The 139,460-nt window shown below is 48.1% G+C and overlaps 6 protein-coding genes across 11 annotated transcripts; 2 read left to right on the top strand and 4 right to left on the bottom strand.

Annotated features, from left to right (window-relative positions):
• Positions 1-27,280: 27,280 nt before the first annotated feature.
• SOWAHA (sosondowah ankyrin repeat domain family member A) lies at positions 27,281-30,869 on the bottom strand. The gene is made up of 3 exons (XM_032197166.1): positions 30,852-30,869; positions 28,752-29,131; positions 27,281-28,289 (listed from the first exon to the last, which is right to left on the bottom strand). Exons 1-3 carry the CDS (start codon positions 30,867-30,869, stop codon positions 27,281-27,283), a joined length of 1,407 nt encoding a protein of 468 aa, XP_032053057.1.
• Positions 30,870-36,327: 5,458 nt separating this feature from the next.
• On the top strand, positions 36,328-71,649 carry SEPTIN8 (septin 8). 5 transcript variants are annotated; one of them, XM_032196629.1, is made up of 10 exons: positions 36,328-36,403; positions 48,288-48,402; positions 49,612-49,807; positions 50,491-50,671; positions 55,953-56,114; positions 57,916-58,012; positions 58,398-58,566; positions 58,792-58,924; positions 59,642-59,832; positions 71,404-71,649. In XM_032196629.1, the coding sequence occupies exons 1-10, from the start codon at positions 36,374-36,376 to the stop codon at positions 71,567-71,569; spliced, it is 1,440 nt and encodes a 479-aa protein (XP_032052520.1). In that variant the 5' UTR covers positions 36,328-36,373; the 3' UTR covers positions 71,570-71,649. The 5 variants fall into 5 exon arrangements, with proteins under 5 accessions (XP_032052520.1, XP_032052518.1, XP_032052517.1 ...); XM_032196627.1 differs by having other exon boundaries at positions 50,485-50,671; positions 71,407-71,649; XM_032196626.1 differs by having other exon boundaries at positions 50,485-50,671.
• A 389-nt stretch (positions 71,650-72,038) lies between these two features.
• Positions 72,039-76,419, bottom strand: CCNI2 (cyclin I family member 2). The gene is made up of 5 exons (XM_032196632.1): positions 76,359-76,419; positions 75,327-75,476; positions 74,652-74,786; positions 73,884-73,958; positions 72,039-72,794 (listed from the first exon to the last, which is right to left on the bottom strand). Exons 2-5 carry the CDS (start codon positions 75,438-75,440, stop codon positions 72,522-72,524), a joined length of 597 nt encoding a protein of 198 aa, XP_032052523.1. The 5' UTR covers positions 75,441-75,476; positions 76,359-76,419; the 3' UTR covers positions 72,039-72,521.
• A 353-nt stretch (positions 76,420-76,772) lies between these two features.
• On the top strand, positions 76,773-93,979 carry KIF3A (kinesin family member 3A). 2 transcript variants are annotated; one of them, XM_032196637.1, is made up of 19 exons: positions 76,773-76,840; positions 77,305-77,587; positions 78,891-79,035; positions 79,270-79,354; positions 79,845-79,950; positions 80,711-80,850; positions 81,244-81,441; positions 81,831-82,005; positions 82,880-82,981; positions 84,388-84,459; positions 86,248-86,256; positions 87,155-87,311; positions 88,010-88,190; positions 88,492-88,602; positions 89,315-89,440; positions 90,103-90,156; positions 90,279-90,347; positions 90,534-90,658; positions 91,168-93,979. In XM_032196637.1, the coding sequence occupies exons 1-19, from the start codon at positions 76,835-76,837 to the stop codon at positions 91,214-91,216; spliced, it is 2,193 nt and encodes a 730-aa protein (XP_032052528.1). In that variant the 5' UTR covers positions 76,773-76,834; the 3' UTR covers positions 91,217-93,979. The 2 variants fall into 2 exon arrangements, with proteins under 2 accessions (XP_032052528.1, XP_032052529.1); XM_032196638.1 differs by lacking the exon at positions 84,388-84,459.
• Positions 93,980-95,046: 1,067 nt separating this feature from the next.
• IL4 (interleukin 4) lies at positions 95,047-97,323 on the bottom strand. The gene is made up of 4 exons (XM_032196612.1): positions 97,189-97,323; positions 96,934-96,981; positions 95,406-95,534; positions 95,047-95,145 (listed from the first exon to the last, which is right to left on the bottom strand). The coding sequence occupies exons 1-4, from the start codon at positions 97,321-97,323 to the stop codon at positions 95,047-95,049; spliced, it is 411 nt and encodes a 136-aa protein (XP_032052503.1).
• Positions 97,324-110,780: 13,457 nt separating this feature from the next.
• On the bottom strand, positions 110,781-131,241 carry RAD50 (RAD50 double strand break repair protein). Its single transcript, XM_032196841.1, is given in 27 exon segments — positions 110,781-111,243; positions 111,586-111,719; positions 113,597-113,739; positions 114,214-114,299; positions 116,826-117,050; positions 117,872-117,999; positions 118,817-118,930; positions 119,011-119,103; positions 119,676-119,786; positions 120,087-120,280; positions 120,516-120,642; positions 120,774-120,963; positions 122,045-122,282; positions 122,985-123,110; positions 123,113-123,159; positions 124,103-124,260; positions 124,508-124,690; positions 125,002-125,208; positions 125,766-125,959; positions 126,775-126,940; positions 127,698-127,826; positions 128,343-128,547; positions 128,701-128,886; positions 129,518-129,669; positions 129,914-129,997; positions 130,398-130,568; positions 131,210-131,241. Coding segments are annotated over 26 exon segments (3,936 nt in total). The 5' UTR covers positions 130,527-130,568; positions 131,210-131,241; the 3' UTR covers positions 110,781-111,056.
• Positions 131,242-139,460: the final 8,219 nt, after the last annotated feature.

Here is a 139,460-nt window from a genome sequence, read left to right as displayed (position 1 = left end):
CTGTTGCTGCACAGGGGGAAACCAGCCTTAAAAGGAGCAAGAGCAGGGGAAGCTTCTGTAAGTTACTTTGGCTGCAGAACATTTTCTATGAAATCAGGGCCTGAAGGAACACAGGGATGTCTGCCTTTGATCCAGGGCACATCTTTGGGACTTAAAATAATGGTGTTGAATTTGTATTGCATTTTGTCTATAAACTGCTACCAAAAAAAATAACTACATATTAGGAAATGCTGGAAAACTATTGATTATGTTTGCTGTAATGTCACGAAGGATTAATTCCCTTAGGAATTATTGTTTTATGGTAAAAAATAATGAGTGTTTGTATATAACAACCCTGTCCCAGCCTTCTGCCCTGCTAACCAGTCTGGTTGCTTGGTAGTGCAGCTGCACCTGTGAAGTCTGGGAGTGATGAGGGCTCTCAGGGATATTATTTTGCCTGTTAGGCTGCTGTTATTTGCATGGTATGAGTGGATAAACCCCAGGATTTCTATTTTTCCTTTCTATCTTTGCCACCGTTGACCTAGTTTTTGAAGCCAGTAGCCCTGAGCAGCCATCTGTACTCGAGCTGATGCCAAATAATGGAAATCACATCACAAGGTAATCGCCCCCTGAGTGGTCTGAGGGGTCCACGGGTGTGTGTGCTGTGGTTGCACTGCTCCCCCTTTGGGTTTCGCTTCCCAACACCATCACTAGTGGTGATGACTGAACAGCCGGCGTGCTTGTGGCCGAGCCAGGTAGAGCAAGGTTTCCCTCGTTCCTGATGCACTGCAATGTTTTTAACTGCCGGGAGCAGCTGGAAGTTCTCTCTTTTTGGGGTCTCTCCATTGCAGATGGCTCAGTCCTCGTTAGGACTTATTATTTTAATAAGTCCGTGTATTATTTTAAGATACCAGGAAAACTTGTGCTGGTTTAGGGCCTGGGGCTCTGTGGTACTGTGCCAGCAGGGCCGTTTTGCTGAGGCTTTGCTCTGGTTTGTGAGGTTTCAGCTAATTTGCTCTGAGCTGTTGCTGATGCCCTGCCACGCGGAGCCGTTCAGAGGAAAGCTGCGTTTGTTCCCGGGAGCCTCTCAGTTGGTAATGGATTTATCCCCGCAGCAGTGTGGCAACAAGTGGCATTTATCCCCACTTTCCATAGGAGAGGTGCCTGGCGATGCGTTTCATTTAAGGCTGTTTGAACTTGGCATAGCTTTGATGTCTGTGAAGTTCTTGTCCAGAGCGATCGGGAGAGGGAGTGTGGGCTCTGGGCTGTGTCCGGGAGAGTTTCAGACACCACCTCAACCCTGATGTGTCCTAATGTCTTAAAGATACCTCCTTCTGGTACGAGGGCCAGAGCTTACAAAGATTTGTGGCAAATCTAGGAGCTGAACCAAACTCCCTGGAGTTCTTTCTTAGCTGCTGGGTTTCGCTGTCCTGAGGGTGCTGGGAGATGCAGGAATTGATGCCGTAACCTTTCAAGGCGTGGGGTGATAAAACGATGGCTTGGGCTTTCTGCATTTTCTCTTTTCCTTGCGGTACGTTTGAACCTCTGCTGCCCACGTAGGGCTAAGCTCGGATTTCTGTCTGCAGCTCGTTACCAACCTGCCATCTCTGACGGCTGCACAAAACTCACTGTCCCGAAGGAAGCTCACAGCACACAGAACAGGAGCGGTGCCTCCAACTGCTCCCCAACCAGAGCTCGGGGACCTGCGAGGAGCCGTCCACCTCTGTGACTTTCCTCCCAGGCGGGCAGCACGTCGTGCAGCATTTACGTCTCATTTCTCGGGCCATTTGAAGCGGTCCCCTCGCCTCCAGTTTCAGAACACTCACCTCCATCTGACACCGAGTCCTGGCTTTGTGAAAGCGCTGCTACATGGGGTGGCTGAACACCGAGCTAGTTACTGAGTAACTCGCAGGAGCCCTTCTCTGCGCTCAGTTGCAGCTCACACGCCGTGCTGGGGTGTGTAAATCGGGCTGAGGGCTGGCCCTGCTGTGTACGGGATTTAGAAAAAGCCTCGGGTTGTTGCTTGCAGCAACTCAGGCACGGGCTGAGCAGTCAGTGAGCTGCGCTCCAACAGCCCCCGTGTCCTGCTGCGCACAGGGGGGCTGGAGGCTGAATCCAGATCCTGTCAGAGAACATTTTGCTGCTTCCCTCTAACTAAAAGCTGAATCTAGCCACAAGCAAGGAGATTATTTTCTGTAGGAAGCTTGGAAGAAACTCCTGTTTTTTCCCTGGGAGACGATGCATGAGAACAAATGGGAGAGTTGTTGCCTGGATGACATTAACCAGTTGGCAGCTTAGTTTGAGGAAAAAATAGTGACATGAAATCGGCTTATTTTTTAAGCCCAGCTGGAAACTAGTCAGAATTCATCTCACCAGATAAGGATGTTATAAAATACAGCATCGGACTCCAGCAAATGTATTTGGAGGCAGGAAGGAATTTACTGCAGAGGCTTGAGGTGATTCAGAGTCACACAAAGTAGATGAAAGCCTCAGCCTCTGCCTTCTGTGCCATTTTACAGACAAAGCATTTCAAAAACAAAAGTTGTTTTTTTCTTTAAAAAAAAAAAAAAACAAAACTGCGGCACATAAAACACAGCCTCAGAGCTTCCTTGATCTGCCTTGATGTTTATCATACAGCCCTTTTTTCTCTGCTCCTCGGAAAGCAGCACTTAATTCTTTAAGAAAATTAAATCTCCCTGCTTCCAGTGGGACTCATTGGCCCTTGTCTCGTGGCGCTCCTCGGCTGCTGCGGAGCTGGGAGCGCGGTCCCCAGGGAAGGGCTCTGGGCTGGGGCCAGCAGGAGCCCGCTCTGGCAGTGACATCCGAGGGCAGACGGAGCTGTGCTGGCTGCGGGAGGGCGAGGGCTCTGCCTGCTGCGGCCTCGGCAGCCCCTGCGTGGAATTTTTGGGCTCTGCCCACGTGGGAGCCGCGGCCACGGCCCCAAGGCTCGGGTGGAACAAGCGCCGCTGTTAATAATTGACCGGTGAGATAATGAAATAGCCGTGCCTGCTGTTTGCTGTTCTTTCTTTTCCACCGTGGCCGTAACACTCTGCACGATGGAATGTAATAAAGCAAAGGGCGATTTCCACAGGCGAGGCAGGGGAGTCGTGCGTGGACGCGGCTTTGGAGCCTGTGATGTGCCCGGGGCTGCCTGCTGCCTCTGAGGCATCCCGGCCACGTGGCGGCCAGGTAAGTGACGGGGGAAATCGCCTCTTCGGCACTCTGCAAGTTAATTGATTAATTGCTTCTTAATCTACAGATAAGTGCGTGTGTTTGGGGAGGGAGAGAGGTTCTGCGAATCGCAGGGTGCGGACCTTGGAGGGCCCCAGGGCGTGTGTCTGTTGTGCTGCCTTGCTGTCCCCAGCTCCCTGCACAAGCAGATGTCTTTTCATCGGGACAGTGCCCACGGCAGCGTGTCCCGGAGCAGCTGGGGGATGCAGATCCAAGGACCCAGCTTAATGCAGCGCTTGTACGATGTCTGTACGTGGTTTGAGCACTGCCAGGTGCACCCGGCCGTGGGTGCCTGAGGGACCCCCGAAGGACTAACTCAGGTCTCGGGTTGCTTCCTGAGCAGCATCTGCTGCCGAAGTCCAGCAGCTCCCATCCAAAGGCATCTTTCCTGTAGCAGTCAGCAGGGAAACAGGCGAAGGAGCAGGAACTGTCCTGGAAGATATTAAAACCACACTTTGAGGTGTTGAACCCAGGCTCCAGAGCAGCCTCGGGGCCGTGTGATTGCACGCAGCCTCCTGAGCACCAGGGCTCAGCCTGCGCACCTCGGAGTGAGAAAGATGGGACTTCACAGGGTGCTGCTTGCTCCTCGGGGCTGCACGCTCTGCGTGTTTGCCGAATAAAGGACGTCTGGGTCTGTGTTCCCAGAGTGAGCTCGGTGTGTGCTTTCCCCAGTCTTTTTCCTAATCATCTCCTGTCAGTTTTATGGCATATGCTTGGAAAACGTTTGCAAAGGTAAGCGAGTGTTTAATTTCTGCCTGGGATCCTGAGTACCCTACGTTCCACCACCAAACCTGTGCTAATGTAACTAACAGGTATTCCCAGATCAGCTTCAGCTCCTGGTAGTTTCTCGGGGCTTGTTATGGAAACCAGCGATAACAGTGATTAGTGTGAGCAAGAATAAATGCTTGTGCATTTTGTCCAGATGAAAGATATGGGAAAATACTTGAATGCAATGCTTGCCAAAGGACTGGGCTGCTCTACTATATTGTGTTTCCTTTATATACTTTGTGTTTTTCTTTTTATTCCACTGGAACGCTCTGTAGTAACTGGATAATACATTTTAGTCTCCCTCGGCCCGAAGGCAGGCACAATTACGGCTGACATCTGGATAAAGGAGACTGAGCACAGGCATCTTCTGGGAAGGAGTAGTTTCTGTTTCTTACGTCAAAATAAGTGAGTTTAAAAGCTAATTGTTTTTAAAAATCAAATTAATTCATCATAGTAGATTTGTATAGAAGAAAATGGAAGTGCTAATACTGTTGGCTGATTATATTTCATACTGGCAGTGTGCTCTAAAATAGTGGGGCAGCTGCGTGCTTTACTGAGGCCAGCAAGTTCCCACAGGAATTAAGCTGTGGGCAGCAGAAGTGCTCGGGAGGCAAGGTGCTGGGTGCCCTTCCCCGAGTAGGACTTCGTAACAGTTTTGTGGTGAGGGAAAAGGTAACACAGCAGTGACGGTGTGATTGCATCTGCAGGATAAACTCTGCCATGCAAGGGGGAAACTGCCTCGGGCAGGCTGAGAACAAACCCACCTGGCCTCGGGCCGCTCTGCTCCGTGTTGCCCCGAAGCTGCCGAAAATGTGGTTTTCTGCTCTTGGTTGTCTTAAACATGTTGGAAGTGTGTGTGAGGGGTGTGAGAGCTCTGTGTTCAGTTTGAATTCTCTTTTGTGTTTCCTAGGATGTTAATAATCTAATCCATAACGAACTTGCACATGTATAAAAATCAACAGAATCGTTAGAGTTTTTTGTGTTAAACTTTGAGCTCATTAGAGTCTCTAGTTCCTTGGTGCTCTTGAATCTCTTCGAGTCTGTTCTAGGATGATAAATCTGTGGGATTAAATGAGCTCAATCAAGCAACAAAAAAAAAAAGAAGATTGTGGTGAAGTAAGAAAGGACGGAATGGGAAAGGCTGGGAGGACACTCATGTGTTTGGGCTGAAGCAGCGATTTCTGACAAAAGCCTTTTTTGTTTCTACCTCGGAAAACACGTCACAAAGAAAGTGTTTGGTGTTTAGTAGATTAGGGAGCGATGACGGTGGAAGCCAGGAGACGTTTTTCAGGCTGAGTAACGAAAGACAGTGAATCTGAGGACAATGGGGAAGTATGCGAGGGGTGACTGCTGTAACGAGAAGGTCAGGCTCCGCTGGGCGCCCAGACAAGGTCTCTCTCTGAGGGATTGCTAAACCTGACCTTCCTCATTAAATCCTTGGTCAGACATCAGGCCGTGGCTCCCAGGCCCAAGATAATTTTATTTGGGCTGCAGTCTTTTTCAGCCGAGCAGTCGTGTTACCGAGATGTGTCGGCAGCGAGGTGCCCTCACCCTGCAGATGCAGGGAAGGCGAGTGGTGGACCGGCTCCTGGCCGGGCAGAGCTCCCGTGCTGGTCCATAGGAGCCCCGTCCTTCCGTGGAGAGCTAGGGAGAGCTGGGTGAGGGCATTTAGGAAGATTTATTCGCACAAAATGAAGGGATATTGAAACGCATTCTTATTTTCATCTTCCTTGAAATTGCTCGGGACGTTTCCATTGCTCCAGAAAGCCTGAGGTCTGTGTGTGTGATTTCACTGGGAATGTTTACATTCCTCAAACTGGTGAAATTTATTAATGTGCACATGAGTCATAAACCTCCTCTAAATCCCACTTAGGCTCTGTCTCAATAATGTCTGACACTCTGACTTTCTTTGGCTCCCAGTAGCAGGGAAAGTTTCCCAGTGGGCCCGTGTAAGCCAACCCTGCAAGTTTGTCCGTGGGCTTTGACATACAACATCCCGGGCAGCTGCCAGACAGCGACCTGCACGGTCGTGGAAACTGCACTGATTTGGGAGTCTGTTTTGTAGAGACTTCAGACATCTTGGAAGAAAAATACAGGTTAGCAAAGGTGCATTTCCAGTCATCCAAAGGGGGTGCCATCTGCTCTTTTCTCTTATGTTGCTCTCCTGTAAGACAAGTTTGAAACCTGAAGTTGAAAGTTCTTCTAATTTATAAACTAGAAAGGCAATAAAGCTGGGAGAGAGACTTTCCGAGACGCTGGCACAGGGACAATCGTCCAGACACGCTTCCCTGGATGTGGTGTCCTTCTCCTTCCCTCGCCCTTTATCATGTGAAAGTGGTGGAATTTGAAGACTTCAGACTTCTGTCTGGAATTTCCGCAAGTTTCACAGCGCGGTCAAAGGAATGAATCTTGCTAAGACGTGGCGTGTCTGGAGAGAAGAGAGACGGGCACTGGGGCTGCGTGGGTCACCGTGTCCTGCGTGTGCGTGGGTTTCTGCCCGGGTGGCGATGTGGGAGCCGTGGGTGCAGCTGCAGAGCAGCGCCTGGTGCCCCCCGCGCTGGCTGGGAGCTGCCTGCCGAAGCAAGGTACCACGGATGTGTTTTGGGTGGCCTGCGAAATGGATGGGTCAGGTGCTGTGATCTGTGCAAGTGATTGGAATCTGAAGAATTTGGGCTAATATTTACAGAGTGTTTGCCCTCTGATAAGGAGCGGGTCAGTCACAAACACGAACATGACATAATGTCGGTAGGTTGGTCACAGAGCTTGCCTTGCCTTTCACACTTATCTCTTCTGTTCTTCAGAGAGCAGCTGCATGCTGTGGTTTGGTACAGGTTAATAGCTGTGGGGCTCTAGCCTTTATTTCCACTGAACTATTTGTCTAAAAGGGGCAGTCTTACAGAAATCGCCTCAGTAAACTTTATTGGAAGTGGACAGATGAGCACAGCTGCGACAATACTATTTTTTCCCTACTATTATCACGGTAGAAACTTGGAGCAAATCTTGTTTTGATACATCAGACATCGTTATCTTGGCCCAGAGTGTGCCAGCCTAGTGCCCACAGCATCCTCCGGGTTTTGTTCAGCCTCAGCCCCCGGCCTGCTGTGCGGCCGTAGCCGATTGCTTTCTCTGTTGAGGTCCTGATTCTCTTCTGTGCTTTTTTTGTTCATCTCATCTCCTTGGCAAATCTACAGAGCAGCGACTTCGTGTTCTGTATTTGCAGGCTGCTTTGCATAGAGAGCTGTGTTCCACGTACAGGTTCCTGGGCAGAACTGGAATAAATACAATAAATAAGGGGGTGGAAGTCAAGCCTTTAAAAAACAAAACAAAAACCAAACCAAAACAAAAAAGCACCTTTGTTTGGATCCTAATAGCTGTTAGGGGCTTTATTACCTCCTTGGGCACCTGGAATGACACAGTTAGCACACTTCCTTCATCTTCCAGTGTGTTTTGTTCCAAAACACCTTTAATTTAATGTTTTTCTTTTTGCTTCTGGAGGGTTACAATGAAAATACTGAGAGCTTGCCTGGAACATTCGCTCTGTGTCACGGGCCTGCCAGGGCACTTCTAAGACCCAAACCAGCGTGGTCCATGAGGGTGCTCCACCACCGACCAGCTGAGGAGAACAATGACTCCGTTGTTTGGCAGCTGAGGTTTAACTAAATTCTTCCTTCCCTTTCGCATGTGAAAAGGAGGCAGATTCCGCATAGTTCTTTGAACACATCAAGGTCCGTGATTTTTGCTACCTGAGCTCAGGAAGCATCTTCCCAAATAGGGATGACGAATAGGACGGTGGGTTTTCCCTAAGTTGTGTTTCATCATCATGTTTAAGTTTTAATGGAGATTGTGGAGCTCAGTACATCACGTCAGTCCCTGTTATTTCTATCACTTCAAGGCCGTGACATTGCAGGCTTCACTCAGACTGAGCAGATGCTCAAGATCAGGGCCATGGCAAGAACAGGAGCAGAGGGCACCGGAGTGGAGAAAAAAATTCTCAGGCTTATCTGGCACCTCCCTGCTGCCCAGGAAGGGCTGCAGGTGGCTCAGGTGAGAGGCTGCCACGGAGGAGGGAATGCCCTGTGAGCTGCCACCTCCTCCTGCGTCCTGCTGCAAGCACGACTTGGTACTTGCTGCTGTTGTTTCCAAGCCAATTGCTCACACCTTGAGCTTCTAAGGCACAGAAATAGCTCCCTGCTCTTTCTGGTATTGCCATGAAAACCTGAGACACGAATTCTTCTCTTTGTTGCTAAATTGCAAGCAGAGGTAGCTGGAAAGAACGAGGGGGAAAGGTTCTTAGGAAACACTGCTATAGCAAACCAGGAGAGCTCTGTCGCTGATGCACGGGGAGCCGCAGCACAAGTGTTATATAAATTCTGCACATAGCTGCGGAAAGTCAGAGCCAGCTTCTGGCTGTAAATCCGGGCAGCTCCACTAACTTCGGTGGAACGGTGCCAGCACGTCCCAGACAAAGCCTTGGCCCGGCCTATTAATAGCAGCCGTGGGGGAATCGAGCTGCTTGGAGAAGGTCCACTGGAATAAAATTTTGATTAAAAAACGGAGATAAAAATGACAGAGGAATCTGCCTTCTGGTTCTCTCGTGGAATGTGGCTCCCACAGGGTTTCATCCTGTGCGGCTCCCAGCACCTCCAGGTACACCCAGGCTCGCAGAGCTCACCAAGCATTCACTCTCTCATCTGCTTTTCCTTCTTGATAGGTTCAGAAAATTCAAGGTTTTCTTTACACCAGATTTCTAAGGTTTTTATTTCCTTAAATTCTTCAGTATGCCGATGAAAAGCATGGGAAATTTCGTCATCAGCCACTCATGCTTTGTGCTTCCTGTGAGACAAATTTCACGGCTGCGTTTAGATCATCTCTAGGGAGAGAGAAATCTTCTCCAAGTGTCCGGGAGTTGATTTCTTGCTGAAATTTCTGAAGGACCCCAGCAGAAGTTCCCACTTGGTGGTGGTACGCTCCTTTCATTTCTCAGAAACTAGTTAATTTATTTACTGTGCCCCACGAGTCCAAGTTCCCTTTAGAGATTAACTTGTGTATTTTGGCTTCCATCCACCTCTTCCCTTGGCTCCAAATGAATGATACCAGCACTGTCTTTGAAACGAGGCAGGAATGTGAAGGTTTTTGATTAAACGGCGGCATCACCGCTGGAATCTCCCCGCCAGCTTTACGAGGCCCCGCTGCGGATGCGAGTTGTTGGGAACAGTGGGCGAACCTGGGGGGAGTTCCACCTTTTTCAGGAAAACAGGCGTGCGATATTTAGCTGGTAGGATTTGGAGACAGTTTGCGTTTCTTCAGGAGTGTGGCTGTGTAAGGTGAGTGCAGCCGTGTAGCTGCAAAGCCTCCTGCTGCTCAGGTGAGGGCTGCGTCCATCCGAAGGAGAGCCAGGTGCTGACCCAGGGCTGTGAGCATTTCTGGAAGCACAACCGAAAGTCACTTTGAAGCTTCATCCCGCCAGGTGTGTGCTGTATTCAGGTACCTCCAGGATTAGGCAGCACTGAGTTAGGGTTTTCAACCTCTCAGACTTATTTCTGGACAGACTCAGAAACCAGCTTTGAATCTGACCCTTGATGCTTTGTAACTGCATTGAGAGGACATCCCCTAATTGTGTACGCCTTTTAGATTTAATGAAGATCTCAAAAGCTCTTGTTATTAAAGACTGAGTCCGTCCATTTGTGGCAGAGGAATTGTTCATTCCAATATCCTGATAATTGCTGAAGCCATCTAGCTACTCTGAACACTGCTTTCAGGTTCTCACCACCAACATTTGTGTGATGCTCTGCCTGGTCTGCCAAAGTGCAGTTGGGATCCTCCAGCTGAGTCTTTTTCACATCTCTGTTTTTTTTTTTGTTTGTTTTATTTTAGGATCCTCTGAATATTACCGGAATGTGACTGCACTGCAAAATGTACTTTTTCAACAGCTCAGTTGCAGACATCTAATCAGACCGTTTCCTGGAAAGGCTTCGACATGGCTCTGTCTGGGAATGAGATAGAAAGATGGGCTCACGGGCAAGGCGGCCGAATTGGAGAGCTGGTGGAGCCCGCGGCCTCCCCTGACAGCAGCCGTGTGTCTCCGGTGACATCCCTTGGCAGCACGGAGCAGCTCCTGCACCTCCCTGGCAGGGCAGACTCTGCTTACAGCTCTTTCTCAGGGGGATCAAACGTCCCGGAGTATCCCACCCCATCGTGCTACGGCGAGCACTGCTCTTTGCCTCCTGAGCAGGTACCGTACATGGACTCGGAGTATGTGAGGGGGATTTATAACCTCAGTGCAGCAAACGCTGATCTCAGGTGGCTGCCTCCACACAAGGCACCAGACCCGGGCACCCGGGGCGTCTCTCACAGCGCTGGGCTCGCGGGGGGCTGTGGAAGCCCTCCTTCCCCCAGGGCTCCTGGCCAGGGACCGCCACCCTCTCCTCCCGTGCGACTTGACAGCTTCAGGGTCGCCAAGCACCTTGAAAACACGAGAAGGAGGCGTAGCTCTGGAAGCCCCAGCGAGGGCAGTGCACAGCCAGCTCACGTGGACGTGTCGTGGAGCCAGAACAGGGCTGAAATCCCTGAGGCAGAGGCGGAGGCAGCCGGGAGAAAGACTGTGCAGCACAAAGGTTGGTGGTCTGCTGGTTCTGCAGAGGGGGTGTCTGTGTCAAAAGGTCTGGGGCTAAGGACAGAAGAAAATGCAGAGAGGAGCCCAGCCCAAAAACCTGTGAAGAGAAGTAATGCCCATGTTTTCAGCAGGCCGTCTTCCTTCATTTTTCAGGAATATTTAAGGACTGACTCTGTGGCTAACGTCTCGAAAATTTTTTCTGCTTACAATTCAGCTCATGCTCATAAAATTCCTGACGAGACGAGCTCCAAGCCCTATCTTCCAGGGCATGCCAACCCTTGCACTGTTAATGATACACAGGAGGACAAACAGCATCCCTGCAGCGTGCGCAGGCCAACTTTCAGAGAAGCAGATCTGCGAGGCACAGTGCCAGAGCCCAGCCAGTGGAAAGGGTCCTTTCTCTGCGCCCAGTGCCCGCTCCGTGCCGAGCTGGACCGGGATGTGTTTGAGGACATCTGTGACTTACAATATATGGAGCATGCTCCTCTAACTAAAAATGCATCCGGGAAGCTGAGCAGTTGTAGAGATGGAAAGCAGTGCTATAACTCCAAAGGAGAGCTCGGGAGTGGTGCTGGGGAACCGCTCCTGAGTCCCCAAGCCAAAACACAGAAAGCGTCGGTGTCCTGCAGCTCCCATGCTGAGCACACAGATGATGCCGACCACCCAGCTTTGCTCAGACCAAAGGAGGATTCCACATCACAACTTCTAAATGAAGTCAGGAAAGAAAAACAAGCCAGTAACAGCGATCCTGAGCTTAGCATGCATCTGGAGCAAGAGGAGGCTCCTGCTCCCTATCAGAAACACCAACCTGGACTTCAAAAACAGCTCTTGAGGGAGCTGCGGGACGATCTTGCTGGTGAACAAATAAGCAGGCAGACGACTCCCATGCTTTACTACCTTGCTGGGGGAAAAGCCACCAACATCCTGCACCACCACAAGCTCGCCCAATGTCGAGAGGGCTCAAGGAGCTCACCAGAGGAATTTCCAACAAGCAGCCAGGCTCCCTCGGTGAGGAGCGGAGAGATACAGAGGGAAAGCAGCCAGCTCCAGCCAGCCAGCCTGCACCACCGGTGTGCTGATGACAGTCTGAATGAGACTGAAGATCTCATTCTCGGGAGTCCTGCTTCATCCATGGATGAGAGCTTCAAGAATGACTACAGAGAGAAACTTAAAGTGGCCCAGAAAAAGGTTCTGAGAGAAACCTCCTTTAAAAGAAAAGACTTGCAGATGAGTTTGCCTGTTAGACTGAGACAGAAGCCCTCCAAGAGGCCTTCAATCGAACACCTGAGATCTTTCTCATTATCCGGTGCCAATGAGGAAGCCAAACTTGCTCCTTGTTCCCCTCCTCCTCTGGAATCCTTAGAAAGGTTCAACAGAGATGGAGAAATAGAGAGGCCACAAAGGGGTCAAACAGGGGGAAGGAAAAGGGAAACAAAAGAGGAAAAGAAACTCTGTTATTCTGAGCCTGAGAAACTCGATCAGCTCGCAGACAAGGAAGCCCCGTGGAACCAGGCCAGGGGTGAAAGGACTGAGCCGGGCACAGAGGCAGCCAGGAGAAAGACCCTGGAAAACAGAGGGAGGGCACTGTCCAGCTCCAGTATCTCCCGGACAGAGCTGAAACAAATCCAGCACACGGCGCTGGTTGAATACATGGAACGAAAGATTAGCCAAAGACCAGGAGGCACGCAGCACGTCCCGCTGCATAAACCACCCCTGCAGAAGAGGCCCTCACTTCCCAAGTGGCCTCCTGGCAAGGCTTCCAACCCCAACGGGAGCAGGAAGATGCAAAGCGATGAGGTTTTCTGCCAAGCATTCTCTGAAGAACCACCACCAGATGTCTCCTCTCCTTCGGCACTCGTCCTCCCCCCGAGCGTGGCCAACAGATGTGGCCCCAGCTCTGCCGCTGCTGGGTCGGTGCCCTCGGAGCCCAGCCCGTGTCCTGCAGCCGTGGGGAGCCGTGGTTCTGAGCAGGCACTGACTGAAAGCATCCCCGGGGCTGGAGCTCCTGCTGCTGCCCCGGCTGCTGAGAGACCCGAGTCAACGCCTCCTGCTGCACAGGTGAGAGGGGCTGGGGCAGGGGATGCTCTGAGAGAGGGCACAGTGGCTGTAAAACCACTGAGCAGCAGGAATGGGGATGAAGGCTTGGTATTTAACACGTGGTAGAGAGATGAAAGGAGTCGTGGCAAGGCACGCTTGCTCAGTCTGTAGGAAATGCTGCATAGGGGTTGGAAAACAGAGCGGATGCTCCATTTTTGCAGCGTGCCAGAGAATTAATTAGGGGAGATTTTAAAGAAGCGCTCCCAATTTTGACGCATTCGTGATGAATGATAACAATTTGTTATTCTCCAAAGCATTATGTAAGGAAGCGTTACCAGCAGCAGACAAACAACGCGCTCCTCAGTGTGAGGAGCTGCAGCCATTACGTAAGGGTGGGAACTGCAACGGCCGACTGAGCAGCGACTGAGCAGCGTGCTCGCGCCAGGCAGAAGCGCTCGTTATCCTGCATCAAGTGGGCAGTTTCACAAAGGGGTGGGGGGAAGGCTTCTAGCTAAAAATTACCCTTTGGGAAGTTCCTGAAGTGACTGGAAATCAGCTAGAGACCTGCCCGTTGCTTTGCTTCTGCTGTGCTCTGCAATCACAGCCTGGGAACTCAGGAACCTTTTTGGCTCCTGAATCTGCAGGACAGTGGCTGCCAATGTTGTTGCAAAAGGGGAAAAAAAAATAAAAATAATAAAATAGAAAAGAAATACTCTGTTATACTACAAAAATTATCCAACTGAAGAGACTCCCACCAGCACTGGCCACTGTGAGTTGTGGGGGTCGGTGGGGGCACTGTGCTTTGTTGCTAGCCCTCACTTGGTTTTCTAGGAAAAACAGGTGGATGCTACCTAGAAAGAGTCAAATGGCATCTCCATTAATAAAAAGAGGTGGAGAAACTTAAAACACCAAACAAACAAAACCAACAAAACACCAGCTTGCTAAACCTACTCAGGTTTATGCCCCCAAACAAGGGCGTGAAGCTGAGGCAGCGGCACGGTGCGAGCCTGCCGCCTGTACCGCTGCCGTTCTCGTTTCCAGGACGCGGACAGAGGTGCCAGCAGTGCCAGCGGGGCCGTGTCACCACCTCAGCCTCGTGAGAGCTTCCTCGGCACCCCCAGGTAAGGCTCCAAGGGGCACGGGGGCTGCCCCCTTGCTCTCTGCCGTGGGCACCGGAGCGCACCGCGCCGTGCGCCCGGGGAGCTCCTGCGGACACCGGGAGCGCAGCTCCCCCCTGCGACCTCCGGCAAAAACAGCAGCTGGGAGGGCTCGGGGAGGTCCAGCCTTGAGACTTTAATAAATAGAGGAGGCTGGAAAGATGACGGCAATTGCTTGTAGCTGTTTAAACAGCCTGCAAAAGCATCTGTTGCAGAGGAAGTGTCTCAAATATAAAGGAACTTCTTTGTTCTTACAGTTTCCACGATCCTGTGGAAGGTGGATGCCAGAATCACGAACAAGACAATGATGTAAGTGGACACTCTCGTCAGGACGCCGAGGAACTAGCTCCTGAAACCTCTATTCCCAGCCCGAGAAGCGGCAGCAAGGAAAATGCCCAAGTGGAGAAGGAATGCCGAGCCGGATCTCCGACTGGCAGCGCTTTAACGGAGCGCCCAGAGCAGCAGCTAAAGGCAAGTGATGCTGCAGTGCCTCAGGAGAAAGGAACGTGCTGCCACACGGCGCTGGCTCAGTCTCACCAAGGAGACAAAAATGCACCCAAAGGTTTATTTGCAAAGGAAGCAGCCGTGCTCGACAGCCCAGAGGATATTCTGCAGGAGAGAGAGACAAATCCATCCAAAAGGAGGCTGGGGTCTGCAGAGGACCAGCGATACCAAGAACTTGCGATGGAGATTGTTGCCAAAGACAGTTCTCTGGTTGATATTCTCATGCCTTATCCAGTTAGAAAAACTGCTCTGGACCTGATGGAGGGTCTCTTTCCTGCTGACGTTTCCATGCTGGATAAATCGCACAGAAGAAAGGCAGATGGGCAGCAAGCACAGGGGAACGAGTAAGTAGACCAAAACAATTAACCAGTATTTTAAGGTCTTATGGTGCATGAATATTAAGTATATACTAGTGCTAAGAAGACTTAGGGATTTTTTACACTTGTTTTGTTACTGAAATATTTTAGTTTTCTGATTTACCTGTCAAGAAATGAGAAAGAGGCTATAAGTGTGTAATGGGAGAAACCTGGAGTAAACTACACCATGACAGCAGCATGCAAACAAACAAGCTGCGTGCATGGAAAGCAGGAGAAATAAGCAGGCTGTGCATTAGCAGGTGGGCATTTGTGGTATGAGAAATTTAACCCAATTCTGCCAGGTTAATTTGCTGCTGTTCAGCCAGGCCGTGTGGTTCCCACACCACGCCATTCACGGATTTTGCAGATCCAGGTGTGCAGCAGATTCATCCACTCCTGAGCCTGTGGGAAGGGGAGCTGGGGCTGCCCATTAGGCCAGGAGCTGGCCCGGAGGTCCCTGCTGCTGAAGGTGGCAGGAGACAAAGTCCCTGCTGTGAGATGAGAGAGAGGTGACTCGGAAGTAGAGATGCATAAAACCAAGGACATAACCAGAGAATGGTAGAGGCTGGAAATGATCTCCAAGATCATCTAGTCCAACCTTCAGCCTAGCGCTGCCAAGTCCCCATTAAACCACTCACAAAGCACTACATCCACGCATTTTCTGAACACCTCTAAGGATGGTGAATCCACAACTTCCCTGGGCAGTTTGTTCCAGTGTTTCACAACTTTTTCAGTGATTAAATTTCTCCTGATATCCAACCTAAAGCACCCCTGGTGCAACTTAAAGCCATTTCCTCTGGTGCAATAAGGTCTACCCCTAATCTTCCTTTTCTCCAGGCTAAACAACCCCCGCTCCCTCAGCGCCCCTCAGACTTGTTCTCCAGACCCCTCACCAGCCTCATTGCCCTTCTTTGGACACGATGTTCATGAACAGAACTCTAAGTGTTTGTCACAGCTGTTTGTTTTCTGTACAAATAGCAGGAAAAGCAATGGAGATGTGCCAGAAGAATGTTCTGAACCTGAACTTGATGCCAAGCAAAGGAGTGACAGTCCCATTTGTAAGGGAAACCAGAACCCGAACCCGAGCGGAGGTGACACAAAGGACCTAGATGACATCACGTGTAAGAAAGTAGGTGCATGGCCTGCAAAGGAAGCGTTGTTTCTTCACCACCACGACGTTATTCATGTCACATTCCTGTACTGTGGGTGCTCCTATTCATGATGTGTATCCCAGTAACAATGTTTCACATACAACTTTGAATCATTTTTAGTTTGTTTTTTCTGTAGTAAATTTCCTAGTGAATTGGCAAATTGATCACAAGCAGTGGTGTTCAAATTCTGCCTGGCTTTACTCAGACCTCTTCTTCCACACACTCACCTTCAGCAGGTTGTTGGGGGTGGCTTGTGTCTGCAATGAGCCCACAGGTTGGTTATCCCTCTCCTTGCACAGCCAGCTCCTGTGCAGCAGCTGGCTCAAATCTGGTTTCAGTAGCTGTAAAATTCATTACAGCTGGCAGCGTAAATAAGAAATGGCTTTTACTCTGAGAGGGCTGGCAGCAGTTTCTGTATGTTACAAGGGTCTGTTAATTTCCATACATGCAGTGAGTAAAGGTAGTGTGGACGTGGCTGGACTCCGGTTCTAGGGGTAGACACAGGGCATCTTGGAAGGGTAACGTGTAGCTTTGAAGAATTAAATAATTTTTTCCCTGTAGAAACTTGGCCATAACCTCTCTCAGGTAATTATAGCCTGCCTTCCTAAAGTTCCTCCTGCTGTGCATGTGGTGATATTTTTCATTGCCCGCTGTTTAACTGCTGCTGCTCTTTATGGTGACGTTGGTTGATTTCCAAAAAAAGCTGATATCGCTCTCCCACTCTGCTCTCGGGGCCTCTTCCCACAGTAACACTGCTGTATTACACAGCCTTCCCCGCTTGCTTTGCTACTAGGCACTTTGCTCACTGGCATCCACTGAAAAAATCACTTTTTCTGTGCATGTTATAAAAGAAATTCCAGTCAGTTTTTGTGTGGTAAGAGAGCTGTGGCTTCACGGTCATGTCTTAGACAAAGCCGTGTGTGTACATGTTGTAATCTTCGTTGTAGTTTATTTCTGACTCTGGTAGGAAGCTCTCAGAGCTAGGAATTATATTAGCAGTTAAGGCGATTACCAGTAATTTGCTTTTCAGAGTTTGAGAATTAAGTATACCTAGCATGATCTTTCTTTCTTTTTGTTTTCCAGAGCTTGAAATTATTTTAAGTCTTAAATTCGCCAAAGATGACATGAGAAAAATCCCTTCTTTATAAACGACACGACTTCCCTTCGGCAATAAGCCTCTTGTGATGTTTTTTTTTTCTCCCTTTGCAGCTGGAACTCGTCTCCAGCCTGCGCTCCAAGCTGCAGGCGCTGTGTGAGGACAGGGAGCTCGTCCTCTCGGAAGCCAGCGAGTGCGCCGCGCGTGGCAAGGAGCTGGAGGCCACGGTGCACGACGTCTGCAAGCCCAACGAGTTCGAGCGCTACCTGATGTTCATCGGGGACCTGGAGAAGGTGGTGAGCCTGCTGCTCTGCCTGTCCAGCCGCCTCGCCCGCGTCCAGAACGCCATGAGGAAGATCGACGGCAATACAGATGCGGAGGAGAAGGTGGGTGATGAGAGCACAGGGTGTTTAATTTGTCCAGTCTGTGTTTTTCAAGGTGGGGCTGTGCTCTCACAGCTCTGAACAGGTGGGATTGTACCCGACCTGAGCCAACCACTTCTCAGACAGCGTTTGGTACCAGGCAGAGAGGGACTGGGTCTTTTGGTGCCATTTTGGACAGTTTGGTGCTGGAGAGCCCTCGTGCATGGCCAGCAGCACCCTGCTCTTGCAGCAGGGCGGTGGCATGGCAGGAGCAGCAGGACCTGGGGCTGAGCTTTTGAACCCGTGACTGCTCCCTCTGGAGCAGACCACAACCTGTGCTTCAGAGGTGGTTGTTTTCCTACTGGTAACTGCAGTGTGGTAATTACTACTGTCAAACCTTATTTCACTTAAAGGGCATGTCTGAGCTGTAGGGAGCAGGAGGAAGATGTGGTCGTAACTTCAGAGAGGATTTCCTGTAGTTTAACTCTGTAGTTTAACTGGCCACTTTTGCTGGAAAATTAGGAATTGTCTCATGCCACCAGGAAATCTTTTCAAGTCTGAAATATTTTTTTTTTTTTTTTTTCTATCTGAATTTATCCTAGGAATCCTGAGTTTCAAGCTGAGTTTATACTAGGAATGACAGTTTCCTGCTGTCCTCATTGCTTTCAGACATGCTTTTATCAAAGTGGTACCTGCTGCTGTTAGTTTTTGTTCAGAAATTAGGATCCCTGCTGTTACTGCTGGGATCCCTGGAGCTGGGCTGCCACTGACCTTTCGTGCACGTTGTAGAGGTTTGTTGTAGTTGGAGCACAGGGGGCACTGAGAATCCTCCTGTGCAGAGCAATGAGGAGAAGCAGGATCTACCTGCTCTGAAATGTCTGCCAGGTTAACGCAAATAATTCCGGGCAGCATTCCACACCTAACGGACTTTGTGCCTTGTGGTTGGCAGGGGGCTGCCATTTCCTTAGTGTTCTGTTTGTCCTCTTCATGTAAATACATTAAAATCATTTATTCAAGACTTGGAATAACGTGCCTGAGAAAGGCTTATTTACGTGCCAATATTTTTTGCAAGTACCTCCCAGTCACTGCAATTGCCCCGGCAGCCTTGCTCTTTGATTCCAGCTGCCACCCTCAGGATGCAGGTGGTGGCAGTTGCTCTGTGCTGTTTATGGACTTGGTCCTGAAACCAGGGATTTTCCAGCAGGGCTATCCCTATAAAAATCATTACAGCTGAAAGAGAATGAGCTAAAATGTGAAAGGTGTTAAAAGCCCATAGGACAGGTGAGGCTTGATGCTTGTGGATTTGGGAAAAAGATGAACACTTGTCTGCATCACAGTTATTTTAGTACACCTGCATTTTAATAGAAGGAATGTGGTATTTTTCATATGGCATTGGCACTCTAGCCACACACAACTCAGAAAATACAAAGATGTGTGCTTAAAAAACTGCTTATTGAAAGAAGAAAGATGCAGGATACAATAAAATTAGCAGAACGTTAAGTACATTGATTTTTGTCCTGAGGGCAGCATGGAAGAAGTGAGCCTTGATGGGATTTACTGGGAGTCTTTACCTTGCAAGCCACAAGAACGAGTAATTTAATCTAGGAAAAACTCATGTGGAACACAAAGCCCACAAGAGGAAGTAATTAAACTAAATCGAGTGTGGCTTCCAAATTACGATCCAGAGTCTGCCAGGAACGATGAGTTTTCACAGTGTGCTGCTTTGTTTTTTCATCCCGTTAGCAATCGCTGAACGAGCGGCACAAGCTCCTGTCTAGGCAGCGGGAAGATGCAAAAGACCTGAAGGAGAACCTGGACCGCAGGGGCAGAGTGGTGTCCGGCATCCTTGCCAAATACCTGACGGAGCAGCAGCTGCAGGACTACAGGCGCTTTGTGCAGGAGAAGACCTCCTTGCTGATCGAACAGAAGGACCTCGAAGAGCAGATCAAATTTTTCGAGGAACAGTTAGAAAATCTCGAGAAGAGCATCCCACTCTAATACCCTAACGGACCGTCCGCTTTTGTACCTGGCAATTTGTGACGTTTTCCTGGGAATCCGTGCACGCTGACCGCCCTGGGCTCCCGCTGATGACCTGTATGCTGCTGTTAGTGCCCCAGGACCGACAAGTGCTTCGAGGCTCGAGGCACACTCTGGACACGCTTCCCCCCCTTGGAAGGCCAAGTGACAAAATCCTGCGGTGTGTAGCAGGCTGCGTTTTGGAAATGACTGCTAGGATGTCTTATTCCTCTAAATGTGTCGTGTATTTCCCCTTGTCCTCTGTCTGTCTGTTTCCAGATTGACGTGACTGCAATAAAAGAGCAGCACGAGTCTGCACCTCGTGGGTGGGAGTGTTTGAAGCGGAAAACCATGCGGGTGTGCAAATCTGAACTGAGATTGAACAAAACCGTAGGGAATGCTACGGATCGTTTTGGTGAAACGCCTGCACTTGTTCCTACTGCTTATGTATGTGACACAGTAAAAATGCATTGCAGTGGAAGAAAATAGTCATTTTCTTAGTAGTTGCCTTCCACAGGTACCTCCTGGCTCTGCGCAGCCCAGGTGGGCTGTCCAGTAGCAGGTCTTCTTATGAGGGCAGGAAAAAAAATGCCAGTAGGTGTTGAAACCATCTTAAAAGAACATTTCTGGGAACGTTAAACTCTGAACTTACTCCTGCACACTGTGTTTGCAAAGTCCTTGCTATGCTTTTGAAGTGTTTATTTTTCAAGCAACGCCTTTGGGGGCTGTTTTTAAGTAGCTTTCAATTGTCAGCGTGCACAAGGAGTGCTGAGCGTGGGGAAAGCGCTCGGCTGCAGCAAGAGGTAGGTGGGAAGAGCGGAGGAAATAATTCGGTTTCAATGAGGCTTTATGTAATTCCCTTGGCAAAAATCTTTTAAACTAACGTTGTGTTTTGAGTCAAACCAGTGATGTTGCTGTACTTAAAATTTGAGTGATTTTTTTTAAGGTGTTCAGTGAGAGGAATATTCGGTGTGAGCTGCACGCCTCGGTCGTGAATGAGGCAACTACGAATCTAACTCAGGTTTCTTCCATGGGCAAAACAGATTTCCCCTGTTCCCTGATGCTAGGTGTTACCAAGAAATGTTTTACTAGCGGTGCCTCTGAGGTCGCCAGCTGCTCTCCCTCTGCCTTCAGAACGAACTGAGGTGGTGTTAGCTGCTTCACGGGGCCCAATAAACAAGGGTTGGCTCTGTGGCTGTGGGAATGATGTACCCTGAACAGGGCTGCAGAGGTGGCTTCAGAGGTATGTCTACAATGCTCACCAAGTGCAGTAAATGTATTTGCAGTAAAGGGTGCAAGGGGATGGTTTAGAACAGAGTGGTTTTGTCCTGCTGGTCTGAGCAAAACGGATTGTGCCGAATGTTGGATGCGCTGATTTCCTGGACACAAGGAACTCCAGCAAGCAGTGCCCCAGCTGTGCAGCTGGATGGCCATTTGGCTTCAGTTTAGCTCAGCAGAGTAAAAGGTTTGAAGTCCCTCAGGTGGCTGAAGGATGGGGCAATGTGTCAGTGCCAGCTGACACCACTACAAAATCCAGACTCTCCTAGACCCATAAAAATGTGTGGTTGCTCTCCTAGCTGAGGGTAACCAACTAGTCAGAAATAAATTGAAGCTGGTACGTGCCTTGAGGTGCAGGCGTGGGTCTGCACCCTTTAGTTTCTCTTGGCTTTTTCCTGCTTGGTGTCATGGAGAAGATTTTTGCTGCTCCTACTGCTCCCACTCTGGCATTCACAAGTATGTTTCAAAGAGCAAAAATTAAAAATAACTTCTACTCCGTTTTGCAAAAAGTCATGTATCTGTGCTCTTTGTTACTTTTTCTGAACTGTGAATTTCAGGCAAAGTGAAAACGATGCAGCAACGAAATCGAAACCTCTTTGCTGGCAAGCAGAAACGCTTCCAAGGCACCAGCAGGTCCGGATGTCAGGTGGGTCTCGATTTTTATGCTGATCCTTTGTTATAGATTTGTTTCCAGTGGCCAAGCCCAAGGCACTGGTGCCAGCTCATGCTGGAGGGAAGTCGTGTGCAGTCCTGCTGGAACACTGACATGCTGTGGGCTTGTAAAATCACAGACTGATGGGCAAATACAAACAATGATTTAATCTGATCCCATCTTAAAAGCTTTGCAGAGCATCCTTCCTAACGCATAGGAGCAGCCCCGGGTACTTCTGCTGATGGCCAAAGGCTGCAGTGGCTCAAAATCACATCCGTTACCTGCGAGGGAGAACTTTTATTGCCTAGAGCCAGAGGGATGAGCAAATACAGCAGGTGTGGGACAGAGCAAGTGGCCAGTGGAAGGAGAACATGCTTTCTGCTCGTTCAGCAGCGCCTTGGCAGCCACTGTGGGAATTTTAGAGGTAGTGGCTCACTTAGGGTTTGATTTAACACCCACTGCAACGTGTGGGAGTTGCTGCTGGATCAGGAGCTGCTGTTTCAGCCTCTCAGGCACTAAATTGAAAGGTTTTTATTATTTTTGTTTCTTTAAACCCTGGCCTCGTTCTCTTCACGGGGGCGTTATGCTGTTGGACTTGTGCGTGCAGAGCTAATTAAGGAAGGGAGGGGTGCAGGGGTTAATGCAAATGTGCTGCAGAAGATGTATCTGGTGCCTGTGAGAGCTGGGCTTAGTAAATGGGAGGATGTTCTCTCTGCTTTGGGGATTCATGGCAACCATCTGAATAAAATTTTAAAAATAAGCTCAGAGCTGCATTGCAAAGCTCATCTTCTGCACCCTACGGGAGCCCACGGCTCTGTGGAAGGATAAGCAGGCAGTGGGAATCGTGTAGCCTCTGGGCTTAACAAAACGCACTCAAGAAGCAGCTCATGTATTTCCCTGTGAAACAGCAAGAAGTATTAAGGGTTGTGTGAGAGATTCTGAAATGTCACATGAGCCTCGCAGCTGAGTCATCTCATAGATAAATCCACGGAGAGAAAGCACGGGCTGAGCCATAGGTTTGGTTTGGAGAAAAGAGGCACTGCTGAAATCGTGTGCAAGCAGCCAGGGGTCTTTGTGGCAGCCTTCTGCCCATGGGACGAGCACAGGAGCATCCCACAGCCCCTCACCACGTAACCCCGTGTGAAGCAGACCCTTGTGACGTCCCTGCCTGATGACAGCTCCTGACGGAGAGGCCCCAGCACCCGTTTTGGGGGTCCTGCTGGCTGCCCCCTCCTGCCTGTGGGGTCGGTGCCGCAGCAGGCACTGAGTGCTGCCAGCAGCACGCGGGGCCGAGCCACCCCCAGCAACGGGCAGAGAGCTGCTTGGAGGGAGCATTCCCACCAGTTGCTGATACAAATTTACTAAAAAACGTTTTGAGGTGCGATTTGGTGGTTTGGGGAGCGCCCTTTCAGGGGCAGTGTGTGAGAGCGGCCTGCTCATGCTGGGCGCTGTGCTGCGAGGAGCCCTGGCAGGTGGCACAGTGAGAACTGCAGTGAGTTCGGTGAGAGCAAACACAAGAGCAATTTATATCTCCAAATACCTTTTTGGTGCTCATCTGGTTTATTCTGCACTGGCCCTCTTGCTGCTGGTGGCTACATCACCGTTTGTGTGTCTCCTGACAGAGCGTTTCTGGTCCCTGAGTTCGCAGGGCCCCGGAGGCAGGCCCTGTCCATCACTGTCCTCAGCTGCTCCTCAGAGAGGGAACAGGAACTGAAAGGTGGGAAAGGGGAAACCCACCAGGCTGTAGCTCTTCCTGCTGGGGACACAAAACCCTCCCTGGATGTTTTTTTCCTGGTGGCAGGAGGCAAACATTTAGGCACTGCAGTCAGTGATAGAAGCTGAGCCCAGTACAAGGGCTGGATGTGCTTGATGATTTGCTTTGTCTTATAAATTAGTGAAATAAGCCTTGGCCCTGGAATGGAAAGTGAATGTTCCTCATCACGATGCAGAGCTCTGGATCTGCGTCCTGCTCTGCCCCTGCTGGCCCACAAAGTGCTGTTCGTGCCTGTGCTACGTGCAGGCCAAGTCAGTGTTGTTCATCTCTTTATGAATTTATAGGGTGCCACATTAGCACAAATTAGTGGAATGAGCAAAACCAGCCGTGTTGCCACTTTACTTCAATTGATATGCAAATCAGGAAGCAAATGCACCCAAGGAATGTAGGTCATGGGGGAAATGTGCAGAGCACAAGAAGGGGGGAGCAACAAGGAGCTCAGGGGGCCTCTCATGGCCCTCCCCTCCCCTCGGTTCATTTTGCAACTCCTGCTGGGTCTGGTGGTGGTTATGGAGGGACTCTGCTGATGGATGTTGGTTTGGTGATAAAGCCAAGACCTTGTAAAGGCTCCTTTGCAGGACAGGCTCAGCATTGCCCAAGGATTTCATGCAAAAGCTCTTTGTATTCAATACTCGTGAGAAGAGAACTGAGACAGGAAAAGTCAACCTGAACCTGCCCACGGCTGCCTTGCCTCATCCTGCTCAAACAGCCCTAACCTGGAGGACAAAGTCTGCCCTTTCACAGAGCCACAGCTTGGAGCTTGTTTGTGAACCTCTTGGGTGCAGATTGTTGGGCTGATGCTCCTCGGGACCTGTTGTGCTGGTGAATGGGCAGAGTTGTTACAAAAACGACCTGAGTCAGGGGCAAACAAACATTAGCTTTGGTGATCCCTGCTGCTAAAGTAAAACCTCCACCAGTTTCGTTTGTGTAGCCACTTCAGGGAGTGTGGAGCATTCACAGGTTACTGGTGCCTCTGTTTGTGTTGCCTACAAGTCTAAAAAATTACCTTGATTTGGATTTAAATACCAACAACTGTGTGCTTTACAGAAGTGAGCAGGGAGATTACCTCCGTATTGTAGCTGGAAAAGGGGGACAGGGCAGGTAGGCAGACAGGTCACCAAGGGAAAACAACCCCTGGCTCCTGAATCCTGGTCCTGTGTTGTGTCTGCACCCACCACTTCCAGCTTTAACTCACTGCCAGCCCTCTCCCACCCTCTACGCCATTTCCACGCAGCACAGGCAGAGCCCAGGGGCAAGGGTTTTGTGTTTTTATCCTTCCCTGCAATCAGCTTTGATGGTGCAGGAGGCAGCCCCCGGCTCTGGGCAGGGCCACAAGCTCGGTTTGCCTGGCTGTCCCCTCGCGGCGCTGCTGGCGTGCTCAGGAAAGCCTCCTGGTTAAACTTCACAGCTGCCAGGCCTTCATGGCAACGTCTCGTCGTCGTGTTCAGTCGGGTTTGGGCTTCAAGGAGTGAAACGTGAGAAGAAGCTGCTAAGCTTAGGGATTAATGAAGCAGTATCTGCCAAGATGCTCCCCTGATTTGCTAAAAATCCCGTACCGTGTCCCCCCACGGTGTCAGCAGCAGCACGTGACACTGAAACCAGGAAAGCTGAAGGACGGGTTTTACTTCAAACAGAAGGCAATCTGTGTTTTTGTAAAAAGGGCTGCTTTTACCTCAACCTGAAGGCGATCTGTGCTTTAGTGAAATGGCAGCGTGTGTTCTCGGCACCTCTGAGCGTGTTTGCACCTGGAGGCACGCAGACAGCACTGGGTGCACTGATCGCAGCCTGCCCTGGCGCTTTCTTTTCCTGAATGCCCTCAGCAGGGAGGAGCGAGCTGAGTCACGGCACAGCCTCGCGGGCACAGCCAGGCCCACCCCACCCGCGTGGCACTGCCAGCCTCGGCCCCCCCCCGGCACCACAGCCCTTGGCCAAGCACCTCCTGGGCACGTGGCGAGGACCAGGGCTCCTCCAGCGCTGCTGGGGGCTCCGGTGGCACGCTGCTTAGTCGTGGAGAGGCCTCGGAGGAGGGAGGAATGCAGAACTTCCTTGATGGGACGTGTTGCAACAGAGCCTTATCGCAGACGTGACTTCTTCTTTCTGCCCCGCCGCAGCAGCGCAGGAGCTTTGAAAGCTTCTCCCTGCTTTGCAAAGGTGAAGTCGTAACCACAGCTTGCAGTGGTTGTCGGGTGTTCTTTTTCTGAACCAAAACACTCCATCCTCACACTTTACCTCTGCCTCAGGTTGTTTTAACTCAAAATTAGCACTAAAAATTCAGCCACATGCTGTGACTATGTGCTTCACCAGACCTATTCATAACAAACCCCCAAATAAGACTGAGTCAATCCAGAGACGGCTTCCAACTCGCACCAAGGCAGCCTCAGTTCTGTGGGCGCCTCAGAGGTAAGGCAAACACACATGCACACTTCCGTGGTTTCAAAAGCTACAGCAGAAAGGTGTTTAATGTCACTAAATTGAGAAAGAATTTTTAAAACAGAGCGACAGACATTTTTCCTGGAGCTCTGCAGCTCACCCCACAGTTTCAGACGGCCGCACCGGTCACTGCTCACACCACCAGCCACGGAGCAAACAGAACTTTTTTTTTTTTTTTTTAACCCTACTCCAGACATAGAAATCATGAGGTGCTTGGTCATTAACATTGCGTAACACCTTAATTAGTTCAGTACGGAAGCAGACGGGTGCAGAATAATCCCATTCTCTTCCCAGAGCAGCTGGCTCGGACCCTTCTGCGCTCAGCGACCAACGCCAGGACCGCGGGGCCGACGCTGCAGGGAACAAAGGCAGCGCCTCCATGCCCTGCACGGTCCTAGAGTGTTTGGGGGAAGCCAATTACAGACAACAAGAGGAAGCACGAGGCGTAATTCAAGGCTGGAAACAAAAACCAAAATCCACATTCCTGGAGTCGCTGACTCAGAGAGGCAAAGCACGCAAACAAGTGTTTGGGACAGAAACCCAAACACCTGACTGTGACAGCAGCATGGCAAGCACAGAACTTAGTCACCTCTGTCACCTCTGAGCTCTGCAGCTTTGTTGTTAGTTTTAGATGAAAAATGAGGCGGTTTAGCAGACTGTGCAAAGCAACCAAACAGTTTCTCTTAGCTCTGCCTCTTCGTCTCAGGTTAACTTTAGCCACATAATTTAAAAAATAATAACAATCTCATGGCAAATGTGTTGCTCGCAGTTAGCATGCTGTTTGGAGCTACACGTCGTTCTCTCTATATAAAACAATTATAATACAAAAGAAAAGTGAGTTTTAGATCCGTGATTCATGCTGTTGAGATACACGTTAAGAGGTCATGCAGACATCTTATCATGAAACACCCACTGAACAAAGCCCAATCTCTTTATAAATATTTTCATAAGTAGTCCAAAATCAAAGTTCAGATTTTAAATAAAAAGAATCAGATGTACAAGCCTAACTCTGTTTCCAGTTGGCTACTCACACTGCACAGGATCTGAGTCCTGGTTTTCCACTTCAGTTTTTTGCTATCAGACATCAAAAAGGTTTTCACTCAGATTAAGCGATAGCACTGCAGTCAGTTTAAGCATTTGCAGTTTTGAGACATGGTTAGTTAGTACCACCTGGTCAAAAAGTCCCTCAGGAAGAGGAAAAATAAAAATAAAAAAGCTAACCTAGGCTTCACACTGAGGTAGACAGGTCAGAGTGACTGAGCAATGAGGGTGTTTTCTTTTTTAACCTCTTAATCTAATAAAATGCTTTAGGCAACAATTAAGACACGTTAGTATTTCTGGTAGTGAGAAATCTCGTTCTGAAAAAAACACAATTTGAAAATACACAATTTTAAAATAGAAATATTCCTCCTCTGTTACCAAAACATTCAGAAACGTCATAGAAAACTATGCATCTTTCCTCGAACGCAAGCCTGCTAGGTAACAAGCCGTGTTCAAGCAGCCGGCTCCCAGGCTGCTGTTCACAGTGTAAAATCCGCACTTCTTTACCTTAGTTTGGCTCTTCGGCTGAGGAGCACAGACCAAGGAAGCTGCACCTTAAGCATTTTAACCTGTCTACACAGAGTCTGTGGCCTTCACCAATGCATCAGCAGGGCACAAGGACTGTCTGTAACGTTCCCTGCGCAGTTGCCTTCCCTCAGGCTTCTGAGAACTGGGTTTCAGCTGGCGGCCTTTGAGCCAGACCCTGTTACTGGCTCACTGGAACTTACTTCTAAGAAGAAAGACACAGAGAGAAGAAATCTAATTTACTTCTTCAAGAGAAGACCAAGGCCCCCAGTCACAGTATTGAACAATTCCAATCCCCAGAAGGCAGTGGCTAGTGGCCAAAGAACAGCTCGGAGACCGGCCGGCGTTTCACAACGACCTCTTCTTGCTCCTCCTCCTCCACCACCTCAGAGAGGGAACAATACGAAGGGAAGCCCCCTCTGGTCTTTGGCTTCCTCCTCGGGCCTGTCGTGGCAGCCAGGAGCTTGTTCAGTGACGAAGGCTTCCTCAAGCCTTTGGTGAGGTCATAGAAAGCCATGTCATCGGATATGACCCCCAGGAACGTGCTGGTGGAGCTCAGGATGGAAGCAGCGATCTTGGTGCTCTTCTTCATGGGCAGGGAGGATCCCCCAGTGATTTCGAGGCTGGGGTCCCCCAGCAAGCGCCTGATGGCAATGGAGGCCCCTTCCCTCAAGCACTGGTGCGGCTTCTTCCCGCTGTAGTCCCTCAGGTCGGTCTTGGCGTGGTAGCTGCGGACCAGCATGCTGATGACGGTCTCCTGGCCGTGCATGGCGGCGAGGTGGAGCGCCGTGTAGCCGCCGTGCGACCTGGCGTCCACGTCGACGTGCGTGCCCTCCTTCTGCGCCACCTCGATGATGTTCCTCACCATGTCGCAGTTGCCGTTCTTGGCGGCCCAGTGCAGGGCGGTGAAGCCCGAGATGAAGTCCCGCCGGGCCGCCAGGCTGGCGTCGCCCAGCAGCAGCCCGTGGAGCTGCTGGGACCACTGCCCCTCGGCCGCCATCACCAGCCAGCGGTGCTCGGCCTCCTCCAGTGGCACCGCCGCCGGCTCCTCGCTGGCCCGCAGCGTCTTGGAGACCCGCCGCAGGTTGGGCGAGCGGCACCCGGCCTCGTCCTCCTCCGGCAAGGGTGACAAGGCGGCTCCGGGCTCCTTGGGCTGCTCTGGGGCAGCGGCTGGCGACGGCACGCAGCGCACGGGCAGCATGCAGGGCTTGGGCACCGGCTCCCGACGGCTCCCGGACCCGCCGGCGGGCAGGGGCACCCCGCCACCGCCGCTCCTCTGGAAGATGCCACGGAGCTCGGACACGGCACGGGGCGACGGCTGCTCCTCAGGGGGCGACGGCTGCTCCTCGGGGGGCGACGGCAGCACCTCGGGGGGCGACTTCAGTGCCTCAAGGGGCGACGGCTGCTCCTCGGGGGGCGATGGCAGCACCTCGGGGGGCGACGGCAGCACCTCGGGGGGCGACGGCAGCACCTCGGGGGGCGACTTCAGTGCCTCAAGGGGCGACGGCTGCTCCTCGGGGGGCGATGGCAGCACCTCGGGGGGCGACGGCAGCACCTCGGGGGGCGACGGCAGCACCTCGGGGGGCGACTTCTGTGCCTCGAGGGGCGACGGCTGCTCCTCGAGGGGTGATGGCAGAATGTCGAAGGGCGACTTCAGCACCTCGGGGGGCAACCACAGTGCCTCGGGGGGCGATGGCTGCTCCTCCAGGGGCGACTGCAGAGCCTCGGGGGGCGACGGCTGCTCCTCGGTGGGCGACCTCAGCTCCTCGGTGGGCGACCGCAGCTCCTCGGGGGGCGACGGCGAGAGCCTCCCCTGAGGCGGGGTCCCGCCGCCGTCCATCGGGACGCCCCCGGGCGGCGGTGGGAGCCGCAGGTGCCTCTTGAGGACGACGAACTTGGCGCCGTCGCGCTCCTTCACCGTGGCCACGGCGTTGACCGAGCGCTTGAAGAGCTCCCGGCGCTCCGCCCGCTCCGCCGCGTCCCCGGCGGCCTCCAGCAGCGGGCGGAAGGCTCCCCGTAGCTCGGCGTTGCGCACCCACCCGCCGCGCTCCCGCAGGAAGCCCAGCACGGCGGCGGGGCTGAGGGCGAGCTCCGCCATCCCGCAGTCGCCACAGGTGGACGGGGCTCCGCCACCGGCCCCCCCAGGCGGAGCGAGGCCGCCCTGTGCTGGGAGGAGGCTGCCCGGTGCCCCTCCGGCTTCAGGCACCTGCGGCCGCTCCCGCTGAGGTGACCGAGCCGCCCCGCCCGCCTTCCTCCTCCTCCTCCTCCTCCTCCTCCTCCTTCTCCTCCTCAGCCCGGCCCCGCTGTCTCCTCCCCGCGGGGCGGCGCTGGGCTGCGGGCACCGCCCGGCTCCGAGGCCCCGGCACCAGGTGAGGGGCTCGGCCCCGAGGCTCCTGGGGGAGGATTTTGGGGTTTCTGTGACCCTGGAGCTCCGGGGTAGGCAGGAGGCAGCCCTCGAGCCTTCCCCGGGTCGGTGGGGACCCCCCTCAGCCCGCTCCGCAGGCAGCGCACACGCTGTGTTGGTTTGTTCCTCTTCCAGCTTTCTAAAATGATCATTTTTGGTTCAGTCCCAGCGAGCTTTGGCTAGCAGTCACCCCGCAGGGGCAGCTCTGTGGTGCCCAAAAACCCTCCCTTGTGCTGCTGGCTCGCCTGTGAGTCCTTTGGGTCAGCGTCTCTGACTGAAAATAAGTCAACACTTTGAAATATGTTCATTTTCTTATGATGCTATTTACCGTATCTATTCTCTGTGTTTATCTTTTATCCATATCATATCCGCACCACACGTGTCCACGTGCCAAAACCTTCACAGCATGCCCGTACCTCTGTGTGCATCCGAGGGGAGACACCCTCTCTTTTCATAGAGGGAAGCTGTCTAACTGTGCTGCCGTATCAATTACTTCTGCTAAAGCACTTCTTTTAACATAATTATTGTTCTCAATTCTACAGTTAAAAAACCTCAGACAAATGTCTTTTCCCCAGGGGAAGGAGTAGGACTGAAGCCCTGCTGGAGAGATGACGTTCAGCCTGCAAACTTGTTTTCTCCTCGGCTGAGTGTTGCAATTGAGCTCCCGAAATTGATTCCTGAATGACTGAACGGTTTGTCTAGGAAAACAGCAAGAGCGACTGAGCGCGGAATGAGCGGAGTCGGTGTGGCATGAAGACAGATAAAAGTAACTGCACAAGGGTGGAGGAGAAAAACAGAAAGTAGGTTTTTGTTTTCACCATCCTGGGGCTTGAATAAAATGGAGCATCAGCCGGTGCTAAAGTCTCCATTTTGAAGGCAATTCAAGGTGCGGCGATCTCCACGCAGCGAACCTCTCTCCTTTCCCGTTGGGGCTGACCTCCTTTCTGCCTCTTCGCACCCATTACTGGTGCTGGAAGGGCCCCTTCCTGCAGATTGCTCAGTCTTTGCTTGGCAGCCTTCCTCCTGCTCGCTCCATCTTTGTGCAGGTCTCTGACAAGCTATTTTATCTCTTGCTAACAAGCTGGCACCGAGCCAGTTCCTCAAAATCATTTTGCTGCTCTAATGTTCTTTCACATAATAGCGTGTAATCTTCATGCTGATTGTAGCAATTCAGTATTTCCATGTGAATCGCACACCTTTTATTACTGCCTTTAGATGTGGCATATACAGTAACCTCGCCCTCTGCCGAGGGAGCTGCTAGTGCGTAGTGTTTTGGAGTATTAGCAATGCTTTCTAGCTTACGGCATCCCACAGTTCTGCCTTGCCTACTGTAGAGAGCTAATCACGAGCAAGCATCCAAAAATTAATTGCTACGCTTTGGTTTCAATGTTGATTTCTTTTCCTTACTAGAATCTGTTGCAGGCATAAGAAAACCTCAGCAGTCCACAATTTCTGCATTGCAAACTTTCAGCCGTACCCTAGGATTATAGCTCATGTCTGCAAATGAGCTAGAGGAGGATGGAAAATAACTCAGAAGAATAGGCTTTTGTGTAAAGCATTTTCTTATGTTACAAATATTTCAGGAGGAGTTGCTCCTGTTGCTTGAGTTGGCTCCAGCACGGCAGGCTCTGTCCTAGGGCTGGCTGCTACGCAGGGGACTGCACGGCCCCGGCAGTATTTCTGTGGGTGCTTGTGGGGAGGTGCTGGGTACTGTGCTTGTGTGGACAGCCCTGAGGAAGGTGTCAGCTCCCTGCACCCCTGTATCCCTTGGGACCCATGAGGGTGCTGCCAGCTCCCCCTGTTTTATCCCCACCCCAAGAGGTTTCCTGCAGAGAGCCCTTTGTGCCCCAGGAAGCCTCTTGCTGTGGCCGAGGTCCCACCACCTCTCTGTGGCCCAGAGGAGGGCTGTTACTGGGGCTGTTCCCCCTGCAGGTCCTGACATTCCACATGGCCCCAAAATGAGAAGGCACAGCCCCAGGAGGCTATGGAGAGGAAGAGGGATGTCTACGAGTGTGCCTCGTGCCGTGCCGAGCGCGAACTGGTTCCTCTCGTTTAAGCGCCTTGTTGCGAGGAGCTCCTTCTCCAGGTAATTTTCCAGTGACTCATCCAAGCACCTGCCCCGTGCACGCTCTCCTCGTTCTTTGTGGGCAGGCTGTGCCGTGTGGCTGTGCTCCTTTTCACAGTCTCAGTCAGTGGGCGTGAGGTCTCTTTCCCAACTTCCCTCTCTCCATCCTTTTTGCCAGTGCTGTCCCTTATCTGCCGCTGTCTTTTGGCTGCCCACCTTTCAGGCTGAGTGCCAAGTCCAGGGGATCAGATCCCAGTGAGCTGCTCTTGTTTTACTCAGGGCTGGTCATCCTCTGAGCAGACTGTGCAGCAGAAATTAAGCTTTTTGAATGAATTGTATTAATTTACATAATAAATGAGTTTAGAGCATCATGGGCATTATGCTTATCAGTCATCTGGAATTTCCAGCCTTAAAAAAACATGAGAAGTTTTACCTTCTTTTCTGTGTCACCAAAAACTTATAAAGCAAATATTTTGTGTGGGGCTATTTACGGAATGCTGTGGGCTGCTTCTTAGGAGATTTCAAGCCAACTGTTACATGTCTTGATATTTCTAATTTACTGGCTGGGACAAAAACAACGTACAGAAACCCACGATTAAATCAATTTACTGCTACTTTTTTTAAACACAAATATTGCAGCTTGCTCATTCTGTGTCATAAGCCTTAGAGAGCTGGCCTCTATTTTGCACTGAGAAGTGTTGCCTTTCCCAGGAATAAATTTCACAAACTTTCAAGCTATTGGCATGACAATGTAGTAAATTGCGCAGAGAGGCTGGGGTGTTTTGGCACCCTGTCAGGGGAGGAAGGTAAAGGTTACATGGCTGCAATTAGTCACAGCATGCAAACCTGGGAAATAAAGTGGGAGATCAAGCAAAGCATCCAGTGTTCAGTCCCTGGCGGTGCTCAAGGCCAGGCTGGAGGGGGCTTTGAGCAACCTGGTCTGGTGGGAGGTGGAATTAGATGGGCTTTTAGGGCCCTTCCAACCCAAACCATTCTGTGTTTCTGTGATTCAGAGCAAAGTTTTTTTCTATTGACACTTCAAAACTGAACGAGGTGGTATCCCAGGCCCTGCTCCTTCCTGTGTGGCAGGGCTAGAAGGAAAAGGAGGCGCCACACTGGAAACAAAAGAGGAAGAAAAAGGGAATATATGGGGATAGTCTCGGCTGGATGGCGTGCTGCTGCTGTGCAGACAGGTGGGGCTTAGGTGGTATTGACTGTGGGTGGGATTTGTCCCCCAAGGCAAGCTTATTTTCCTCTGAAATGAAAGCAGAGCTCCCAGGACAAACAGAATGACAAAGCTCACGATTTTTCAGTTTCTTTGTTGATATTTTCATGTGAAACAAAGAGCATGCATTGTGAAGGGAAATAGCTCTTCCTTTGTTCCTTGGCAAAATGCAGCAACCTTCAATATATAAACAATTGAGCAAAAAGTCTGCAAAGGGGTGGAAAGGGGGAGCGGGAAGAGATGATTATTTGCAGATAAAAGGTATTTTCAGACGAATGAGCAAAGTTCAGCTGTAACTCTAAGACCTCAGTAACCACTTCAAAGGCTCTTTCTCAACAGCAGCCGTTCAAATGCAGCCTTCTGTGCATCTCAGGGTTTGTGTTTATGAAATACTGCTTGTTCCACGCAGATGGTGAAAGGACCCATCCCAAACATCCCCTGTTTTTCAGGTGGTGCCTGTGAACTTGATGGGATCCTGACAGGGTAACGCAAACCTGGCATGAGGTGCAGCGTGGTAATACTGCCCTTCGGCATTAGGAAGCAGGGAAAGTTGGGGCCATTTCCAGCCATTTCTGGGGAAATGGACCTACAGCTCCTGTTGACTTTACTTCAGCTGAGAAAGATAGAACTTCTGTAGGAAATCCTTGTAAGTCCCATGCATTGTCAGTACAACCAATGAACGTTTAATGAAGTTCTTGGTGGTTGTGCTGCTAGAAGAGTAACTGTGAAACCGTTTGATTTCTAAAATTACCCAGGAGGATGTAATTCAAAATAGTTACCAAAAAGCTACTTCCTCTGGCCTGTGTTGAGAAATGTGAAAGAGTTTGTTTATCTGCACCACCTGGGTCTGAAGATCAAGGATTTTCCTCAGCCCTGAGGGACGCAGCCATCTTCAGAAGGCCTTGGACTTGCTACAGTATTCGTGTGGCAGGGGGATGATCGTTCACTCAGGGAGGCTGCATGTGAAGTGAAAAGGACTGTGACAGCACCTATTTAACTCCATTTTCGTTGTTTGTACCCAAGGTCACCATGTGAAGAACAGCAGCAGCTACTGATCTCCCCACCGCCAGAACTGTGCTGCTGCCATGCCAGAGGTCACGCAGCGAGGGGCATCTTCCTTCCCTCTCCCCGGTACAGAGGTGCCAGGGATGCTTTCGTGCCTCTCTGGTCCGTTGCATGCTCTGCCTGGGTACCTCACTCTGCCTGTAGACAATTCCCAGTCCGACCTAAATTCACCGTGCATTTAGCAGGTACAAATATTCCACTGAGTTTAGAACCCTTGCAGGAGCACCCAGCTCCACTGCGATATACCTTTAATTCCTGAGTCATTAGGAACAATTAGCATAACAACGGATGTCCTAGCAGTTAAAGGAGCCACTAAAAACTAAAAATTCTCTTGAGACCGTTTTTATGCACCTGGAGCTTTTGAAATTGTTGGAATAACAAGGTGTTTAAAAATAACTCCAAGCTTTTACACCATGCTTGCCTGTGGCAGAGATCTGCCCTATGCTGGTGGCCTGCTAGCAGACAAAGGCAGGGAGGACTGCAGGTACCAGCACCACAGCTCAACCTGAGAGCCAAGCAGCAGCAGGGCTGTCCCTTGATCTGTTGCAAGGTCTTGGAATTTCCTTTATGCCTTGAATTCTTGCATCTGGTGTTCAGCAGTGCCCTCTTTAGAGAAGTACAGCATTTTTGCAACTCGTCTTTAACTAGAACAAGGGTATGGATTCTTAGAATTGATTCACATGTATGCATTCTACTCAGGAAGGACAAAAAAAAAAACAAAACACACAGCGCTTCTTAACTGCACCAGATTTATCATATCTCAGAAAGCAGATCACTTGGATAACACATCCTCAGAAATGCTTTGAAATTGCTTCAAGGGAGAAAACAGCCTCTCCCTAATCTCCTATTCCTCTAAGTGCTTGCGTTTGGTGACCCTTGCCCTCTCCCTTCAGCTATGTGCATCTCATTTTCATATCCTGTTTTACTCTTCCAGCATAAGCACACTCCCCTTCGGGGCTGAACGGCGCTTCCCAGAGCTCCTGCAGCATGATTTAGGTGGATGCTGAGGAGCCTTGGGAAGATGTAGGGAAATAACATGATCTTGCACACCTGCTGTAGTGCCACAACTCAGTGCCTGCTAGGGCAGTGCGGTCTCATTTATTTATATTGTGGTGGGAGCAAGAGACCTTTGGAAAGATTGTAAATAGCTGGTAAGGGAGAAGATGGGAGTTAATATGGAGTGTGGGTCATAGAGTATTATAACGAAGCATAAGTTCTCTTTTAATTTGTTTGCTGAGGTTTGGTTGTCTTTGAATGCTTCTGTCCTGCTTTAGGGCACTGCAGGGACTGTGTTTTTGTGGGTGATGAATGGAAAGGAACTGGGATGTTGGCTATCTGTCCCTTGCCTTATCTTGCCAAAAACGTTGAAATCTGACAAACCTTTTGAAAGTAATTGGTAAAAGGCCTTAAGCAAGGGTGCTCACTGTTCCCTAATAATCAGGGTGCTGCTTGAAGCTCTGAGTATATCATAATCAAGTAACGGCTGCATTTGTGGCCTTTGTGCAGGATGCTGGAACTCCTGCTGCAGGTGAGCTGGGAGCACCTGAATAGACGAGGAGAAATCCTGCAGACAGAGCTGTGCAGGTGAGCTCTGCCTTGTTGGGTCCCTGGGAGGCGCTTACATCCCTTCACCACTGCTTCCCTCAGTGCTGCAGAGCCTCAAGTGCCCCCCAGGGCTACGCTCTGGCAAGGGCACGGGGGCTAAGCTGGTGGAAAGGGTGAGGAAAGCCTAGGGCCAAACCAGGAGAGCAGACGGGTGAAGGTCTGGTGTAATGCCCAGCTGCGTGACGGTGAACGCGTGGCGCTGGTCGGCTGCTCCCTGGTAGGAGCACTGCACCAGAGGGCACCAGAAAGCAAGAAAAACGCTGCTCTGTGCTAACAGCTTGTGCAATACCAATGGCTCCGGGGCTTACAAAGGTGAGGGTGCTGGAGCTGGCTTCGTGCTTCCTGCTGGAAGGAGCGATGAGGGAAGCCTGGCAGCCCTCAGGTTTGACTTCACCTTCCTGTACCCAGCGAAACGGCTACGAGCGCCCAGCCCAGAGCCGAGCTGCTCCAAGCCCAGAGCTCCCAGCCCAGGACTGAAGCTCGGCCATTGCCCCACTGGGTGACCCCTTTCTGTGGGGCTGTGGTGTGGGGGGCACCTGGGGCCTTCTGAAGGGCTTGGGTGTGCCTTGAGCCTGGGCAGTGCACACCTGTGAGCGTAATATTGGTGTGTGTGTGTGCCACATCTGTGCGTTACACACCCATGTGTGTCACATTTGTGTCACCCCTGTGTGTGCCACAGCCGTGCCCACCGCCTCCATCCCTCAGGGCTCCTCCAGCCCCTTCCCCTGGCTGCCCCCCGCTGCCGGGAGCCGCCGATCTCGGCCCCTTCCCCTCACGGGGAAGCTCCGCGGCCCGGCCCCGGTCCCCGCTGTGGAGGCTCGGGGCCCTCCCGGGCCTGCCCCAGCCCCAGCCCCGTTCCCCGGCCCCGCGGTGCCCGCCGGTGTCCGTGAGGGGGCAGCGGCGGCTCCCCCGGTCCCTCCCCGGTTCCCCCCGGCCCCGTCCCGCCCCGTCCCGCCCCGGCCGGCTGCGGGGCGTGCCCGGCGGTGGCCATATTGGAGCCATTCCGCCGCCAACACCCGCGGCGGACACAGCCCCGGCCATGGCCGCCACCGAGCTGGAGCGCTTCGCGGTGAGCACCGAGGGGCTGGGGGGCACCGGGGAGGAACGAGGGGGACCGGAGAAGACTGAGGGGGTCCAGCCCGGCCCTGGCTGCCCTCCGGCAGGGTTTGGGCTTCCCCGGTGCTGCGGCTCCTTGCTGCCGGCCGCTGCCCCTGCTGTGCCCAAGCTGAAGTTTCCAGCTCCAGGCTGGGTGTGCGGGGCTGTAGGCGATGGAGGAACCGCAGAGCATAAAGTTGGGGCTGGGGGATGGAGGTGGGTTCAGCAGCAAAAGGTGGGGACACCACAACTGTCCCTGGGGCAGCCCTTGCGGTGTCCTGTGTAACGCTACTGGGAGCCTGCTGGGCTCTACTGGTGCCTGCTCGGGTTTTCTGGGCTGCTACCAGAGCCTAAATGTTGCCCAGCCTGGGGGAAAATGGGATTGAATCTTGGGTTCGTTGGTGTGGGCACCTCACCGCCTGGTGTGCTTACGTCAATGCTCTGTCACTTTTTTTTTTTTTTTTTAAACTAAAAGTTCCCGAAGATGCTTGGCTCCCATCTGAGCACCGAAGGGAAATGGCTGCACTCCAGCGTGAATTCGGTGCCCGGCTCCATTAGGAGAAAATCTGCTTACTTTGTGCAGGGAGCGAGGGTGGGTTCACAGGGATCTGCAGGCTGAGCGCCTCGCTGCTGAGCTCTGCCTTTGGACGATGTTGCAGCTCTGCCCAAAACCTCGGGCCTGGCAGGAGCAGGGAGAGCAGCGTCCTGATCCCATTTGATGCAGGGCAGAGGGCTGTCCCGGCTGCTCTCTTTCCTTCATCCTCCGTGCACATCTCTGCGCTGCCGCTGCTCCCCCAGCAGACTCGTGGAGGCCTCGGGATGAAGGTGTTCAGAGCTGTTTGTTCTGTAGGGCTTACGGCTTTCGTGGTGTCACTTCATGGCGCTGTGCCTCTGAGCGTAAAGTCTGAATGGGAATGGTTTGCTACTGCCAACAACCGATGATAAATTCATTTATTTCTACCAGCTGTTTGTATCTGCAGTGGGAAATAATGTTGAAAAAGCCCCCGCAGGAGGTTTCTGGTGTGCAATAATTCAGGCTATTCAGATTGGTGAAGCTATTTTAAGTGTCCGGCTGACACTGACATCCTGGAATGTAGTGACCCTTAGGTTTGGATAATGCGTTCTGAAAGCTCCCCAGATGCGTGCTGCCCTTGTACAGTCCTCCAGAATGCCTCTGTCTCCAGCACAATCAAGTTCCCTTGAAGTGCTGCTGTTGGAAATGACCAACAAAAGCAAATGAAAGGAAGCTCGCCTATAGAAAGCTGCCTCAGAGGCAGCAGAATCGCACCAGCGGTGCTCAAGACAGCCTTTGTTTCTGTGAATGTCCTGCTTGTGAGGGCGGTCGGCTCCGGCCCCTGGAGGCTGCAGTTTTCTGCTGGTCTGCCCCGGGAACGTGACTCACCTTTGCCGTGGTCAGGGCTGGGTGTGCAGGCATCAGTTCTGCATACCCGGGTGTCTTCCTTGCAGCCTCCTCATCACACTCCGACTCAGCAACAGCCCCCTTTAAACAGCAAGTAATGACTTTGTGTAATCTGGGCTGTGGGTGAGAGTTTGGGTCAGTTATGAAACACTTTATGTATTGTCAAGCTCAGACCTTCTCCGTTGCCTCTTCTGAAAAGCACCAGGCTAGCAGAGGCAGGGACAAGCAGCTGGCCTCGGCCTCCACGTTGGGCTGAGGATCACCGTGACGCCGTACGTTTTGAAGATGTCACAGCTGACTGGTGTGAGGGCTGTGGCTTCGTGCGTGGACGAGGGCTCTGTGACCATTGATGCCCGGTGAGGAGGGCCCGGGATGCGCACACAGCCGTGGGTGAGCTGTGGTCACGGTGCCGGTGCCTTCCTGCCACCCCGAGGTTCCTTCACATTAGCTCTCGGTCTCTGGGCTTTTATTGGCCACTTTACCAAGAAGTGTTAATTCATAGTAGGTCTTGTCAGAAAAACCACTGCTCTGCACAGAGGAGAGATGAATAACGTCTTCCTCACCGGAAAGACAGTGAGATTTGTTCCTTGCAGCAAGCTGCCGGGCGGCTCGGGGACTGTTTGGCAGCTACGTGTGAGCGTTACCTGCTGGAGAAGCCGATTTACGCCCCTGCCTCATGTCCTGCCCTAACTTTGTGGAGGGAGGGGAAGCTCTGAGCTGCCCAAGTCGTGAGAAACTTCATGCAATTCTGCTGCTGTTTGCTGTGAGCTCCTGGTTTCTCTTTCTGACTGCAAGGCTTCAACCCCTCCGGTGCGTGAGGGGTCAGCGTTAGGTGAAGGACTGTGCGGAGCGGGCTGAGGACAGCTCTGTGTGCTGTGCCAGGGTGGTTGCCAGAAGCCCTGTGGCTGCTGGCCCTAACCCTAGGCGTACATCTTCCTTTAATCAAGCTCTAGAGGGAAATGCTTCCGTGACTCAGTTCCAGTGGAAACTGGGGTTTGCTCAGATTTGGGCATTCCCCCTCCTTGCTTTTTGCCCAGCCGGTGGCACCGTTTGGAAGTTCCGGAGTTAAATTTCCCGTGAATGTTTGTTTATTTTCTTCCCCTCGGTTATTTTACCTTTAGCTTTCTGAAGGGTTTTCCCTGGGAAAAATCCAGGTGCTCCCCCATGCAGCGCCGAACAGAAGCGACAGATTTTTTCCCCGAGCTGCTGACGTGCGCCAGGAAGCGAGCCCAGCGGGAGCAGCCCTCTCCCTCCGTGCCCTGGCCGGCTCCTCTGCCTGCAGCGTGAGCTTTTTTTTGGGAAGGAGGGATGGGGAAACGGGCTTCCATTGGAGCAGGCGAATTGGTGGTTGCCTCTCCAATCCCTGCAGTCCCTCCCCGGGAGGCTCGCCTGTGCTTCTGCAGGAAGCCAGCCCCGACTGCTGCGACCGCAGGCCCAATTAGCTCAACCACAGCCCGCTGCAGCTGAACGCTTATTCTGGGGCTGTGCGCTGGGAACAAATCTTGCCCAGAAAGAGATTTTTATAGTTTTTCCTTCCCCGCTGTGGCGAATCCAGAGCATCCCTTCCTCTTGCAGAAGAGATGCAACATGTTGTTCTGCGTGGGAGCCGCTCTGAGCCGCTCGTAATCGCAGCGAGCGCCGAGGCAGTGGGTGGAAGGACGTGAGCTGGCAAATGCTGGGGCCGTGCGTGCCCTCTGCGTCGGCAAAACAAACGAAAGCCCGAAAGAATAACTCTTTCAGGAGGCCGGCACGGCGTCAGGACTCGGCGTCAGTGCCGTGGTGGCAGCTGTCAGCCAGTCCCCAGCGCCGCTGGAAGGCCACAAGCTGCCTAAATGTTATCTTCTGTAGGAGAATGCCAGCGCTGTCACCAGCTGCGGGGAGGGACGCAGCCCCGTCTCCGAGTGTCCCCGCTGGGCTCGAGGCAGCGCCCGGTGCCCTCGGTGGCTGCCCTGCTCCTCGTGCTCCTCTCCTTCCCGTGCTGCTTTGGCTCGGAGGCTGGGAGGGGAAGGAGTGGCGTGATGCTGCCGTGGCCTCTCCCGGGTTGTGCAAGAAGCGGAGGAATTTGGGAGGCCACGGGAAGAAGTGCAGGGTGGGGGTGTGCTCAGGAGATTAGCTTGGGTTACCAGCACCTGTCCTCAGCACCTTGCAGGCTGCGGATGGGAGAAGCTGCCCTGCTGGTTTCGGGTTAGCCGCAGTCCTCAGACGTGACCCTGTCCTGCCCCGAGCTGACGCCCATCTGCCTCTTCTTCACTTCTCCCACGTCCCTGCGGCTGCAGCAAGCTCCGAGGTTCGTACCTGAAGCTCGGCGCTCAAATATTTTAAGGGATTGTAAAAGCGCCGGAGGGGGACTCAAATATTCAGGGAACGTGGAAGTCCCAGAGCAGCTCAAGGGAGAAAAATGATCCCAAAGCCCAGGGCTCCTTGGTGCTTTCCTTCCAGAGCCTCCCCCTGCTGCAAGCGGCCTTACCCCAGCTCATGGTGTTTGGGTGCCAAAGCAGAGCCAGGAGGGCAGTTGGCACCCCCCGGAGTGGTGTGATGGGGGGATTTTGGGGGCTCCCCAGGTTCCTCCCTGCTCAGCACCCTCAGCCTGCGGCTGGCCGGGCCGTGGGGTCGGGGGTTTGGAGGCAGCGCTCTGTTTAGATGTGCGGATTCCTCTGTGAAGCCAAGAAGCGTCCGTCTCCCACACACGAGGAATTCCTGAGATGTCAGACGGCTCGAGAGAGGTTCCCATGGAGCGTGCAGCTCTGGCTCCCTGTGCCTCGCACAGCCCGGGGAGCGCATCGCAGCGGGGAGCATGAGGTGAGAGCGCCCACGCTGGATCCCTGCAGGGGGTTTTGGGGCTGCCGCCGTCCTCCCTGGCTGCTGCCCCGAGCCTGTGCCACCTCCACGTTATGAGTGTGAGGAAACAACTCGGGGAATGTCTCCAGCATCCCTTGGAGGTGAGAAGCCAGTGGGTTCCTGCTGGAACCCATGGGGCAGGCTGTGCCGTGCAGGAGCGCTCTCCTCGCTTCCCCTGCCTCTGCAGCTCCTGCTGGGGAACGCAGGTTATGCCGTGGTTTCACAGAGACTGAGCAGCCCCTTCAGCCTGCCTTTTCCCACGTGCCTTTTTCAGGTAGAGGTTTTCTTTTCTTTTCTTTTCCCATGGCCTCGAGTCTTCAGACTGAAGCTGCTCTGTGCTAATGCACCGGGAAGCTTCGCGGAGGCTGCGTTAATCGGGTACCCAGCAGGCAGCTTGTTAACGTGGTGGCTGTGGTTTAACTCAGAGCTGCGTGCCCATGGGATGTAAAACTTCTCCTCCTGCTGTCGTCCAGGCAGTGTCCCGAGGAGACTCGTCCAGGGGCTGGGAGCCCTGCTTGGGAGCTGCCGTGGGGTGGTTGCGTAAGGCAGGCGGGGGGGGAAAAAGGAGACAGCGGTGACCCCAACTCTTGGGTTCCCATTAGAAGGTCTCTGTTCCCTTGTCTAAAAATATAAAGAATAGTTTTTTATTTTTTTGTAATCGGGCAATAAATTCTGGAAACGTATGTGGGAATTAGGCGTGTTTACTCTCAGTGGTAACTAAAACAAATCATCGCGGGGGCTGATCGCCAGCACGGCCTGTTCAGCAGCTGGGCTGTTACACGGTGGGGATCCAGCCCCTTGTTAACACCCCCCCAAAACAGCCCCAAACCTTTTCCATGGCACTTCGTAGGGGCAGGTGCTCAATTCCTCTCTTGGCTTCGTTCCACATCTGTTTGTATTTCCCCTGGATGAACCAGGAAGGATTTCTGCTCCTCTTCCTCATGGTCACAAGGAAATGAACATGAGCTGGGAGCGCCGCTGGTGAGCACGGGGAAGTCTCCAGGTGGATACAGGGATGGGATTATTCTTCTGTCAGACCTGGCTGCTTGAGGAGTTGCATGAAATCAGGAGCCTGAGCACGCTGTGACTAGATAACGTGGAAAAGCAAGGAGCTGGGGCAGCGTGCTGTGCTCCTGGCTGCCTGATTTGGGGTCCTCTGTGAACAGCCCGGAGGAGAGGCTGCATTTGTGTGCTGGATGCTGCTTGGCTTTGGGTGGCTCGGGGGGGCTGGAATTCTCAGGCTGCTGGAAAGCTGAACTTTCTCATCCTCTGAGGTCATCGGAGAGGAAATGTCTCTCATTTTTCGTTCCACAGTCTCTGCCTTAACCAACTTGCCTCATTCTCTGAGGCTGTGTTCATGTTTGCAAAGCACCGTGCGCGTAATGCCCGCAAAGCCTCCTTGGCTCCTTTGTGAGCTCTCCTCCAGGGCTTCTGCGACAGGGCAAAATGCAGGTTTAATCCTGCCTTAATTAAGAAAACCCTCCCAATAAATTAATTACTTCACAGGTGTTTTAGGGAAATGGTAAAAAAACAGACTATGGGAAGGAAACATATTTTGCTTCCTTGTGGAATTTTGCTTTTTAGTAGAAAAAACTGGAGGGGAGTTTCAGCCAGGAGCAGTCAGTTTGTTTGCAGGGAATTCCATCGATGTTGCCTTCACAGGTTGTGGCTGTGTCATCTCGGATGCTGTGGTGTAAGGGAGAACGAGGAGCTGTGTGCTGCCTTCACACCCAGCGCTGGAAGTCGGAGCTGGTGTGTTCAGCCCCTGCCAAGTCGTGTGGCTCTGGAGGACTTTGGTTTTGCTTCTGGAAGGCAGGCAGGCTGCTGAGGATGAGGTGAGGCTGAAGGCAGTGCCTGCAGCGGGGCTGGCTGCTCACAGGTGCTGGAGGGAGCCCCATTACCTGGCTGCTGCCATCAGGACGAGGTGTGCCTGGAAATCGAGACTCCATCCTGGCACCAGGAGCTTGGATACAGGGAAGGAGTCGAGGAGCTTGCCCGAGGAGTGCTTTCCTCAGGAGGAATTTTGCTTTCTGCTTTGACTTCCTGACTGCCTTCCCGCGGGCAGGTGAGCACAGCGTGGTCAGCACGCTGCCCTTCTCCATGCACAGCGGGGCCTGTGCTGCCCTGAGGCCAGCCCAGGACACACGGGGTATTTGAAACACTGGCCCTGCTCCAGGGCTCGTTTTGTTTCCTCCAGGATGCTGAGCGCTGCTGCCCTCCCTGCTCTCAGGGCTCCTGCATCTCCCTCGAGAACAGGACCAAAAGCTTGCAAGGAAAACATCGCCTCGGGCAGGGTAACCTTGAGTTAGCCCGGAGGAGAGAGCCTCAGCTTCTGTGTCTCCTGCCTCTGTGCTGTTTTATGGGGCACGTCTTGGTGGTGGTTCCATATCTGGGTTCTCCAGCGAGGTTTTCACCCGCCTGGAGTGCAGCTGGGAGCACGAATAAAGGCTCGAGTGTCTGGGAAAATTCCTGGCATTCCGAGCAGAGCGGTTTAAAGGGGGCTGGTGATTGTTTTCGTCAGCGGGAGCTTTTCACTGGGGGGACTGCACTGCACTGGAGCTCCTGGTTGTGAGCACACAGCAGCTGGAGGGGCCTGCCCGCAGCCCTGTGGGTGTGCTGTGGTGTGCAGGGCACGTGAAGGGCCCTGGGGTTCCCCTGCCACCGACGGAGTGTCCGGCATCAGCGTTATGGCTTAGGGTTCTGTAGGGCTGCCACAGTGAGGAAAATTATTGCCCTCCCTGCACGGTCCCAGCGAAGGCAGAGCTGCCCACCCATCTGAGGTTGGGCCAGCAGGATGGACTGGAGTGGAAGGTAGCAGAGAAACTCAGCCACAGCCGGCTGCCAGTGTCAGACAGGTGGTAAATTAGCATAACAAATCAGCATAATAAATCAACATCACCCCCCATCTAAACTTCTCGCCCTGTTTTTCTTCCCCCCATTTCCCCGGCTGGTTACCAAGTGCCCCACAATGAGGGTCTGGAATCCTAAGCACGTGCTTAGGACCAGCTGAGGGCTGTCAGACTGGGGTCAGGTGCTTGCACTCAGCAAATCTGCCCGGGACTGGTGGTGTTGGTGTGCAGAGTTAGCCGAAAAGGTGCCGAGCTCTCTGCTGATGAGCCGAGCTGCAGGTGTGCTCCTTTTTGCCTTCAGGACCACGGACCAGGCTCACGCTTGCTGCATGTGCAAGGCAGATGGTATTTAAGTGTGAGATCTATTCTGAACGCTGTAGAGAGCACCCGGGGCTGGGCTGGGATCTGTGGAAGGGGCGAGTGCCTCGCAGGGTGCTTTGCACTCATCCAGAAACCGGGCCGAGCCCCAGGGAGTGCCTGCTGGCACCGGGACGCGGGGTTTGGCTTCTGACACTGTTTGCCCAGAGGCCTGGAGGTGAGGGCTCGGTGACTCAGTTCACTTGTGGCATGTGGGTACAGCTGGGATTTGGCTAAATCCACACGTTTCACGCGCTGCTCTGCTGCTGCTGCTCCTGGGCTGGGAAGCGAGGAGGTGCGGGGTTATTTTATCCCTCGGGGTGGGAGCCAGGAGTTGTGCTCAGTTCAGGTGTTAGCTGGCAAACCCTGCAGGTTGTAGTTTTCCCTCTTGGTTTTATGGAGCTGTTCGCAAGCTGCTCGCACAGAGCCTGCTGTGGCAGGGGCGAGGATTTACAACTCCCTCGTGCCAAATTCCTACTTTAAAAAATAAATAGTTTTATCACCACTCGTGATTGTGGTGCTCGCTTACGCTTTGGCTCATAGATCTGCCTTCACCTGCGCCCTTCAGGAGGTCAGAGCCCTGGGGGCTGCTGCAGGCAGCAAACACGAGCGTGTGGTCACCAAAGAACGCTTCTTGTTGAGGTTAATTCAGGACTTATGCTTCTTATTTAAAAAAAAAAAAGATTTTATTTCTTAAACAGCCGATGTCAGCAAGGTTTTTCGTGCCCAAGTCCCAGCCTGCTCGTGCTGCTCCTGGCAGGAGAGCGAGGAGAAGGAGGGCAGCGCATCCACCAGCAGCCAGCGTCTCCAGGAGGACGGCGTGCTGAGCGCGGAGCTGCTGGGCTGTGTGGGCAGCAGGAGAGCCACTGTTCCCGGGAGCAGTCCTTGAAAAATGTAACAGCACAGAGTGAAACCGCTGCTAATTCGGAGGTGAAGCAGGAAAACTGTGATCGGGTTGATTTTTGTATTTTTGCAGCGTTGTTGGCACGTTGGTGGCTGCTGCAGGCTGCGCCCCTGCTTGTGTTGCTTGAATCAGTGCCTCTTCCAGGAAGAGCCTGGTTTGTACGGGATCACTGCGCCGACACCTTGCAGGGACGAGGGTTTGGAATCCTGGAAATGGATCTCTCTGGTTTCTCTGCTGCCTCCTCTCGCCTCCCGTGTGATGAGGGGTGGATGGATTGTGTTTGGGGATGTGGCTGGTGGCCAGCTGCCCATGGCTGTGGGTAAAACCCCAGTAGCTCCCATCACGGGATCCCCTGGTGACCAGGAGGCGGTGTTCAGGGCTGCAGGGGCCGTTTCTGGTGGAAAACTGCGCTCAGAGCATCACGAGCCCTTAATTACCACGCTGCAAAACGACCACGTGGGCTTCAGGGAAGCTCGGCTGCCTCTCGGTTGTCTGCAGCCCCAGGATGGGCTCTGCTGCCCGGTCAGAAGTGGGAGAGCGACTGTCCTGGCCGTGAGATGAGGGATCTGGAGCTTTTTGGAGGCTGCAGAGCCCAGTGTGAGCGGGGAGGGCAGGGCTGTGCCTCTGTGTGGCTCCTGCCGGGCTGTGCCACGTATCCCTTGTGCCTGCTTCTGCCCTGGCCTCCTGCCCCTGCTGCGGGCAGGGGAGGTGAGCACACGGCTGGCCTGGCCCTCAGCAAACAGGGGAGAAAGCCCTGCTGAAATTCTCAGCTTGTTTCAAAACACACCAAAACAACAACTCACGCTGCTGCCTGACTGCTGCCCTCGTTACGGCAGTGTTCGTGTTCTGGGTTGATTGCAGACGCCGAGCCTTGCAGGCTGGCTGCATCTGCTGGCAGGAATTCAGTTCGGAGCCTGACCTTGATGTTTTTATTAGCAGGTGAGCTGTGTCGGGCTGTCCTGGAGCAGGGCTGGGCGAGCAGGAGCTGCCCGAAGGGGCCGGTGGTCCCGTCCTGGTGCTGCAGGAGGGGGCTGTGGGTGGGCTCCGCTCTGCACCAGGTAGATGCAGCACACAGCTCTGCACAGAACTGCTCCTGTTCCCAGGGCTGCTGCGCTCGTGTGCTTCCTGGGTTGGATGGGAGGAACAGAGAGAGGGAACCTCTCCCGTTTTCTCTTCCTTACCCCGTTACCCTGCAGTCTCTGCTGCTGTTGTTTGCCCTAGCGCGGTGCCTCCGGAGCCTGAGTGACAGCCGAGCTGCGGGCAGAGCAAATGGGGTTTGGCTTTGGGATCGGCAGCACCTTGGACTCCATCCAGCTCGTCGCTGCCTACAGGAATCAAAGGAAGCCGTGTGTTTCAAGGGCACTGGCAGAAACCCTTCCCCGAGCTCTGGCTTGCTGGTGCGCCCACTTGGCGAGCCCGTGAGCCCCTTGGGGTAAGTGCACCCCTGTCCCACAGCAAGCAGCAACAAAACACTGAAAAAAAGAGGAAAAGACGGCCTGTGCAAATGCATTTGGGCTGTCTCTGAAGCATGACCGAGTTTTTGGTGCCGCCGTGCCTTGCTGGAGCCTGCTTTAGGAGCTGGAGCGGCGCTGCCCGTTGCCTGGAAACCTTCCTGCGAGCCGCGGCACTCAGCGCCAGCAGAGCAGGCATCGTGAGCCTCCTTCCCAAAACGGCATCGCAGGCTCTGTGCTGGGCTCTGCTCCTGTTTGCTGTCTGGAAGGAGAAGCAGCAAGGTGTCGTGGTCCAACTGCCTGATTCGCCCTGGAGCGAGCTGCTCGCCGTGGTGGCGCTCGGCGCAGAGCAGGGAGCTGGGTGCCTTGGCCCAGAGGGGCAGAGCTGGGGGGTTCCTGGGCCTGCGGAGCCCTTCTCAAGTCACTTAGCGTTCGGCTGAGCCCTTGGCCACCTCGAAACCTCAGCTGCCACGCTCTCTGCCACAGGAAGCCTCGAAACGATGGCTGTTTCCGTGTAGTTAGGAGCGCATCGATCCTGCCGGCACGGCGCAGGATCCTGCGGGAGGCCGCCCGCAGCTCAGCGGTGGCTGTCCAGGGAGTCCCGAGGGACAGAGCTGGGCTAAAAGCCTCTGCCAGCTGGTAACAAGCGGAGCAGGAAGCCAGAAGGTGTGTGTGTGTCGGGCACAGGAGCTGCTTCGGCTGTTTACAAGTGGTTCTTGTGATTCAAACAGTTTGTGTAACAAAACCGAGAGATAAAGGAGGCTCTGACCCAAGATGAGGTAGAGAGGTTCCTGATTTGTTTGGGAGTCTCGTTGCAGACCCAGGGAGATGCACATGGCTTATTAGGTCACTTTTGCTTTCCTCTTGAATTAATTTAAAGTCTGCCAGCCAGCCAGGGCTCTCCTCGGGACGTGCTCTGCAGCCCCGTGGTCCAAGGCTGGGTTTGGCAGGGACACGGAACAACTTGAGCCAAGCAAAGGACAAATACCTCTTCTGTCCCCATCTTTTCCTGTCTGTGGGTGGTTTAGGTCCTTCTGCGGGGTGATTGTGGCTGGGGCATCCCCCGAAACCATCCTGGTGAAGCCCTGGGGACGAGTTTGGTTCCTGGTGACACAGGATTGAGCAGAGAGCAGCCTGAGCCGCGGTGGCCCAGCAGCCTGGTGGTGCCTGCCCCCATCCCTGCAGCACCACAGCTGTGTTCTGGCAGCCTTTGCCTTCTGCTCGATGGCTTTCTGCTGTTTGCTTGGGTTTTTTTTGGTTGGTGGTGGTTATTTGGGGCTTTTTGAGCTGTGCATTGGAGTGGCGTTGACTGCAGAACCCGTGTGGTTCCCCAGTACCCCTGTGCGCCTGGCGGGCCGTCCCTGGCTGGTTTCGCTGGGCACTGACCGTGGTTGTTTCTAAGCCAAGCTTCCCGTACAGGTGATCGGCTTCATCCCCTCTGGGGGAGGGAGGAGACAGAAGGAGACACAAAGTGCGTGTGGGGGAGGCAGGAACAGGAACAGCAGAGCAGCAGTGGAAAACGGCGTGGTCACAGATGGCAGAGCCGGAGGGATCCTCGCCCCGCGCCGAGCAAACAGAAGCACGCGGCTTGGGGCAGCAGCGAAGGAAAAAAGGATCAGGGAGTCAGGGGAAAGGCAGAGCTGGTCTGGCTGAATTCTGTGCTGCAGGACTTAAAATAAGAGGCGAGGAGGAGGGGGAGCAGCAGCAGTAAGACACAGTGGGGGCATTTCCCTCGTTAACCACCCCCAGCTGCATGGAGCTGGGACTCGTGCTAATATTTACTTTGCTTTGTAGCCCGGTAGCGTGGCTCTTTCTGAGGCAATTCCCCAGTAAGAGCAGTGCTCTCCCCTCTCCTTTCTTGTGTTGGTGGCTGTCAGAGGGTTCGAGATGAAGCACAGCAAAGCACAGGGTGATGTGGGCAGCGTTGGGGTCTGTGCAGGGCCTCTGGGGTCTGTGCAGTGCCTCTTCCTTGGCCTTGGTGCTTCCCCTCGGGTCTCTGTCCCTGCAGCTCTGCTAATCTGTCTTTTTCTCCCTGCCAGAATGAAGAGAAGAGGAACCTTTCCCTGGGGGGCCATGTGGGCTTCGACAGCCTCCCGGATCAGCTGGTCAGCAAGTCCGTCACGCAGGGCTTCAGCTTCAACATCCTCTGCGTGGGTGAGCACAGCCCTGCGGGGACAGGGCTCAGCTGGTGGCCTCGGGAGGCTGGGGCTGTGTTGGAGGAGCCCTGCTGGGACACAGCCTCGGCAGTGACGTAGGGAGAGGCTGGGGAAAGGCTTTAACATCCCCTTTCTGCCTTCTTTGCTAGGGAAAGGGGCAGGAGGCGTGTGGAGGGCTGCCAGCGCAGGCACAGAAAGAGGCAGGGGGGTGCAAGGGCCGTGGCTGAGCCTTGTGGATCAGACCAGAATTGCTCATGGAGGTGGTGAGGGTTGATCTTTGCTGTTGTTGGCAATAGGAAGGGCTAAGGGAAGGCAGCACGTGGTGGTGTTCAGTCAATGCTGCACAGGTGTCACAGGACAGAGCTGCCTGTGACATGTCTGCAGGACTGTCCTGGACAGCTTGCAGGCACCGAGGCAGATCTCAGCAGCTCTCTGAGTGCTGTGCAGAGCTTGCTTTGAGCTCAAAATGAAGAAAACTTCCACCAGCTGCTCCCTGTTGTTTCTTTATCCAGCTGCCCACCAGTAAGGGCTGCTTCTGTGTGTGGACATGCCAGGCTGTGTGCTAGGATCAGCGTGTACGTACGCCTCTGCCTTTTTTTTGAATGTGCAGCACGCTTTTTCCCCTGGTGCCCTGACCCACACTGTCCCTAAACTTTATCGTGGACGGGGCCCAGCTTTCACCCTGGCAGCATGGTGGAGGCAGTCCCAGCCCCGCTGGCTAAAGGCAGAGCTTCTCAGAGGGCAGAGTAGGAGCTGCACAGCTGGCTTTGGTGTAGCTGCTGTGTGGAGGGAGGGGGAAAGGGCTACAGCAGGACAGGGTTTAGTCCTTTGACACATTAACTGTGCGTGTTGGGCCCCAGGATTAGGGGTGTGGAAGAACTGGGAGCGAGACTGTGGGCAGTCAAACCCAGAGCCTCAATAAAACTCTGCTAGAGCTGTGCTCTCCAGCTTCTGTGGTGCAAAGTCAGCATCGATGGAGGGGAAAAGTTGTGTGTTTGTTTGCTCTCTGGTCCTCAGTGGGGAGATGAGACCGCAGTGCTCCGTGTTGGCTCTGCAGTAAGGCTGGGAGGCCTTCGAGACTGCAGCTGCCTTCGGACAATTGTTTGGTCACCAGCAGCTTGTTGCAACCATTCCCAGTGTAACTTGGTTCTGCTCTGTAATTAATCCTCCTCAGAGTACCCAGGAGCTAATAACTTCTCCTCCCTAGGCGAGACGGGCATTGGGAAGTCCACGCTGATGAACACTCTTTTCAACACCACGTTCGAGACGGAGGAAGCCAGCCACTATGAGAGCGCCGTTCGCCTGCGGCCGCGCACCTACGACCTGCAGGAGAGCAACGTCCACCTGAAGCTCACCATCGTGGATGCGGTTGGATTCGGGGACCAGATAAATAAAGACGAAAGGCAGGTCTCGTGCCATCTGCTTGGCATTTCTGGGCTCGCCTCTGATGCTCAGGCACGAGCTGTAGCTGTTTGCAGTGCAGCAGGGGAGGTGTCTGTGTCTGTGTTAACGCAGCAGCTCCCTGCAGTGCCTCTGGCGCTGGGGACTGGGTGCAGAGCGAGCTGGGTGAGGAGCTAAAGGGACAGGGGAGGTTGCAGGAGGTGTTTCCAGCAGAGAACGATGTCTTCCAGGAGTGGGAGCAGTTAACAAGCTGTCCTCAGCACACGGCTGGGAATTATCTGTACCGGCAAGGCTTGGTGGCTCTGGATCTGTCTTGTTTAATTACACAGACATCTTGTTCAGGCCTCAGGTAGAGGCTTTCTGGGACTCCAGGGTCTCTCCATGGTCATCTGGCATTGCTACAGCCAGATGGCTCAGCCCTGAGACCTGTGCAGAGCCTGAAGTGGGGCTGTAGCTGTCTTTTCATGCTCCACTGTCCTTAGACTTTGCAGTGCAGCCTCAGCAACCTTTGGATTATAAGGTCTGTGTGTAAGTGCCACTTCTCTTGTTATAAAGCTAAATTATTGGAGTCTTACAGCCACTTTAAACAGCATCATGATGTGTCTAGGAGAACTCCTGAAGTCTTCGGGCTGCTTCATTGTGAGCTGCAGTATCTGGGTTGCTAATGGTATGGTTTTAGTTACAGGCCGATTGTTGAGTACATTGATACGCAGTTTGAAAACTATTTGCAAGAAGAGCTGAAAATCCGCCGTTCCCTCTTCAACTACCACGACACGAGGATTCACGTCTGCCTGTACTTCATCACGCCCACCGGGCACTCGCTCAAGTCCTTGGACCTGGTGACGATGAAGAAGCTGGATAGCAAGGTAAGGAGCTGGGGGCTGTGCTGTCCGTTTCTGGAAGTGGGAGGATTTCTGCCAACATGAATTGTCATCTGGAAGGCTCTGCTCGAGTGCTGGACTCTTTCCTGCACATTAGCTAAGCAGTTTTTAGGACTTTGGTATAACTTAGCCTGGTGTTTGCTGAAATCTTTTGTTTTTTCACTGGCTTTCTTGAAAAACAGCAGGTGGAAAACTGTTTTCAAGCAAGCTGGAGTGTCTGTCACTGGAATAACTTTACCCAGATCAGTTCATTTTTATCAAAGCCATCAACTGCATCTCTAACTCCTCTTTAAAGGAGTATAGCTAAGGATGCATTCCAGCTCCTGCAGTTGAATTATGGAAACTGCAGAGCCACCTCTGCTGTCCTGATGCTCTCTCTGGGGGAGAGGGGCTGGAAGCAGCCGGGCAGTGAGCTTCCCGAGGCAGTGGCTGTACAGAGGAGATGGGCTGAGGAGAAACATTGTCTGTGTGTGATGGTGTGTGTGTGTGAGGGGCTAGAAATGCCAAATGATCTGTTAGGAGATGAGAATATCTTACGGAATTATAAATGCGGAGAGAAACTCTCAAGGTCATCAGTGTCCTGGAAGTGGGTTGTGAGAGGGGCTGGCTGGGGTCGTTCCTTTGTGCACAAATGATGTCTGGGGGCAGTGGGTTACTTACTGCTGGTATGCCTGCAGCTCACAGGAGCTTTCTGACACAGTTCTGGTTGTCCTAGCTGACTTCCAGGGAGCCGCAGGAAGGCTTCAAAGGTCACTAGTGACAGCAGCATCTCTTCCATCGTAGCAAGAATTTCCTGTCTCTAAGAGCAGCACTCAGCAGCGCGGTGGTTCCTCGGATGGCAGGCACCGATCAGCTCACACAGAGGGCAGATGAGGCAGCCGGGACCCTGCAGGAACTGGGGATGCCCTGAATTGTATCTAGGGAACATGCTCTTCTCTGGCTCTTGTCCACGTGCAGCTCTATTGGACTTTCCTGGTGGGAAGAGTTCCCCGTGGCAGGGTCCCTGCTGCTTGCCCTCGCCTCCCGGGGCAGCTGGCCTACTTTTCCTTGGCCCCACTCCAGAGCAGGCACTGGCTTCCCACCCCAGTGGCCTGTTTGTAACCACGGGGCCTGTTACACTGCCTGCTGCAGGAATCCAAAAACTTTCCCTTAATAAACTCTGTCTCTTGGCGTCGTGCCAGCATGACATGTTCCCAGAAATATGTTTGGAAGAAGGTTTTTTTGCACGATTCCCGTTGGTGCTGGTGGTCCCACAACGCTTCTCTCTTCCTTCCCTCCTGCAGTCCCTGCTTCTCCCACCTCCTTGCTGGCTTTAACGGGGTCCTTGCTTAGTTCCAGAATAAATCCTTTGTGCTTGTGCAGAGGTGGGAACTTTGTGCACACACAAGCTTTTATATTTCTAAATTTCCACTGAAGTCGTTGCCTCTGAAGTCGCTTTGTCCGTTTGCTCCCAGTTTCTGGATTTTGTGGTGTGGCCTCACACAAGGATGCACAACAAAACAAACGGGTAGAGCCACTGATCTCCTGTGCATGTCAGGGCTTTGGTGCATTTCTCCAGCAGTCCTCCCAGGATTTGTGTGCTTCCAGGCACTCCTGGAGGATCGGGGCCTGGCAGCCCGTGCCCTTACCAGTATCCATGACCCATTTGTGCTGGGAGGCCAGCGGGCGTGCAGCTGGGGCACGCTGCCACACCTCTGCCTTGTGTGAGCACTCCCAGACCTGGCTTTCTTCTTGGGAAGCTTTGTGTGGCTGCTGGCCTCTGCCTTACAGCTGGAGAGTGGGGAACACGGAGGCAAGAAGCGTAGGGGAGGCTTTGCTCTGCTGGGTGAGGAGGGTTGTGCAGGGACCTGGCTCAGCGACACTTTCCCTGCTGCTCACCGGTGGCTGGCATCAGCTGTGGGGCAGGCTCTGGAATGTGCTGGGTCTATAGGGAGCCTTGCTTGAAGCATGAAATTCACAAAATCCCTCCTGGGGAAAGCTGTTTTCTAGACAGAATCTCCCATTGTGCTGTGCTACGCTATTTGTTGGGCTGAGCTCGGGGCCAGCTGTTGCAGGGGGGATTTCTTTACAGCCAGAGAGCCAGAGGCACCTCCAGAGCTGGTGCTGGGGAGATGAGGAGTGGTGTGGGGCTGGCTGCTGGGCAGAAACTGCGTGTGACCTGGCCAGGGGTTAGCTTCCCACCGGGCTTAGCCTGGGAAAAGGAGGGGGGAAAATAATACAAAGAAAATTGCATCGATATCAGGCAAAAAGGTGATTTATTGATTTATTTTAACCACATCCCTGCCTGGGAAGCGATGGCTTAACTGTGTGCTGCTGTGGGCATCCTGGGGCTCCCCGTTGGCTGTCCCTGCAGGGTTTGCAGCCTACATCTGCTCTCACGAGCTGTGGCTAATTGCTGCTCCTTTGGGAGCTGACACCTCCTAGGAGGGTCAGCAGCCGGTGACAACACCTCGGGGCCAGCTGTGCCTCTGCTGCGGGGCTTCTGGGTGGCATCTGGCTGCTGTCCTCGGGGGGCTTGCGTCTGGGAACGCTTCAGAGATAGGGAAAAACCCGGGTTTATTTCGCAGGGTGGAAATGCATGTGGTCTTGCTATATTAGGGAAAAATAATTTTCTATCAACTTACTTATTTGGGCACATTCTTGTAGGTTTTATTTTTGGAGCTGAGCAGCGGCTCTGTGGTCAGCGAGAGCCGGGGAGGAGGCGCGCTCGGGGTGCGTGGAGCTCGCTGCCTCAGCTGAAGCACAGACTTCCTCTGGCCCTAAATTCCAGCCAAGATCACCAGCACGTGGACTGCCGGTCGTGCAGGCACTGCGCCTGGTCCAGTCGGATGCCAACCCACTAATTAATGTCATGATTTTGATGCTAGGTGGTTAAATGGAGCATAGTGCTCTTCCACCGCGAGAGATTCGGGTGCTGCTCTGGGATTTTGCCTGCAACAAAAGGTAAAGATTCTGTAGGAGTAAGAGTGGAGACAGAAACCTCCCGTGGTTCTGGCATTACTTTTTGACTGGCTTTTTAAAGCCTGTTGAAGAAGGAGAGGAGAGGTGGCTTTCACCTCTAGCTAGCTGTGCATTGGCCTGCTTGGCACTGACACGGTGAGCCATGGACTGTGGCCTTTGCACAGACGTGATCGCCCTCCTAGAGCACCTTCTGCACAGTCCTTCTGAGTCCTCTCCCCTTTTTATAAAAGGATGAGCTCAGCCTGGCCTTAGACAGCTTCTTGGGTGTCAGTGCTCCAAAGCAGAGAAAGGAAAACAGCAGGATAATTACATGTTGTTCCAGGTAGCACTTGCTAACCAGGGGATTTCAGCTTGGGGATTCCCAAGACATGCATGAAATCAAAAGAAAAACAGTAATTTATATATAAATAAATAAAATAAAGAAAGCTGTAAGGGAAGAAGAGGGAAGCACAGAAGTACCCCTAAATGCCCTGGAGGTCTCAAGAGTCCTGGAAAGCTGGCATTGAGCTGGAAGAAGGTAGCATGGTCGGTGTAGCTGCATTCCTGGTAGGTCCTGATGTCTCTCTCTGTATTTCAGAGCAGCTGCACGCATTTTGTCAGGTGTCAGGAAAAGACAGAACGATCCAGGACAAATTTAGCTGAAAAAAAAATCAGCCTACTGTGAATCTTTTGCCGCTAATTAATTGTTGGCATTTGTTTCGGTGTTGGCTATTGATTACTGGAAATGCAACAGCTTGCCAAAGCCCTTTTGGGGTTTGAACTCCGTGGCAGCACATCCTGATGGACTTGCCTTCTGAAAGGGTGAGGAACGTGGTTAAAGGGACCCAACCCAGCTTCATTTTTTTTTACTTTGGGGAAGAAGAAGGGGGGGTAGGCTGGCAGAAAATGGCCTTGTCCTGCCCTTGGTGCTCCTTTGTCAGTGTGCCTAGCGGGAAGGGCTGCGCACAGCAGCTCCCTGGCAGTGCCTTTCCCCTGCAGGTGGTGCTGAGCAGGGGCTGGGTGAGCCCTGAGCAGTCTGATGCGGGTCTGGGCTGCCTCTGCTAGCAGGTCAGTGAGACCCAGCTGTGGTCACGGCCCCTTCTGCCTTGGTAATGAGGGCAGCTACCCGCTGAGGAGAGCGGGGAGACCTGCAGACCTTGTTCTGTGGCTCTCAGGCCCTTGGTAAATGAGGCCAGATCGGTAGCTGGGGATAAAAAAAACACAAGTTTCATCTTCTCAGCGTGAGAGTAGCGAGGCTTCATTGCACACAGGAGGTTCTGGGGCCGCGTGGCATCCTGAAGCTGTACCTGAGGCCGTAGCTGAGGCCGTACCGCTGAGCTGGGGCTGGGACAGAGCTGCTGGAGAGGCAGCCTGCTGGCACCACGAGCAGAGCTGCTGCTTGTTAGGTGGCAAAGCAGCCTGCTGCCTTTGCAATGCCTGAGTTTTACTGCTCCGAGCCTGGCTGCTGGTCAGGCAGGCGAGTTTTGTTGTTGTTTGTTTAAGCAGGGGGTGCACTTGGCTGTTCTGAGCCCGGCAGTGTTTATTTAGCAGGCTCCCGTGGCAGATCCTGCCCTGCTGGGGCTCCGCGGCACAGAAGATGTGGGACACGGCCCCGGGGGGATGTCCCCACCCCGCAGCTCGCAGGCAGCTTTGTGAAACCCAGGCTGATGAAGCCGGGTGGTGCGGTGAGCCCGGGGACTGCTGGTGTGAAACCAAAGCTGAGCGACAGCAGCTCGACAGCGCATCTCCTGCCTGCCGTGGGGCACCCTGCACCTCCCGGGGGGGCTGTGATCCACCCAGCCTGCGGGTTGGGATCCTTGCCGAGGGGCTCGGGGTTCCTCGGGGCAGCAGCTGCTGGCAAAGCATCTGAGGAGTCCGTGCTCCTTCTGCTCCAACACAGGAAGGTTTCACGTAGCCTCACAGCAGCACTTCATCCTCGCACAGCCAGAGCGGAATGGGTGATGAGTTGAGATGTGACAGCCGAAATGTCTCTGTCTCCGCTGAAGCGTGTAACAGAATGCACCAGCAAGAGCAGGGGCTTTGATCTGCTCGCTGCGTGTGCGTTGCAGGCTGTTTGTCTTCGCTTTATCTGCAAGTCCTCTAGTCAAAGCACTCCTGGGGAACTCTTCCCTCTAGTGTTCAGCTGGGCTCGTGCGGCAGCTCGCATGCAAAGCGTGGCACCTGGGTGGCTTTAGGAGGTGGAGAGCAGCCACAGGGCATGGCCTGGGCCATCTGCACACACCTCAGCTCCCTGTGCACCTCTTTGCTGCATGCTGTTTGCTGGGCTCTGTTTTTACCTGGCTCTCTTTCCTTCCTTCTGCCGTAGGTGAACATCATCCCGATCATCGCCAAAGCAGACACCATTTCCAAGAGCGAGCTGCACAAATTTAAGATAAAGATCATGAGCGAGCTGGTCAGCAACGGTGTGCAGATCTACCAGTTCCCCACAGATGACGAAGCAGTCGCTGAGATCAACTCGGTGATGAATGTGAGTAACGCTGCCAAGTGCATTGCTTCCAGAAGCTGTGACAAATTAAATTGCTGCGCAAAAATACATTTGAAAGGCAAGTTTGGTTGGGTTTGTCCAGATGCTAAATATGTTTGAAAGCTATGCTGCGGATCTGACAGATGCCTAAGGCTATTGCGTACAAAATTAATTAAAATGTGGCTCTTATTTAATCTCTGTGGGCTCTCTGGAGACACTCAGCTCAACCCTAAAATTTGTTTTATTGGATTTTGAAAAAATACTTTCTTCAAAATTCATTTTTATCTGCTTTTAGGCTACTTATCATTTGAGGAGGGAGAGACTTTGAATAAGAAATTTACAGTTAGACTTAACTTTAAGTCTTCCACTTAGGGAAGCTAAGCAGAGAGAGAACAACTTAAAGCAAAGAAGAAAAATTGTGTGACTCTATTTTGCCCTTTTTAAAATTAAAAAATCAATTTCAGATGCAGTGGAAACGTAAAAAAGAATTTCAAGTTTTGGAATTTGGCTTTGCTCCCAACTCAGAGTTTATCTTTTGGAATAGAAAGAGTTGAAATGTTTTCATCATTTTCGTGTTTTTCTGGTTTTGTGTTTTTTTTTTTTTTTTTTCTTTTTGGCTTAAATAAAAAGCAGCTTTTTCATCAAGACGAATATTTTTCTGCAGGGGTGTTCCAGGTTTAAATGCTTTGGCTTTTCTTTCAATCCTTTATTTTTTTTCCCCCAACTTTCAAGAATCAATTGGTAGTTAGGTCAGTTAGATATCTACACAGCCACTGTGATGGTTGTTTTTTTGCTGAATTTATGGGCTGCTAAAAGCTTTGGAGGAGGCAGTACTTTTAAAGTACAGGTAGGTGTTTTGGGGAGAAATGAAAGCGATGTTTGCCGTGTGTCCTCTTTTCTCAATCAAAATCCTTCTGGCTGCCTCCCTGCCAGCTCCGTTCCCTCCTAAAGGTGCGGGCTGCTGCTGGCCTCGTCCTGCTGGATGTGCAGCGGCTCCGTGGGGCTGTGCAGGGAGCACAGGGGCTGGCTCCGTGCTGGCTGCAGTGACCCCGGCACGTGGCTTTCTGCCACCGCCCCAGAGGAAAGGAGCAGTGATGTGAAGGGAGCCTGAAGGCGACGACAACGTGTGTTCCTGATTGAAGTTTGCCTTGCAGCAGGCTGGCAGAACCTGGGGAGGGCAGGGGGTGGCTCTCCAGATGAGGAAGCATTTCAGACACTTGTGCCTGCGCTGCAAGTTCGGGAGGGATCAGTGTGCTGAGCCTCAGGTGTACCTGGAGAGCAACGTGCCTGCTGCGTGGCTCTGTTCCTGCAGCCCTGAGGATGTTTCCGTGAGGCTGGTGCCACGTTTCCTTACTGTCCTTGGTGCTTTGCAGCCCAGGGAGCAGTGAGCACGCCAAATGCTGCACGTGGCCCAGCGGGCTGCGGGTGGGCACTGGAAGGGACGAGGCGTGTTTACGGCTGTCTCCGTGCTTTCTGCGAGGCAGGAAGTGCCCCGCTCTTGGCACGCCGAGAGGCTGCAGCTACAAGAACAACCTGACAAGTGGGGAGAGGAAGAGCAGTAATGAGCATGGTGTTCCCACAATATTTCCGTGTTTAGGTCAGCCCAGCCAGCGCCGCTCGTTAGCTGCTCTGCTGCGCCACGGCCATATGCTGCTCTCTGCCACAACACCACGGATCAGAGAGGAGACTGAGGGCTTCTCTGGAAGGATTTCTGCAGTAGATCCTGGGTGAAGGGGCTCTGGTGGCCAGGCTGATTTCCCAGAGGTTAGCCCACGTGCTAAGTCCCTGCTTGACTTTGTTGCAGGCTCATCTGCCCTTCGCTGTGGTCGGCAGCACGGAGGAGGTGAAGGTTGGGAACAAGCTGGTGAGAGCTCGGCAGTACCCGTGGGGAGTGGTGCAAGGTAAGGTGCTGGGAGCTGGGCACACAGCTGCAAATCTCCCTGCCATGTGCACAGGCACATGCTGGCACCCTGCAGCTCTGCCCTTCCTTGTGCATGAAGGTGCCTTGTGCTAAATGCTGGGACTGTGTCCCGTGCAGCCTCGTGTGGGCTGGCCAGCTTTGCTTTGTCTTCCCACCAGCATCTCAAATATGTTTTCTAAGCTCTGCTGAAATTCCCACCCAGTCTGGCATGGCCAAAAAGACTCCCTGCATCCCAAAACTTGGTTACCCAGCATGGGATGACAGGTAGAGGTCTGTGAGAGGGGAATTGGTGGGGTTGGGCTGTGCATGTGGCTGTGCTTCTCCCTCTCGTGCGTTCTGCTGACTTCTCGCCTTGCTTTAACCAGTTGAGAATGAAAGCCACTGCGACTTCGTGAAGCTGCGAGAAATGCTGATTCGAGTCAACATGGAAGATCTCCGGGAGCAGACCCACACCCGCCACTACGAGCTGTACAGGAGGTGCAAACTGGAGGAGATGGGCTTCAAGGACACGGACCCGGACAGCCAGCCCTTCAGGTGAGCGGCACTGCAGAGCCACGCTCGGGTGCTGGCAGCCCCAAGAAAAGGGGAGGTCTGTGGGTGCTACCTGCAGAATACTAGCACTGGGTTTGAACTTTGCAGCTGACTTTGGCGTTCCCTTCCCTGCCTGCCTGTCTTTAAGCGAAGCAGACAGGCACATGTTTTCCCCATCCCTAAGTCATTGGTGTCCAGAGTCTGAATTTCGTTTGCTTTCTTACCCAGCCTACAAGAAACATATGAGACCAAAAGAAAAGAATTCTTGGGTGAGCTCCAGAAGAAAGAGGAAGAAATGAGACAAATGTTTGTTAACAAAGTCAAGGAGACGGAGGCAGAGCTGAAGGAGAAGGAGAGAGAGGTGGGTGTGCCAAAAACCTGCAAAAGGAGCCCAAAATACAGTCAGCCACAGGATCTGGGTCTCGGCAGTGTATGAATCCTGGAAAGTACATGCAGGGCTTGAGCAGACCTCGTCAGCCACAGCACAGAATCACACACACCTTCCCCCACCTAGGGGAGGGGATGCTGAGTAATGTTTTCAAAACAACCTGACTGGTTTAGGTGCCTCAGAAACAGGAATCTCCCCTGTCTGTGCAGGAGGCTGGGCGGCTGTTTGGGGATTGAAGGGCGGTGCAGAGCGTTTCGGTGAGCATTTAGGGCAGGTAGGCTTAACCCGTGGAGGCTCACTGGACAGCAGAGCAAATGGGGCAGCTGGGCAGGAGTCCCAGGGGTCAGCGTGAGGCCCTGGGAACTGGCACCACTGGAGAGGAAATAAATGAACCATCTTCAAAGGGGTGAGGAATGAGAGAGCCCACAGCGTCCTCAGCCCTGCGGCAGGGCTGCAGGCTGAGCTGAGATCCTCTGTGACCTTATCCTGATCTCACTCTTTCTCCTTGCTTGATGTGTGGGGTCAGGCAGAGCCGAATTTGTCTTCAGCTGAGAGGCACTGGGTGCCCCATCCCCGCCAGCTGGGCAGGTCTGTGTGGTGCTGGGGAGCTGTGGGATGTGGGGTGACGGCTCCTGGGAGCGGGGCTGAGTTGTGCTGGGTGCGATGCTCAGGGAACTTGTCTCCTGCCAGCTGCACGAGAAGTTTGAGCACTTGAAAAGGATACACCAGGAGGAGAAAAGGAAGGTGGAGGAGAAGAGGAGGGAGCTGGAAGAGGAGATGAATGCCTTCAACAGGCGGAAAGTAGCGGTGGAAACCTTGCAGTCCCAGTCCTTGCAGGCTACCTCACAGCAGCCGCTGAGGAAGGACAAAGACAAGAAGAAGTAAGTGACCAAGCTTCAGTCTTTCTCCTCTGCCGCTGGGAAGGCTGTGGGTGTGTTCAGACTAACATTTTGTCAGTTACTGACAGGGAAAAGGGGGTTTTGGAACCCTGATTCCCATCCTTCGAACTGCCTAAAGCAAAGGAAAGACGGGGACCTGCTGTGCCCAGGCCCTGCCCTGGGGAAGCCCTGCTGGCTGCAGGTGGACTCCTCAGGTCGGGGCCATTCTCTAAAGGTTTGGGGTCTGGCAGGATTGGCTCTGCCTCTGTGACAGCCACTGCAGGCAGTCATGGGAATGGTTTGTTCCTGGAGAAATAGAGGCTGGAAATCAGCTGCGTCTCCTCCCCGAGAGAGAAATGGGGACAGTGTTGGCAGTTTAATGTCTTACAGGTGTGGTGCCCATCCTGCAGCACCTTGCTGAGGTCTGTAAGGTTGGGGCCCTCTGCAGAGTGCTGTTTACGTTCAGAGGCAGAGCTGCAAAAAGGGAAACAGCATCCTGGGCTGAAGCAGCACTGGAAATTCATTAGGGCTCTGTGTGAGACAGGGCTCCCAGACACGGTTCTGCTTGTGCTGAATCGCTGAGAAAGCTCGCTTCCCCTGAAGGCAGAGTTCTTATCTTAGCTTGCTGCAAGTTAATTGACATTGCTGAAGCCAGCAGGAGTGTGGAGAAAGGGTATAAAAATAATGCTCTCTCAGCTGCCTGGTGGTATAATGGTAGAGCAGCAGTGGGGTGAACAAGCTTCCAAAAAGAAGGGTTGGTGGTGGTCCTGCTTACGTTCAAGCCAGTCTTCAAGGAACAAAATGAGGTAAGCTGCTGTGCAAGGTGGTCGTTCTGTTGTTCCAGCACTTTTTATTAATTCCTCTTGTGTAAAGAAGCCCTGGTGTCTGAGTTGCATGCTGTCACATCCAGACCGGGCAAACAGCAGTGCCTTCTGAGCCTTCTAATGATGAGAAGAGAGCCTGGGTGTTACCTACTCCCAGCGACCTTAAACTTGGCAGCACAGCGCCCGGCTTCACATCGCTGCTGAGCTCCCGTGCTGTCACTCCTGTGCCACACGCTGCAGCGCTGGCAGAGCTTGTTCTGCCTGCTGACGTGCTGCTAATTTGTTCCCTGTGAAGGAAGATAACAGCCCGTGCAATTCAACATATTTGCTCCTAGCATAAATGTGTCAGGGTTAAAAACAAACCTTCCCCAGGCCTGGCAGCGTGCTTAGGACAAGTCCAGCGCAGCAGCTTCCTGCCCGCTGCCGCTGTCTGTGCCACAAATAGGCTTCCTGCGGGGCAGCCCACCTGCAGGCACTGCTCCAAACCCTCCCTTTTCCAAGCCCTCCCTGCTCCAAACCCTCCCTTTTCCATGCGGTGCCGGGGATCAGAGGCCGGCCGGGTGTACAGGGCGGCGCTGTCAGTGGGAGCAGAGCCAACGCAGTACAGGGAGGAAGCGATTCAGGAGGGTTTTATTTTTCTTTTTTTTTTTAATGACCCTGTGAGCTGGTTCCAAATAGGGCAGGTGGGGGTCTCTGCTCAAGCAGGGCGATGAAATACTGAAATGGAAACTTGAAGGCGAGGCTGCTCCCCCGTGCCTTGCCTTGTCAGTGACTCCTCTAACCAGATCCTCCTTCATCTGGGGAAGCTCACAGGGGAGCTCACACATCAGTGGGGTCCTAATGCTCCCCGACAAGCAGCATTCGTGTCTCTGCCAGCTGGCTTAGGGAATTTGTTTCAACCAAATCAGCCTCGGGGACAGCTGGGACTTGTGGAGCTGTGGCAGGCAGGATGGGGGCTGAGCAGCACGGGTCAGGCTCTGCCTGCGGCTTCAGTGAGCCAGGAGCCGAGCTGCTGGGGCTGTCCTCGGGCAGCAGGGGTGTCAGCCACCTCCGATTCATCAGTGCCCTGTTAAGAGCTGGAAATGAGGGAGGGGGGATGAAGGTAAGGGTCTCCGGGGGGGATTTCTTTGTGTCTTGGTGTTAGGAGAGCTGGTTGAGCCTCTTACGTGTCATGTTTTAACATGGGGTTTAATGAAAAATGGAGAGGGAAGAATTGCAGGTGCGGAGAGGGAAAAAAAGTGTCTGTGCTGCGCCGCTTTGTGCAGGCAGCTGCCGAACAGATCGCGCTTTGTGAGCCTTGTGTCAGTGCTCGCTCTGTTCTGCGAGCCCTCGGATGCCACAGCAGTGTTTGGCCTTCTCTCTTCTTCTTTTTTTTTCTTTTAAACGTTTTGCTACATTTTGCTTTGGATTAATTTTCATAATTTTAACTCATGCTTTTTTTTTTATGTTTTGTTTCTTTCAGTTAATCACACACAGACTTTCAGGCCAAGAGTGGACTTGGTGCTTTCATGTGTTAAGTTGCTTGAGTTCCCCACCTTGTGACCCTTCTCATAACATTGTGTGCGTGGACCAAAGTGAAAGAGAAAATGAGCATCTCCGGTGGTTGCAGTGTAACGACTTGCTGTTATCTGTGCAGAGTTATCAGTAGGTTCAAGGAAGTAACTTTACCATGTACATTTTTTTTTTTTAAAACAAAGACAACTAATCCCTGAGGCAAGGTGCTTGGTTCTAAACCTAGCGACTGAGCAGCCGTGCATAAAATGACCGTGACTGTGTCTGAACTCAGCTTACCCAGCAGCTCAGTGCTTGCTTTCTAGAGTTTTAATACTTTGTATTGGCTAAGGTGACTGCTTGAGCCCTTTCTCCCTCGTACGCCTTCCTCTGCATATGCGTAGATGTGAGAAGTGGTATGAAGAGTGCTGAAACGTTTATTTTTCTAACAAAATCTGGATTTGAGTCAGTGTAGAATGGGCGAAAAACCCAGTGCTCAGAATTTCTGCCCTGGGAATCTTAGTCCAAGTAACCAACCCTTAATCCCATAATTATGTATTTTAATTCCAAATTTCTCTAAATATTTTCTTCATCATTTATAATATATATATATAGAGAGAGAGAGAGAGAGTGGTTAATAAAACTCATGGGACAATGTTTTGAATTTTCTTTACTGCTAAAGTAGAACTTCTATATAGAAAGGATTTCCGTAAGGTGGTGGTTGTATGCTGTGGAACTACAGGCTTCGTGCAGCTCTTCACGTGTCATTTACCAGCACATTTACCGTTGTGTAAAAAACTAAGCAGTCATCTTTCTTTTTTAGGTTGTTTAAAAAAAATAAATAAGAAAAGCCATAGACATGTGCCTAATCAGGATAATCAGGAGAATCCCCTGATCATGATTTCTGCACCGTATTTATGCTGATAAGCTCCCTTCCTCCTAGAGGTGCTTCCCTTTACCCCCCTCCCATGCATAGAAATCCCAGCCTTGTTTTCCTGGGTAACTGAGCTTAGAGGAATAATTCAGATCAATATTATTCTATTCCACTCAAACCACTTTGTAATAAAGCAGGACAATAACCGAGTAGAGACTGATTAGCTTGTTGTCATGGAAAAATAGTTGGACCCAATTCCATCAGACAACAGACTAAGAGAAAACAAATACTTTATATAGCCCCCACGTAGTGTCTTCAGAGTTTAAAAAAACACTGGCTGGCTAGGTGTTAGTTGTGAGTGCGTGCATTTTTTGGTTATTAACGGTAAAGGATTTCCCTTATTATATTTTCTTAAAGACTTGTCAGTGAAGCAGTTAGCACATTCCTTCCCTTGCAGGCGGGGGCATGGCCTCGCAGCTGGGCCTTTGCAGGTCTGATGGAAGGCAGCATCCTGCTGGATGAGGTTCTTTAGCTTCCTGATCCCATTACAGCAGCTTTTTTTTCCCTAAATACATGCTCAGGTGTTAAATTTTCACATAGACATTGGCCTCTTACATAGATGTACTGAAAACGACGCCAGTGTTCCTTGGTGCTTGTGTGCAAGAACCTCACGAGAACTTCACAGGTACCTTTGGGAACAGACCTGCAAAGAGGAGAAATTGTCTGCACTTCCTAGGAGTCTGCTGAAAGCTGAACATGTAACTGTTAAGGCTGTGCCTCTAAGTCAGATAGATTTTAAAGAGTAACTTTGAACTGTTCAGAGGGCTAATGCCCTTTTCTCTAAGGGAGACGTGCAAGGGACGCAGCCCGTTGTTACGTACAGGAAGACAATTCTGGCTGACAATTGACTGAAATCCAATCATGTAACAAATTAGGAGCATGATTTTGATTATTACTGACAAGAGAAACTCTGGTGCACTAATTGCCTGAGTAAGCAGGGCTGGGTGGTTAACTGGTTGGTTAACTGCTGTGCTTCTCGAGGCCGATGCTACCGACGGCTGGAGGAAAGCTCCAACTGACACTAGTGCGTATGCAACCAGCTGCCTCACCACTGCTTGTCCAGTCGATATTTTTGTCCTGATCTCATGCTGCAGCCAACAAGATCTATGCAAATGACTTCTTTCTGCCCTGGCTCAACAGAGATCAATTCCTTTTTCCTAGAATAACAGATAGTTGAGAATAACGATGATAGCAATAAAAGAGTATAAACCTTCAAACCCGTGGGCATTGTGGAGAAATTCCCAGCTTTTTCTGAAGAAGACATTCAGAATGTATGTAACAATATTTTAATTATTATTATTATTATATATACGTTGACTTTCCTTTGGGCTGGATGTTCCTATTTCTTGTAGTTATTTGTCGGCCTCAACTTCATCAGGGTCAATCAACTCTTCAGAGCAATCAACATCAAACTCTTCCCTACAGAATTCAGTTTTTTTTATTCTCTAGGACTTGATTCTTCCTTCTTGACTGAGACAAGATTTACATATGTGGTATATAGGGTAGTTCTGTATCTTATTTTTATTTAACGAGCTACAAACACATTGTGATGCTAAGCTCCCTCCAGTCTGAAGATTTACCTCTTGTAGGCTAGAAATGAAAGCAAAGCCTCTCAGAAGTGGCTGAATCTGTTCAGTTATGCATCTTTCAGCCGTGTCACTCATTTATCTGTAAAAGGTTGGTATTAATGGGAAAACTGTCTCTTTTTTTTTTTTTGTCATTTAAACATTGACCATCATGTATATTGTCTGCTTTCTAATTTAAAATGTGTTTTTAGGGGCTTTAAGTTTTGCAGGCTTCGTGTCTGACTGTGGTGAGCTCCCCGCAGGGTGCAGAAGGGGCGTTTAGCTCAGAGCAAGTCTGAAGAGCTCTGGGGCTGTGTCCCTGCGGGTTTAGCAGGTTTCTGACGTGCTGCATCCGTTTGCTTTGTCATTCTGAATGTGTTGGGTTTTTTTTTTTTTTGACTTTCAGTTCTTTCCACTCACTTTGTACTTTTTTTTTTTTCTTTTATTAAATCTCACATGTATTTTGAGTTTTTGTGGTGTCATTTATTTAGCGGTGGATTTCCTGTGTTATCTAGTTGAAGTAACAATGCATAACGATGCAAAGCTTACCCAGAACCCAGTGTATCTTCTGAATATTGGGAACACTCAAAAATAGAATTAACTTCTACATCATACAAAATGCAGAAAAGGACATCTGCAATTTGTGGAGAGATTCTAAGGCATTAATCCAAACTCCATCGCTGTTCGGGCAAAAGCTGCCTTAAAGCTCGTTAGTGCTTCTCTGTGGGATCTTGTGACTGAGAGGGGAGATTCACTGCAGTTCCACTGCTGAAACAATGCCCAAACAGCTGGTTCAAGGGTAGGATGACAAAGGAGCAGAAATGGACAGTGGCAGTGTCTGAGTGGTACTTCCTCTTCATACAAACCAGAGCAGTGTGCTTTTTCTGGAAAAAATGCATCTTACCACGTTATTTTGGCCACATCACGGCCAAAAGTGCACAGCTTCACTTCGGGTTTCTCTTTTCTGGGACTGCTGACGAAATTGTTGCTTGAAGCTCTGTTCTTGGTGTCAGCTCTGCGGGGCATTGCTCTCTGTGAAGCTGTGTTCAGTTTTCTGTGTGTCTCTGGGTTTTATTTGCTACTGGGCTGAGGTCAGTGCTGCACCTGGGACAAAACCAAAAAGCGGAGCTTGGCTGATGCACGGTGTTGCTGAAGTGGTGCTTCCGACTGAAGCTTTTTCTGCACCCCTGATTTCAGGAACTAAACCAAGTCGGTGCTGCTGGCTGCTTCCGAAATTGCTGTAGAAACATGAATACGTACCGTGCTGCAGCAGGGACTGGTTCGTGTCAGAGCCCTGTGCTTTCTGCATATAACATGCAGCTTGCTTAAAGGGCAGTGGGCAGTCTGCTCCCTCTGTGCAGCCTGTACAGCGCTCAGCCCCTTCCTGCACCGTCCCCTGCAGCACGGGGCATCTCAGGTGCTGTGTCGGCAGCCTGCCCTCGTTAAAAGTTCAAACCAGTCCCAAACACAACCTCAGCAGCCATGGGAGCTTCTCCAGGTTGTGGTGGTTTCAGTCCCCAGATCTCCTCCTGCGTACCCGGCCCTGCACGCTCCCAGGCGGCTGCGTGAGGTTTGTACTTTGACCTGTTCCTGCTGTCTCTGCCTCCTGTAAATAACTGAAACTTAAACGTTGATTCTCTTTTGTTCTTTCTGTAGCTTTTTTAGTCTTCCCACTGCGTGCTCCATAACAACAGGAAGACATGTTAATTAGAAGATTTATTAAGGCCAAAACATCTCATGCAGAAGAAATTAATTGGTGCTTTCACCTTTAAGCTTGCCATATATTGCACAGAAGAGATCATATAGCAAGGACTAAGATGCTCTGTGTCTTCTGATTGGGAAAAGTTTGCTTGATCAGGTTTCTTGATCAAGGCAAAATGTGAGGTACTTGCCAAAAGATAAATTGCTAATTAAGGCTGATGCATGGCTTGCATTGAAACCAAAACACTAATCTTGGGGTGAGAGCCTGGACGAGGCACTTAACACTGTGACTAAACATCCTAAGGGAAGGGGAACGAGGTCGGGTTAGTCCGAGACAAGTTTTCAGCTTGCTGCTTGAGCTGCCACTGTAATGGGATTTTTATTCGTTCCTCTCCTCGGTCTGGTTTTGGGCCATAACCTGAGAACCTCCTAACGCCCTTAACGCTTCAGCCGGGCTCTGGTGTTCCTTAGCAATAACTCCTTTGTAGCTTTTTTTCTTCTGTAGACTTACAGGCTTTACAACCTAAATCCCTAAGCCTCAATTTGTTCAGTTTTCCTAGGGCTGTAACCCACGTGCCTCACACTTAACCCCTCTTTAAAGCCCCCTTTGCCCTCGCCCTTACTTCGGTTACTGGCGCTCCTGCCTGGCCAGCCCGGACTCCTGCAGCTCCTGCTGGGACGTGCTGGGTAAGAGCAGAACCCTTCTAAAGGACAACTAAATAGTTCGGTAACGGAGGGGAAATGCTTTAAAGCTGGAGTGTCGGCATTCCAGGCTTTATGTTCTGCATTTATAGCAGACCGACTTCCCCTTACATAAATAACTTGTTTAAAAAAAACTCTTGATGTTTGTGTCCCAGGCTAACTTCTCAAAGGAACAGGGCAAGGCCCTGGTTTACCTTCATTTTAAACAAACTTGTAAATGAATCTCAGGAATGACCTGCTTGTACCAAAGTCGGGTTTAATAAAAATAGAACTGACATGTTTAACAAACATCTGTTAAACGCGTTTTGTACGCTAATTATATTCACTGGAAGAACACAGTGCTTTGTCCAAATTCACAATCCTCGCGGTCGTTCCAGCTTCCCTCTGTTAACCCCCTTGTCCCGTGTGTGCTGGATGTGCTCTGGATGTGCTCGTACTGCCAGCAGCCCCCTGTGCCACAGCTGGAGGTAACGGCCGGGCCCACGGGGTGTGCGGTGGGTGAGGAGGGCCACAAGCTGTAAGTGTTTGATGCAGGAAATGTTCATTTAGAGCATCGCTGAATTCTGAAAAGGAAAATGATCCAATTCACCCTAAGAGCTCTTTGGAAGTGCTGTGTAAATGTTCTCTTGTTTACAAGGACTGAGCATTCCCCAAACCAACCCCACAAAACTGGCCCTCAGCACATTGGGTGTTTGTCAGCCGTGCTGGCTGAATCCAGTGCGTTCTGCCAGAACTGGGCAGCAGAATGACTGCGGGGCCGAGGGGGGAGCCCAGCTGCAGGTAACACAATCCTGGGGGAGGGAACGACCTGTGGCTGTGATGTGCATGCACCGGCAATCCGAGCAGGCAGGCACTGAGACAGGAGATAGTCACGGTCTGTGAAACAGCTGGACAAAAGGCTTGCTCTGTTCTGTTCGTTCCTTTATCCTAACTCAGCACTGGGAGAAGTGTGGGCAGGCGCTGTGCTAGCAGAGAAGCAGCCTCCAGCTGCACTGCTCCCAGTCCAGTTTGTCATCCTGCACCCCGACTGGGAACACGGGACTGTGCAGGGCCTCTCAGCACGGGCTTCAGCTTTTAGATTGAACTCCCCGTTAATGTGCACTCTGGAATGTGGCTCGTAGTGCACCGCGGGGCTTTTGAAGAGCAGTTCTGTTGGTTTGTAACGTGTTATCCAGCATATGGGTGAGAGACTACGTATGTAGGCTCAAAGCTGGGGTGAAAAACAGATAGGAGCTGTTGTGGTATGAAGGTAGAGCACGTCGATTACTGCGTGCAGAATTTTTTTTGCTAACACTTCCATTGGTTAACGCAGCTGGTGAAGATGCTTGAGATAAGGTAGAAAAAGGGATGGGAGGAAAAGCAGAACTAGAGACGGGAAGCAGACACGCAGCCCAGCTTCCTGCAGGGGCTGCTGAGGGCACTGCCTTTTTGCTGGCCTCTTCGTGGAGCACGCCGAGAACATGCAGACTGCGATTATATTTTATTTAAAGTAAACTACAAAAGGCAACTTTTCTCCTTCAGAAAGTCGGGCAGTCAAGTCACAGTTTGATAGAAAAGGAAGGTGCCACACCGCGGGAGGAAAGAGCCCTACCACAGAGAGAAAACCTTCCCTGTGGGATTTGGTAGGATTAATAAATAACGTGTCACAAGCACGCCACTGCCCAGCTCCCAGCTGCAGGACACCTTGTAAACGGGTCAGGTGTGGGGAGGAGTGCTGAGCCCTGCTCCTGGGGCATCCCCCAGCACTCGGTGTGGTGGCTTTGACTTGCTTCCTTCTGGAACACTTGGGCACTGCTTCCTTTGCGGTTTCAGAAGAAAAGCTTGACTTTCTCCCTGCACAAATACGAGGCTGATTCTTTCCTCAGTACCAGCTCTGGCAAAATCTCAATGTAAGACTTTGGAAAGCTTTATCTGTTATCAGAGCTGCTCAGGACTCCACGCCTGCAAAGCTCGCAGTCCGGGACTTTCTCTCCTACCAGGTAAGAAGACGAGCCAAGGAAGGCCAGGAAATTTCTTGCTGCACTGGTGAGCGCTGCTGCCAAGCAGTGTAAGGATTTCCTTGCTCCTTTCTTACCCTTGCTCCCCATTTATTTATCCAGTATCACTGAGACGCCTGCTCAGCACGTAGCCTGTGCTGGGCTCCATGAAAGCCTTTCCTGCTCTGTGACAGACTTGCAGGTATTGTTACTCATACAGTACTGTCTGGGTTATAACTCCTAACTAGTACAACTAGCACCTGAAAATGCTGGCCCTGGTGTTTAAAACACCTTTAAAAAAAAAAATATTTTGAAGGAACGTGTAAGGCCATTTTTAAAAGTGCAAGAGAAGCTTGAACTGACCTTCGTAGATTGTAAAACTGCTTTGCTATAGCGATTAACAGTTAACAGGAACTACGCTGGTAGTGGTAAGGAATTAGTTGAAGGCATTTTCCATTGTCCAGTCTGGTAAGACAGGAAAAAAAAACAGCCTGGATGGTACAAGCTGGGCAGTGCTGTCTGCAGCCAAGAAGTGATCTCCCACAGCTCCCGGGAACTTGGAGGGGGCCTTTAACGGCTCACCCAGGAAGGAGCACGGACCTCAGAACCCTTGGATTCAGGGTAAGGACTTAAAAAATAAAAAAAACTAAATGGTTTGGCTCACAGCCTTTTCACTGTTAAATCAAAACCTTGGTCCTACCTGAGGACTGCTCTTACAGAGCCAGCAGTGGGAGCTCCCCCTTCCTTGAAAGCAGCTCCTGTTTGGCTCTGCCATGGGCAAGTCACGTTAGCTCCAATAAGAACGATGGAGTGTGCTGGAAGAAATAAATGTCTCATCTCTCACACTTAATCACAGCAATCTTAAAAAATAAACTGAGGCATGCGGTGCTCTCTGGCGTAGCTCGTAGCCTTCTGCCAAGCTGATCCCTGAGTTGTGGGATTGTGACCGATCCCTCCCCTCCCCAGCTTTCTGTATTTACATGATGTTAAAAATGAGGAGTAGCAAATACTGCTAGAAAAATGCATAAATAGGAAAATAACACCGTTTTGTCGTTATCCTCTGAAGGACACAGCAGTGCTCTCGCTCTGTTGTGTCTGTTGGTCTGTTTGCTGGGACCTACTGGTCCCACAGGCGCTGCTTCCAAGGCAGGATGATCTCCACTAGTCCCTTTCAGGTGCCTGTAGGGGAGGACAGGGGGAGCTGCCTTCTCCAGGCCTTAGCTGAGGGCAGAAGCCACCCAGGTGCCCCCTCCCACCATCCGCTCCCCCATCCTCACTGTACAGCTGGCTGAATCCATCATAGTATTCATCTGTCTCCATGGCATCATCAGGAATTTGGGCTGGAGTAGATGTGAAAGCTGCTGGAACTGGCTGCCTTACGGCCACCCTCAACCTTGCCTGCTGGGAATGTTTCAATCCGGAAGGGTAAGGGTAGGCTAAGCTTGCCTCGGGATGGCCCTGGATGGCTTGAGTGACGGGATAAAAAATATAAATGGCGTTGGATGGCTGCAAACGCGTTAGCTCTCGATCCACGAACTCTTTGCAGTGGATGAATTCAGTACTGGTAACCTGTAAAGACAGATTTTTTTGGTAAGTTCATCATAAATTATTTTCTACTCTGGCCACTGTTTCTGTGCCTGTAATTAGGGGGAGGGCAGGGACAGGCTGTATTGGACACATCAACATATGCACATTAGCAATATGCATACTGAGCCTGATGCAAAACCTTTAACCAGGAGCTCCTGAACCTCTACACAACAGGTGGGTGAGTGCTCCCTCTAGTTAGGAGGCTGTGAGGTCCAGCAGGGACAGCAGACAGCTACTTATTTCAAAGTGACAAAGAGAGTTGATGGTAAGCTGCCGACCTGGGACGTTTGCCTTCTAAGCCTACGCTCTTAAAAAGCAGGTGTTCTATGAAGCTGGAGAAAAGTTTCAAAAAAACAGAGCTTGCCTTTTGTATGTATCATTAGAAGCTACATTGGTTAGATTTTAAAAGCAAGGTAACTGCTTTTAGAAGTTCTCACCATCTTCAGTGGGAAGCTGGGGACACAGCGCATGGGCAAAAGCTTTGTAGGAGCTTTCAGCCCCTCCCAGGATGGGAGAATCTCCTTGGCCAGGAGGCAGGGAGCTATCTGGGGCCAAGCTCTTTTGGAAACCTCCTCTCCCTGCCAAAGGGAAGGCTCCAGCCCTTAACGGTTTCACTCCTTCTTCTGTTAGCACTAGCAAAGCCAGAACACGGACACAGGCTTCTCAGAAATCTGCTGAAGTGCAATGTGGGTGGTAAATACGCCTGCACTTTATTTATTTATTTATTTATTGGTGGCCTGGCCTCGAGAGTTGCAACCAAAGGCCATTTTGATTCCTACCTGTGCTTTCTTTAGCAGATCAGTAATAACAGGAAACCAGTCAGGAGTCAGCCTCTCCAACTCTAAGGTGATGATCACCAAGGCCAATGTGGAGCCCTTAAACTGCACTAGTTGGTGGCACGCCATACAGTGCTGTAGCTGTTTGGTCAAGAACGCAACGTGGCGGGAAGGATTCGTCTGAGGCTGCCCATTTAGTAGATGGGGCCAGTTGGACATCACCATGGCATGGAACTGGAGAGAAGAAAAAAAAAAATATATATATATATATTAAAAAAAAAAAAGCAGAGGTCAGTGAACTTTGTATGTTTTCGTATGTTACCGACCAAACGTACAGACTAATTTCATCTCGTATCAGGAATCCAAGAGGGTTTCCCCCCATCCCCACCCTTTTTTTTTTTTTTTTTGTGTGTTTTGTGTTTGTACTTGCCAACCACTGAACTGTTTTTGAGCTTATAATGAATGTAAAAGGTCTGTGTTTCCTAACAATTTCTGAAGTTTCTATGTTATCCAGATTGCTATCTTGGAGATTCAGTTCAGACCAGCAGATATGAGTAGAGTAAAACCAATAACAAACAATGTACTCGAATTTACTGAGGAAACAAGCACCTAAGAAAGGCAGTTTTTACAATCAGCAGCCTAAGATGGCTTAATATTTGCACATAACCTTATAAAAGGGATCCAGGATGTTTGTATGACATGATTTTTGCCTTACTAGCACATGATCGTTTCTTGAAGACAAAGTTTAATTGTTTCTATCAAATATTTAGTAACTGCAATGTGAACTAAGTGCCAGATTGGGGTGGTCTAATTGAGTAAAACAAGGGTGAGTTATCAGTGGGACGAAAAGGGAAATGGTTTAAGAAAAACCTGTGTGTGAAATGTAGCAAAACGGACAGCTTTCTATGTACAGTATTAATAGAACGGAAATAGTTAGAAATATTTTTGCAGTGTGTATTTAAAAAAAAAAATAAAAATGGCGTATAGTTGTGCTTTATGAGAATCTTTTTAATGTCCATTTTAGTTGCCCTTTAAAGATGGGAGTAAATTTTTTGAGCAAAATGAGAGGTTTTAAATAGCATTAATTTAAAAAAATAATAAATCATTGTAGCATTTGTCAAAAGGCTTGCAGGTAGCTAAGAGCTGGCAGTTTGCAAAGTGTCGTGGGAAGGATGTGTGGGTGTGTACATGCGTGCATCCGTGTTTTCTAGTATTATTTGATAAACTGTTTCTTTAAACAAAAAAAAAAAGCAAAACTTAGTGCTTACAATGTTTAAGAAATCCATTGGTGTTGCCGTGTAAAGATCCCAGTGAAGCTTATCTAGTATAATTCTTTCCATTCTCAAGATCTCAGCTGGAGAGCGTTTACAACCACTCTGCACTGCGAGCATCTTCACCGATGGTATTACCTGTAAAAAAAAATTAAAAATAAAAATAAAGAAGGCACCTTCCTACACAGTGCTGTGTGCATTTCTCTGTGTTGTGAAGGGCTCTAACAACTCTGTACCCATCCCAAAGTGCTACGCAGACCCCTCATTCAGGAGAGCACTCTCCTGAGGTAACTCACAATAAATGAGGACCGGTCTCATTAGCTTTGCTCCCCTGACAAGCTAGGAGGAGGCTTCCTGTTTTACAGAGCCTTTTGTAGTCGTCTGGTTTCCTGTGGTCATTGACTCAGCTTCTCCTTTTTAGCTGAGGGGAAAAGAATAACCTCGCCACGATACATCTTAGAAAGGCTACGATGGGCATTTCGCTACAGCAGAGGATATTTGAAGAGAAGCGCATCTGACTCCAGTGCCTAGGTTTTCTGTTCTTTTGCGAAACAGAATGAAGGGAAGAGGAGAAATACACTCTGAAACGCTGTTCAAGGTCTGTTTGGTTCATGTTTGTAATTGTCTGAAGAAGCCTATCAGTCTGTTTCTGCCATGAGAGATTTTAGCTAGATGCACTGGATGATTATCCCTTGTAAGCTCACACTTCCATGACTATTTGCTGATTTTTTGTGCCCACCCTGAGGTGGGGACCTGAGTCATTTCCTCACCACGTTCAGTAACTAGTTATGACTCCAAGCAAACTCATCCATTTTAAACTTCCTCTGAAGAACCCCTGCTCTGTCTCGCCTACCCTACCCTCACAGGAGAATTACAGCACCTTGATGTTGTGCACACAGAGCTGTGCATGTATGTCTCGACTGTCCCCCCAGACCAAGTTTTACTGCAAGCTGTGGAGTCTGATGAGGAGAGGAGAGGAGGTTTAAGTGCAGGAGGGAAGTGCATCCATTACATAAGCAAATACAAGCCCTTCATCCATAAAGGTCACAACTCTTCCACGTGCTGGTGAAAAAGGACTGAAAATGTTACAGCCACCCCTTAATGCCTACTCAGGGTAAACAAATTCAGACTTCCTTGTTACGTCCAAGTCGTCAAAAGACCTGGAAACGCAAATAACTTGAACAAAAGAGATGAGTTTAGAGAATTTAAAATTATAAACATACAGACCTCATCTTCTTCATTGGTTTTTGCTGCAAGGACAAGGCAGGAAATTGCTATGCACTGAAGATATTTTAATTGGGCCTGAAGGGAGAAAAAGAAAACACTGGGTAAAGAGATAACAGTCTGGGGAGGAATAATTGTCATTCAACTACAGACGCACAAGCTTCAAATTGTCATTTAAGTTACAGCTGTTTCTGAATTAGTTTAGCTGCAGTAAAATTCATTTGAAGCCAAAAATAGATCAAGGAAATCCAAAGTGAAACAAAATAAATCCTCTTCGTGGTGCCATTTTTATGCACGTATCCCACAGTTTTAGATGATGCTATGCAACAGTGTTTACAATGCAGTGCTCCTCCTCTTAACAAAGACATTAATATGCTTGTGTCACGTGCCAGTATAGATCAGACCAGAATTAAGAGCTGCAAGGGTCAGTTCAACTCCTAACTTTGCTGTTGCTTGAACTGTGGAAAAAGTTGGCCCCACAGTTCGGTTAAAAGTAGTGAGTTCAAAACACTAAAAGCGATAATGCTTTAATGTTTTGTGTTTAGCAGAGACAATTCATGGTACCTGAGTTCTTTACACTTACGGCAGCATTTGGACTGCAGGGCACACAACCTTCTGCTGAGGACTGTGAATCAGCAGAACCTCGGCAAACACTGGCGTTTGTACATATGCCTAAAAGCATCCCCCTGAAAACCCTGACTGCTCCCTAAATCTGCTGCCGACATCTGCAATCAGCAACCTAACCAGACAAAAAGCTGACAGAGTCTCTACCTTTACTGATGCCAGTAACCGGTTAAGGATGCTGATAGCTAAGGCGAATGTTTCAGGGTAGAACTGGAACTGCGAGCTGATTTCTGCAATCCAGAGAACTGTTTTCTCGTAACATGACGGAGAGATATCTGTACCCTGAGGGGAAGAAAAAGTTAGAAATAAAAAAGGCAGTTAGTGCTTTGATGATTTTGTTAACATATCTCCAAAGGAAGACTTGAATCATTCTAAGCGCCCTAATTAACATTTCAGATGTCTCCAGGCTTGAAATGAAGAAAGTTGCCCTCTGTGTCTGCAGAGCAAGGGAAAGGGCAAACGTTGGTGCAATTTAAAGCACTGCTCCACCTTGCCCAGCCAGCCAGGCTCTAGCTGCACTTCCAGGCACTTTGTACTGGAATTTTACTGGAGGGCTGGACGGGGCAGCACACAGCTCTGCCCTTGCACAACGCGTCTGAACCTCCAAGCCCAGCTCTGATGAATGAGGTGCTGTGTGTGCTCATTATTTCCCTCTCCAGAGAACACTGAAGCCCCTGCTGCAGCACAGCTTGCATTCAAACACCCTCAACGGGGAGAAAGGTGTGAGGCAGGGGCAGGTTCTGATTTACTCTTACAGATTTTTTAACAGCCCTTGAATTTGCTCAGCCTTGGGATCACAGAGATCAGGTCACGAGAGAATACCTTCAGGGTGAGGTGGTGGAAAACTGGCACTTTCCAAATCCTAGTCTCTCTGGCTAAGGCACTTTCCAGGAAGCAGGCAAGTCTTGAGCTCTCTGGAGGTCCAGGGCACTTCATAGCAACGCTTTGAGCCAGTTTCCCAGGCGGGAGCCGCTGTCAAAACCAAGAGAAGGATTATAAAGCGATATCCCAGCTCCTTGTGATAGGTGATTTCCTCTCAAGATGCTCGTCCAGTGCTGAGAACGAGACAGGAGCAGCCGTACAACTTCTTTGCTTGCTGATAAGCAAAGAACAGTTCTGGCACGCATTTTCCCAGGGGGAAGCTGATGATGGAGGAAAACGTGTCAGACAGCTAAACACTGCAGGCTCGCTTTCTGACTCTCGTGCTGTGTAAAAGCTCCCTTGAGCCACCAACGAGCAGTACGTATCACTGCGCTCCCTGCCCCGTACAGCTCTCCCTTTGCAGAGTTAAGTTGCAACCTGTTAGCTGCAGATCCCGAATTTCTGGCAAACAGAGGCCTATTGTTTCTAAAAAAAGCATCCGAGATGATTGTTCTTCAGAGATTTTTTTTATTTCCCAATTAAAAGTTTAAAAGCAATTTAATCTTTCTGTTAGAGCTGAAGACACGCAGCAGCTTTGGGCACACCACTCTCCAGCCTGTGTATGTATTTACGTGTAATAAACGTGAAGAAAACTACTATTTAAAAGATAAACAGTGAGGCTGTCTCAGCCTGAAACAGCATTTTAATGCCCACCTCATATCCCAGTTTTAAACAGGAAAAAAAAAAGGGGGGGGAAACAACAAAAAAAGACGTTCGTAGATCTGCGATTTCTGCTGCTCTCTGCAAGCAGAGCGGCGGAGGACGGCTTCCACAGCAGCGCTTGTGGGACCTTCGGGCTGTCATTTCTCCAATAATTTATCCAATAATTTCTCCGATAATTTCTCGTTATCCCTGGAGTTCCGTGGAGCTCCCCGCTCTGACAGGAGCCCGTCCCGCCCTCCCAGCGCTGCCGCCCCCCGCCGCCCTCCTTACCCGCCCGGCTGGGCCGCGCTGCCGGGGGGGGGGCTCCGTGCGCGGCGGGGCATGGGGCCGCCGGCGGGGCCCCGCCGCCGCCGCCCCAGCAGCTCCGCGGGGCTCCGCGGGGCTCGGCCGGGCCCCGGGCACCGGGCGGGGCCGCTCCGCCCCGCACCGCCCCCGGGCTCGGCGGCTGCGCGCGGCCGCGGCCCGGCCCCGCCGGGCCCCGAGGCGGAGCCAGGAGTAGGCCGCGCCTCGCTCCGGCCTAGGCCCCGCGGTTGCCATGGCAACGCGCCGGCCCGCCCTTCCGATTGGCTGCGGGGCGGGGAGGGGCGGGACTCTCCCCGCCTTTCCTCGGCAGCCATTGGCCGCGAAGGCTCCGCAGCGCGCGGGGATTGGCCGCCGGCCGGGCGGGCGGGGGGCGGGCGCAGGCGCGGTGCTGTTATTGTTCCGCGCTGCGGCCCCGCGCCGCTCCCTCACCGGCCGCCGCCGCCATGCCGGTGAGCGGGGCTGGGGGGCTGCGAGCGGGGCTCGGGGACGGGGACGGGGACGGGGACGGGGACGGGGACGGGGACGGGGACGGGGACGGGGACGGGGACGGGGACGGGGACGGGGACGGGGACGGGGACGGGGACGGGGACGGGGTGGCCCGGTTCGGGCCGCTTCCATCACCGGGAGGCTGAGGGTGGCGGCGGGGCCCGGCGCAGGGCCAGGCCGCGGGGCTGAGGCGAGCCCCTCACGGCGCGGGGCCGCTCCCGTCAGGCAGGGCCCGGGGCCGCGGCCTGGTGGCGGTGAAATTCCTGAGGGCTGCTCGGTGCCCGCAGGCAGGGAGGCGCTGAAGCGTGCGGGGTGCGCCCTGCACTCGCTATAAACCCCCCCCCCCCCCCGGGTCAGGGGTAACGCCGCAGGGGTGTCCGAGGTAACGCCGCAGCCCGGGGCTGTCTCTGTGTTGTTTCAAACGCAGATCAACAAGGCCGAGAAGCCGGACAGGCCGGAGAGCTGCGACAATGTCAAGGTGGTTGTCCGCTGCCGGCCCCTCAACGAGCGAGAGAAGGCGACGGGCTACAAGATGGCAGTCAGCGTGGACGAGATGAGGGGGACCATAACGGTCCACAAAACAGACTCGTCCAACGAGCCGCCCAAGACCTTCACGTTTGACACGGTGTTTGGGCCAGAGAGCAAGCAGCTGGATGTCTACAACTTAACTGCAAGGCCGATTATCGACTCCGTCCTGGAAGGATACAATGGTAAGTGCCTTGTTTCAAGGCTGTACGCCCCGTCTTGTGCTGCCTGCACTGTTAGTGATGCTGCTGGTCCTACCGGGGGCCTCCCCTGGCAAGGGCTGTAGCTGTCTGTTTGTGTCCTGACCTCACTTAAAATACCCAGAAGGTGCTCACCGTGCTGAGCACCCGCAGTGGTTGTAGATGCTGACTGTAAACAGGGGGAGATCAGTGCTGAGCAATGCCACCTGAGGTCGGTGAGCTGTGTGTTTTCATTCTCCATCTTCTGTTTACAAAGATAAACGCTTTGTTTCGTTATCAGAATTCTCAGCGACTCTTCACTGTACAGTTTCAGTAACCAAGCAGCCGCCGTGGTCCTGCAGTAACTAGGTATGCATACCAGGCTTGTGCATATAAGTGCTGCATTTTCTCCTCTAAAATTTGCTGTTTCAGACTAAGATGACTAGTTACGCACATCTGCGTGGCCCGGCAGATGATCTGCTGCTTCCTACAGCTGGAAAGGGTACAACCGTGATTTGTGTGTGTGTTATGCATGCAAATACGCTGCGTTAAGGAAAAGAGATGTTAGCAAGGAAACAAATTACTACTTTCCATAAGTGTGCTATGAGCAACAACAGCCTGTAAAGTTTTTAAAGGTTTGCAAATACCTAATAAACTCTCGTGCTAACACACCCAGTTTCAGCTGGTTAAAATTGCATTTCTCCAAACAGTAATGCCAATGAAAATGGAAGCCTAATTTGGGTTTTCAGCAGTGCTGGGGCAAAACCAATTAACCAGTGTATTTCTGGAGTGTCTGAGCTGGGTCACGGTGAACTTTCTGATGGCTTCCTATGTGGGCTCATTATCTAGTTCAAACTGAAGCTGCGTATGCAGGTTCAGAACCAGGCTGTTTCTGTGGCCTGTGGTGCAGGAGTCTCACATCGTTTCTGCTGTGACTTAGAGTGCTAGCAGTAGTTGGTTTTACACCTGGTATATAACCTGCCTCTAATTGACAGTGTTATTAATTGGGCCTGTATTAATTATGTGTGAGCCCTAAGCGTACTAGCATTCCATTCTTTAATCATTCTGTATGGTTAAAACAAGCTGACTTTCTCTTAAATATTTTGCAGGCTGGATAAAGCAGTGGCTCTGACCTGTTTCCCGTTGTTGTACAACGTTTCTTTTTCTCCTATCTTTGTACAGCATCTGCTGGAGAGGGTGGAAAGTTTCAACTCCATAAAAATAAGATACGCTTACAGCTATTGGGACAAGAATTAATGAGGTAAAAATGCAGCTAGCAGCTTCCTAATTATATTTTCTTATTCTTTAGGCACTATTTTTGCATATGGGCAGACTGGAACAGGCAAGACTTTTACCATGGAAGGGGTCAGAGCAGTTCCTGAGCTTAGAGGCATCATTCCGAATTCCTTTGCACATATATTTGGTCACATTGCCAAAGCTGAGGGGGATACAAGGTACGGCTTCTCTTTACTGTTTCTGTCTTGTGTGTCTATCTGTAGAAAAAGCAAGACCTCAACAATGGCAACTGAAACCGTATCTCTGGCTTCAGCTGGAAGACTCCTCCTTAGGCAGTTCTTGACTGGGCTGCAGGATTGTATTTGTAGATTGCTGCTTTCTCTTTGCTGTCTGTGATTGCCTGACCTCAACAAATATCTTACTAAGAAAGCAACCCAACTGTTTGTCTTCAGGTTTTTAGTTCGTGTGTCTTACCTGGAAATTTACAATGAAGAAGTGCGGGACCTGCTAGGAAAAGACCAGACGCAGAGGTTGGAGGTGAGCTGCCGTTCTGAATCTGATGATATTGCTCACTGCTGTGAAACAAATATTTTAAAGACCAGAGAGCGTTTGAAGGGAAGTGGGAGGCTGGGTTCCTTGGCACGTGTCCCGTCTCCTCTGAGATGCAGTAGCAGCTGGGTATCTCTGCTGATTTCTCTGAATCTTTTCTGTTTGGTCAGATGTACAGTGAGAAACTGGCTTTCAGCTGAGTCAGTTCTGTGCATGCAATGCTATCCTAAAGGCCCCCTGATAGTTTTGCTAGGAGTTAGTGACTGGGACTTGAAGCCTGTATTTGCTGTTAGGGAAAGCCAGTGGAGTGTTGTCCTGCATGAGTCTCAATTCCTTAGCCATTCGCTTTCAGAGCGGAGGAGTGTTTTCTGTGCAAAATAGAACCTGGGGGAGGAAATCGCTGTAGCAATACAGTGCCACTGAAAATTGCCGTCAGGGATCTTCTGAGGATGCTCTGTCTAAACTGTTTCTCTCTTAGGTTAAAGAGAGACCTGATGTGGGAGTTTATATCAAAGACCTTTCAGCTTATGTCGTAAACAATGCAGATGATATGGACAGGATCATGACTCTGGGCCACAAGAACCGTACGTAGTCTCGCAGTGGGCAGGTTTACAGCTCTGCTGGCAGGCAGAGCGAGGGTCTGATTGTGAGACTGCAGTAAGAAGTGTTGCTCGGAGTCCTAAAGCTGGAAAGCTCCTTCAGCTGAGCACAGTGCAAAAGGATCTCCCCTCCCAATGCCCTTCTGTGCAGGGGCAGGTAAAGAAGGCCATGCCTCCTCCGTTGGAGGAACGGTGAAGGGGAGGATGCAGTGACAGCAGTCAGCATTGTCAGGGGTACTAGCGTGTCATGGTTCTTTCCCTCCTCTGTTCTGACAAGGCTGAGCAAGAGCTAGTTCTGTGCTGTGAACAGAAGGCAGTATGTGCTTTCTGGAAGATCTCCTAGTTAAGCCCAGATCCTTTTATGAGCTAAAATTCTGATTTACTATTGCTTTTGGCATGGATTGTCATGCTTTTATTTCTTAAAATACAGCTATTTACAGGGATCAGCAGTGAAGACACTAGGCTAGTGATCTCTGTAGCTTTTAAAAGGAAACAAATGAGAACTGCTGCTGCTCTTGGGATGGGATCATATGGTCAGCTTAGCCACAGAAGGTAGCAACGCTTCTGGTCTAGATTGGAGATATCCTGTGACTTCAGTGCCTCAGAACACAGTTTGCTGAGTCAGAGCATCCTTCTCCCATCTTCTGAAAAACAGGGTTGAGTAAAGAGGTGGGGATAAAGCTCCTTTGAGAGCGGGAAGGATGTTAGAGGACTGTGATTCATTAACCTTTTTCTCAATTAAAAGGTTCTGTTGGCGCCACAAACATGAATGAGCACAGTTCCCGTTCACACGCCATCTTCACCATCACCATCGAGTGCAGCGAGAAGGGGGTTGATGGAAACATGCATGTGCGCATGGGCAAGCTGCACCTGGTCGATCTTGCTGTAAGTAGGATCAGCGAGGTCTACCATAAAACCTGGTGGGCATGGCTGCTCGGTTCTGCGCTGTTAAAGGCTTAAAACAGAAGTCTGGGCAATTGGCTGTTTGATCCTGCTTGGCAGAGGGGTTGGACTAGATCTTCTGAGGTCCCTTCCAACCTCGGTCATTGTGTGATTACTCTGAGCAATCCAGGATTTTCTGACATTGAAAGCTTAAGTTAAGACCTGTTTGACTTGTCTCGTTAACCACGACTGAGGTACAAGCCCAGGTTCTCTAATAATGATGAGGTGTTCAGTGACATGGCTGCTAGCCATACTTCAGGGGTAGCTGACCCTATTTGGAGGGAGGAGACATATCAGAGACTTTGTTGCAATTCCTGATTCCTGTTTCCTTTCCAGGGCTCGGAAAGACAGGCAAAAACTGGAGCAACAGGGCAGCGACTGAAAGAAGCTACAAAGATCAACCTTTCCCTTTCCACGCTGGGCAACGTCATCTCAGCACTGGTGGATGGCAAGAGCACTCATGTGCCCTACCGTAACTCCAAGCTTACACGGCTCCTTCAGGATTCCCTGGGGGGCAACTCCAAAACCATGATGGTAAGCTGAGAGATGCTCCTACCGGTGCCAGCTATTGATCTGTTCCTACAGAGACAGCATAATGACTTTGCCAGAAGAACAGCCTGGCATTTACTTGTTTCTTTCAGAGCTATTTGCAGTTGAGAACCTTTTATGTGCTTTTGCTATCTCTTCTCTTAGTCTCTGCACAGACAGGGATCTGAACGCAGTGTACATAAGCACGTGTGCATAAAATCAAATAGAAGTCGTGCTTAGGTAGCCAAAAGCAGCCTTAGTGTGGAAGCAGCAGGAAAGCTTGGGAAGGAGTGGCAGTGTGATACTGGTGGAGCTGGGGATGGATCCCTATGAAATCACTTGTTCTGGACTCTAACACTTCACCACCTAGTAACTCGCTCTTCCGTGTGTCACAGTGTGCAAACATTGGCCCAGCAGACTACAACTATGATGAGACTATCAGCACTCTCAGGTACGCAAACCGAGCCAAGAATATTAAGAACAAGGCCAGGATTAACGAAGACCCCAAGGATGCTTTGCTGCGTCAGTTTCAAAAAGAAATTGAAGAGCTTAAGAAAAAACTGGAAGAAGGTGAGATTCTCTTGCCTGCTGGTGTTTGTCTAGACAAATGCTCACCCTGTTTGAGTGTGAAAGTTCTTCCCTATTTGAAAATGTCACAAGTTGAGCTGCTGTTTGCAGGTCAGCGTTCTGGTTTTGATTATCCTGTTCAGTTCCAGAAGAGGTGTCCTCAGGTAAGGGCAGCAGGGCCCTCCTGCTGAGGGGACCTGGCTTTGCCCACTAGGTGGCACTTGCCACTAGCATAAAGTGATGGCTCCTGGACTGAGTTGTGCGTGCTTCTGGTGAGCAAGCAGGGGTCTAGGAATGATTGGGTGTGGGGTAGGGATTTAAACCGTGCAGTAACAAAAGGTAAATGCATCTATCCTCAAGCGGGGAGAAAAATTTTCAGTAGAAAAATGAAGTAAATTTGTGTGGCAGACAGGACATAGAGGAAACAAGAAGCTTCCTAAAGCCCTGGAAATTTATGAGCTTATGACAGTTATTAATCCATCAATATTCAAAAACTCTGGCAGAGGAATACTTCCTGAGCAGTGACCTTGGCTTGACATCTCTCTCCGGAGTGATGTTTACAGCATGGAATACGGTAGCAGTAGCTCCGATAAGGCTTGCTGCTTGGAGCCTCTCCCATTCAGGAGAAGCAGGAAGTGTCAGGAACGCTTTCTTCAGGGATTGGGAGCTGGATGCAGCTGTTTCATCCCTAGTGGGCAGAGGGTGGCTTCTGAAGTTTGTAGATTCTAACCTGTAGTAAAGTGGCTTTGTTTGCCAATATCACTGGATTTCTATCTCAATAGAAAAATCTCCAAATACTTACAAATGCCACTGTCACAATAACAAGCTGATACGAGGTGAAGGGAAGTGCATCAGAAACAATCCTTTTCCCTTTTAGGAGAAGAGATATCTGGTTCTGAGACGAGCTCTTCTGAAGAAGAGGATGAAGATGATGATGGGGAGATCGGAGAGGATGGAGAGAAGCGGAAGAAACGACGGGGTAAGGCAGCAGGGAATTGTGTCAGTGCCACCAACTTCCTCCTGTCCTGCTGCTGGTGTCAGAAACTGTAGCAAGAGTCAGGCAGGGAGAAGTGGGGTTGTAGGGCTGCCCTACTGCCGCTGCAATTATCATGCCTCTTCTAGAAACGAAGCTATTTGGTGCTGTCTCTGCAGATGGACAGCTCCCATCCTCTGTGGTATCTGCTTCCACTCGGGTAGTTGTGCTTGCGGTAACGTCCTCGTACGCGGTGGCTCCCTGGCTGCCGCAAGGTGGCTGTGTATGGCTTGTGACTGGTCCTGTGGAACTTCCCCTGCCCACAGAGGTGGGAGGAGGAAGATGCCAGAGATCAGCGATAAGCAGATGTATTAGAAATGGTTAGAGGGATATTTTGGCTGTGGCTTAGACAAAGGATTCATCTGTCTTATGGATGTTCAGTGACTGACTTCACTCTAGTGTCCTAGTTTGTGCTGATAGAGGAAGAACTTGACCTTTGGTTGTCTGTGTGCTAGCTGAAAAGTTGAGTGGGAGCTGCACGCCCCTTGTTTGGGAGCACTCTGGAAATCCCATGGTAAAGTCTCCTTTATCCTACACTAGTATTAAACTACCGTGTAGTATCTTAACCCCAGAAGATGCTGCTGAACCTAGAACTGCAGGTTATGGTGTGCTGTGGGAAGCTGTGGCTTCCAGATCTGGTACCTGTACGAGCAGAGTCGTAAATGACATCTGTCAAGCCTTGAGTGTTGGTTGTAACGCAACTCTTCCTTCGTTTTCCCCTGTTGGTACTTTCTAGAATCAAAAAGGTTGACCAACATCTTCATCAAGAAACACGTTCTGCCCAAAGCTCCCACCAGAGGAAGCCATCTTCAAAACGCTGCTTGAAAGGAATAGAGGGCAGATAGCTGTGACTTAACTTAGCTTCCAAACGAGCTACTCTAGTTCCCTAAGTACAGGTGCTGCTCGGCAGGAATGTGCACAGTAACTGTCCCTGTTTAAGCTGGTTCTGCCTTCCAGAGGGAGCAGTGTACATTGCTACATGCATAAGACTGGGAAGGACTCATGGTCACTGAATCCTCTGCTACTGCAGATATCCACAGCCACCTTCACTGGGATCTGGTTTTCTGTGTTGTTGCTTGAAATGGAAGCAGCCTTGGCATGTGGTTTTTAAGCTGTAGGCTGGTTAAGGTGGGTTTAACTGAACTGTCCTTGTGAGCATGCCTTTTGTGCTGGGAAGTGGTGGCTTTGCAGGCTGTCTGGGAGGGATCCTAGCAAATGCTTCCTAATGGGAACTTGTGCCTTTCTGAACTAATTTGCTGGCCCTTCTGGGTGTCTTTTCCTTGGAACTAACTTCCCAACTGCATGTTTCTTCCTCTCTGGGTTTTTCTGTGGGACTCGCTTCTGTTTTCCAGGCAGTAGCAGCAGCAGTAGTTCAGACTCCACATGCTCTGTCATAGAGAAACCTCTGGATAAGTCCTTCACTAGTGAGTGGGAGCTCTTAAGTCTCTTTAAGCTTTGGCCTTTCCATAATCTGTGCACTCCATTTTTGCAATGCCGCACTCTTCCCTGCTTTGTCTGTTGGAAAGATAAACCTGAACTTAACGTGGATAAAGCATGCCTTTCCTTTGCTGCTTTCATGCTTGCAACAGTGGTTCAATGTGCACGTTGTTAGCCAGATGTGAGAGAACAGAAAGCAATTTAGTATGCTGTTTGATCAAGTTTTAAAGGCAATTGGGAAATAATAGGATAATAATAGGATTGCAACTTCTGTATTTTAAATACTCCCTCTGAAATGTCAAAGTCTGAGCAACTTTTTTTGGTAGGTGCTATGTTATGTTGGACTCTGCCTTCTCAAAATTGGATTTGGAGAGAACGAATGAACAGTCAGCAGTTCAGCTACACTATTTTTATACTTGCAAGGGAAACTTCATAATGCTTTGAGTGTCTTTTGGCAGACCCTTCCAAACAAACAAAACTGGGCAATGGTTGCTGATGTTTTTGTTTTTTTTTCCAGACTGCCCCATGGCATTAAGTTTTTAGAGGAAGTTCAGAGGAACGACAAGGGAAAATTGGATTTTGGTTTAGCAGTAAAGTGTGGTCTGCTCCTGATCAGAGAGAAGAACCTGTCCCTTTAAATTCCTACAATCAGTTAGCGATGACTTTAACCAAAAATAAAATGCACATCTTAGGCCTTGACTTGTAGGGACTTTACCCACGGTGGTTATCCTGTATAGACGTAGTCCACTCTTCTCTGTGTGTGGAGAGTCGGGGAGGTCTTGCTGTAAACCTCAGTAGCTTACACTAGTTGTGTTAGTGGAAAGTGTCAGCTCAGAGAAAGTGTGGTAGCAGAAGGCAGCTCACAGCCTAAGGATGACCTTTGGATAATACTGTGATAGGCTTGGAAATCTGCTCGCTTCAAATTTGCTCTTTCAAAGCTTGCTTAAGACCTGAATATTTTGTTTGGCTGAGGACAGTTAATGGCAAATCGCTGCTGTGGCACTGGCTGGATCAGCCCATCTCCTGCAAGGCTGGAGGCAGCTCTCTTGTAGAAGCTGCACTGGGCTTTTGGTGATCAGGATGAGTGTGGTTTGGGATATTAACTGTCCTCACGTGTGGCCCTTTTGCATGTGGTGCCTTTCATTGCCCTTTCCCTATCCTGCCTCTTACTGCACTTGCTTTAATAACCCAAACTGGCTCTATACCTCTATGGAAGCATCAGTTACTGCAAATTAACCTACTAATACCCTATGTGCAATTGTCATGTATCTTGCAAAGAATTGGCTTGAAAACTTGGTTAAAACTTAGAACAAGTCTTCTGTATGCTAAGATTTCACAGGTAATTTAACAGAATTGGCTGGCTTCAGGAAGGGAAAAAAAATGCTAAGCCTCTTAAGAAGAAATCCATACTCTGTTTCTTAGGGCATGATCTTTGCGGCAGGCTCATGTTACACTCAAATTCTGCATTGCATTGAATGGGCAGAAGAATGCAGGAGTGAGCTGAAGACTATCCTGGATATGCCGAGCCCTTTTAAGTACAGAAACATCCTATGCTTTAGCACAAAATCATGATGCATTAATATTTGCTCTAATGGAGTTTTATTTCTTAGTGATTATTCTGTTTTCTAGTCCAGAGACATGCATGTAAAATTAATGCTTGTTCTGATGTTGATGAACTTTGTCCAAAATGATCAAGCAATAATATATTTTCTTTCCTCCTTTTTATGCATATGCTGCCTCTCTGCGATTTGCTTTCTACTTCCTCTTAATGCAAGATCAAGCAGGTTGGTGTAATCAATTTCCACCTCCTTATAATACAATTGCAGAGCTTGTTAAAGTGTCCTGCAACTCAGTCTATTTCACTCTTTTCTCCAAAACTGAGAACAAACAGGTCTGTGTACTAACATGTAAAAAGCATCTATCTGGCTCACTGCTTTATATGATCGGGCCACTAGGTTCATTGAGTTGCTCTGGCTGTGTCCTTTTTAACACATGAAACGTACCTGGTTTGCTTTCATAGTTGGTAACACTCTAAAGACACAGTTAATAAGCACTGAGATTTGCTGTGACCTTCAAATCTGTGGGTAGTCACTGTTTCATACATTGAATATCACCCAGATGTTTTCCTCTGCTGTCTGTTTTCATGGGGTTGTTTTGAATTTCCCTAGTTTCTGTATTTTCACTGTAACTTGTTCTTAAAACACCTACTCGCTGACTTTGCAATAGGTAACCCCTTAGAGTACAACAAGCAAGGGGGTGGGAGGACGTGCTAACTTGGAATGTGAATATGTAGGTCTTGGTAGCCCAACGGGTTGTAGGCCACAGCAATCTTCTGTTTTCTATTGGTTGGCCTAATTGACCTAGTTAAAATATCTGAGCTTGGGCTTCCCCTTAGGCAGTATTCCTTCTCCACAAGTGGTCTTCGTATGGTTTCTGTTTCAGGGCATTATGTTCTTGTATTAGTTCTGTAGAGCTTCTTCATGGCAGGAACTGGAGGCAAGTCAGCAGCATTAAAATGGGACTTGAAAGACTGAGTTGTGCCCAGCTTGGAGCCCTTGAGCTTTGGCATGAAATTAATGCTTGTTAAATGCAATTACTGAATCTGAACTTAAAAAAAGTGCTGTGATACAGAGGTAGTATTTTTATCTGTGAAATAATTTTTTTCCCCTATCTCTTTGAAAGGCAAAAAGAAAGTTTCCCCTGATAAGATGGTAGAGATGCAAGCAAAGATTGAAGAGGAGAGAAAAGCTCTTGAAACTAAGCTTGATATGGAAGAAGAAGAAAGAAATAAAGCCAGAGCTGAACTGGAGAAGAGAGAAAAGGATTTGCTTAAAGCTCAGTGAGTGCCATGCTCTTAAGTATTCTTACTTTTATTTCTTTTTGTTGTGGTGTGGGTTTTTCTTCTGTTAATCTTCAAGTCAGTCAGTGATATGTGGAGATGCATGGTGAGGTGCTAGTCAAACTGAACATCAGCTCTTGCTGTTATCAGAATGAAAGAGGAGCTTCCTCTGTGCTTCCAGATTAGAGCAGGTAGAAAAGAAGTCTATATATTTTTTTTATTTTTTTTAAAACCTCAGCTAGTTGAGATGGCCTAGAAACTTAAATCCTGCAAACACTGGCAACCAGTGAAGAGCAGCACTACTGCTGTGTCAGGGGCAATAGCGATGTAGCAAGCCAGGTTTCCTGCAGCACAGTGCTGTGAGCGTGCCACCCTGAGTGTAGGGGTTCTGCATGCTGGAGGAGAAAAGCTGCTGGGGTCGCCTGCTATCACCAGTGCCTGGCACCCCCTGAGAGAGGGGAACTACAGCGGGAGAGACCTGTCTGCTGAGCTGGTTTAGCCTGCATGAAAGTGATGGGAGCTGGAGTTAAGGAAATCAGTGCTCTCACTTGCACTGCCTCACCCCCACGTAAACCCTTGGCAGCCAGACAAGTTTTTCCAGCCCTATGAATGCTGTCTGGGCTGTAGGACTGAACTCAACCTGGCTGCCTTGTGAGTGCCTAAGGATAGGAGATTTTCCACTCTACCTGTCTCTCTAGACAAGAGCACCAGACCCTGTTGGAGAAACTGTCTGCGTTGGAGAAAAAGGTGATTGTAGGAGGAGTGGACTTGCTGGCAAAAGCAGAAGAACAAGAGAAGCTTCTGGAAGAATCAAATATGGAGTTGGAAGAACGAAGGAAGAGAGCAGAACAGCTTCGCAAGGAGCTTGAGGAGAAGGAGGTGGGTTATACCCGTAGGTGTTTGGAAACAGCAGCTATAGTAGGGCACACGGTGTTTATGTGCCTTTGCACATGGATGAAATGTGGCTCTGCTCTGGAAGCGTAGCAGAAGCCAACCACTTTGGTGGTGCTCACTTACCTGGAGGAGTGTAATCACTGTGGGTGTGAGCCAGCCTGGCCAAGCCAGGTCTCTGTGCCCTTGGCAAATGCTTTTTGTCCAAGTAGTTTCCCTTTCTGTTCATACTGTTGCAAATATTTTTTATTATGTTAATATGTGAATGTCTGCTAAATCTCGCATGCAGCAAGAACGCTTGGACATTGAGGAGAAGTACACCAGCCTCCAGGAAGAAGCACAGGGGAAAACCAAAAAACTGAAGAAAGTTTGGACCATGCTTATGGCTGCAAAATCAGAGGTCAGTGTCTGAAGTGCGCAGCTTGTGGTGGATGACAGGAGTGACTATAGCTTGTAGCTACAATCAGCTTTGTAACTCTGGAAAAAGTGCCATAGATTTAAAATATTTTTGCTTGTCTGCTTGGTTCACGTAATTTAAAAAGAGCTGCACAGGAGTGCGTTGTGGAACTTTTCTTTAAACCAAGCTGAGTTGGAGTATGCATGAGGCTCTGAGATACTCAGGACTTCAAGATGTACTGGTTGTTATGGAAGAGAATAAAAGATAGCTGGTTTTTACTCTTTACTGCTCTTTACTCTCTGTCCTTCCTGTCTGTTACCCTCATCCTATCTTCCTCAGTCCCATTCATTCCGTGTGTCCTTTGGCTGCCGTCTAGAGTCCCTGTTTCATGAGAATTACACTGTATTTGCGATCAGGGACTTTCCTTGGAATCTTGCCAGGGATGTAACTTGTTTGCACACTTTGCTCTTAGCTAGTACAAAGGTTGGACTGGCAGAAAGCCAGTTTCATGTTTCTGAGACCAGGAAGGTTATGTGGTTTTCAGCTGTCTCTGAGCTGGAATGTGTTTGGAGGGTTTATTCTTGAGATAAATATTTTAGTCCTTCTAACCAGAGTTTGCCTTCCTTTCCCAGGAACCTCATACAGGCAGAAGACTGTTTTAGGCTGTTACCTTACACTAGCTCTGACCCTCCTCAAATGTCTTGTTTGTCTGTAGATGGCAGATCTGCAACAAGAGCATCAGAGAGAGATTGAAGGCTTACTAGAGAATATTCGACAGCTGAGCAGGGAACTTCGTCTTCAGATGCTTATCATAGACAACTTCATTCCTCAGGACTACCAGGTAAAGATGCAGACCCTAAGCCCTTGATGTAGGTGCATGCTGTGTTCACTGAGCCCTCCAGCTATATTTGGTCCACTGACAAATGGAATTAATTGGCTTCCCTTCCCTTTGTGAGGAAATGACAGGCAACTGACTGACGCTTGTCTGCCAAGCTGTAGCACAGATGAGTTCCTGGATTACAGTTCTGTAATTCTGTGATTCTGTGATTCTGTGATTGCAGATTTATACAAAGTAATATGTGAATTCAGAGCTTTCACTTGGGTTCATTCTTGTTCTGGTATCACCCACGAATGCCCAGAAAATTATGTTTAAATCTGACACATACTAATAGGAAATAGAAAAGCTATTTTCCTTAATCTTTGCTTTTCTGTATTACAATGTGTTTTTACTGCTAACCTGGTTGCGTTGATAGAGTGGGAAATCCATATTTTAATGGGAACTCTAATGTATGCAATTTGGGAGTGATGTTTTTCCTCTGTAGTCTTCAGAGCATAAATTGGGGTTTTGATCACAGTATGGCAGTCCTGACATAAACAACTTGAAGTGGTCAAGGCTGTTCTTAAGCAACTTGTCTAGGCTTTCCAGGATGCATCTTCTGGAAAATGTGTCTGGAGCGTAGATCATTGTTACAGGCTTGCACAACTTCTATAACTTCTTTCTAGGAAATGATCGAAAACTATGTTCACTGGAATGAAGACATTGGAGAATGGCAGCTGGTAAGCTAGCTGACTAATGTACTAATGTTAGCACAACCTTCTGAGCCCAGAAATAAATTTATATAGCTGCAATTTTTACTGTGCACAAACAATTTTACTAACAGACCTTTCTTTTATTTAAGAAATGTGTTGCATATACCGGAAACAACATGAGGAAACAGACTCCTGTCCTGGACAAAAAGGAAAAAGATGTGAGTGGCTTCTCATAAGCATGTGTTGAACTGACTAGGTCTAAATTCTTTGCTTACCACAGCATGTACGTTTATGGGACAATCATCAAATTTCATTTTTTTAATTTGAAAATATTTTTTCTTGTCTTAAATAGAGCAGCTGATCAGCACATAAAGGTTCTGATGTTTTGCTGTCTTTCCCTTTAGCCCTTTGAGGTGGATCTGTCCCATGTTTACTTAGCTTACACGGAAGAAAGCTTGAGGCAATCTCTGATGAAACTGGAGAGGCCAAGGACTTCAAAAGGAAGATCTAGGCCCAAGACTGGTAGAAGGTGAAGAATTTTGGAATATCTGTATGTAATGGGAAACTTACATGGGAAGGCTTAAGTTTGTGCCTACAAACTTGACAAATGTTTGAAGACTTACTGTTATAATACAAAATGCTAAGATTCTGCACTATGTAAGATTTACCAGTGCCAAGTGAGGCAGAACCAAGCTGAAATCTTACTGTGGTAAAATCTTGCCCAGAAAGACATTTATGTAGGGACTTTTCTGGTGTCCTTTTATCACATTCCCCTATTCTATCGTCTTGTTTTATTTTACTGTCTGCTGCTTTAGTTTAACAAGTGACACACTGACAGTGTGTGTGCTGGTATTACCAGAAAGTAATGTACTGCTGGGGGAGACTTCAGCAAGGGTGTTCTTGATCTTTTTCTGACAGATGCTTTGTGGAAAATTTATCACTGTAGTTTTGACTTGAAAAGTGGCTGGTCCTTGTCTTTCTTGGACAGCATAATGATGTCTGTGGTTATTTTTCCTTTCCTTTTTGCTCTCCAAACAGAAAACGTTCTGCAAAGCCAGGAGCTGTCATTGACTCCCTGCTGCAGTAGGTGTGACGTGTTCAGAATTGCCGTAAAAATCAGTGAGTGTATAAGGTTTGGCCAGAATATGCAATTCAAGATGGCACAGTTCGAAGTGGCTATAAAATCCATACCTTGCTGGTATGGAGCTTTATTTAAGATATATATAAATGTATTTTTCCTTAGTTGCCTGTATACTGTATGTTATATTAACATAATATTAAACTGGTATATTACGGTTGTGAAATTCTGTGTTAAACAATGTGTTGTGCAGGGAAGCTGTTGCTGGTAATCCTTGTTGAAATGTATAGAAAATAAGGGTTCTAGATGTGTTTTTAAGTGCTAGATGACGTATTAGCTCAAAATGGTTGATGGAATCCTAAAATTTAATGCTGGTAAATCTGATTGTCCTGCTTTGCACATAACTGGCAGCTTTCACTGTTGTCCTCTGTTGCACTGATCTGTTTGAATGTGGTTGCTGCAAACCTTTGAGTTAAGAGCATTAACCCTTTTATTTAAATATTCCTCACTGTATCTATTAACCTGATCACACTGTGTATGAAATACACAGTCCTCTTCGTTTGCAACCTGGCTGTACAAAGAAAGTAACTGGGTTGGGAGAATCTTGAATTACGCAACTTTGGGACTTCAGGGAAGGGACCATGCTCTGTTTAAGTGCAACAGAAAACAAGTATTTCTGAGTAGTGCTTTTAGTTTGTGTGTGTGTGTGATGTGCTGGCACTGTGGAGAGTGAGGCCTTTGTAAAGTCAAGAGAACTCTTTTCCTCCTCCTTTTAAGTCTGTGTTGCAGCATTGCTTTGGCTGCTTCTTCTGCTTCTGAGCTGGAAATTGTTTTAATTGATGTGAATTCTTTGTAGTAATCTGGACAGCACAGATTATTCAAGGGAACTGCTTTACTACAGCAGGACTGTGAGCTCTAGGGTTCTATTTTTCTCATCCCTGACCATAACTGAGGCTGAATTACTCTCCTTTATTAGAATAGGCACAAATTGCTCAATTTTCCCAGCACGGTAACATCCCCTGAAACAGCTCATGCTGTTTGTTGGACACTATCATCTCCTGTTTCTGGCTATGTTTTGAGGGGGGAAAGAAAGGTCTCTGCTGGTAACCATTTATGGTGGCTGCTCTTTGATATTTATGCTGCTAATAGACACATAACACTTTAATACATTACTTTTGTGTCACAGAAAAAGACGCATCTCCTTTGAATTGTGTGTGCTATATAACTCATGCTAGAGCATAGCAGTTGTAGGAATCTCAACAGTCCCATGCCAGTGTGGTGTTAATTAGCTGTAACTTCCATGTAATTGTAGTGTTACCTAGAGTTTAAAAAGTTGTGCTTACTAATGTGAAGAATTGAGTCCTTAAGCATGACATGAAGAGCAAGATAGCTCCTCAGGTGTCCTGAGTTCTGGACAGAAGCCTTGTTTGCTATTACCAGAGCACTCTTGTGAAGTATTTGCAGTAGCTAGAAGTTGATATCTCTTTCTTACTGTCCTGATGCTTAACTGGATGTACTTTGCAAATCTGTAACAGCTCTGTAGCAGGATCTGCAACAGCTAAACTGGTCTTGCAAGGCCACGCTTTGCTCTGGAGATGCATTAACTCCATTCTAAATGAGTCCTAAGCTTTTCCCTGTTTTTTCAATGTGTTTTTTCAGGATCATGACCTAGGAGGAGAACATACTACTGCCCTCCTCTTTTTTGGGGGTGGGGGATGGAGGAGGGGAGAAGTGGAAGGAAAGATGAAAAGATCCGATTTGTCACCTAAATTCATACAAGATGCAGATATAAACATTGGCATTTTTTTCCAGTCCAGCATTTGAATAGAGGTAAAGAGGGAGACCAGCAGTGGCTCAAATATGCTACTGTGAGCCATGGCACTACATTTAGACTATTTAAAGCTCAACTATAAAGGTACATACATTGTTTGAATTCTCGTTACAATCCTGCTGCTGAAAACAACTGTACTCTGTATATTTAAGAACCTTGGGACAGAGAAACTTCAAATAATTGCACACCTTTGTAAATTGGAGAATTGATTGGGATTTCCTGTTACGGGAGCTTGTTTTAAGAACAAATCTGCTCTTACAAGAGGACTTTTTTTTAAGTGGAGCTGTCTTCACGATGATCTGTCAGCTTGGCTTGCCTGATAGCTGTGGTGGATGTTGTTGAAGTTCTGGGAACTTCCTTTCAAAAAAGAGCCTGGCTTGCAGATTTGTCCTACTGGCCCTCTCTGTAGCTCAGGACAATCTGTGAATGTCAGGTGTGCCTGTCACATGTTTTGAAGAGGAATGGGCTGGGTTTGCATGGATTTTTAGTGGCTTAGTCAGTAGAGCCATTTTCATCCCAGGTCAGTGTGAGTCCTATAGAATTTCTCAGTCATGTTACCATTAAGCGTGTATTCTCAAATATCAACCTTAACATTGAGTTTTCCAGGCTTTGTGTTTACTGTCATATAAATAAATTTTCATATTTAACTTTTGTTCCTGAACCTTTATTCAGGTTCAAGGGAGGAGAAAATGGTCCTTAGTGCCTTTCAGAAACTTACTGTCCGCATACATCCAGCTTTCACCTTTCTCAACAGTTTTGTTTAGCCAGTTCTGTATATAGGAAAAGCTGCTTGTCTAACTTGTCTATCTATTTATTGGTTTTCTAACTGTTTATTTTTTATTATCTTTGTGTTTTATGATTAATTTTATTCAATACACTGTACATATCAGTATTGTGTCCCCAAAGCATGTTCATACCATGAAATAAAATTGTTGATTCTACCTCCCCGCTTGTTTTTTCAAGTAACTCTATGCATACAGACTCCTAAATCATTTGGGAGTCAGGAGTGATGTCAGGAGGGGTGGCTGAAGCAGCCTGTATAGCGTTGGAGCACTTGCAGGAGAAGTTAGCTAAGTGAGCTTGGGGTGCTGGGGGAGATCCTGTTGCCAAGCCCCAAGGCAGTGAGCAATAAACTCGGGGGAGAAGCAGACAGCAGAATGAGAGTGGGCTTGGCAGGCCTGAGATCAGTGGGGTGAGGGTGAACACGGAGCAGGCGTGCCCCTTGAACAAGCTGACCCTCTGCTGGGGCTGTCCTGAGCTGCTGGAATGGGGGAGCCTGACTGAGCAAGAGCAGCTCCCTCACTGCACCACAGCCACGGCTGCCTGCGTTCTGCCTTCTGGGTACAGGCACTGAACAGGTGCTACTGCTGGGAAGGAGAATCTTCACACTGTGGCTTTGAGTGTCCTCCTGCTACATCCCACGCCTGTCACAGCGTCTGTTTGTGCAGAGGGTATGAAGTTACCTGCAGTAATAGGAAATGTTCAGCTCTTTCCTTTGCTGTGTGAACTCTTTGGTCTGCATTGCTTTTCTTCCTCTGGAAGGTATCTCCGCCTGCTCATGCAGCAGGTAGCAGACCACAAAAACCTGTGAACTTTGCAGCTTCCCTGAGTCCTCTGACGCAGCAGATGCACAGTCCTGGGACTTTCCAAAGCCTTCTCCCACGCTGTGCCAAAATTGTAAACTGATAGTCTTGCAGGTATTTAGGTGTCTGTCCCCTGCTGCTGGGGAAGGGCTAAATACTGCCAAATACTTGACTAAATACTTGCCAAAATGAAGCTTTTGCCCTGAGCCAGCTCCTGCCCGTGCAGTCAGGATTCCCTTCACCACAACCCCAGGGCTTCCTTTCAACTTATATTGCAGATGTGCTTCAGTCCTCGCTGTGCTCTGGCCAAGAAACATCTTGTGCAAACTAAGCGTGTTTACTCCAAAAATACATTTATTTAAAGAATCATAAATAACATTTGCAAATACAGTGTCAATACAATAATTTAAAAAAAAAATAATAAATCACAAATTCTCTTTTGCTACTCGTTGGAGGGCTCTGTGTAGGCCCCCTAGAAACTCCTGCAGGGAGGTAGTGTTGCCTGCTGCCACGGGACACGGTGCCTGCAAGGGGGAGAGGTGGCTGTTAGCCTCCTTGCCCAGGACCTGGCTCTCAGGGGCCAGCCTGGCTGCTCGAGGCCTCCGGGGAGCTGCTGTGCAGAGGGCTGGGCAGTGCCAAGCCCCTTGTGTTCAAAGCCCAGCTGCTGGAAAGCAGCAGCCAGGCACGCAGCAAAGCGCCCGCCTGAGGTGCCCAGGAAAGGGGAGAGGCAGAGGGTGCTGAGAGTCTGGGGGCTGTGCCCCCGTGGGGACCGGCGCTGCCTTACCTTGAGGTCGGTGCTCTTTGTCACGATGTGCAGCAAGTTGAGGTAGATGCCCTTCAGGGGCTTGTGGCAGCTCAGGCTCTCGAAAACAACCGTGGAGGCTTTGCACAGGAGCTCCATGTCGGTGTCTGTCTGGAAGAAGATGCAGACGGCGGTTTTAGAAACTGTGTTCAGTTGCAGCCTTGCTAGAAGTTGGCTAAAACAACACAAATAACCAATTTCTAGCCTGAAGGGCAGACACGAAGCAGCTCAAGGCCTCCCCTGACTCCTCCATCCCCAGGTGAGGCAGTGGTGGGGGGAATGGATCCAGCCCCGGCCCCGGGCTGCCCACGGCTGCGGGTGGCAGCTCTGTGGGAATCGCGAAGCCCCCTGAGGAGAGTTCGTCTCCTCCAAGTGCTCTGTGCCAATGCAGTCCCGTGGCAGCAGTGTCACAGCTGAGGCGATAAGAGAAGCGCCTGCGCTGCTAAGGAAACCACGCAGTCGCCTTCCCTGACGCCGTCTGTCCCTGGAAAGGCAGGCCGGTGGGGGAGAGCTGTCCCTGCTCAGCTTTCTTCAGCTTTCACCCCAAATTTCTCCATTAATCGAGCAACAGGCCCATCTCTGTGGCATCCTTGCCCAATCCTCCAGCCGGGGCAGGCGTTGCAGCGCTGAAGGACGAAGGGGCCCTCGTACGGCACAGGCCGGAGGGGCTGAGCTGAAACACCGATGCTTTTAGGGGCAGAAAGCTGCCCTCTCTGCACCCAGGGGTCGGGATCCATCCCTCCTCCGTTCTCCTCCATCCTGTGCTTCTCGGGCCCTCGGCCGGTGCCGTTCCCCTGCCTTGTGCTCGGTGCCGTGCAGCCACCCCGGGCATCGCCTCGGCCCCACAGCACCCGGGGCCGGTCCCCACAGCAGGAGGGGAGCTCCCGTGCCCTGGGGAGGGCATCGGCTTTCTGTGAAAACAGGAACTCTGGGGCTGGGGAGCCGGGCTTAGGCAGCAATTTTCAGAGCAGAAATAGGCTTTATTATCTGCCATTAAATCTGCTGCTAACTGAAGAGCTTTCCTCCAGCCCAGGGGCTCGGGAGGGATGGGGAGCCTCACACCAGCGCTCGAGATGCAGCGTGAGAGGGGTGTGTGGGTGTCTGTGAGAGAGTGACACACGGCTCCAAGGAAAGGGAGCATTTCCTCTCTTCCTTTCTGAAAACCTCTAAAAAAAAAGTTTTTTTTTTTTTTAAAAAAGCCCGTATGCTGCTGAAATACTCTCATTCCTGCCTGTTGCTCTCCTGCCTTCCAGCTGGGCCACGCGGACGGGGACTGATGCCACCGCCAGCGTTTTGTGCCCATGGATTGCAGCAGGGATTGGGGTGGGCACGCAGAAGGTGGTGGCCGTGTCCCACCACCCCGGTGCCTCGCTGGTGCCGGCAGCACGGGGACGTCTCGGCCCCAGGCCCTGCCTGCGTGGGCACGGGAGGGTTTGAGGCCCCACGGGGAACCTCTCCCACCACCACCGATGGCCGAGTCACAGCTTTCGAGTCGGCGTTCCCGTCTTACCTCATTGCCTGCAAAAACGTTTGTCACGTTCGTCTTGTCGCAGGAAACCTTTATCAAGACAGAAAGGAGAGGAGCAATCAGAGAAGAGATATCGCCGCCTCGGAGCCATCCTGACACACGCAGCCGGGCTCTCCCCATGCCCCGGGACACGGCTGAAAGCCACGGCCGGCTTTGGCAGCTCTGCTTGGGCTCAGCACCTTCCTTCTCGTGCCCGGCACGGCCTCCGTCCCTCCCTCCTGCACCCGCTGCACCTACCTGTGTGGAGAGGATCTCGCCCAGCAGCCGGATGCTCTCCTTCAGAAAGATCGAGCGCTCCAGCACCGCGGCCTCGTGGCCGTGGCAGGCCAGCAGCGCCAGGAAGGCGAGCAGGACGGAGAAGGAGGTGCTCATGGCCTGCTTGTACCGAGCTGCCTCAGCTCGCAGTTTCTGGATATTTTGGTGATCTATACCTGTGTGTGCCTTTCTGGAAGGAACATCTCAATTTATGGCTGTAAAATTGCTGAACCAGAGGGAAAAACTTATTTTTCCCTTATCTGCACTTTCCAAAGTTGCTCCTATCCAATTAGGACAACAGGTCTTTTTTGTAAAAGTCAAGATTTTCTTCTGATCTTGTATTACGTTTCAACAAAGGAAATTTCCATCGTTCAGATAACGGTGGTAGGAGTCAGATCACGTACAAAGGAAAAGTATGTAAACTGCCTGCTTTTGGCTTCTCCGTTTCTCCATATCCCAACCCTTTCTGTACACCGTGAGGTTAACGTGTCGTGAGCCCAAATTGCGGACCACGGCTGTGACCGCGCTCAGATAATGGAGCTTTGCTTTTTCTTTTCTTTTTTTTTTTTTTTTTGTTCTCTCTAAATATCCTGTGAGCGCTTCCATTGCTCAGCTCTCGTTTCATTTGAATATCTCCAAATCATGCAAAGCGTCATTCATCTGCATACAATTTTGTCTACACCGTTATCTTCACCTGCGCGCGGGGAGAAACAGAAAGGGCGGCGCGGCGCCGCGGCGAGGTGCTGCGGGGGGACACGTCCCTCCTGGCCCTGCAGGACCCCAACACGGTGTCACCACGGGGACCTGGGCATGATGTGGGGGACCGCTGCGGCCCCACAGCCCCATGAATATAGAACTGGTGTGGGGCTGAGGGGCTGAGCGGCTCCGCTCCACCCCGATGGATCCAAGAGCTGGGGGATGCCCTGGCCCGTCCTGCCCCGCTGGGGAAACAGCCCAGGGGAGGTTCAAACGCCGGGTGCCAGGGGCACCGTCAACCAGCGCTGCCGCAGGAAATAACGCTGAGAAATTAGCTGAGCTGGGAAACTTCGGAGTTTTGTAATAACTAATAGGTATTTTTCTAACTCAAATAGCAACTTGCAATCAGATGCTTGATAAGGGTTTGCGAGCGCTCCATGAATTCAGGAGCAGCCAGACTGAGAGTAATTTTGTTTGTCTACTTATGAAATGCCCCTGATAAAATTAGTGCCACTGACTCAGAAAGACATTTGCAAGGGATTTGCCAGTGGAGCCCTGCACCGTTTCCTACCTGCACCGCGCCCGATGGGGCACAGATAAGCGAGCGCACGGCGGCGGCAGCAGGAGCACGGTGGCAGCGTCCCCACCGGTGGCACTCACCGGGGGCTGGGGGTGCCGAGCTCCTCACCGGGATGTCTGGAGCTGGGGTGGCCACAGCCCCGCTGTGCAGGGTGCCAGGGGACAGCGGGGCACGACAGGAGCCTAAAAATGGTGCAGTGGAGATGGGGCAGAGGTGGCAGTCCTGTCCCCTTGGGGACAGATTCCCCTCAAGATGCTGTGGCAGACACAGCGGTTTCTCCAGCGATTATGGTAGAAAGATCTGAAACTGGGATAAATTAAAAAAAAAAAAATTCCCTCTACGTTATCAGAAGAGCCTAACCTCTGAGCTACTTGGGCTGAATCATGGTGGAAAACTGCATCACTGTGCGATGGGTAAGTCACAGGGAAGGAAAAATTCCCACGTCCTTTCCCCCAGGGTGGGATGCGGCTGATGGCACTGATGTCCCTTGGTCCCTGGGGGCAGCGTGGGCCCTGCTGCTGCCCACCCACGAGCTTGGCCACACTTGGGGACAGCTTTTCCAGAGCTCCAGCCCGTGCTCGTTAGGGAGCTCATCAAGCTCCCTCCTCAGCCCGCTTGGTCTTGGTCTCCCTTCTGCCACAGGACTCAGCTCCAGCCCTTCCCTCTTCTCTCAGGTTTGGGGACCTGCCCCTGATTATCCCTCTGCATTTATTCGTGGCTGGTTTGTGCACATTTCTGTGTGTCACTGTCACGCTCCAGCTCCCGGCTCTCTCCCAGGTCCCTCTCCTCCCTGCCTCCTGCATCCCGCAGGGACCAGCCTGCTGCCATTTCTCTGGGGTGTTGGGCTCAGAAGTGCTTCCAGCTGCTCTCTGTGGGGTTGGACACATCCCATACCTCGGGGGCTGTGGTGCACAGCCCGGGCTGCCAGCGCCAGAGTCCTGCAACCTCACAGCAGGGCTGCTCCAGGTGGGCACAGCCACTCATCCCCATCTGTTTTTGGCCCAGGAAAAGGGCCATGGCTCTTCCAGAGTAAATTCAGAGGCTGCAGCTGACCCCCCAGGGTCATGCATGACAGCTCCACGGCCCTTTTGCCTGCCCCTGCCCATGAAGCTGCCACCCCAGCGCCCCTTCCCCGTGCCAGCCGGACCCAGAGGCAGGACCCGGTCCCCAAATTCCCAACCCCTGGGGAGCCGATGGAGCCGACAGCAGGAGCCACGCGTTTGGAGCTCGTTGGTCAGTAGTTTATTGCTTAGGCCCTGAGACGTTTTTACAACAACAGTGCAAATTTGAAGTGAAAAACAAACAAAAACAAAGTAATACTGACTTCCAAATACATGATAATTTGAATATATTAACTCTGTTGTAATAGGAATATTTTAAATAAAGGAACAATAAATTATCTATCAGTACACATTCATTTGTTGAATGTCAGGAAAAGGCAATTAGGCACAAACAGTTCCCTAAGAGTGAGGTAGCAGTAATTTAAATACGACTATATTCCATAGAACTACTATCATATAAGTTAAAAATAAAACACATTTGAATCCTGGCTTCTCCTTTTTCCTTGGCTCCTGACTGAAGAAAAGCACACAGCAGCTGCTTTCCACAGTCAGGACTTCTTGATCGTGAATCTTTAGACTAAGCAGTATAAAAATAAGTTATTTAAATAAAATATAATAAATAATCTCTAGAACTATGATGCTCATGAGCACCCATTGGATCCAGTTACCCTACAGACTATCCTAGTCTTTGCTATTAATAACTTAAAAGCCCACTGACGATATAGAAGACACTACAAGTTGCATTAAGAGCTCGACGTGCTGGCCGTGCCACCTCCCTCCCTGCTGCTTGTCCACACCGCGATCCTCGTGAGCTGCTGGAGCAGGTCGTTAGCGAAAACGCTGCATTTCAGCCCAGATTTTGATCTCTTTAGGAAGAGGAGGCAATTGTGAAGAAGCCTCCCTTCCTTAAGGGGAACAGGAAGCAGATAATCTGGTTTTGGTTTTGTTTGCCTCTGCATCAGGAGGTGAACGAGTTAACAGCACCGCTGGGGACACCCGTGCCTGGGGTTGGGGACGTGCATCCCAAAGGTCCCATCACCCAGCCCCGCACACGGGGCCTCTCCTGCAGGGCCCGGCTGTCGGATACAGCCGGGGAGGTGCTGGTGCCTGCGGGGATGGGAATGGGGACAGTGATGGGGACGGGCATGTTTCCCATCGCCAGCCAGGGCTGGGCGCAGAGCATTTAGGATTGCGTTGGGTTCGGGAGGACTGGGTCAGAGCCAGGGAAGCGCATGCCATGAGGAGCTCAAAACACTGCAAAAAACCTATTTCAAGAACTACCAGGGCTAGGATCGCTCGGTGGGAGCTGCCAGCTGGGGGGCTGCGCGTGCCTCAGTTGGCAGCCGTGGTGGAGAGGCGCCGGTACAGCGCCTGCGTGAAGTTCCCCAGCTCCGGCAAGAAGTTGCGCAGGTAGATCTCGTTGTCGGTGCTCAGGGAGCAGCCCTGGGGAAGGAGAAGCACAGGCGTGTGAGCGCACAGCAGGGGTCACACCTGGAAGCTGAAGGAGCTCCCAAAGCGGGCGTTTCACACCTGCCTCCCAACCACACCACCCATCAGGAGCCGTGAGGACCTGCCCCGGAGTTTTGGGTGTGTGTCCATAGCTCAGGACAAAATCCCAGCCCCAGCCACCTGTCCTGAGAGCACCCAGCAGCTTCCCCAGAAGGAAAACCAAGCCCCTGCAGGGCTGCAGCACCCGGGGCCACCCCGGGAGGAGCGCTGAGAGCGTGGTGCTGCTGCTGGGGGTGTGCGGTGCTCACGGCTGGACAGACTGAACCTGAGGGGGACAAGGGCATCACCGCTGGACCCTGCACTCACCGCCTTGCCGTGGAGGCTCTTCAGGTTGATGATGAGGGGCTCGTAGTCATTCTTGCACCTGGTGACCTTGGCGAGTGCTGTGGCAGCTTGGCACAGCAAGTCGTGCTCCGAGAGCTGGCGGACAGGAACGGCACAATCATTAGACCCACGCCGCTGGCTGAAATCATTGCTCCCCACCCAAAGTGCCCAGGGCCGGCAGGAGGCTCTGCAGGGACTTCCTCGAGTGCCCTCGCTTCTCTTTAAATGACCTTCACACCCTTCACCCCAGAAGTGTGGGGAGGCCCAGGCCGCAGGCTGTGCCCATTATGTAAGGTGTGGGCAGCCCGATGGGGCGCAGCGGCCACCCACGGGTGCTTGCTGGAGGCAGCTCGCGGGGCGGGTTCAATTTTCGGGATGTGAGCTTGCACCCAGCTCGATGCACTGGTGCGGCACAGCTCGGTGACTAATAAAACGCCCCCTGCTTTGCGGTCTGCGTGCAGTGTTGACAAGCGCTCTGGTTATGTCTGTATTTACTAAAAATGTGTTTTCTGCATAGCTGTAAAGCCTTTGTTACCTTCCGATCCGTGAAAGCGACCTGTGCCACTCTGGTGTCATTGCAAGGGACCTGGAGAAAGGACACAAGTGAAAGCTGTCATTAGGAGACCGTCCCCAGTGACACCACCCACAGCCAAACCGCCGGTGGGCGAGGAGCAGCCGCTGAGCCCGCGGTGCTGCCGCCGCTCCCCGGGGACGCGGTGTCCCCATCCTGCTCCCCACGGCCCTGGTGCTGCTGGGCCCCGGCACTGCCACTGCCACCAGGAGCGGGGACCCCACGGTGCCACCCGCCAGGCTCTGCTTTGGGCTGCCTCATTTGGCAGCATTTTCCTGCTCCATTCCCATGTCCCCAAACAGCCTCGTGCACCGCTGCGTGCTCAGCGCCCAACGAGCCCCGAGCCTGGGCACTCAGTCGGAGAGGCTGCTGCATGCTCGGGTTGGTGGCAGCATCCATGCACCAAGGATTGGCAGAGCCAAAACCCAAAATGAGGTGAGGGGAAGAGCTGCACCCTCCTGGTGACACCCTATGGAGAGAGGGGATGCTAGGAGAGGGCCTGAGCTGTGCTAGGAATCATCAGTAAAGCCATGGCTACCAGAGAAGAAGCCACGAGGCGTTTCGGTATTTACCTGCACTCCCGTGTTGAGCTGCTGGATGCGGTGGGTGATCTCCGACAGCTTCAGCCTGGACGCGGTGGACGAGGTAGTCGTCAGCGGTCGGGACGAAATGAGCTCTGCCAGGTAGAGGAGAGCAAAAGCAGCCTTCAGCGGGGAGAACATCCTGTCGCGGCCCCTGGGTGCTCTTCCCCTCCGGCAGGCTCGCTGCGAGGACCTCACTGGCTCGCTGCTTGGCAGGGCACGATTTTTATAGTGCGACCAGGCAGCAGCATCTCCATCAAATACCAAATATAGGTGTCTTCCTGTGCTGATCTGGCAGGGCTCCCCAAAGAAGGGCATTATGTAATGTTGACGGCACAGCCTTCACCCTTACCAACTTTATTCGCTTTTCACTGACCATGCAGATTTTAATCACCTAATTGATAGATGGAGAGATACTGAAATGGGAAGTCGAGAATCTCTGGCTGCTGTCGGGGGATCTGTCTGCTGTCATCGTGCAGCGGGCGGTGTGTGGAATACCCTCAAGGTGAGCCCGACAACCGAGTGCACGGCCGAGCAAAGCCAAGCAACGCGCTCATGCTCAAGCAATGCTCCCAAATCCTCCTTGCTTTATGGACAGGACAAGGGATGGTGTGGAAGGGCCCGCTCCGGGATGCGTGCAGCTGGGCTCCCCTACCCCGATGGCATTGCCTCACTGGTTTCAGCACAATCCCAGTGTTTGCTTGAATTTTGGTGCATTTCCCTGCTTGGGGACTGGACATTGAGTAGGTTTATGAAAAGGTGCTGGACAGGGGCTGGTGTCACCCTGCTGTTAGGAAACCAAGGCCCAGAGCAACACGCAAGCAGAAATTTGCTTTTTCACTGGAACATGCCCCTTGGCTGCCCCTCCGGCCTCGTCTCTTCTGGGCCAGGCAGGTCTGGGTCCATCCCCTGCTGGCACTGCCCACACGAGCATCCTCAGTGCTGCAGCGGGGGATGTGGTGAGGAGCACCCCAGCGCTGCTTTCCGGGGGCTCCACCACTGAGAGGGGACCTGGCCACCACCGGTGTCTCCTCCTCTGTGGTGGTGGCCCCGTGGATGTCCCCACTGCGGCTCGGCTGCCCCTGCTGGAAATGGGCACTGCCAAGTGGGCAACCCTGCACCGCCCCGGGGGAGGAAATGGTGAGCGGCTGGTGTTGGGGGGGGGGGATAAATGAACTGTGTCAGAAAAAAATCACATTGCTTGGCCGTAATGGCAGCAGGATCTGGTAAGCTAAAGTAGCCAAAATCAGATTTTGAAAGGAAAGAAAACCTCGAAACTTTTATCAAGATGTTAAACATCTGCAAAGAAACACAAAAAAAATGCTCTTGCATGTAAAGGAAGAAGTAGCTGAGGGGTTTTTCTGGCGTGTGGGTGTTTGGCTTTTAACGAGGACTTGCTCAGCTCTGCAGCACGTATCCCCTCCTGCGGGGATGGCTCCTGCAGCGCCCGGCCTGGCACGGAGCCTGTCGGCCCCATAAGGTGCCCGACCACGCTGTGCCCCCCGTCCCACGCCATCCTGTGCCACCTCATTCTGCCCTGTGATGTCCCAGCCCATCCCACGCCACCCTACAGCACCCCACAGCACCCCACAGCATCCCACAGCACCCCACAGCATCCCACACCACCCCACAGCACCCCACAGCACCCCACAGCATCCCACACCACCCCACAGCACCCCACAGCACCCCACAGCATCCCATAGCATCCCACAGCACCCCACACTGATCCGCAGTGTGGCAGAAATCCTGCGGTAGCTGAGGGAGATGCAGACACCTTTTCCTTAACCACGCCAGCAGCCACACACCTGTGGTTATTTCCCACCGTTGCTAAACCAAGCCGGCACTGGGAATTCGGTGGTGTAAAATGTTGACTTGCCAAAACGCCTTGTTTCTCCCCAAAGTTCTGCCATGCATGTTCTGGAGCCCTCCGCCTCCAGCCCAGCCCCGCGGCAGCCTCGCGGTGCTGCTGCCCCTGCCCAGGAGCCCCAGCTGTCAGCTTGGTCCTGGTCAGAGGCTTGGAAAGAGCTGCAAATTTTTCATTTTTTTTCGGAAATGTTGGAACATTTCCATTTTCACAAATTATTTTTAAATTTTCAGTAAATGTCAGTGTTGTGTGGTCCAACCAAGGGCTGAACTTTGCTTTTCGAGCAGCTCCCAGCCAGTTTTGGTGCATTATTTCTATATTCAAAAATCCGACACCACAGTGGCAGGACTGGGCTGGAGCCTCCTGTTTTCACTGCCATCAGCTGCTTACATTAGCCTGGAGAATGCCGTTTTTCCTGGGAGCTGAAAAAACAAAGAAGCAATTCCCAGATGTGGAATTTCCCAGCCATTAGAGGCTGGGGCAGAGCCAGATGGAGCCTGGAGAATTTCCTCCGCAGGCACCGGGAGGGAGGTGAAGCCACTGGAGTGTGTGCAGGGTGGTGGAGCACAGCATGCGTCTGTCTGTCCATCCACCTGTCTGTCCTAAAGCCAGTTTCCTGCAGAAGCTCCCCGATCCCTTGAGCCAGGAGCTGGCACCACCCGGGATGGGTTCCGGGCACCTCGGGGATTTGGGGTCAGGGGGCACGGGGCTGGGGGCGTCCCACAAAGCCGCACACCCGCGCCCGACGCGTCATCTCCCCCCCAGGCAGATAAAATCATTCCCCCTAACTATTGATACGGTAACGTAGATGATGGGAAAAGCTGACATGTATCAATTCGGCTCGTGTGGGTGGAAAACGATAGCTAGAAGGTGGAGCCCGGTTCTGAGAAATAGTGTTGAGCTGGGGGCTTGCTTCCTTGGGCAGGAGGGGGCGAGGGACGGGGACCGCAGAGCTTTGGGAGTCCTTGGCCAGAAGGGAAACGAAATAACGTGCCCAGAGCATCTGTGGCTGCTCTAAGCACCGGAACCAGCAGTGGTACGAAATGATACAGGGAACTTCTGCCTGGGCATCACCCCCAGCACGGATGCCCACTGGTGTGCCCCTGCCAGGCAGGACACAAACCCTGTGGGTCTGGGAGCTGCTGCCATTAGAGAAGTGTGGGAACAAGCCCAAAATCTAAGGAAATGTAGGAAAAAGTCATCCTGAGATTAAAAGCATCCAAAATGCTACTGCTGTCATTCATCACAAAATCAATCCAGGCAGATGACGAAACCCTCGGTGCAACCCAAACCTGATTTTTGTGATGCCCTCCTGTCCCAATTCCTGCTTTTTTTTTCTTTGTTTCAGCAGCGAAGCCCAGGCTGATGCCCACGACCACCTCAGGCAAAGGAGGAGCTCCTGGACAGGGCAGTGCTGGTGGCAAGGGACGGGGTCAGCGGAACCTGAGGGAAAAAACTAGGCACAGGGGGCAGGTAAGTCTGATTTTAGAGGCTGCCTCTCCCTGTGGCAGCACCCCCTTCTTGTTTCTGGCTCTGTAGGCAACAGGGGAACAGTGGTCCCCTGTTTTGGATGGGCTGGGTTCGTGCCTTTTAGGCCAGGTAGCTGCAAGATAGGAGAGGACAGTGGTGTTGCTGGAGTGTTCCCAGCACCTGCACCCCCCCCAGCTGCATCCCAGCACGCTCGGAAATTCTCCTCCAGGCTGCTCAGGCACTGAGAGCAGCCGTGCGGCCTCCACACCTTGAGCTCAGCAGCCCAGCTCATCCCACGGCTGTCCCAGCTGCACTGAGTGACGGGTCCTGTGGAGGGATGGGGTCACACAATTAGGAAGTGGTGCCTAATGCCCAGGGGGTGGTGTAACAGGGATGATGCATACACAGAATCACAAAATCATTCAGGTTGGAAGAGACCTCCAAGACCATCTGGTCCAAGCATCCTCCTACCACCATGTCACCACTAAACCCTGTCCCCAAGCACCACGTCCAACCCATCCTTGAGCACCCCAAGGGCTGGTGACTCCCCCACCTCCCTGGGCAGCCCGTCCCCGTGTCTGTCTGCTCTGAGCAGAAATGTCTCCTCATTTCCAACCTGAACCTCCCCTAGCGTGACTTGAGGCCATTCTCTCTTGTCCTATCTGGTTATCTGTGTGAAGAGGCCGACCCATCTCTTCTGTGATTTTTGAGGGCTTGATTTTGGGCAAATCACCATTTTCTCCTTTCCAATGACAGCCCAACTTGGCATTTTAAAAAAAAATCCTGAGAAGACACAGACCATTTTTTTTCAGACCATTTTCTCATGTGTGCCGCTCCTCAATTTCTGAAGATGGTGAGAAGTTAAATAAAACTTTCTATAACACTAAAATGTGGGTCACAATATAACATCTAGCATCAGCACATGCAGTATCTCTTGAATCAGTGGTTGAGTTTACAAACCGTGTTTCAGAATGCATACGCGGCCAGCTGGAGCCTCCCCGCTTCCTTCAGCCAGCGCAGCTGGAGGGGATGGTGTGTGACAGAGACAGCAAACGCGATTTTTTAATTTTTTTTTTTTTCTGCATGAACCAAGTTACATGGAATAGGATGGACCAGATGAAGGAGAAGTTCTCGTTTCCCAAAGGTGCGATCTGGCTGTAGGTAGGGGCTCAGTGCTGGCTCCTGGAAGCTTGCCCAAGGGGTAGTGAAGAAACTGTCATACTGAAATAGATTAGGAATGATATTTAGAGCGACATTTAGATGCTAACAAAGTTACAAGGTGGCATGAAATTATTAAACTTTTGATAGGATCGTCTGTTTTTTTTTTTTATTGGCTTAGTTTGTAGTGTTTATTTGTAATCATGCCTTTTTTTCTTTTTATTTTTCGGAAGTGTTAAACACGAAGTATTTGGGGCAGAGCTGCCGTGTCTGTAGCCACCTCTGAGCATCCAGCAGGCCACTCGCACAGCATCGCTGGTACTGAAGGATGCCAGAGCTTACAAGCGTTGGTTCTCCACTGCTAGCACAGCCCCCACTTGGCAACGAGGCTGTTCAGACAGCGATGTCTCTAAGCCCATTTTTTCCTAGTGAAAGTATCTGTCTCCTCGCAGATAAATGAAATTAAGTTATGTCGTTGGAGACAGAAGTGGCCTGGCATGGAGGTGGTGGTGGGGAAGCGATTTCCCTGAGCAGAGCCCAACGCAGAGCTTAGTTTGAGGCAGTCCCAGCTCCAAAGCCAGCCATCCGCCACGGCCGAGGCTGTGGGCAGCAGAAATCCCTCTCGACCCCAACCACGCTGCTCGGGGATGGATTTCAGCCCAGCTGTGCCTCTCCCCGGGCTGAGAAATTCTTCAGGGCTGTGGTGGTTCTGGCTCAGTGATGGAGGCATCGCCCCAGTGCCCGTTCTCCGGGGCTGAGCCCATTGCTGGCGCACCCACTGTCAGTCCTGTGAACGCACTTAAAATTGTTTCCAGTTTTCATCTTGGTTCTTAAATCCAGGCACAGCCCAGAGGGTCTGTGGCTGCACTGTCCTTGCCATGGGGTGTGGGTGGTGCTGCGTGGCTGGGATTTCTCCGCTGATGGCTGGAAATGAGCCGCGGCTCCAGCCGAAATGGCAAGCGGGGAGGTGGTGGCTGCACGGCTTTGTCACCTCCCCAGGTGGTTACCTCGATACAGCCGTGCCCCACGCGCCTTCAACCACATCTTGAATCACAGAATCATTAATTCAGGTGGGAAAAGCCCTCCAAGATCAGCTTCCCCAACCATCCCCCTACCACCAATGTCACCACTAAACCATGTCCCCAAGCACCCATCCTTGAACACCCCAAGGGACGGTGACGCCACCACCTCCCCGGGCATCCCATCCGAACGGTTAACCACTCATTCTGAGCAGAAACATCTCATTTCCAATCATTCCTGCTTGTTTCTTTTGCCAGGCACTGAGCCTTACATGGCACCACCTGCCAGGAGGAGCCCCGGCCCCTTCCCTCCGCGCATCCCGCTCCTTCCCACCCTCTCCCGGGATGAGGCCGGGGGCAGCTGCCACGGATCGGCTGCGCCGCGGCGGCCGAGGCAGGAAGCTGTGGCAGGGCAGGGATGCCCTTGACGTGGCTCTGGGGGCGGCTGACAGCGCCGATCTGTAGCACCCCAGCTTCCTGTGGGTGCGGGAGGGGAGGCGGTGGCGGCGCAGCTCACCCCGCGCCGGTGCCGGCCCCACTCAGTCCCCGCGCTCCCCAAGGCGCCCGCGAGCAGTGGAAGGCAGCGAAAGGATTCGGAGTTTGTCCTTTGTGCCATTCCCAAGAGCATGGCTCGTCTGTGATTTTTGTCTTCCAGGCGATATCAAAACCATGGGGCTGGTGGTGTCTGCTCTGCTCACACAGCCATAGGCTCCTCCTTGGAATAAGCAAGTGAGAGGCGTGGAAAAAATTGTGGGGATCACCGGCTTTTTGTCATTTTAATGCTGACGCTTAATGGCAGAGGAAGCAGCTTCCCAACACATTTTCTATCCTTTCTCCAAGTTCTGACAAAAATTCTAAGCCCATAATGCATCTAAGCCCATAATGTAACATCTGCAGCTGGGGAACAGAGAAGGGTTGTTAAAAGCAAAAGCGTGTCTAAGCTTTGTTATAGGGGAATGGCAATCTGTGTCGTTATCTTGTTTGGGGGAAGGGGGAGGAGAAGAAGGGGAAGCACGGAATCCACAAAGGTAGGGGAGTTGCTTCTGAAGATAAAGTAATTCTTCATGAGCCGGGATGTATGTGTCACGCTAAAATAAACAGGTAGCACAGGAAAATTTGAAAATTCAAAGTCATTTTTTTCTGTTGATTAGATCTTCAAGAAAATTCCCCTTCAGGAAGTAGTACTAGAGTCAGTGAAGCTTCTTACTTAAAACTGCAAACGTAATGCATGTTAGTAGCATTTTCCTTCGTCTCCTTTCACCCCCTCCCCAGTTTAGTGTCAATTGCCTTTTCAGGGGATCGGTGAGTGTAATTGCTAGGAAGTCCCGTTTGTATGTTTATTTTTGAGTGTGTTCCCCCGGTGACGGGGGCACCTTGACTCTAACAACCTGCATTTTCAGAAAATTGAAAATTTCAGGTGGAAACAATCCTTAGTTCAAGTGCTGTTTCTGGCATTACTCTTCCACGCCCCTGCTGCCACGTCCACCGAGCCCTCTGGTGCTGTGCAGGGCTCAGGAACATCACCTATGGAGACGTCCAAACAGAGACCCACGCTGCTGCTGGGTTTTGGTGCAGATGTTATCTAGACACTTTAGCAGGTGCTGTCCCTTTTTACCTTGAAGGGTCCTGCAGGGCCACAAGGGGCATAGCACAGGGCTGTGTCACCGTGTCACTGTCCCCTGCAGCAAAGCCCTCGGGGCAGGGGGTGGCCGGGCTGCCTCTGTCCGTGGTGCTAGCACCTGCCCCTGCTGCCCTGCCAGAGCAGGAGGAAAAGACAGAGTACAACGTTCCCATGCTCATTCCGGTGTTTTCCAAATTAAAATGCCCTGCTGTTAATTAAATTAACATTTTTTTTAAAGTGGTTTAGAGATTCTTCCTTTGAAAGTGAGCTTTAGTCATATGTTGTAACCTAAGGAGGTTCAGGCAATCACTGGTGGCTGCAGCTTTCAAGAGCTCTAAGTCCAGATTCTGTTTGTGGGCTTCTACCCAGATTTGGACGTAGAACCGGTGCCCCCTCACTTGGTTATGAAGAAACAGCTGCCCAGAAATGGCATCCTTCAGACTCTGCATGACTGCAGAGGCAGCACAGTGCACTGCTGAGGCCTCACCTCTGAAATCTCAAGAGTTAACGCTGATCGGGTCCTGTTGGCTTTCCGCTGTCATTCTAACTAAGTGGCTGGTTTCCTTTTGCTATTGAGTGATGCTGCAAACAGCTCAGAAGAGCTCTGAGTAGGGGTGGTGAAGATCAGCATCCATACAAACTAACTCCCTGGGGCAGATCTGTTATCATTTTTACAGAAGTCGACTCTATCTTACAGAGGATCTGAACATGACCAAGTACTCTAGATTTTGACACAATTCTTGTAAACATCATCATAAACTAAGTGACACTACATGACAGTTCTGCCCACAATAAACAAAGAGAATATGGTTAAAATAGGCTTCTGTCATCCCTTCACTCAGTCATCCAGTTTTAGATGGGACTTTCCTTCAGTCTGAAGGAAGGTGTCATACTTTGTAAAGATTCTGAGCAATAGTACCTTGCAGAAACAGTACTAAGCATCTTTTTTGAATCCTGTGAATTTCGTGTAGATGAGGCAGGTGGCTAGAAACATACCTTGTCTGGAGAGATGCAAATCAATTCTGAACTTGCCATAACAAAGTGATGGAGGGCAAACTCTATTGTACCGACAGATCTAGAGCTGTTCCAAAGAATGTGCATCTAGATCCAGACCAGGACATACACCAAGAACAACACTTTATTTTTTCTTTTAAAATATAAAATACACCTAAAAGTTAACTGCCCTGTATTCACTTACAGTCTCTCAACTCATGGTGAGACTTGAACCCAGATGCAGAAGTACATAGATACGAAGGTTAAAAATGTAATAGTTTCAGACTTGAGCTAAAATCTTCATGATACTATATGATATGAAGGAGCTACATTTTCAGATGTCTTCCTCTGACCTCTAAGTTTGGCAGCTAAGCCAGTCTATAATACCTAATTACTTGAAATGCTAATGAACATATGAGCCAAGGGAGCTGACACTGCATTTCATGATCTCAGAGCACTGGTCATCGTTCTTCCGTATCCTGTAGAAGGTTTCCACATATTCAGAACGGCCCAGCAGTTCAACAAAATCTTCATCATGAGTTATCACCAGAAGCTGAAAGTTACGCTGTTTTGTGCGGTTTTTTATTATCCTACAAAAAGATATTATTCAGTGTAATTCAATCTATATTGCTGTCTAGTTTTAGTGAACTTGTATAAAAATATTTAACTATTGAAAACTACATGAGTATCAAGCAATCTAATGTAGATCAGCACCTCTTTTTACCCATATTAAAAAAAAACAGCAACAACAAAATACAAATTATTTTTTCCTCATCCAGATAAAGGAAAGGGAATCTAAAGCTACTGCTTTGCATGTATATCAACGTATGTCAACAAAGATAGGTCAGCTTGAAATAAAATCACTTCCTAACACCAATCACTAACATTAAAATTTGAAAAATATCCAAGCTTCACAAGAAGAGATTACTTACTCCACGAGGGCGTGTGCAAGAGACTCAATGTTTTCTCGATCAAGATTGGTAGTAGGCTCATCTAGTGCCAATATGCCACAGTTGAGACAGAACGTTTCTGCTAGAGCAAGACGAATAATAAGAGAAGCAAGCACCTAAGGGAAAAAGAAAAAGCACTCTTCAGAGTGTTTATAGAGAAAGGATGTCTAATATGTTATTTTTAATGCCATTACAAACTGTGACTAAAGTCTACATAATTCACAAAATGATGATAACTAATTAGATTTGAAAAAATACATTAAAACTGCAGGTTTGAATCGAAAGATCCCTTCTACAACATAACATTGGAAACATACCTGAGCAGTCAAATTCTCAAAATCCCAGAGCTATTGAAATTCAGGATTCCAGCCCAACGTAAGAATGTTACAACATTGCCATCAGCATTATTCCTATACTCTGTTGAAACTCCATCCTATTAGCAGGGAGATGGTGGAAATTTGTATGTGCATCAGTCAGTTTGAAATACAGAACTCCTGACTCCTTCATAAAACTGAAGATAGTAATTTGAACAACTCACAAACTAGTCTTGTATTAGCAGGCCTAATCGTGTTTTTATTAGATCTCATGAATTAGTGAAAATTACAGAACACTTGATGGAAACTGTGCTACAAAAAATACTTTCCAAAGATCATGACTGCTGGCATCATAGTTCATGATCAAAGAATAATTCTCAGAATATAAGCTAAGAAACCGTGAACAAGTTTCACTCTCATTTACATAGGACTCTAGCATAACATCCTAGACTACTTTAGGAGAAGACATTTTTTGCCTATATTGCTGTTTTATATGAAGTTTTGGATTTCCCCCAATATTAGTATGGAATTTTCAAAACAAGTACACTTCTACACTCAGGTGGGAATTAATTTGACAGCATTTTTCACATTCAAGCAACAATACAGCACACATCTCCTCACAGAATATCCTTTCAAGACACTGGTGTTGCTGGACTCTATTGCTGGACATGCTTAAAAATACTGTGCACCATCTTGTTGTATTCCTCGATTTCATTTTCTGTTACTGTCAATACCATCTTGTCAGGCAAAAGTGAGAAGAGGAGATAGCTGAAGGCCTGGCTGCCAGTGAAACTCTGATGCAGTGTGTGACACAGTGAGAACTGCTACTCTTGGAGGTAAGTAAGTAGGCAGATATTACTCCAGATAATAGCGATTCTTCCTCGCTATCAAAGAGATTTATATCTGTTGCAACCATAGCCCTTTCAGCTGGTGCAGAGGAAAGGGAGCCAAAGAGTTCCAGCTCCCACTGCAGAAGAGGAAGGAGAAGGTATCTCCCTCACAATTACAGTGTGCTTGGCCTAGGTAGTCATTGGCACCTTGTGCAAAGGCGACAGGCTCTGTGAGCCTGTAGGGGAGAGTTCTCCAGTGTTCTCTTTATGTTGTAGAAGGCACAAAGGACGGACAGATATTGTTACAGCAGAGAAGTAGTAAGAGCAGTCCTGGCGGTATTTCTGTCACTTTCTACGTTCATCTTTTTGGTGACATGAACTGAAAAGTTATTTATATTCAGTAGGAGGTGGGAGTAGTGTAATTTGGGGAAAAAAGAGGTCTGAGCATACTTCAAAACAGACACAGTTGTGAAAAGATGACAAAGGATCAGCCCTCAAGAAGGAAAAAAAAATCAGGAGCAAGTTAATAGACCTACAGCTATGGGAACTTCAGATGTAACTAGCAAGAAAAAGACTAGATGAACTTGAGAACGCAGCGAGGCTGAACCCTTCACACCTACAGACTCAGACCAATTGTCAACTGAAACAAGGAATTTGGACACCCCAAAATAGGGTTCGGACGCTCCCAATCATATACTGCATACTGGCAGCACAATCCAGATGCAGTCAGATGTACAGAATGTAAATCTGAGTTGGAGCCACTTCTTTACCGGATTCATTTTACGATGTGTCACTCTTGCAGCTTTCAAAATCCTGTTTATGACGTACAAGAAAAAAAAGCTATATTACCTTTTGCCCAGCACTACATCTTCCTCTCATATCCAGTGCTGTATCTCCCTTTATCATTACTACTCTATAATTGTAGCTTCTTCTCTTATCAGCTGCTGAAACATTCTCATCTGCATCAGAGCGAATTTCTATATATTCAATATCTGAAAATGAAAAAGAAACAGTTTTTCCCTTATCAAAAGATCTTTAAAATAGCATTGGAATAAACATAATTGAGAGCTACAACATACAGTAACTACAAAAACAAACAAACAAACAAACAAACAAAAAAACACCTTACTCATAACTCCTACTAATAGATAAAAATTTGAAATTAATTTTTTCCAAAATTAAAGAAATAAGCCCAGGCAACTCCCCTGACTCAAGGAAACAACTATAGAAAACATGGAAAAGGGAAAATTACTTCTATTTATCATATAACTACCCATGTAACATGTAATAGAAAGGAGACTATAGGGGGGACCAACAGATGCAGCCTTTAGAATGGAACCAACCATTTTCATATCCTGGATTTTCCATAGTTTGAACAAACACTTTTCACTATGCAGTGCTCAGTATAAAATTAATATGGACAAAACTGTGAAAACAAACAAACAAACAAACAAACCCACATGTACCTTGTCCTCTGTAGGTATTTCTCCAAAGGTCACGAATTATTTTGTTGATTTCTTCCATCTTCATGCTATGAAATGTCATTATTGCTCTACAGGAAAAAAAAAATTGCAGATTTTTATAGGTGCAACCATGGACTGCTATGGACTCATAGGAGCTTTAGGGAAGGCGAGAGCTCACTTTTCATTCTCTAAATACTTTGACTAAAATTACAGTAACTACTAGTTCATTTTGAATGCAGAAATGTACAAAGATCAAACACACTCTGTTATGTGAATACTTCTACTCTCACAAACAACTCCATCTCAAGAAGTAGGAGAGTAACAAAGACAAAATGATTTGTAATCAGTCACTCAGTAAAGGTTTTTATTTTTTATTTTTTTATTTTTTTATTTTTTTTTAAAGGAGATTTATAATTTATGTGTAAGGCATATTTTCAGACCTCCAAGAAGAATCTGATATTAAAGCCTTCCAAAATAAAAATAGTGTTACTCATTGCCAGTCCCCCACCACCCTGCAGTGCAGATAACTGAGTCTCAGTAGGAAAGGAGAGCCAGTGAAGTTTCCTTGGAGCAGAGAATTCTCTATCAAGAATTTAATTTGTAATTACCTAAAGAGATGTTATGATTAGAGCTACCTTCAGTGGCAAGAGTAACATAGGGTGTCACTAATATTTTTTTTATTTCATTTCCCTGATTCAACATGATATCCTGAAACCATCATGTCTACATGTCTTTAGTTCAATAATAGATGATTCCTCGTAAAAGCATTCCAAAAGGACATTGTGCTACGTTTCTAACTTTTTAAACAAATAGCGCTTTGTAAGAAAAAAAAAAAAAAATGCTTGCTTGCTTTCTGCCAATGTTTTTTCTTCCAAAAATATGGCAGTATTCAAAAGTAATTCGGAAATTGACTTCATGTATATATATACACACACACACTTTTCCCATCTCCTCCCTTTTACAGGAATTATTTTCACCTGTTGTGAGGAATACTGAAGTCTCAACTCTAATATGATTTGTTATGTCTGAATAATGAATAAAGCATTTTCTACTGTTGATTAAACCCAAGAATGCATTCTTCATGAATATTTAACAAAAACCTGTAAATATTAAATCAACAAAGATCAACAGATAGCACAGAAGAGCATACAAATGTTGCTTTTCCCAGCTACATACACAGCTTTCAATCTCTGGCCATTAGAGTTAACATTTTGTCTCACTGATTTTTCAGACGATTACCAATAAGTGATGCTTATCTATTTTTCTTGAAATTACAAGACTGATTTCCTGTTTTGCCTTAAATAGAAACAATAGATGATTTGATACCATACAAAAGATTCTGAATTCTAAAAGGGAAATTCTTGGAGTGCATTTCCATTTAAGCTGAAAGGGAAGAATTACACATGCTCTGTACAATTTAAATCTTCACAAAATAAATTTTGGATTGGCTTAAATCCAAATACTAACTATATTTATTTTATCATTAAAAACGATTAAAGCAGGGTACTCCAGACCTCTGTATTTAATAGCGTTTGAGACCTGTCTTTCTGAATTCATACAATCTTTTCAAATGCATTTAGAGCTTAGCCTCCAAATAGACCAGTGAATTATGGGTTCCACAGCTTTATTATGTGTTGCCAGAAAAAGTACTACCTTGTATTTCGAACTACTGCTTGGTATTTTCACAATCATTCCCTTTTTCCCTTCTCCACACTATTCAAGAAATTAAGAAACCTTTATCATCCCTCTTCAGTTACTTTTTTTCAACATGGAAACTTCTAATCTATTTAGCTTCTCTTCTGGAGAGTTATGTTGTACCTTTAACTACATTACTGCTCTCTGTGCTCCTTTTTCCAGACTTATTATGTCCTTTTTAATAGAGGAGACCAAAATTGTATTCTGAATTTGTAGCTTTTATGGTGGCCAGATATTTTTCTCTCATTCTCTATTTTGTTCCTAATACTCAACTTTTATTTCTAACTGCCACTGAGCACCAACCTAGTATTATTGCAACTAGCTCATTGCAATTCCATAATTATAAGTGAACAATGCATGGGGGGAGTGGGAGAGAAGGCAGGGAAAAGCACTGTATGTTTTCGTTCACATTTGTTAACAATCTGATGATTAACAATGGTGATGTGTTGGCTTCATTTCTCTATTCTCTCTCTCAATTTGACTTGTTGTATTGCAATTGTGTCCTAACATGTACAATCAGTACTCAAAAAAGGTCCCTCATTTATTTTATGTATGTATTATATACTTTACAGAGTTCCTATACTCTAAAAATCCTGTGCAGTTTGCAACACATTTTCATTAATTTACTTTGCTTTTAGGAATCAGTTCTCTTCTGGAGGCATTAAAAAATAAAAAAGCTACGGCAACTGGACTTTTGGGATGAATAGAAAAAACAATAGAAGTAACATAGCAAGGTACAACATTCTATCTTAATACTTAGATATTTGATTTTATAAAGAAAAATAATTATGTACCTCTAAGTTATGTTAATTTACTATTTCTAAAAGTTAAACCAGGATGTTTGAAATTGCAAGTTGCTTTTGCACCAAGGCAGTAATGAAAACTGAAAAAAAGAGTTATCCTCATACGACAGTACTTACTTATCAAGAGCCTTGTAATAAGTGTCCAAATCCTTGTTCAATAGCTCCGTTGTTCTCATAACAATCATCATCTCCCTGTATTTTTCCTCTGCATCTTTGAATTGTGACTCTCGAAGTTCCTTTTTAAACCGAACAATCTCTTCCTCAAATCCACGCTGTCGGCCAAGTGCAACATGATGGTTTCTTTTCAGAGCTTCTATTTTCTCCTCTAAATTTTTTTGTTCACTGTCAAACCACAAATGATACACGAGACTTCTGTATTTAGTGTTTCGCTATATTTTAGTCAAGGTTCTAATTTTTAGTTTATGTTAGCAACTCATTCTATTGTATATATAGATTGCAACAGTTAAAATTACTCGAACTAAGACATTTAAAATATGCTTATGTTTATTTAAACATATGTTTATTGTTTTTATAAGCAATATAACATATTAAGTTTTAAAAACATATTAAAGTCACCATTCTGACTAATATTCACTAATCCTATCAAAGATGAAAGTGCACCATGTAGAGGTATAAATTAGATTTAATTGCAGGAATTACATCAGGATACCGAGCAAAAAAAATGCAATGAACGGTCTAGTAGCATCTAGAAAGCTACATAAATAGTTTGCACATAAGAAACTGAATTAGGATAATTCCGTTTCATCAGTGTTTATTATCTAAACAATTAACATTAAAATACTGAAATGATTTGCAGCTGAGACCTATTTGAGCACACTGAAGATAAAACACTTTTATCCAGAGACATCAGTTTCTTTTTAAATACAGACTTAACAGTGGAAGTCTTTAAAACAAACGGATTAGATTTGAACAGGTATATACTTGTGTGCATTTGTAGCTAGAGCTACATAATTTCACTGAGTCATTTATGTTGTCATGGGAATATTATGCAAACACGAGTTTGAGGGAGGAAGTAGTCTACATGAATGGGGAGAAAGGTACACACTAAGAACACAGGAAACACTAAAACACAGTGAGTATTATATTCAGATATTTAGTGAATTCTTATGCAAAACACGCTGCTGTGTTTTGAAAACGCTTACTTTTTCATCTGCGGGACTTTCATTTCTCCCATCTCCTTCATAAGGCTATTTATATTGTCTTCAACTTCTTTTAATTCTTCATTCCGCTTCCGCAAAGTCAGATTATCCTCCAGCCACCTTTCCTGTATCTGTCTCCACAGAAAGCAAGAAGTTCTATGATGTTTCAATATATCGATGCTCAATAACAAAGTATAAACTCTGCACAACTCTAAAACCTGCTACAAGCATAAAACAATTGACAGCACTGAAAAGTACCATAGTAAGAACTCACTTTGCACTAGAAACCTAGTATAATGCAAATCACGATTATCATTTCATATTTCAACCTGAAATAATATTTACAATATTTATTGTCATAGGTGAACGTAAGAGTGATCCTGTGTGTGAACAGTAGTCGGTGGTTCAAATGGGGCAAGTCATTTGGGGTGAGATTTCACATTTTCCCCTATTCTCAATTCTACAGGTAAGATAGTGGGATAGAGTGGGGAAAGATATCTTTCCTATAAAGAATGTAAATAGGGTTTGAAATACATACATAATGATTTAAAGCACACAAGAAAATCTGGAGTGACTAACAACTTTTGGGACCTGCAATTAGAATCACCTCACAGCGGTCTTCTTTCAGTAGATAGGTATCTTCCACACAAAGCTAGTTTTGAAAACAGTGGTTATTGTCACAACAGACTTACCCCTTTAGGAAATACCACAAAATTGTACTTAGAGATAATTCTTTTTTCTAAAATGCATCAATTTTTGCATATGTAAATCACAGGATTTTTTTCAGCCTGATGCACATATAGCGGCTATTCTGACTAACAACTCATTAAGTACATCAAGAGGAGACAAACTTTGTATCAATATGAGCCTACACGGAATTAAACCAATGCCAGAAATCACTTCAGGTATAAATGCAAAATATACCTTATGCTAAAACAATAAACCTACCTTTTGAGTGTCAATATCTTGTCGAATAATTTCCATCTCTTTACTTATCTTTTCCTTCTGTTTCTCACAGGCAACTAACTGAGAGTTTACTTCATCAAGTTCAGACTCCTTTTGCTATAAAAATAAAAAGGTATATTATTTATATACAAAAACACTTTTAAAAGCACCTTTTTATTGATTGCTTTTTAGGTTACCTTCTTGTAGTCTTCCTTTCCTTCTTGAATATAGCTTTCGATTTCTTTCATGTACTTGTTTATATCTTTAACTTTCTCTTTTATGCTATTTATCTGCAGCGAAAAGATTTCAAATGAATTGCAGTTGGATGTCCAAGAACTGATGTGACATGTATAAAAGATAACTGGATAACACTATTTCTAAGGTACGATTCATTTCATAACTCCCTTTAATTTACCAAGAAAAGACTTCAACTTTTGAAATCCAGATGCTCCTTATTACCATGAAACTGTTTTCCAAAACAAATGGTAAATCACTCATTTGTGCTTACATAAGAGGGCCATTTGCCCTGAGAAAGACAGGTGTGTCCCTTGCCAAGGAAAGGTCACAACCATCATTGCTGTTCCTCTAGACCTACTAGATAGGGCTTTTAGCACTACACGTCACACTAAATATTGCCAAATGTCCCTAGAAGCTTTTTGATAAGACCACCAAAAGTTAGTTACAACTGAGTTGATTTCCTGACTTGGTTATGTTCCTTTTCTTCCCTAAAAGCTCCACAAATCTAAAGCATTAGGTAAAGCAATTGCTGTCTCCTAAAAGTCAACTCATTACCATGGCTTCCACCCATGCCCCAAAACCAGCATGTAATCCTATCTCCCAACTATGTCAAATGCAAACAAACCTTCTCTTGTGTTTCTTTATTAGTTGCAGTCCTTTTATTAATTAGATCCTCCTTGTCTTGCTGCAGTTTTTCTAAAGTTTCATGTAGGGGAAATACCTGTTCTTTTGCTTCCTGAAAAGCAGTTGGAGAAAGCCCTTTTTATTTTCTCATTCTGTCAAAGATAAACAATTTTTCAAGTGCATAAAAAAAAAAAAAAGTCATGTGCGTACTTAATTTTTTTTTACATGTTGTTCATTACTCTGAAAAGTTTTGTATTAAATAAAGTGCTGAAAATTTCCAGAGATATGCATAGTGTAACAGGACAAAAATTTTAAAATGCATATGAATTGCTATGTTTACAGAACGTTAAATATTACTGGATTCTTTGTTTTTCAAGGACAACATAGTTAAGGGCTAGTAATTATTTCCTACCTTAATCTCTCTATATAAGGACTGAAACTCAGTGGTTAATTCCACTATTTGCTCCTCCAGTTGTTGACGACGCTGCATGCTGCTGGAGATCTGAAGTTTCTCTGCTCTAAGTTCATTAACTGTACTCTTAAGCTGCTGAATCTGATTCTGCTGGTCTTGCTTGATTTTTTGATTTAACTCAATTTTACTAGTAACTGTAGATGAAAATACACACGCAGTAAAACAGTTGATCTGTAACTAACAACATTTTTTGTCTTCCTTATGACAGATCTAACTGCAAACTAAGTTAATATAATCAAAAAAAAAACCAAAACCTATTAGAATATGGTTATTTTGAATGTAAAATAAGTAAACTAAAATTTATATTTTACTGGCAGCAAGTTTGATTATTTTCAATATAAAAACAAAACATCATTTTATATGACCTACCTGTATCCCATAAGTGTTTCTTCTCTTGTTTTTCTTGGCTTACTTGTAGAACGGTTCTACTTAAATCGACCCCTAGCAGCTTAGCCTCCTGCTGAGCAATTTTTCTTTCAACATCCTTAATATCAGCCTAAAAGTAAGAGTAAAGCCCTATTATTACCGTATTAGTGCTTAACAGGCTTTAGTTTATATGTTATTGAATAACTACATGTACAGCAAGCAAGTATCGTTTTATATATTGAAAGGAATTACAGAGCATACCTGGTACCTTTCCATTAGTGTTATGTCCTGTAAACATGCATTAGCACCGTCCTTCTCAGACAGAACTGTCTGCAAGAGCGTTTCCTGCTCTTCTATCTCACCCTTCAGGCGTGCAAAATCCCTGTTCACAGTTTGCAGCCTGTTCCTCAAGTCTGGTATGTCCCTTTCTTGGAGTTCCACTACTGTTTGCCTTGAATAAAATACAAATCCATGAAACTTCCTTTGTTAAAAGCAGCAGCATAAGTTCAAGACATTCAAGTTTGCAAAATCTGTGATATGACTGAATAGCAGAAGACTGAATTGAACCAATAGTATCCCCTTAAGCTTGCCCATGTTCAGTTGAGTTTATGTTATATAACCAGCTAAGGTAATAATCCTTCATTGTAGGCAGGTGAGATCTAAACACAAACCAACCAACAAACCTCTTCCGGTTTTCAACTGAACTACAGCCAGTGCTAAAATAAAATCCACTGCACATGAGTGCCCTCTTGTGAAAGAGAGGTATACCTTCTAACATATATTCAATTTTTTTTCAGAATAACAGTCTTCAAATATTTTGAAACCAGAGCCTCTGGTTACCCACTGACAGGGAAACTGCATGCTCTACTCTAAATCCTGTTTGTATGGTAAGGAAAAAAAAAAAAAATAGGACTCTCACAAAAATTCATTAGGACTAGTGCTGTTTATGGTTTGGAGGGAGGCAACAAGAAGAAAAAAGGGGACACAGCAACAAAATAGTCTGCCTGTAATTTTCGTAGTTTTAAAATTACAGATTAAGTAAGCCTGGGAATTGGAAAAGACTGTAAGCACCTCTTCTCTCTCTTTTTTTTTTTTTTTAAAAAAATTGTCTACATTTTTTTTTTTTTTTTACATTGCAACTTCAAAAATATTTTAATTAATTAAAAACTACATAAGAGATTTAATACAGTCTAATCTTTTATGGATTGTCAGTATCAGAGACAGCTGCATTCCCAAATGATGGAATTGCACTTGACTGAACCACAAGAAAACACAGACTGCATTGGGAATCTGCTATAAGTCTCACAGATTTCCTTCAAGAACATCATAAATGAATACTAAACCTGACAGTAACAAAAAAGTACCTTTAAAGGATATATAAATCAAGATTTATTAAAGTGCAGTTAGATTTTTGAACAAATTGCCTAGCCCGAAAATAAATCTTTCTTGATGTCAACAAAATTTTCAATAATCAAAAAACAAACATTCAAAAGAAAATGACTTCCAGCAATATTGTCTGTGAAGTACTTTACCTAATTGGTTTAAGACCCATCATTTCATCACGTTTTTTCTCTCTTCTTTTAAGCTCAGACTCTGTTGACTTCAATTTGTCTGGTGCAAGACGCAACTTAGACTGAAGATCGCTAATTACATCTTGCAGTTCAGCCTCTGATAGAAAATCTCTTTGACAAACTGGACAACACGACTGTTTCTCTTCTGTTAGTTGTGTAATGAACTGTGAATAAACTGCTGTGGCTCCAGCAAGCACAGCTAGTTTAAAGAGAAACAGAAGATGTTATGTTGAATATACAGTGCATAATCAGATCTAAACTTATTATATATTTACCATTAAAAAACCAACAAATGAAAGAAAACTATAAGCTGCAAATCATCAAGATAGGAAACTAAAATGGTCCTAAGCAACCTGGTCTGAATTCAGCTCTGTCCCTATTTTCAGAATGGTGCCCTTGATCACAGCCTGACATTCTCTCCAACCTGGATTATTCTATTTTATTGAACTACACTCATCCCTCAGCAATTAACAATAGAAACAAGTACTTGTGAATCTCCTTCTGGAGTTACTTTCTTTCAGTTAGCAGTAGGCCCTATGGGCCAAAACCATGCCACTTGTCTAGTTCTGTACTCATCTTCATAACTGGCAGATTCAATCATTCAAACATATCCTTGGTTGTGTAAGGGTTGTGATTTACATTTTTGTTTTGTAAAAGTCAGTATTTCATTCACATACAGTAAGAGAATTAACTGAGTTAAAACAACTGATTTTGATTAAACGTGAAATTGAAGACGTAGTAAAGATAGGGGAAAATTGTTTAAAAGGGAGGTTACTGAATCTTAAATTGGTTCCTATGCTGATTGTCCTGCAAATATAAATACCCACAAGTTACAGACTGTCTCAGTGTCTCTAGGTTACAATTAAAATGAGGAAAAAAGTAGAGCTACGGATAAATTTACCTCGCTGTTTTGAACTTTTTTCAATTTCATCTTGAAGTTTGTTCAGGTTACTGTCAAAATCTTGGCTTCCACAAACATCAAAAAGTTTTGCTTCATAGCTAGACAACTGTTCTTCTTTTTTCTTAGTTCAGCACTGATAAAATTCTTCTGTTGTTCTGCTGATGCCAGTTGTTTGCTGAAACATTAATGAATAAATTCTTATATTACAGAAAAACAACAACAAAAAAAAACTGTATTAACAAAAACACCATAATACCAATTTCAGATTAACTTCAGAATTATTCATCAGTTCTTCAATGATTTTTCCAGAAATCTACAGCATAAGTTTTCAATTCATCTAAATACAGCATAAAGTGTTTCATTTGAATTCCTTTTTCTGCTTCCTAGATGCTTAATGAGGAGAAACAAATTTCTAATGTCAAATCCATACAAGGGACTTTCTAGAATATCATTAACTTTTCCTCTTCTACTTCCTTCCCTAATTATTACTTATGAGATACTATTGAACAAAAAACATTATTGAGCAAAACATATTGAGCAAAAAACATTAGCACCCTTCTATTCATCTTCCATACTTCTCAATTATGGACTGTTCTTAGACCTCGAATCTCATTTTTTTGATTTTATAGAAGTTTAATGCATATCGCTGCACAGTGTGCTGATGTCACCTAATCTTTCTGACATATTCTTTTCTACAACGAAATACATGTAAATCAGAAACATGTATCTATATCACAAATAAGTTCATGATATGGTTAATAACCATTCTGTAACTCCTAAGAAAGTCAGAAGACTCCTGTCTTTTTTTCCCCAAAGCACATTCTTTCACATTCACAGCTAGGGTAGTATAAATAATTAAGGACATATTAGAATATTTTGTTACCTGCTTTTAGTGTTGCCTCTGACATACTTCAAATATGATGATTTTATTAACTACCATGAACTATATTGGCTATATATCAAACAAATTTTGCACAATGCTTTCTTTCATTTTGCAGACACCTAAATAAATATTGATGAATTACAGTAAAAGTATGTTAACTATATTAAAAACTTTCCAACACTGAAATTCATAATTGCATAAATACTTCTGGAGACATAATTAAACTAATACATACTTAAGCTTGGCATGTCTGTCCCTTGTTTCATTAATCTCTCTATTTTTGCCATGAAGCCAGTCTTCAAGTTGTTTTTTATTTGGAAAGTATCCCAGCAGTAACGTCAGTTCTTCAGAATGTCTTGATTTTACTTTTCTAATCTGTTCCTCTTTGTCTGCCTTGGGAAATAAAGCATTTAAAATTTCATATAAAAACATATTCATATATTCATGTTCATATAAACATATTTTCATATGTTTAAGTTTATGTCACTCAATGCATTCACAGGGTTAATGGCTTCCATAAAGCCAGACAGAAGCTTTACATACAAATGTTTATAAACATCTGGAAAAAAAATGCACAAATCTTGAAGGGACCGTATTCATGTAATTTCCCTTCCTTATGAGACGACGATAGAAAAATTACTTTGTCTTTCTTCAGCATCTCCATTTGGGTAATTGTTGTGGTATGTAGGTTCAACTGTTCCATCTCTTGATCCAGCTTCCGAAGAACTTTGTCCAGGTTTATTTTCTCATTTTGCAGAGTTTGCACTTCCAGTTCAAGTGTTTCTACATTGCTGCTCCTCTCAGCCTTCTCCAGTTCATGTTCCTAATCAAAAAACAAAAGCACAAAAGACTTATGTAATTACATTAGACAATAAGTTCCTAACTAAAGAAATCAGAAAAAAAAGCTCTTAAAAACTGTCCAGCAGCAGTATCATTAGCTGTTACAGGAATAACACTTCCAGGATCTATAAAGAATACATGCACGATGCCAAAGGCTGTGATGCTGGTATAGGAAACATAAAGCAGACAATGGATGCAGAGTTCTGAAATACAATACTGTACCAAGTTGTTCATGCTTTTCACAACTTGTAAAAACTTTCAAACCTGTAGAAATCTTTAATTACATTAACTTACTGTCTTGACAATCTCTTCATCCAATTCCACAATTCTGTCTGATGACCCCTCCAACTGCTGCAATTCATGTTTTACATTCTTCAGTTCCGCTTGTCTCTTATTTTGGATGTCTGATTTCAGATCAATGGTTCTTTCTAATCCAGTTTTCTTATCTCTTATTTCATCTATCTGTTTTTGTTTCATCGTTTCTTTTTGTGCAAATTCTCTCTGAAAGAAGTGAACAATAATATATTAATTCACTCACAGGAAAAACACAGCATTTAAAATGGCTTCTTACAATAGTATGCAAATATTCACCATTATAATGCATGAAATTGAAATATTTAGATATGTAAAAAAAAATCCCGCTAAAATGCAGCAATACAAAAATGCAGATGCATAATGGTAGTGTTGTCTGACAGCAACTCCATTTTGAAGATAACTTCAAAACAACATCGCTTGTTTTCTTAACAATTGCCCATTGAAATTCTTCCTCAGGCTTTTTAGTGTCACTGACCCACCTGCTTGAGATGGCAGTTGAGAAAAAAGTATCTGCAGAACTGCCTGTTCAGCAGCTTTTGCAATTCAGATCACCCAATGACCACTCTTAGTTCCAAAATTAACTTTCACAGAAAGGTTCAAGCAAGCCATATTGAAGAATACTAGATGAAAAAAAAATGGCTTCATTTATTTTCCCCCAGGACCATAAAGACACATATGGACTAATAACAGACTAACAACTAACATGGAATTATAACACAATCCTAAAATGACAAAATCCTTACCATTAAGTGATTTGCAGTTTCTGTATCTCTCGCTTGTCTCTCCTTCAATAACCTGTGAAAATTGGTAATCTGTCTTTCATTAAGAGGTGATAACTCAAAACCATCTAATTCTAGCTGTGCTGCCAAAGACTGAATTAATGAATCCCTCATTTTGATGTGTTCTTGGTGACGATCTGCTTGCAGTTGTAGACGACCTGCACAAAAATAAAATAAAATTAAAAAAAATAACATAACCCCTCAAAAAATGAGAACATACATTTAGGATTCGAGGTCAATTGCAACTATTTCCTTAAGATCTTCTACACTGAACCATTTAAAGTGTTAAAAACAAGCTATAGCTTAAAATATTACTGTTTCTGTTAACTATTAATTATATAGAAATAACTATTATATAAATAAATTATATAAATATCTATTAATTATATATATTAAAATCTGTGTTTAAACTACTACAATTTGCTTTACTGCAATTCCCACAGTCCATCTAAAAGAGAATATAGGATATACAGAAGAGTACCGTCCTAAAGCCCTCTGAGTAGTCCCCAGACCTCACATGTGAGGGTGGGAGTGCCAAGAATTCTGCTTTCACAGGTTTCTTGGTTACACTTACACAATCACAACTGGCTAGCAGACATTTTCATCACTTAGACAAAGTACAGGCTCAGACTGTGAAAACAAATGTGCTGTAAACTGCTAGACTGGACATAGTTTTATGGCATCAGTAATGATCAATTTTGAATATTTCTGTAGAAGATGGTACACTTAAGAACAAACAAACTTCATGTTGTAATTACAGTTCAAAACAAGCACATTAAAAAAAATCCAGGGGAAAGATGTTGAGGTTTGATTACCTGTGAGATTCCCCACACCATGTTGTGCAACTGACCTAAAACTGACACGCATTTCAGGGAGTTTGTCCCATTCAAACATCTTCAATTATCAGTCATTCTATATCAGATCTTAATTGCTTTAAACATAAATACAAAGTTAGAGATCACATCTAACATACCTCGTTCAACGAGTAATTCTGACTTTTCACTGTTAAACCTCTGGCATTCTTTAATGGCCCTATCTAATTCACGCTTACAGTCTGATAATCTCTTCTCCTTCTCCTTCACTGTTCTCTGGTGGTTCTGGTATCTATCCCTTAGCTGTTCATCCGTTCCTTGAAAAACCTGTACACCAAATAAAATACAGAATAAACTTTATTTTTAACTGAGTTCAGTTAAAAATAATCTAATGTTTATTACAGGCTTTACCATAACAGAATCCAAGAAATAAAATAACACCTCTCATAAAGAATTTCTATGCTAAGACTTACATTAAGAAAAATCAAACATACTATGAGCAAAAACTGAAAAAAAAACAACTATTTTTCATATGCTGATAAGACAAGTTCATCTAAATTTTTACCACTATCCTAAAGCATTTTTGTTCATCTGTCAAAATAATTTTAAACGCCCCTGCACAACCACAACAAAAGAATAAAAACTACTTACTATTTTAAGAAAAATAAATAAAAAACCCTCCAGGGACATGAACAGAATCAGTGTCAGAAGACATTCCATGCTGGCTAAAACAAGTGCTGGCTATCATGAACATATTGTGAGAGGCAGGTATTTTCAAGTTCCACATTGCAGGGCATTATTACTATAACTTTTGTCAGTATTTCTCTTCCTGGCAAGCTAATCTATGGTGGAGGGATCAGTTACAAACAGCAATTTAACTCTTACATCCGAATTACACAGAAACTAGCTACAAATACCGTACCATAAAGCTGCGTATCTCATATTATCAAATGAGCTACTTGGCCTTTGGAAGTGTTCATAACCAGCATCTAGTGCATAATAAAATACACAGTTCACATGGTAGCAAAAGGCAGACTTTGATTTTTCTGCAGAAAGGATGACAACATGGAATTTAAAAGGCAACCTTTTCCATCTTCTGTTGCAGATCTTGATTATCCTTAGCCATCTGCCTCCTCCTGCTCTCCAGAGCTTTTACGTCGTTGTCTAGCAACATTACTTTCATGAGATTCTTTTCAACTGCTGCCAGAGAACACTGCAAAGGAAAGGATCATAGAATAATAGAGTCATTTAGGTTGGAAGAGACCTTAATATCTCACTAGTTTACAAATCCCATAATAAAATGTTCTATACAACACTTTACTCTAAACTGTAAAACTTCACCATTATTATTTTGAAAAAAAAAAAAAATCATTTAGCTTTAGTTATAATTCATAATAGTTTTATAGTTAACATACAAATTTGAAAGACATTTTAAATTAAGCTACAAAACAGACAAACAAAAAAACCATCAGTGCTGTTACAACAGTTCCACAGACAATGTTTTAAACCTCCCATAACTGTTTACAGATTAGAGCAGCATCTGTCAGGTTTGTTGCTTAATTCTGCCACAGAATAGAAGGTGAGATAACAACATAAAACTGCAAGATTTTAATCAGGAAATTCCTCCAGCTTTCAAATTTTGCTGTGTTCCTTTTTTAAAACAAACAAACAAACAAACCTTATGTGCTGTTTTATACTAAAATCTTAATGTAAACATCACTCAAATTACCTTTAAAGGATCCAGCTGACTCTCAATAGATTTTACATTCTCCTTAGAAGCAGACAGCTGAGCTTCCCTATTGTTAAGATGGTCCTGGATTTCCTGTGCTTTTTCTTTATTCTGCTTTAGGTACTTCAGCTCTGTCTGACACTCTTTTACTTTTAGGCTTTGTTTCAGTCGTACCTGACGGAGAGTTTCCAGTGCTTTAATATACCTTTAAAAAAAAAACAAACAAAAAAAAAAACAAATTTCAGATCCTACAGGCAATACAGCAATACTGATGCCACAGATGTTTTCTTTAACACCTACACTACTAGAGAAGACAGTTTCTTATTTAATTTTATTCAATTCCAGTAAAGAGAAAAACCTTGTTGCTGAGAAGATCTCATCAAATCTTTGTTTCAGGGCCTTCCCTTCGCTTAATGGCCAGTTGGACTCTTCTTGGTGGCAGAAAACAACATTGTTGAGCACAGATTTGGAAACACCAAGGGCACTGATCATCTCTCGATCAATTTCTGCACACTTAGAACTGAGACTGACCTTCTCACCATGCCTATGTAGCACAGATAAAGAAAATCCACAAAGCAGTTACTAGAAATTCTTTAAAAACAAACAAACAAACAGCTTATTTAAATCTGTATAAGCACATTGTATTGCATTGGTTACAAAACAGAGTAACAGTTTTTTAAGTCTACAATTACCATTTTAACAGCAAATGTTTTCAGTCAATGTTGCTACATGTTAAAAAATCTATGCAGAACCACCAGAGGGAGTAAGACTGATTTTGTTTAAAGCCAAGTGAACACATTTCTTAAAAAGGGGAAACTGAAGGTAAACATGGACTGACCATATCCTGAAACTTAAAATGGTGCTAAAGGAAATAAAGCTTATGCATTTCAAACAAGATTACTTTCAAACTAGAGCATCAGTAATACAATTTTCAAATTAATGTAAGTCAATTGATATACGTAGCTCTTAGTATAGTGGCTATCAAATGTTAGTATTTTTGAATCAACTAATAGATCAAACGATGGAACTCCAGACCTTCCATCTAAGAACACAGGCAGGAACTTCAGAGAGCACGTTATGAATTTTTCTCATCTTATACATAAAATATACAAAACCCAAACTGTTCTTCACATTACAGAAAGAAAAAAAAAAAAAAAAGATATAATTAAACTTACTTTGTTCTAGTAATGACCCCTTCAAGTGTTTTAAACTCTGTTTTCTTGTTTTTCTGGGTACACACCATGGATCGTTGGACAGCTACAAGCTCTCCATTAACATCTTGAAACTGTAATCGAATCTGAGCTCTAACATCAGTTTCATGGGCAACCTTCAGTACAAATGACAACAAGGAAACAAGTATGAGAAATTCTTCTCAACACCCAGAGGAATACATGACTTCCCAGATGTGGAGTGTTCCAGTCCCCCCAGTTCTGTTTTTCCTGAGACAGTATGGTCAGCTCACGTCTGCCTAATACTTGAGCATCCCTGTTTTCATCACAGCCCTGTGTGAGTACAGTAAGTATTTTACTGAGGAGTAAACGTGCACTAAATCTAACCACTGTGGCTTTTACCTTTGGATCATGAACAAATGAATTTCCTTTGGTTCCAGGGGGAAAATCTCCAGTGGACACATATTTAAGGCACTCAATGATAGTCTAAGAAAACAAAAACAAGTATATAATTAGAATGACGATTAAGAATAACCAAGGAAGACTAGAAACAAAACACAGTGACAGCCCAAACATTTACAAATAAGATAAACATGAAGGGAGAGACAAATAAGAAATGACACTTTATTTTTCAGTACCATGAGAACATGGTACTTTGCAAAAACAGTTTTAGTCAGCACCTTGATCAATTTCCTATGAAAAACACCAAGTAGTGCCCTGCAAAGCCCAGGATAAGAAGCAGATCTCTAATAACGTAAGCTAATACAACATTTACAGTAAACAGCAAGGTTTTTCTAATATTTGTACCTTGCTGTTGAAATCATTCTTTGTATTTTCAAGGTTTTCAGAGTTACTTGGCGCATGAAAACAATCACGTAAATCTTACCGTTTTTCCTGCACCATTTGGTCCCACCAGAATAGTCATTGGATTAAGGAAAGTGATAATCTGTTTGTCTTTATCCTCTATGCCAAAACTCCTCACGCCGAGGATGCTCATTTTCTCAATCCTTGCCATTTCTGCGGAATTTCTGCTCTTCCGCAGTCAGCAACGCAAACCCTGTAAAACAAAGCTCTATGAAAGTTGGAGACGATGAAATCCCTGCGTATCCCTGAAAGGAGACAACACGGTTATTTCAGTGTGTGTATTGTTAGAAACACTCCAAGGTTCCCCAGTTATGGCTCAAGGCAGAAGACGCGTGAAAGCCAAACCCCCTCAGCGCTGAGGAGCTACACTCAAACCTCAGGGCCAGGCCACGCCGTTTCCCAGCCATTCAAAAATAACAACAAAAAAGCCCTTTAAGTACCAGTAAGAGAAAAGCGCTTTATGCCACTGCCCCTTGTTATGCATGTTTTATTTATCGTTACTTTCCATTCCCCGCTTCTCGCGGCGTCACGGCCCCAGCCCCATCCCGACACGAGGCAACCCCCGGCGGCAGCGGCCCGGCCCCACGGCCCCCCCTGCACCTCACACGGCTGCTCGGGGACCCCCGGGGACCCCCGGGACCCTCAGCGGGGACCCTCAGCCGTGCCATGAGACACCCGTGGCGTTTCCCTGAGGGGGGCAGCCGGAGTTTCCCGCTGCAGCGGGGGCGGACATTTTCCTGCTGCCTTTCCCTTCCCCTCCCCAGCTGAGGGGCGGCCAAGGCGATGCCGTCCCCCGTCCCCCCCCGTTGCTCCCCCCCTTCCATCCCCGTTCACCTCCGCTCCCGGTGCCGGCCCCGGCCCCCCGGCAGCCCCCGCGGTCGCCCCCGCTCCGCCCCGGCTGTGGCGGCTCCGCCCGGCCGGGCCCGGCTCGCTACCGCCCTCCCGCGCCGTGGGGCCGGTCAGGGCTGGCCCGGGGCTCCCCTTGTCCCTCGTCCTTCTTGGGGTCCCACCCCGGCCTCTGAAGGGCGAGGGGGAATGGGCAGCACTGAGGGGGCAGCCCTGAAGGGGCAGCCCGGTTCCACTCCGCTCCCCCAGCCCCGCCGCCCCACAGAGGTCTCCGAGGGGTCTCCCCGTGGCACGCAGCGACCCCCGCCTCCCGTTGAGGGGCTTTTAAGCGTTCACAGTTCTAACATTGGCACTTCGGGGTTATTTGGTGGTGTTTCCAGCCTTCTGCTCACAGCCTTGCAGCGCTGTGCATGGCGGCACAAAATTGTGGCCTGGTTCAAGGCTGGCCTGTGCTCTGCTGGACCCCAGCTCCAGTGTTACGAGCAGGAACGGAGCCTTCAAAGCCTTCAAAATTCAGAGAGCCAAGTGGCAGCCTTCTCACAGAAACCTCCATACCCGCTCAGCGGTCCGGCTTGGCGCTTCATGCTCAGGCCGGGTGGAGGAAAACCACATTTCTGCCGCTGGGTTTGATGTCCACTCACTCTGCCCGTTACGCAGTGCGGAATCAAACCCAGCGCGGGATAAATGACCGCAGTGCGAAAAGGCAGCACGGCATCATCAGGGCTGAGGCAGAGCACAGGTGCACGCTGCAGCCATGCTGGGCGAATTAGTAATGTGCATGGTAGAGAGTATTTCCAGTGGTAGCATGAGTACCCGGGGCTGTGGGTGAGCGGTGGTTCACCATGACGCTGGTGGTAATGTAAGCATGATGCATCCCTCTCTCACAGCAACAGACGAGAGTCAGGAAATGGTTTTCGAGGCTGTACTATACAGCCTGGTAATTCACCGTACTTAGTAGGAAATCTAGAATACTAACTGCAAAAATTCCACGTCATTCTCTTTGTGTTTTATGCAGGAAAAGGATGAAGTGTAGTCATCTGTCTTACTGTAGGATTACTCCATTTATGTTCAGTTTGGGGGAAACTTTCAATGAAATCCCTATAAAAGCACTAACCAGGGAAAGAATGACTAACTAAGTGGCATGAGATGGTTTTGAAGCTCATGTCTCATCTGGGTCCAGAGAAGTGTTGAGAATACAGACAAGTGCTATTACAGCAGATTAAACATGTGAGGATCCTCTGCTGCATCCCCACAAGAACAGCTTCCCTTGCCCAAGGCAATGCTTGCTCGCAAGGTACTAACCCTCATACTTCAGCTTTCCACTTTAGAAATTCAGTACAGATCAATTCAAATACCCTTACAATGCATGGATTATCAAACGCAGACAGATGGTCTCTCATCAAGTAGAAAAGTTTTAATTGTAGGAATATAATACTTTTTTTCCACACTTTACAGCTATAGTCTCTACAAGTTGTTGGAAATAAAATACAAACAATTTGTAAAGAAACTGTATTGCCTCCATTACCAATCCAACTTTTTAATTTTTGTCTTGTGGATTGACAGTTGTCTTGCACAAAGATGAATTTTATTGGAGCTATCAAAATGTGAAAATAAATTGCAGTAGCTTTTTACATTAAGTGAAGAAAATCTTCCATTGTTCCATGGAGAGCTCAATAGCAGCTGAGCAAAAGCAACTTCGTGCTACCAGGTGACTAATTCTAGCAATATATATTGAATATGGGATAGCAATAGAACATCACTAAAACAAACAAACAAACAAGCCAAAAAGAAACTCATTTTCCTAATTAAATTATAACATAAGTAGAAATCATACAGAAATGCCACCTATATGCAGTCAAAGGGAGATTGTAAAATAATGTAGTTGAAGTTCCATGCAGTCATCTGCCCCTAAGTCTGTTTTACTTGCTTATAGTCACAGTGTTAAGTCTGAAATGTTGGTGTTTTTTAAAACTATTTTTAGAAAAAAATAGAGGAAAAAGAAAAAAATAGAGGAAATAGAGGAAAAAAGAAAAAAATGAAAACAGACAATGCTTGTAGTAAGGATGCATGTTGTAGGTTGTTTAATATATGTCCTGTTCTCAAAAGCAAAACAAGTAGTTAGGAAACCCTCACAAAATGGTGCAACTGGAACAGTTAAACTGGAAAAGTGTACAATATGCATGTCTGTTATTGGATATAATGACAGAACCTGCACTGCAAGAGCAGATGTTTCCATTGGTGTTTACTAGGATGAGGAAGTAGAAGTTCAAATCACTATAAAATGTGTAATTTATTTCTTACTCTGAAAAAAATGGGCAAAGGGAAGATAACCGCTTCCCCTACAATAAAAAAAAATAAAAAAAAATCAAGTGCTTCTGGTTAACTCCTCAACCACTATCTATCAACTTTTCTGTGTACCCATGAATTCTTTACATTGTTCATTTTCTGACATTTATGATCTGAGGATAGTTTGTTAAATACTTTCAACATTCCATCCTGTCCTGGAAAAGAATCTGAGCAAAAATTCTGGACGTAAGGAAAATCCAAAATTCTAAGCCACATCTAATTTTTTCAACTAACCTTTCTTTTCAATAATGAAATGGTCAATCTCTCACAATGTTATGTCACTAAATAATGTTGTTAATAATGATCTCGTGCACAAAGTGCATAAAAAAAGGTAATCTAATAGGGTATCATATAGATAATATAATGTATCAAGAGCTGTATATCATCAGATCTAGAAGATGCGGTCATTAGACTCCAGCTGTTGCGCAGCTTGTGTCATCAGGCACTGGTTTAATCAGAGGTTACTCAACCATGAACACTTTGTGTCTGCAAAGGGTTTGGAAAGGAGTACCAGAGTTTGAAGGCAAATCTGGAGACTGTAGAAAGGTTCAAGGCAGTTGTGGGTGGGTAAAAGGCTCTCTCTTGGTGCTCAAGTTCATTTCTTTCTAGGGCCCACGGAATTCCTCTGCCCCCAGTGCCAGTCTTCTCCCACATCCATTGCAAGGAGCAACTCTTTGCTCGATAGCCCCTATTCATCTCCCAATTAGGAAAAGGTCCAACCAGAACTCAGAAAGCCAGAGGACTACCACTTTTTCCCTTATCTGTGACTTTCTTTCTTTCTCCAGGACTGACTCCAGGGAAGGGCTGCCAGCTGCAGCCACTGCCCGCTGCTGTGGATACCTTCGGCTCTCCCTCACAGCCCCCGGCAGGCTGGGGCCATCCAACTCTGCTTACCTGTAAGTAAACCAGGTGAGTTGCCTGGCTCGGGAAGTTAATTGGCTACATTTTCAGATGACTCTGAATTTGACTGATAACTTTACCAGCTATTTTAGTGCTTGCTGTGCTTCCAGTATGAAGGAAAACAAAGTGGAAAGGGAAAACAAAGAGGAAGACCCTCTATTTGTGTGTTGTGTCTTGTCCCTGTAACTGTCTTCATTATGACTCAGTTGTTCAGGAATACAATGCCATTAATCTCTATTATTACTGCTTTCTCCATGACAACAATTTTCTGTGTTGCTGTTGGATGATGCACAGACCGTATCCTTGACTGCAACCAGTTAAGCCTCTGGAATAGTTTCCAAAATTTGTTGATAAGGAGACAGAGTTATTACCTGTAGCAGATCTGTTTCACATGCAGTATTCACCAATATGAAACCTATTGTCCTAATCAGTGTTTTAAGCTACTATAGGATGGTTTTGTGAGAATTATTTTTATTTTTTTTTGCTTGTGGTCTACATTCTTTGACAGAGAGCACAACTACCAACCTTTCAGAGTGTATCAGTCTGTGAATGTGAAGGTGTGAACACAAGCCTGAAGAGCAGAAGGGACAACCTGAGTCACTGTTTCCAGTCTGCTTCAGTGCATATTATCAAGTCATCCCTTCTAGAAATGTCACCTTCTTTTATAAATCTAGTTGGAACATCAGGTAGAAGACTGACTAGTTATTACATACTTTCATATTCCCAAGATACATGTCTGGTATCTGGAGTATTCCCCACGTGTTTGTTTTAACATCATCCTGTGTCTGAGCTACCTTCTTCCTGCTCTTATCTCCCGAGCTGTTTATAGAGTGCACATATTCTCAGCCTTTGTTTTCCTGGATTATCAAGCCATGCTTCTCCACTGCCCTCTTCCTTGAGTTCTCTGTTCACCAGAGTGATGACATTGTTAATGACAATGGCATAGAGATTAAATCTTGAAGACACTCATAAGTTACCTACGCCAGCCCCATAACTTTCCTTTTCAACATGGCTCTTACCGTTGCTCAGTAAACTATTCATTTGCCTTAATGCTTTCACATCTTCAGATTAATGAGTGCTTTATCATTTGATAGAGTATTTTACTAAAACACAGATATCTGTGATCCACCACAGTTTCTTGAACTCTCTTATCAAACGCACATCTGATCACTTTGGCATGATCTATCTATGACAACCAATGTCATCTTTTGTCTTATTGTAACATTTACTTGTATGGCATTTAATGTGTTTCTTTCAAAATTTGTTCTAGAGGCCAACACGTTAGAAGAGCCAGCTTTCACTAGTCTAAATTACATTTTACGTACAATTTAAACCACCACTTTAGAGAGAAGTAGATTTTATCATGCCCTGATTTTAAACTGAGTTCAGATCCAAGTCAGGCCTGGAGGAATGCCACAGCCACGCAACTCTGCCAGCAGGTCTCACTTTCCCCAAGAGCTGCCAAACCATTTTTTCTTCCTTTTCATTTCTTTGCAATCAACCCCATCACTTAGATGCTACTCTTCACTCACTGCACTGCCCATCTCACAGTACTTTATAACTATTTTCCCTTCTACTGCCCATCCTTCGTTGACTTTTTTTTAACCACTATGATATCTTCATTTAACTGATCTTTTTTTCTTCCCATATACTCTCAGTTGTGGTTTCACTGTGCCCCACAGGATATGTACAGGCAAAAATTCTGACAATACATTTGCAGTCAGCTGGAAAATGGAACCTTACATACTGATCTTACGTGCTTCTGCTGCAGCTGGCTGAATGGCATCTTACTGGGAGACACTTATCCTATGTTGCCTTCATACATTTTTTCCACTCTACTCCCACATACCTCCTCTAATGTCACTACTCTTTCTTTATTCAAATTATCCCACAAGACTCATTGATACCATGATACAGAGAACTGCCATGGTTCTATCCATGAATGATGGACAGAAGTCTACTGTTACTAAAAAACTGCATCTTGTCCTCCTTCCAGATCATACCTAGGTGTTATATCACCTTAGGCTGTGATCAGGCTGGGGCAAACTTTTTCAGTATTTTAAAACCTGCTAGGACACCATTGCTGATACTGTAATTCAGAAACCGATGATAGACAATAAAGATCCTTTTTATTCCACTACCTCTATGGAAGAATGGTCATACTAGGTTAGCACCCTGCCTCTTAGAGCAGTCAAATGCTGATTTCTGCAGAGGAATGTAAGCATTTGTGGTGTTACTCACATGCTCTTCCAGGATCCAAACATTTTCAGCTGGGGTGTCTTGTGTTCCTTTGGATGTGCTCTTAAAATAGGATGCTCTGTTAGTCTAGCGTTAAAAGCTTTTTTCAAGAGATTTTTCAGTGGGGGTCAAAAGATCATTTTGATTTTTTATTAAAAACAAAACAAAACACTAATTATACTTTTCTTGTTGAATTTTGGGATAAGAATGTGTATTTTAATATCAAAATTTATAAAGTTTTAGCTATTTTAGTAATATCATCAACAAGAAACAGATCTGCTCACAAAATTAGGTATCAATAAATTGAGACCTTGTGCACATCAAAGAATTTTTTTATGACTTTCAAGCAGATAGCTATGGAAAACAGATGACTCTTCTCACATTGTTCAGTGATTTGATTTTGCTGGAAAATTGTAACCTTTTATGAGTGACTCCTGCCATCTCACAAACGCTTGCCAGCCATCTGAAAGTGGCCATTTGTTCACACTTCAGTATTTCTCAGTACATAGAGTTTTTCCACTACCATTGAAGAACTCTAAATTCAAGTAAGATTTTTACTTGATGCCAGGACTACTAATTTCTACACTGATTTCTACCGTGCTTTTACTATTTGGCTGTTGCTAGTTACACCCATGCTTTTCCCAGTTATGTATTATACACTAAATTTCACAGAACAGCAAGTGTGAAGGAGGAAGGCTATAGAAGTCAAAGTTGTTGAGTGCTGTTAGGGTCTGTATATGTCTAAGAATTTGCTATTATTTTACTAAGCCTAAAACTGCAGTTTATGCTAGAAACTCCTATTGAACAAAGGATGTCATATTATTGAGTGGAATGTAAGAACTACTTAGGTTTCCAAATCTCCATCTGATTTCACGATGCAAAAATAAGAAAAGAACCACATAAATGTATGTGTTATACAAGGAATACTCCCATTTCCTGTGATGAGTTTTTGATATCATGTAAGAAAATGGCAACTCTTATCTACAAAGGTATTTTCCCCTTACTTGATGTCAGAGGGAAGGAAACCCCCAACCTGTCCCCACTGAGGCATCCCACAGTGCCTACAATAATTTTGCACGGTGTTCTTGTACCTTTTCCTATACAAGAAAATTTTCCCTTTGATTTAATATTCAAGGTGTACTTGGGTATATATAGGCAGCATGTGGTGTTAAAAAGTCAGAAATCAAACGTAGCTCTCCTGGAAGGAAAAATGCTGTTTCTTTATTTCTTATTCTTGAGTTGTTGCTTCTCTGTCTCTATGGGCAGCGCAATAGTAGCAGAATTTCAAGAAAACTTTGAGGAGTTAGCGCGTCTTACAAACAAGGAGGTAGGTAATTATCATTTCCTCTTTTTTTTTTTTTTACAGTTCTTGTGATGGAAGTATCAAATCGACAATGGGCTAGCTGCATCTCTAGTTTGTTTCTCCCGTGTTTTGTTTGTTAAACTTAAAATGTTGAAGGCACTGAGTGTCAGCCTCTCCTCTGAAGTTGGCGCTGCAATTGTTTCCCCAAAGGAAGTTCAGAAATAGAAAACCTGATGAAGATGATATGTAGGTAGAGATGCTTAACAATGTGGCAGTTACTTAGAAATACCTTCTAACACCTCAATCTCTCTCTCTCTTTTAATTTTAGCTCTACCTTCCAGTGCCTGGACAGAGATTTCGGGTAAGACTTTTAAACGTTCTTTATTACTGCTATTGTACTGCTTTGTAGCAGATCTTGAGAGTAAGACCACTAGCAAAGATTCAATCTCACAGAAATGGAATATGCACGCTAATTGGGTTTTCATAAGCAATTCAGTGACATTCCTTGTATACAAAAAGTTATGCAGGTGAAAAACAGATGTTGAGACCAAGAACTTAGAGACTTGGTTCTAGTTCTACTGAAGTCAATTTCATAAGCTCTCAAGATGAACTTAATACTGAAGCTGTTCTCAACACTACTACATGTCTAGACCCCCGAGAGGTGCCTCATGTAGAGCAGAAGGCAGTGAATGCAATTAGTACTAGAAATGCTAAAATGTTCTTACCTCTTGGCAAACAGATGAGCTATTATGAAGCATAACAGAGTTTGTCTCCAAAGGAAGCAATCTGCAGACATGACAAGTTACCTCACGTAGATAGCCCTGTTGATCAGTGGTTTTCAGCCTGCGGTCTGCAGATTTCTCTGTGAACTATGAAAGCATCATGAAAAGAACTGTTTTCATGGTCTGCTGCTGGGAGGCCTTATTTAGAGAAAAATTAAGAGTTTGCAGTTTTAAAAAAGGTGAAGGGTAGCACTTTAATAGACAGATAAGTGGAATGTTTCTGTCCTGTACAGAGGTGGTAGCTCTGAGAGGCAATTAGCAGATCTTATCTCCTGGGGCTCATCGCTATGATTTTGATAAAACCCCAACCCCAACAGATTCTATTCCTGTTTACAACTATTGTTCCTGTGTTGATTTATATTTCATTTATGATGATTTTTTTTTTTTTAATGTTACGTGCTTTTTTGTTTCCTCCACCAGATTTTTACCAACAAATCACAGAAAATACAGAAAAACATTTCTTTCCCTAATTGTAGGGAAATAGAGTAGGAAATAGATTGTTTATATTTCTGCTGTTCATGCAGTTAGTTATCGAATTTAACAACATAAAATATAACTAATTTGGCAATATAACTTTGCTGTTGTTTGATTTATTATTTTTTTAGTGCAACTGTGTTCGCTTTCACCTGGAAGAAACCATGAAACAGCTGAATAAAACAGACTTCTTGAA

Source organism: Aythya fuligula, chromosome 14 (genome assembly GCF_009819795.1).
Source record: "Aythya fuligula isolate bAytFul2 chromosome 14, bAytFul2.pri, whole genome shotgun sequence".
Classification (NCBI taxonomy): Eukaryota; Metazoa; Chordata; class Aves; order Anseriformes; family Anatidae; genus Aythya; species Aythya fuligula.
Note: the sequence above shows the minus strand (reverse complement) of the source record. Positions and strands in the feature narration are given on the sequence as shown.

What these genes read in the sequence shown, in the direction of transcription:
- SEPTIN8 (XM_032196626.1), top strand. Translation starts at nt 36,374, where the DNA reads ATGGCCGCCACCGAGCTGGAGCGCTTCGCG. An exon ending in CTTCAACATCCTCTGCGTGG is followed by an intron (nt 48,403 to 49,611) that starts GTGAGCACAGCC and finishes TCTCCTCCCTAG; the next exon opens with GCGAGACGGGCATTGGGAAG. An exon ending in AAGGACAAAGACAAGAAGAA is followed by an intron (nt 59,833 to 71,403) that starts GTAAGTGACCAA and finishes TGCTTTCTTTAG; the next exon opens with CAGATCAGTAATAACAGGAA.
- SOWAHA (XM_032197166.1), bottom strand. An exon ending in CCGTCGCCCCCCGAGGAGCT is followed by an intron (nt 28,290 to 28,751) that starts GCGGTCGCCCAC and finishes CCCTGAGGAGCA; the next exon opens with GCCGTCGCCCCGTGCCGTGT.
- KIF3A (XM_032196637.1), top strand. An exon ending in AAAGCTGAGGGGGATACAAG is followed by an intron (nt 79,036 to 79,269) that starts GTACGGCTTCTC and finishes GTTTGTCTTCAG; the next exon opens with GTTTTTAGTTCGTGTGTCTT. An exon ending in TTATGGCTGCAAAATCAGAG is followed by an intron (nt 88,603 to 89,314) that starts GTCAGTGTCTGA and finishes GTTTGTCTGTAG; the next exon opens with ATGGCAGATCTGCAACAAGA.
- CCNI2 (XM_032196632.1), bottom strand. Translation starts at nt 75,440, where the DNA reads ATGAAGTGCCCTGGACCTCCAGAGAGCTCAAGACTTGCCTGCTTCCTG. An exon ending in GGTTACTGGCATCAGTAAAG is followed by an intron (nt 73,959 to 74,651) that starts GTAGAGACTCTG and finishes TTCTCCCTTCAG; the next exon opens with GCCCAATTAAAATATCTTCA. An exon ending in AAACCAATGAAGAAGATGAG is followed by an intron (nt 72,795 to 73,883) that starts GTCTGTATGTTT and finishes TTTTTTTTACAG; the next exon opens with GTAATACCATCGGTGAAGAT.
- IL4 (XM_032196612.1), bottom strand. Translation starts at nt 97,323, where the DNA reads ATGAGCACCTCCTTCTCCGTCCTGCTCGCCTTCCTGGCGCTGCTGGCC. An exon ending in GCGAGATCCTCTCCACACAG is followed by an intron (nt 96,982 to 97,188) that starts GTAGGTGCAGCG and finishes GTCTTGATAAAG; the next exon opens with GTTTCCTGCGACAAGACGAA. An exon ending in ACGTTTTTGCAGGCAATGAG is followed by an intron (nt 95,535 to 96,933) that starts GTAAGACGGGAA and finishes ATCTTCTTCCAG; the next exon opens with ACAGACACCGACATGGAGCT.